We start from the raw sequence: 142250 nt of genomic DNA on the forward strand, positions 1-142250 counted from the left end.
ACATTTTTTCTCAGACAAGGTTTGATGTCTTATGATGGATAATGTTACATAATATTTGCACATCCCTTATTATACAGCAGATGTAGATGCTGACTGAGGACCAGATACCAGATCTAGTGATATTTAGACATAAATACTGTTTTAAATACTACTTTTCCTGATTCAGAGTCTGAAATCTCTGATGCTGCTGACCTGGAAGATGACAGAGGGACAGGCTGGAGTTGTGGGCCTGAATGTCAAGCTCTGCTAGAGGTGAACAGACAGACGAAGAGGAAAGTCAGAATCAGTCTAATAGAGTTTAAAATGGTTTTATTGGAGGGTTTTATTTTATTGGTCAAATGCTCCAATTTCAAAGGGCGGAGAGCAGCAACAGCAGAGAGGAACTCAGGGCCTCTATTGGTTTGACACTCCTTGCTGGTGGAAAAAGAGCTGGGACGTCTCTGTGGGAGGTTTTTAAGGCCACAATGAGGCTCAAGCTAAAATGATGGGCTATCCACTGCCCTTATATATTTAAATATTATGGAAATTATTTAATTGCATGAAATGTGCTGTAAAGGCAAATAAACATATTTCAAATATTAAAGCATTCTTGCGTGATCCAAATGACAGCTCAAATTATTATTTTTAACAAAATGAGTAACATAGTATTCCTTTATTAGAAGGTCATTTCTGATAAGTTATGTATTCTCTGGGTTTGAATAGGTTACGTTGGCCGTTTACATAGCCTACAATTTATTTTCCAAATATGTTTCGAGGGAAGGTATCTAAAATATTTCCTCTTCTAATAATAGGAGTCACAGTGCTTGAAATAAACAGATTAGAAGTGTTTGCATCTGGCGCCATCTAGTGGTCGGTGACAACTGTGACGTTTATCCAGATAATTTCATAAGTGATTCTTCCTGGTGAACCTGCAAAGTCTGAGATGGTAATATTTTTTAAAGGGATGATTATAAACATAACCCTAATCTTAATCTTAACTGTAACCTCTCTGGAGACTTTATGTTGATATTAACACCCCAATTAACAGCCTTTCCTTTTCTTCTGGACCCTAAAAAGTCAACCTCACCCACAAAGATCAATATTACAGTTGACAAAGGTGTTTGTTTAGCTTACTGTGATTTGGTTTTCTTATCTTCTTATCAGGAATTAATGACTTCATCCAGTAGCAAACCCTGAGCACTACGGTTCAGTAAAATATAATTAATTACAGCGTGGACACGATGATAAACATTTGCAGTAAATTGGCTTTATTATTAGACATGTCATGATAATTACAAGTGACACTGAAAGGCAAGTGCTTAGATTAAACTAAAAATAAAGCATCTGTTGAAATAAAATATTAGCACATACACATGTAGGCTCACAGAACAACATACATTATCTTGACAATTTCACTCCCAACTCACGTTTCAAACCCATAGAGTGAAGGAGAGAATGAAAGAGAGCAAACCAGTAATGCAGCAGACAGACAGACAGACAGACAGACGGGCGACTCGCTCATACCTCATGGCTGCCAAACCTTTGTCTTGTTACCAACCTTTCTCCTTACTCTCTGAACACCACATTAACATTAAAGCTGCACCCAGTGATGCAAAGTCCCACACTTCTTCACCGGCAGTGTTTTTTTAAAAATGTATTTAAATATATTTCAAACAGGGGTGTGAACCACTGTGGGTGCTCGTGCATTATCAAAGGACCGAAAGGACAATAAAATTTGACTTGGATCTGCTTGAGGATGCTGTCTCATCGGTTAATATTATATTTCATCAATGCTTTTTCAGAAACACAAAATTCACTTTCTGATCATTCCTGAGAGCTGCCTTGTTTGTTTTGGGGAGGATGTCATCACATCACTGAGACGATCTTAAATCTCACATTAAAGTCACATCCTGGGACTTTTCATATTCACATACAGGAGTCATTCTTCAGACTAATCTGGTTCACACCGTAACAGATATGGAGTGGAAACAGACAGTTTTACTTACACACTGAGCAAAGTCACCCTGGATTGCAGACTGCAGTGATCAGCTTCCCCTCCCTAACCAGAACCTTTGGGGTTCATAACGAAGAGGCAACAGCGACCCACCCCATATCAGCATCTGAGTGCCACTCTATTGTAAATTGCTAGCATAAATGTCGTAGTCCACTCATTACAAGCAAGGCCACTTTAAGACTCACGCATATACAAGTACGCATGCATGCACACTGTAGTCACATACGATATTTCCTTCATTTAACCACGAGAGCAGACAGAAATGTCGGCACTCTTCCTTCAAATTGATACAAAAATAAACCTCAAAGACTTGAGGACATAAGATAACATTGATACCGTCATTACCTGAGGTTATAGTACAAAAGGAACTAAAGGACATGTACGCTTAGTAACATTTAAGACTGAGAGGAGGATGGTGGGTCCATGAGTTGAACCCTTCAACCTACCATCCCAAAAAAAAAAAAAAATATATATATATATATATATATACTAAATATATTATAAACTAAGACACATTTACATTACACCACCATGGCACTCTAAAAGCTGAACATTGAAATGTATTAAATAATTAAAGATGATAAAATTACATTATGTTAAGTTACATTAAGACATTAAAATTGTTAATTAGAAAACGACTGGATACTTAGGCTACTTTATCTATCTGTTATTATATTGCCAGTTCTAGCAGTGTTAACGAACCTGCTGCCACACAGAATCTCCACTTCAGCAACAACCTGCTTGAGTCCAAACAGTATTTGAAATACCATTAAGACGAGCGGCATTTGCAGATTTTGGGGGAATCCTGTTGCTTTTCAATGCTTTAAGCAAGATTGAACAAGAACAGCTCAATAATTTCAAAGATTTTACATTCGACCCAGATCTGCTTGGGAACGCCGTCTCACCGATTAACAGGAAACGTCCCTACTTAGTAAAACATCTTTCCTCTGCGGCCTTTCTCCAAGAAACACAGTGGATCCGGCTCACCATACGGGCTGAAGGAGAGATGAAGACGTGTTGTTCCTCTGTAGAGTTACAGCCTGCATGACCATCTTCCTCGACCAGCATTAACAGGCTGGCTGTTCCTTAACCCTTGTATTTACGCAGCCATAGTGACAGTCGTGGTGCTGTAAGCGTCAGGTGTGGAGGACTTACAGTATGTTCAAGAATCCACAATATGACAGATGCAGGGTGAGAGACTGCAGCACTTGTGTACAGTACACATCAATAGTCCTAGAATATCACAGCTTATTTGCTTATGTTGGCAGAGAAGAAAGGTCACGGGTGTGATGTGGTTCGTTTATCCAAAGACGTTGATGAACGGGATAATAGAGAACAATGTGAAAATACAAAATTCGCTATTTCCTCCTCCATTTCTTCTTCTTAGCATTTCTCTTCTGTGTACTTGCACATTTCTCCATTATGCCATCTTCTTGTATCACTCTTCAAACTGTCCGCAACTTTTCCTCTGAGACTTATTTCCTGGCTTAACGTCTTTCAGCGCAGACTTCATGTATTCCATGACACTCCGGGTGAAACCTACTACCTCTTGATGAAAATGCCTAAAGTGACTTTTCAGGCTCTAAGGTTACTTGGGAAATCTCTATGGCAGAACCACTTGTATCTGTTGCAGAGTGAGTAGATACACACCTGTAGATCTGCTAGTGGGCTATTGTTCCAGGTGAGCAGTTCCTCTGTATTCTCCTCGATGTAATTCTAACATTCAGACAGGATCGGTTTCTATTCACTTGGCATGGCGGCTCTTGGGTTGAGCCCCGGGGCTGGAAGGGGAGCCAAGATGTCTCCCGTGGCTCCTCCAGCGCTGGCGCAGGACGAAGTCGTAATTGGCCGAGGTGCACATGGCGTAGAATACGTTGGCTTTGTCGGGGATCTGGAGCTCTGGGGCAGAAAGAGGAATGCTGATTAAAAGGAAAAACCCAGCCACAGATACTCTTACACTGTTAGGTATCGTCAATCTGTGAGGCTCAACGCATTCCAGGAGCTACTTTGTGATGAAGTGTTGTAATTTACTTTTGTTAATTCACCTTTTCCATTGTTGAGCACCTGGCTGAGGCTGAAGTCATGGCAGCTGACAGTCTCCATGTTGTGTTTCTCTAGAGCTCTCTGAATCACGTGGGGTGTGTGGTCTTGGCTGGTCAGCTGGGGAGCAGACAGAGGAGCAGGTATGCAAACAGAGTCAATACTTTATCTCTATATTCTCTGTATATTTCTAAACACGTTTTGGAGACACTTATTACTGGAGACATGTAACGTTCTATTAGGCTGATTTTTAAATTGTTCGACTCTCATTTCCCAGAGAAAGTCAACAGGCTCTTTTTCAACCTGTGACAGTTACAGTGAGTGTGTTTACATCCGAATATGAGCTTTATCCCAGCTAAGGTCTTAGTCAGGATATGGCATTTACACAGAATGATCAGTGACCAGTTTTTCATATACCTGTATACATTACTGGCATGTTATTTTGATACATATGACTCCATGGAAACAGCACTTGTGCTATTTGCCCAAACCCAACAGTAAATGGGATATGGTGTTTACATGAGCCAACTCATAAAACGGAATATTTGAATATCCAGAATATGAACAGAATATTATTGCACTGTTGCATGTAAACGCACTCATTGTTGTTAACAGAATGTTGAGCATCTCTCCTGCACCAGTTTTTGTTTACATGCATGTACATCCTCAATTCAAACTACTATAGGTTAGGGCAAAGCAGAGGTGGAAAGTACATTCTTAAAGGGAAAGGACACTTTAAACTCACTTTTTTCAACTGTTAAGGTTCATGAATCTTATAATGTGGATTTTATCCCGGATTCGTATCACCGACTAACAACTGAAATGACTTTATTTGAATGACGTTGTTTTGGTGGTGTGGAGATTTTAAAGAGTAGAAGAAGTGCGAGTAGGTTACAAAAACTCTTGACTTTCATTTTCCTTACCAGTATGCTCTTGTAGACATTACCGTTGTTGCCACACTCCACACTGACCCTGATGATGCAAGAGTCAGCAACCTGCTTGTTGTAGACGGGCAGCAAAGGCTGAGGAGAGCAGGTGGAAGACGACGACTCGGGGCTCATGACTAGGGAGGACGAGCTGAGGTCCGGATGGGAGGAGCTACAGGAGGAGGTGGAGAGACTGGGGGAGGAGGAGGACATGGAGGTCGAGGAGAAGTCCTCAGCTACGTTGTGAAGAGACCCGGAGAGAGACTGGGGGAAGCGCAGAGAGGGACAAATATGATTATCATGCTCCAATTTCCAGCTAAGTTCCCTCCAGAATATAGCAAATGGCAAACATCTTGACAATGGCATATTTATACTGTCCAGGGTCTGAAAATAACACCCGCCAAGCAACAAATGCGGATGAAATTTGTCTTTGGCGGATTAATCAATGAGATGATATTATTTAAATGCCTCAGTTATTTACAATCTTTGGTCTTTGTCTGTTTTCAATCTTTGTCCCTGCTGACCACCGTACCCTCTCTGACCGACTGACAAACAGCCTGTTCATTGGCTGCCTGTTACGCTGCTCTACACAAAGCTGTAGCATCTAAACTTCTGTGCATCTGCTGTCGGGATAGTTAATTAGCCTAATGTTGTTCAAATGACACACAGCAGGTGTGAGGTCATCAAAAACAAAAAATGAAGACTGTCTTTGTCGACTGTCGCACACGTGATTCTGTATGTGTTAGGGTGACATATTTCTAAGAAAAGTAAGTATACTAGCCACATTTCGGACACTGCCAGTGGCCATACCTTGAGTTTGAGTCTGAGGGGCGAGGGCTGTGGGGTCGACAGGTCCTCCATCTCCGAACTGCTGGAACCAGAGGAGGACACACTGATCTGGTCAGCATGCGTCTTCCTATTGGAGCTTTCACTAGCTGTTCGCAACCTGTGCACACAGGGACGTTTCAACTGTTTGCCTTATCAGTGATTAGTGCCTGAAACCCATTCTTAGAAGGCTGGCATGAGAACCTACTTTCTATTTACAGCCAGTCATTGAAAAGGATCACACCTTTTGTAAACTGTGATTATTAAGCTATCCAAGTTAATAAGGAAGAAGGATTTTCATCACAGCAGCAGTCATAACAAGCAGCTTGAGGTGAAATGTTAGCTTATAGGCAGACTTACGAGGTGAGCTTTTTAGTGAGCAGACGATGGCTCCATGAGCTGGGTGAGCTGGGACAGGGGTCCACCGGGGGCTCCAGGTCACGGGACAGCTCATAGCTAGAGGAGACAGTGACAAAAAAAGGAGAGGGTGGACTGAGTCTCAGCTACTGAGTCTATCAGTAGCTGATAACACTACAAAACTGGCTTAAAAAAAAAAAAAAATCTATGTTCTTGTCTATCCCACTAGGTTGTCTTCATATTGTACTGTGGTGTCAGTGTGTGTCTCACCTCTCCTGGTCTGTCAGCAAGGTGTGTGCCTGCAGCCAGGCGGTGATGTGAGGGTTAACTGGAAGGCTGTACTGGGAACAGGAAGCCTGAAGCTGCCGGATCTGGGAAATAATCTCAAACTCCTGGAATAGAAAAGGAATAAAAACAGAACAGAACAGTAAAGAACTCGTAACTCTGAAAAGGCTGTTAAAGTTGAGGACATTGGAAGCCTTTCTTGAAGACACCACTAGGAGGCGACACCTACCCTTCTGCGCTTCTCAAAGTTGATGAGTCCACCCTTTGGAACGGGAGACAATAATTATTAGTGTTATATGGCATCGTAAACCTACTTAACTGCCATAAAAGAACAAACAAAAACAGTGGGTGGGGGTTGTGGGCCGCGCCGGTGCGATGTGTGCTCACCTCCACAGTGTCAGTGAGTGCCGTGTCCAGCATGGTGAGGACAGTCAGGTAGGTGCCCAGGTACGGCACAATGCCACTGGTGCAGCTCTGAGGGACAAACAGGAGGACACAAAATCATGCAACATGTTAATACTTGGCGCACGCGCACACACACACACACACACACACACACACACACACACACAAATGCACACCATAATCATCATCACTGCTCACCCATTAAAACATTGCACTTGAACATCTGGCTCTAAGTTTTGTTCCATGCACACACTAGGGTTTCCCATATATTGATTATATTTTAAAGGTGCAATAATTAAGATTTTTACTATCCCAATGTACAACATGACCATAATACATCTGTGGGGATATGATAGGGTTGTAGATCAATACCACTGACTCAATGATTACAAGTGCTGAGATTTCTGGCTTTCAAAACTCACTTTCCGGTCTGTACTCTCATTAATTTTTAGAATGAAAACTCCCCACCCATCCACCCACCTGCTCACATTTGACTGCTCAATGATGGGGGACAGTGCTATAAGCGAGCGACTGGCGTTGCAAGACATTTTCTATTAACAGCTGCCACCCAAGCACATTTTTGTTCTTGAATGATTGCAGGTGCTGTGGTGCACTAAACTGGTGTTTAAACCTGGTGCTTCTTGTCGATGGAGTTTAATGTCGTCAAACACTGAAAGCGTGTTAGTGAACTACAACAACCATAATTCATAGCACCTATGACGCAGTTTGTGCCAACAGAAACTAAATAGAGGCATGATTGAAATGCAGCCTACACAATATACTGAGGAAGTAACCCATTTGTAATCAGCTGCATGTCATACTTACTCCATAAATCTAGAGATAATCAGATGGCAGTGTAATTTAGTTAGCAGGTTAGCCAATACTAGCCTCTTTATCTTGTAGTTCAGGGAGTGAGAGACTTTAGTGTCTGAACAAAGACAAGATACTGAGCTGAGCACATGAAAAATTTAATGGAGGAATTTTCTGCACACAGCTCCCCCTCACCCTGCCAAAGTAAAACTGCCAACCTGTGGGAAACACTGCTCACATGTCAAGTTTTATATCCTCGCCTACATAATGGGTAATAATAACAGTCATGTGATTTCAAAGCACGTAAGCTTTTCCATTGAATGAACAGATGAATGAAGAAGAGGGAACTGGAAATCTGAAGTCTATTTTAGTAGCGCATATCAGCTTTAATCTTACCCTAGACTCCAGACTCTAGTTAAACTGCATGTGACTTTTAGGGAAGTAGAACTGATGACCAAGCCAGTGAAAAACTTAGACCTCTGCTTTTCATTTTGCGTTGGCTGGCAGGCTGACGGATCCACGTTATTTTGGTGGTTGAACTTGACAATGAGGAAGCAAAGGTTATTTCCGAAAGAATGACATTATTTTGTGTGGGAGGCAGTCTTACCATTTGTTTGGACACGGGGCAGAGTCTGGGTGATTTGGAGCCCAGGGTGCCATTGTCCTCTGGGTGACTCCCATCCTGCAGCAGATAAATACAAGAGTCCCATTAGCTTTGATATAAGAGGCCCTTGTCATAACAACACTATCACTATAAAATTCCTGGGTGAGTCCTGAGTGGTTCGATGACAACGTGCTTAAGATAGTTACATAACTGTTCTTCATATGATATGGAGCACCTATTGAGATCGTGTTGTTGGGTGTGTGTGAGGGTGTCTCCCTGTTACAGGCTGAGTGACACCTAATTAACATACACTGGGTGTTCCTGTTCACATGTTCATACACATCACATCGACCTGGTTACAGGTTGTTGTGCCTGTTCTATTTACAGGTGTGCGTGTTTGTGTGTATTAGGGGAGTATTATATGTATTGAATAAAATTAGTAAGGACTCAAATTGCTCACCTGATAGTAGACGAGCCACCTCTATTTGTAGGTCTGTTTGTTTGTATTGGTCATGAACAATGGTGCTTTCATTACTTTATGGAAACTGGCCTGACCATGATAACAGCCATATCACTAAATAAACATTCATATCAATTGTTTTCGATGGGGCAACGGCTCTAGGGACAAGAAAGGAAGAGTGGCGGGTAACTGCAAAAACGTTCAAGGATTTGAGGAAGTTTAGTCCTGTAATTTTAGTTTAAAAATTATGAGACTGACATCAGATCAAAACAATTTTGATCTAATGACAATTTGTGTGTGAATGATTGATTTTAAGGCAATTCCTGTTTCTGTTATTAGATTAGACCTCTATAAGAACCGGGCTCTGTGTGCACTGCAAAGGTAAATACAGTGTGCGCTCGTACACCAGGCAGTACGGTAGAAGTCACACAAGCATGAGGTGGTGTGTGGTACATTCACATACCAGGAAGCAGCTCAGTGATTTTGATTTTTGATTAAGTACTGTGGCTAAGTCAACGTATAAATGAAATAGTTTGTTCAGTGATTCTCTCAGTTACAACAACACTGTGCTACCACAGCACTTCGGTGTTAACAGGTGGAGTTTTTAAGGTCAACGTAGGTTCACTCACTCCAACCATGCACCCCCCTCACCCCACCCCGCCACCCAAGCACCTAGAAAGCACCAGCACACTTGATGAAATAATTATCCAGATTTTTCCTTCATAAATTATGCAGCACCATCAGACCACATTATCCTGGATGTTTGTTAATGTAGAAAACACAGCTGGTTACCTCCTCCAGGATCTCTCTGCTGGTTAACACACAGTTCTCATCAGGGAAGGTCTCACATAGGTGGTCAAAGCTGGCCATACATTCCCTGAAACAAAACATATCCAAGCTATTAGTTTTCATAGTTGTAGATTCAATATTCACGACTGCATAATCCAGTTTGGCAAACTCTAAGAACCTGTAATGTGCTTCTCACAGCCTGCTTTTTGTGATTCAATGAGCCAGAAGTGAAATAATTTTGGGAAATCAATTTTATAAATTATTTTCTAAATCTCTCCTTTATCCACTCTCTGAACTGTTTAAAAAAGTCAATATTTGGCAAGTTACAAGTCCCACTGCTAGTTTTTCCTTTTATGCCCACAGAAATGTCTTGATGGTGCATTTGACATGATTCTGAGTAAAAACAAATCAACATCACTGAGTTAAGGCCTAGCAGTGTCTTGGAATCTCTCTCTGACCTGCTGACAGCGGCCCAGGTCTTCTTGAGGCGATAGACGGCGTTGGACTGCAGGGCTGAAAGGATGGCTCTCAGAGAGGAGAAATTCTTCAGCTGTCTGCACTCCTACAGAGAGAACAGCAAGCCAGGTCGAAACACAAAGGTTGCTTTTCTATGAAAGTTGTACTGGTTTGACAGAAATTATGTCCATATATGTCACTGACTATTTATGGCATTTTACTGTATTTTCTCCCCATTCTCTCCCAGTTCACTCTTTGATCCTGACCTGTGCGATGGCGATCCACCTCTCGATGATGCGCGCTCTGTGGGCGGGGCTAGTGTGTGAAGAGCGAGGTGAGCCTGGGGCAGTGGAGGGGTAGAGGAAGGAAGAGGGGGACATGGGGGAAGAGACAGGAGAGGAGGTGACGGGGCTGGGCGTGGGCGGGCAGAGCAGTGAAGTGATGACACGGTTGGTGACAGCGTTGAACTGGGAGATGGTGGCTCGGACAGTGGGCGCCAGGTTGCGGTTTTCTTTCTTGTCGCGCTGCGACCAGACGCAGCCGAGGCAGTGGAAGGGCACCACTCTGACAAACAGATCCTGCAGGAGGAAAGAGGGAGAGGTCATACGACTGAGAGAGGAAGAGTGGTCAAAAGAAACGTTTCAGAAAACATCGACCCCCAGAAACACAGAAATAATTTTTTTGTTGACACCTACAGCATCCAATCTGGTCAGCTGCTCTGCGACTTCCTTCACAGGAAAGTCCATAAAGATATATTTGGCCATCTCTCCTCCTTCCTCCTGATCTCTGTGTTCCTCTTGCTGAGACTCACCATTCTGCTCTGATGCAGAATGGCTGATTAAGGTGCAATCTATCAAACAGACCGAATTATGAATGATAAGTAAACAGAGAATAAAAAAACATACACAACACTGCTTTGTTAATAAAACAACAAACAAGAGGCACTTGAGCTGCCTAATGTCCCGCCCTAATCATCATGATATATTAAACAACCAGCTAGTTAACACAATAATTAGCAAATATTTCTGTCAACACACTTGTATTCACATAACAAATGGGTGGTATTAATATGAACTCCACATCTTAAAGCATTAAGCAGTTATAGTAGTTTAAAGAAAATCTGTTTTCCTCTCATTAATATACAAATTTATGCAGCAAGGTGCTACAAAATCTAACCAGATCATCTACTCTACAGGCAGAACCTGTGGTGCGAGTATGAAATTTCTATCATGCATTGTGAATGTGTGTACGCACAGACAGAAATACCATGACACGCCACCATGATGACTTAATGTCCCACATACCACGTATCATAGTGGCGGGACATAACAAACAAATTAATAAATAAACCTGTATCCCATTTTGCTGTACCTTGCTCCTGGAGCCTCTTGAGCAGGCTCTCGGAGATCTGGGCCAGGCGTCTGAAGCAGAGCCGGTGTCGCAGGTGGACACACAGCAGCCGGAGGGCCTGGTACTGAGGGGGCCCGTCAAAGTCCTCGCTGTATTCCTCCAGCCACAGCCGGATCACAGGGGGGAGGGTACTGAGGAGGACGGGTAGGGAGATTAATAAGCATTAATGAAAGTGGATGAGAAATCTGCTGTGTTTTTAAAACCTTTATTTATCCAGGTTGGTCCTGCTGAGATCAAGGACCTCGTTTACAAAGGGAGACCTGGCCAAGACAGCAGCAGCACAATTTGTTGCAGACAGAAATAAAAACAAGAACATTTGATAATTGATAATTAATCTCAGGTAATAGAGAAAGGAAGAAAAGGAGACAGAGAGAAAGAGAGAAAGAAAGAGACAGAGAGAGAAAGAAAAACTGACTTTGGACTGATGGTAAAGCCAAATTGCACTCTCACCTCCTTGGGCAGACAGTATTATCCAGGTTGGCGATTGAGTCATCTCTATGGAAAGGGAGAACAAAAAAAAAAATCATGAATGCTAAATTAATTAAGAAGGTAACAACACATAGCGGGGGGCAGCAGGGTGTCCTAGCAGTGAGAGAGACCCTCCTATAACAGGAAGGTCCCAGGGTCAAACCTCCCTGTACACAACTGTTCATCCTGCGGAAACGTCCTTGTACAAGACACTGAACCCCTACCAGCTGCAGGGACTGTGACCTTCTGGAGGGGCGCAGGCAAAAAGACAAACCTCTACCTCGGGGATCAATAGAGGATCATAAAAAAATTGTATATAGTACATAACTCTGAACCCTTCTGCCATGCTGTCTCATTTCTAAGGACCTGACCCCACTGAGGCTTAATTCACAGTCATTCTCTTTATAGCTGCAAAATGCTATACAAAAGAGCAATTTTAAGAAATTTAATAAAGGGGTTTTGCGCACAGTGATAAGTAGTCAATTGCATTCGAGTAATCAATCCAAGAATGTGAAGGAGGGGATTAAGAAAACACTTATCAAAAGAGTTACAGGTGCTTCACAAGATAATGACAGCATCAAAAACTTGTATCCTGTACAAAATCCTGTAAGCCAAAGGAGTGAAAACACACTTCCCAGACTGCACTGAGGCTGACACCACTTTGAGCTCACAGGAAGCCTGTTGCCACCAGCACCACAGATATGAGGGTGTCTGTTTGACAACTAATATATCAAGTCTACAGCAGCAATGGCCATAGGTTCAAGCAGGCAGCCATTTGCAATACATTCAGCAACACTGAGCTGTAAAGAACTAGGTACAACGAAAAAGAGAGACTAGGCAAGTTTTATGGACTTGGATTTAAGCCTATATGTTATGGTTTTTCAATTATCTCTATTGGTAAATGAATTTAACTTTCATCCAAGTCTGCAGTGAGGGACAGATTGGTCTATAAAAACAACTTTGGTTTCTATTGCCTGTTCTTTTCAGGTTGTGACTATAAGACTTGTCATAGAAACGTACCCAGAGTCAATAAAGGATTGCTTATTGTATAGCTCAAGCTACATAAGAGACTCGGTGACTGTTTAACAGCTGTCTCTCTCAGACATTGTTGTCGCATCTGTCATGTTGTAAAAACCGGTTAGGCATATGCTACTAATCACAATGCCACTTAATTACGCATGTGGTGACACGATTTTTGAAAGTGGGACATCCTGGAATATAAGACACTGCCACTGTAAAGCCACACCACCTGCCAACCGTGACTGAAGATATGCAGCAAATATCGCAGCCTTCAAATCTCTAGCTGGCTCCTGATAAGGCACGCTATTGTTGGAGATTTAGGCCAAGGACTCAGTTTAGTCTTCACATGATGACTGAAATCCTACAGTAACACTTCCCCTGCAGGGCAGATCTTTTTCAATATTTTTCTCAGCCAAATGGCAATAAAAAATAATGTAACCACAGGGAAATGTAGCCCTAGAGCATCTTAAACCAACTCCTCAGCTTCATCATAATGAAATCTTTATCTTTTGTTTTATTTTTTAGCAAAGTTCCCAGCACTTTGCTACTCTTGAATCTCCATTTCTGAACTCTTCTGTCCACTGACCAAAACATGAATGCTGTGTTTAATCTGTGTTTAAGCCAGTTCATTCTTTAGTGATGACTTTGATCCTTTTCATTAATTTATCCTAAGTCTGTGTAAATCGGCTGCTTGTTCAAATTATTGCTGACAACTTTTGGACTAGATTTTCAGGCACAGAATAAATAAAGCCAGTCTTTAACTATACCATCTTTGAGCAGAGATTCTTCTCCAGGATAAATTGTAAGACTGACAAAACGGCTCATAACTTCATGTAGATCCCACTACAAGTCAAACAGCAGCTGGATCCTGATGTCTGGACTTGCAGCCGACTGAGCCCTCATGGTTTAGCAAACATATTTCTTAGCTCAACAAAAGTCTGATCTGAGTCTGACCAAGTCTGACCTCTGAAACAGCAGTTCTATGAGGGTGCTGGTGGAGGTGAAGGCCCTGTAGGTGGAGAGGAAGATGCGGATGAAGTCGGGCTCCTGGTGCTCGCGGTCCAACAGGTGGGTGACCAGACGTTCCAGGGTGCCGGCCTTCAGTCTGCGCACCTTCACCGTGTGGTACTGGATGAAGCTGAAGGCCGTCGGGGGCTCGGCCGTGTCCAGGCCCGGCTGGACCGGCTCCCTGCGCAGCGTGATGCCAAACACGGCCCCGTCCTCCACCTCCTCCCCCCACTCCTGCACTGGGTCCTAAAGGGAAGACACAGGCAGAGATATGGGACAGATATAAGACTTGAATGCAAGGTCATCCAGATACGGCAAAGACCAGATAAGTATTTCAGTGATAACGCCAACCCCAGCACGTGATACAGTCTTCTACCCTGCTCCTCACTTGATCATATGGTAGATAAGACAGACCCAGCTGTCCAGTAGTTAATTAACCTGTGATGTACCGGAGATCAAGGATGGCTATGGAGTAGGAGGCTTCTGTTGAATGAGGCACATGTGGATCCTCTACTACAGTACAGAGACTTAAAACAGCCTTAAGATTTTACTACATAATACCAGTATTTACCACACAGTATGGGGCATTGAGGAATCTACTTGCCACAGTGCCTGCTTCAAATGAAGATGTTCTTTTTTTGTCATATTATCAAACCGGTATTATGTCAAAAACATCATTTTCTTGCCTTTTTTTTGACATCTTAATACCTGGATGACTGAAATGAATCTACACAGACATACTTGCCCATACATTAATGTATACACAGATAAACTAACAGATGCAAATAGCAGAAAAGGATAAATGATGACTCAACCATAAATTAATGACATAGGCAGTTTTTCTGTCCTAATAATTTTGCTTTTGAACTCTATAGGACAATTCATAGGAATAAAAAAATTGTTTGCAATGTCTTTACTAATGTTGAGAGTACAGCATCATGATTTGAATCTGGCATGACAAATGAGACCCTTGGTTATTTTCACTGATTTACTTCATACAGCCCCACACTATTTGTAAGTTGTATGCAGAAATGTATGCAGAAATGCAAAAAGGCTCGAAAGGGAACCTGAAAATAAGATATCAACAGCCTGGTAATGTTTATGGGTTGGAGACTTTTAAAAGTCATTGTAATAATTTTTCACAGCACATGAAAAACACTTTACTGAATATAATCTTGATCTGTTCAAATGTTTTTGGCACAAAAATGAGGCGACCATGTACAAAAAGGCTGTGGTTTTTACCTGTCCAGTTGATTCGACTGAACATAGCCTAAATTTAAAGCTGTATAAACATCAGTGGACCTACTTATACACAGGCTGCATGTATAAAAGACTTAATTACATTCAAAGCCTGACATACTGGAACGAATACCTCAAGACAAATGAAATAACCATTCAAACTATGAGTCATTTCATTAAAGGTCAAACACAACGTCAATTAACCTCATTCTTGATATTCTGCCTGTAACCCAGCCTTGAACTCTGACGCAAACAGACACCTGGTGATTAGACCGGCTGCTGTGATGACAACTTGTTTGGCCGTCTCCAAATGCTTTTGGATCCAAAGAAGCCCTGTGTATTGTATACATTCAGAAACGCAGTATTAACTAGTTGAACCACAAAAATGGCGTTTTATTTTTTTTTCCAAATGATACAGATTTTCCTTAGTCTTTTTTTTCTCTCAGGTATATATGACTTTATATCTGGAATAACAGCACCAGCATGCATTCATTTTGCCACTAAAGAAAAAATGAAAGTGGTCAAGAGAGGTCAGGCCTTGAATGTAAGTTTAGTTGACACGTTGGCATGATTGATTTTACCATCATCACCATGGCAACTCAAAGGGAGTGAGCACTGGGCATACAAAGCAAAACCTAATTAACTGGACACATTACTGTAAAAGGAATCCTTAGTGGGTTAATATCTCTTTGTCACTGTCCATGTTATTGCCCATTTTATTGTTTTGTCCCGGCACCTATTGCTCAGTCGTCCTGGTGGTGGATCAGTCTTTGAATTGCCCAGTGCAAGGTGCCTTCCACTGTTTTTGCTAATAAGGCTTACATGGGAGTTTTTCATTGTCTTCACTGAGGGTCTAGGTTTGGTGGTTCTGGTCAGGCTTTACTCAGTAGGCCTGTTCTGTCTTTCCAACATGCTATTTCATGTCCTGTGCTTTGTTTTGCTTCCTTGCATTTTATTTGCATACTGTACTGCATCATTTTGTGTTGTGATTGTTCATCAGATATAGGTAGGCTTGTTCTCTGTAAAGTCCTTTAAGACAGTGGTTCTCAACCTGCGGGTCGGGACCCCCCAGGGGGTCGTGAGACAATTTTGTGGGGTTGTGCGATGATTCATGGGATCGAAAAAATGAAATTTCTACTATACAGATTTATTATGATGTGTATTTTTTTCAGCTTTTTCTCTAATTTTTTGCATTTTTCTTGTAAATTTGGAATAGTTTTAAGCCTAGCTTTAGTTTTAGGCCTCTGATAATTAATAAAATGGAACGACCCAAAAAGAGAAAATCGTTCTTTGGTTGAACTGTTCACAACTCTGCATATGCACACCTGTAACTGGGGGTCACAAGTAGGCATCTCTTTGTTTTAAGGGGTCACGACTCAAAAAGGTTGAGAACCAGTGCTTTAAGAAGACATGCTTTGTGATAAAATTTCCCTTGGCTTAATGTATGCACAGTGTCAATGAAACTATGAATAAGCCAGACTGAGGAAGGGGGGAATTGCTGACAAAATGAAGCATGATGCTGACCTCTAGGAAACTGCCTCCCTATTCTCAACAACTACAGTATAACCAGTGCCCAGCTGCTCCAGTGGTGCTGCTCTGCTCAGAGGACAACAGTTCAACACTGTGATTGTACTGGTAGCACACAGTTGCCAATTTGTCTATATGTAATCAGCAAGCCATGATACAATGGGTATTACTTTGGTAGTCAGGAATAGACAACATCATCACCACATTAAGTCTCCATATAAATAAAATTGGAAAGCAGCATCTAGCACAAACAGTTTAGAGTCAGGCTATTCTTTAAGCACCTGATATCATCATATGACAGCAACTCACAGAAAAACATCTATTGTTCCCTCCTCAGGTCAGACACTGGTGGTCACTGAATGAACCCATTATCAATATGTTTGTCTTGGTGAACACCACACAAACACACACACACACACACACACACACACACACACGTATAAGCTAATAAGGAGGTGGTCTAGCAGAGCCAATACAAAAGGCAAAAAAATAAATAACATGCTTGAAGGACCATTTCATAACGGATTAGTCAGGAGCCAGGTGTTGACATGAATATTCCACGCCATTTAACTATTTCGAGTCGATTCAATATTCTTCAAAAACAAGACAGAAAGTACCATTAATCGTCAAAACGAGAAACATAACCCCAAGTTAATAACCTACCATTGATAAGTGCCATTTCCTCATGTTTGCAGGTCCGAACAAATCAGATAGACATATCCGTCCTGTCGGGGAACTTCTGCTAGCTTGTTCCAAGTGGAGCAGATCAGTGACAGTTGCTTCGCTCCGTCCTCCGACAGTTCACTTCTACTTGAATTACATCCGCCAGCTTCATTTTACAGGTTGCATGTTACAGCGACGGAAGCAAAAAAAAAAACAGTTGATTTATTTCCAGATCTCAGAGGAGAGCAAGTGCGTGAGAGCCGAGGAACCAGTTTCAGTGAGAGGAGGGGTAGGGAAAGGCACTGACCGGTGTCCGACTGGGCGGGGCTAATGGAATGTGACAGGTGTGGGCGGGGCCTGGAATCCCCTTGGAACCACTGCATTGCTGACCAATGATGTGTAGATTTCAAAATTGGAATTGGACAAAAATCGAAAATTACTGGTACTGTTGATGTTGTTACGATTAGTGGGCTTGCTGAAAGCTTGCCCATCAATGCTACCCCCACTATTTTAGCATGATTATTATTACTATTAGAGGTAGTAGTAGTAGTAGTAGTAGTAGTAGTAGTAGTAATAGTATCTCTAAAAAGGGTTTGGAGGCAAATTCAATTGGAATTTGTAATTGCTTCCTTAGCTAGACCCGTTTCCTCCTGTCTGTCTTTTAGGCATATGATTCTGAGAGTTGCTACTGTATGTTTTGTTTTATGTGCTTTTAATGTTTGCTTGTATGTTGTTTGAAATTCTGTATTGCTGCTATCTTGGCCAGGGCTCCCTCGAAAAAGAGATCTTGTAATCTCAATGGGACTCACCTGGTTAAATAAAGGTTTAATAAAAATAATAATAATAATAAAAACAGGGGTGGGAAATCATGTACCATGGACTGCCAAGAGTATGCACGTTTTCCATTCCAACCAAGGAAGGACTACACCAGCTGATTTTACTGATTAGTGATGTAGTGTGGTATTCATAGCATTCCCATGATGTCACATGCATTTCCTACCAATATGGTGCTTTACCATATACACAGGTCATTGGCTGTGGCTGTCATTTGATTATAATCACCTGTTAATTTATAACAATTATCTGTTATTTTCCTGCCAAGATGGCAGTGTGGTATGTGATGTAGTACGATGTATATGTACTATGAATATGTTTATGATGTAGTATGACACAGGGTATATAGTATATAGTTATGTAGTATGGTACATGACATATATATATATGATATTGTATGTAAAACCCTTTGAGGCACATGCTTGTGATAAAGGGCTACATAAATTGACTTGACTTGAATTAGTTCCTCCTCTCTGGTTGAAGGTGTGTTAATCAGTGAAATCAGCTGAAGTAGTGTTTAGTTGGAATGAAAACCTGCAGATTCTTGACACTCCATGCCACATGGTTGCCTGTCCCTGATCTAGAGACTCCGTTCCAACTTAAAAATATTCATGTAGACTTAAGGAGATATGTGGATGTGTTCAACCTTTTGGTACACTTTATACTTTTTTAAAAGGTATTCAACTTTTAGTCTTATTTTTTTCCCATAGAAATGAATGGAGACAGTATACTGACATTTGGTGGTCAAACTAAACACTTAAAAGATTAACTTTCCAATGAATTTAACTTTCTAACTTCTCAGACTGAATCAAGCACACGTTCAACTGCTTTCAACTAGCTGCCACATTTTCACAAGAAAATGTACTTTTCTCGTTTTAGAACACGCTGAACTGTTGAAAAGCTACAAAATGCTAGTGATAATTGGACAGGTAGAAATATAATGCAAGATACTAAAGAAAAAGCTCTGTGAGCCGGAAATAAGATGACTTCAGACCGATATCAAATGCTCGGAACAACATGGAGCAGATACTTGACATTTCTTCCTGTCACTTCGCTGCCACTACCTCTAAAGAATCCAGTCGGGACAGTTTTTCTCAACAGCTTCTCGCTTACTTGTTCCTACCCATGATGTCGGGTGTGGTGGGTAAATGACACATAAAACAAGTCTGATCTGTTCCTAAAATGTCACTTCGATTGGTTGACTTCAAGAAAAGTCATAAGATCAGGAAAAAGTGTAAATTAAGAGTAACAATGAGTGGGTGGCACAGCCAGCATACAAAAACAGCTGTTTGGTTACAAAATAAACAAGTCAACTGTGTACTAGCTTTGCAGTATGACTGAAATCATTGCATTTAATCACATTCATGGAGATAAATGAACTCACTGGCAGCAACACATTATCATACCCCTAGCTGAGCAGATGGCATGTCTTTAACCAGGCTGTCCACTCATTAGGCAGAGGACACCCTGAGTTTCAAAAGGAAGACTGAGCAATTTTGTTGAACTAATGAATCCATCTCTGTCTTTCTTCTGTTTACCCATGCTGCTCGGTCTATCTATGTAAACTAAACAAAAGAACAGACAAAACAGCACCAGAAAAGAGCTCAATTAATACTGATTAGACACATGAATGGGTGATGAGGTGGCAGGCCAGCAAGGGAAAACACACACACACACACACACACACACACACACATTTGAAGTTGTCTCATCAAAATCTCCCTGACTGCCATGTTCAAATGACATAATTCAGCAGGAAAGGATCATACTCCAGGAGTGATATACACACTTCCTGGAGCGTCTCCTTGTCACAAATAGCTGCTGGTGTGTGACGTCTCAAGTGAAACTGTTCAGCAGAGTGGAAACAATAGCAGAAGTTTACAGAGAGCCATCTGACGTAAAATCACCAGAGTATTGAAGTACATGACAGCTGTTATGCGACACACTAAACTCCCATTCGTCACAGGTATCTGTATAATTACACTGGCAGTGAAATGACCCCTAATAATTCACTGCTCCATGGCTCTTATATACCAACTCATCAGAGGACACTTTTAAAGTTATAGTAAATCTAGGACAGAGAAAGTAAGTTAAAATCCACACAGTTTCATTCCAAAATTAGATATCCACCATCTGAAAAAACACTACTACTATTCCAAAAGATTGACAGCACAAAATTGAAACAAATTATGGTACTTTTTAAAAGATACTAAGAAACTTAAGGCTTTGTTTTAGAAAATGGGAACACTTTTCTAAACTGAATCCTCCGTATTTAAGCGACACTGAATCATGAAATTCGGTAATTATCTTTTTTTCCCCAAATGGACATAAAGCATTTTGGAAATTAGCTCTTCACATGGATCCCCTTGATCATTATAAAACCAAAGTGCCCTGGGTGCCTATATGTGTGTCACTTTCACTTTTGCTTTAGTTTTGAACATGCCAAAAGTGTTAATTTCATATTCAGCAACTGCTGTTCCTACTGTAAAAACTGGAACACATGGAAAACATGGAATACCTCAGAAACCTCCTTATCTCAGTTTTTGCCATTTTATACCATAACTTACATCTGACATTGTCTCCCACATTTAGAAAATGTCTCATGAGCCTGGGACTAAGTTTAAGCATTGATAGAGAATTGTAAAATACAACAGAAATACATGCAAGTCAGTTAAGAGTTTCTAATGATACTGAAGGTTTCAGGACACAACACCAGCACCTACTACAGAAGTATAGGACATAAGAGGAGCAACAGGGTTTTCAAATGCATCTCAACACTACAATCCCCTCTGATCTGCTGGTTTACCGTGCTAACCTGGTGTCGCACTGTTCTGTTCTGACTCACCTCACATTGTCCATCAGTGTCCAGCAGGTGGAAGCTCCTCAGCCAGACGCCGGGCTCCATGTCCATGTGGACATCCACACGGTGGCTGGGCCTCAGGCACAGCAGCCTCTTCATCCTGCCCACCCTGGACCTCAGGCCCCGACATTCGCCTCCACCACCAGATCCAGATCCTCCTCCTCCACAGAGAGTCAGAGTGGACCTCATCTCCCACCGCAGCTGCAGGGGGGCTTGGTGTCGCGCTGTGGGGCCGCTCTCTCGTCAGACCGCCACCATGGCTGCTGCTGCATCTGTGTCAGACAGGATGGTGTCAAAACGATAAGTGATGTGCCTCACAGAATCGTTTCCTCCTGAAAATAAGAATCATTCTGGGAAGATAGCATTTTACCTTTGATCCAACCATCAAAGCAGTCTTCAGGTTTATAGTATATGCCCTAAAAACTTAGGCATTTAAACCTACTGGTTGAATTTAATGGATGAGGCTCAAAAACTGGGTCAGTGGTAGTTTAATTTTGATTTAAGCATTAAGAAATCATGATTACATTTACCATGGAAGGACAAAAATAAGACTGTGCCTTAATGTTTCAGCATAATTCAATTCATTAGGATTTGCGTTAGCACGATGACATATGACCCCAATTCTGTGAATTCCATTTGGAACAGGAAATGCACATAAAAACCTGACTCCTAACCTACTACTATGTAAAAATGTCTTTTAAAAAGCTGTTTTGGCTAAACTGACTTGAATGAATCCTTTCTTGAATCAAAACACCTTTGAGTAGTTGGCAACGATCATTAAAATCAGTGTTATCATGAAAGCATGACACAAAAATGTACAAAAACTACAAAGTATTAATTTGACTGTGCCAGTATGAGATGTCAAGTTTGTTTGTACAGTCCTTAAATTACTGTTGCAGTCTCAAAGGGCTTCACAACACCTACAATTATGAAAACAACAAATGAAAATATGAAGACCACAATGATGAGACTGAACTTTCTGGTTTTTAACCCTGTGCATGCTGCATTACCTTATTTTATTGTGCATTGTCTCTAATGTATAGTTATATGTTAATACAGATTGTGTGAGCTACTGGACACCTGAATTTCCCCAAGGGGATGAATAAAGTATTTATCTATCTATGGTCAGTGTTCCAAGTAACTCTAAAATACATTTTATAGGCTAAACAATCAGGGCTATCACTCATTGACACATATATGAAATTCACATTCACAGTGACCTGTGTTAAAAGAATTGGAGTTGCTGACATAAGATGAATGATCATGTTTCTCTTACTGCCCCCCCAAGGAAAATCTTTACAGCTCAGCATTCATTCGGCACTCCGAATACAGGCCATTATCCATAAACCTTTAAAATAGTCACTCAACTGTTCTCTTCTGGCTTCTCTTGAATCTGCATCTTGTAAATCCTCCTGAAGACCAGGTTAAAGGTGTGTTTCCCCCAAGTAAAGACAGAATATTCCAGAGGACACGCAGTGACAGTGTGACCCTGACAGACAGACTCAGGCAGTCACTGAGGACTTGATTGTTCTTTGTGGGTGGATGATGCTCTGTGTGTGTGAGCGTGTGTGTGTGTCAGTGAGTGTGTGTTGGAATGTCCTCCTCCCAGTTTGGTTTGCCTGTATTGTGCAATACACACTCATGCCCCATTTGATTGCATTTCAGATCCCATTATTCCACTTCACTACTCCCCTCATTAGGATAAAGCATCCAAACTCTCTGTCCTCATTTCCCTCTTTGGCCCTCCAAATATACACTGCAGCATGTCTGTGAATGGTTCGTCTCGGCAAAATCGTGTATAGCAATGACGACAAAAGTAATGTTTCGCTCTGGATTCGCGCTATTTCAGCTGCACAAGTGTACAAACGGGATAATTTGATTTCGACTGATTGATGCCACTGAAGAGATTCCGGGTGAAATGTTAGGCTAAAGGAAACTGCAAATGTGTCTTACCTGCGCGTGGGCCTAACACTGTTCAGACGAGGTGAGCGTTTAAACCTGCGCTGACAGCTGCTGAGTCATGTTTAATTTCAATTTCTGGAGGAAGTGGAGGAAGCGCAGTCTGACAGATTCAAACTCTGTATCAGGAAGCGCACAGGTCCATCTCTTCTCTCTGATTGGTCAATCGCCTAAACATAAAATCTGTTCGTACTAAAATATCAGGATTAGAGCGATATATCGGTGGTTTGCCGATATATTGGCCAGTCAATGCCATCCACTAATATGATGTAGGTCTGTTAAATTTCTTTGCAGATTTGATTTATTCATTTAAAGGTTCAGTTATGTTTATTGTAAATTAATTCTTCATTTTAAGGCCTAATGTATCCCAGAGTCATTGATTAGGTGTTATCTTCTGACCCACCTATCATGGGTTTCAGTGGAGAGTTTTAGTGTCCTATGATAGTCTAAATGCTGTTTCAGAGATGTATCCATCCCAACAATAATAAAATTATGGGGGAAACTGATTGAATGACACTGACTGAATACTTTTTTGTAATGAAAATGGTCAAATTTAAAGATTCTTCAGTCTAAATACTGTATGGAGCCTATGTGTCAGTATTGGCCTTGAAAACCACATAACAGTCAAACCCTAATGTATGAATTGATGTCATCAGGATTGTGTGTATAAATAAGCCTAAAAAGGTGGGAAAACTCTGAGTTTAGGTGAGTTTAACCTCCACCACGTCCCTGTAGACAGCAGAACTTTAAGAATGAATGACATACATCCCACAGCAGATTATATTACAACCCCAACTGCTCTCCTTTTCACCTTGTACTGAAAGACTGAAACATCAGGGTCCACTCCTTCCTATGACACATTTCTCTTTTACACACACACACGCACACACACACACACACACACACACACACACACACACACACACACACACACACACACACACACACACACTTACACTGTACAAGGAACACATACTCCCTATGATTCAGTGGGTCGGTTCAAAAAAGCTTTTGTTCACACCAATCAGCTGTCTGTCCGGTTATATAAGTCATTCAATCCCTGCTGCTGTGACCATGTGCAAGGAAGAGAAACAAAGACAGAAAAACAGACAGAGAGAACACCACTGACTAGTTCCTCTGATATTATGGTATGAAGGATTATTGTTCTGCCAATAACCTGACAACACCCAAGAGCTGACTGTAAAAACTACTAAGCATTTGTGAAAAGAAAGCCAGAATAAACTTTAAGTTACATAACAGAAATAGTTCAATATTGACCTCACTTGTCAAATGTGTAAAGGAGATATTTTTAAAGCAGGCCTACATAATAATAACATCAACTGTAAATTACAAAGTTGGCTATTGAGTTATAAAAAAAACATTTGGCATGCATGACTCATTTGTGAAAGAAATATATTCTAACAAAGTAGCATCTTTCAACCAAACATTGATATATGATGCCAAATGTCCAGACAATTGTTTGTCTTTATTTTTTTTAACTTGCTAGCTAAACTTTAGTTTGATAACAGGATCAGGCATTGACTCATGCCTAGAATAGACAATCTTATCTCCCTGCCACTATTTACCAACTGCCAGTCTGAGCTATTATTGATGTGATTCACTAATGAATAAAGGTTGGAGTTGTTACAGAATACATCAAACCATAGAGAACAATGATACCGGTTTTCCGTGAACTGCAGGCTATAGTGCATAATATCTGTAAGATGACCCCATTGCATTCACAATAGATGGGGACAGGTGACCTGTTTCTCCTGCTTTGATCTATTCTGGGTCAAACGGGACAAAATATAATCAAAATGTGTGACAAAAATTGTTTGGATTTGTTTTTTTAATGGCTTGTGGTTTTCCCATGAGGGAGAGGGTGTAATTCTGAACAGTGAAAGAGAAAAGGCGAAACAACTGTTGACGCAACAGTGAAACATGGCAGAGAACATTTCTGTTGTCAAAACAGACCCACTTAAACATACATGTAACCAGTTTCAAAGGCACACAGAGAGAGCTGTTGATAAATATCCCGAAGAATTGTAATAGTAGCCATGATAAAAAATGTGTACTTCTTTCAGCATGTTTTTACATTTATTTTCATTTGGATTTTCAGTCTTACAATATAGAATTACTTGTAGCCACTGCTAAGCTAACATAGTGATCAATTATAATAGATTTGATACAGTGGAAATAGCTAAAATAGCAATATGAAGTGTTGGAGGATCTCGAGTCCCCAGAGGCCCTTTGTCCTCTAGTGCCGGAGCCTGTTTTACACTCAAACCAGGTTTAGGTGCTGTATGTTTTATCTTCTGGACCCTGGAGCCTCTGGTTTTGGATCAGAACTTGCCCTTCTTCTTCTTCCAGGGTTTTCTCTTGGTCTTGGAGTCAATGATGAGCTGAGACTGACGCTTCAGCGCCTCCCGTGAGATGATGTCAGCTTCATCCTCTTCACTCTCGTCTTCCTCTGAGATGGAGAGAAGAAGTGATAGTTTGAAAGTGAGAAAGATTTACACAGTTGTGTATGTGTGTGTGTGTGGCTCCCAACTCACCGTCGAAGAGGTCCAGCCTTTGGTCCTCGGGCAGTTTGATGCGGGTATTATAATCTGGGAGTTTCCCCTCAATCCTGGCATAGAACTGCTCAGATAACACAGACACATAGACACACATTCACACATGCACATTAACAAACAACAACAGCCATTGACTTCCACCAGGACAAAGACAATTTTGTTCACCTGAAATAGTTCCAAAAATAAACCAGGCTATATCAGCTCTATTGAGTTCATATTTTACTTTCTGAAATTTGGAAATGTATGAATCTATAGGCCCTATAATAAAAACCACTAACAACTTTTTATTATTTTTTATTATTGCTAAAAGGTCATCAGGATAATGCTAGTCGCCTACTATCACTGCAGTGCATGCTGAAGTGTTAGCATGGAGCACCAGAGCCAACGATCTACCAGGGACACATGGATGATTTTGGTGTCTGTGTTGTCATCACTTAATGGGTAAGATGATCAACAGGCCGATCTCTCATGAACTTGGTGTGCTCCTTTATGGCAGAGGTGCTAGCCATTTAATCAGGACAGCCAAGGAATTTCTGTCAGTGCCGGTCAAGCAAGGCTTGACTGATTTTCACATTATTATCAGAACAGAGTTACGTCAACTACAGAGATTATGCCTTACTTGACTTAAACCCTTTTGCTCTTTGGGGAGCATAGGTCATTCATGAACTTTTTCCAGCTGGTTCAGTGTTGGGTGGAACTACAGAGATTATGCCTTCCAAAGATGGATCTGAGAGTAAAGTGGTCAATGTCATTAGTAAATGACAGACACTGTTACGTCATAACATTTTTCCTATGGTACACCGTGATACGGTATGTTCTCAAACAAGAAGGTGCTGCCGAGCGTTAGTTAATCAAGAGCAAACATTTCAGGTAGCTCTAATGGCTGGCTTTCCATTCAGCTGGGACAGATAAGCTACACAAGCACGACAGCATGGCTGAATATGTATGTAGGGATAAGCTTACTGTACAATGTACAGTAGACTTAAACAGGAGCCCCAACAGGTGAAAAGATGCTTCATATCCATATGCAAAACTGTCTTTGATATGCTAACCCTAACCCTAAATGTAAACTATATTTCAAACCACAGTGGCACTGACTGAATTTTCATATCAACCAGCAGCCAAGTTAAGCCTGGTCTCACCTCCTCTTCCTCCATCTCCTTCATAACAGCAGCCAGATCTTTTCCCTGCAGCTCCTCCTGCAGCAGCTGCAGCTTCAGCTCACACTGGACCAGCAGCTCCACCACAAACTCCTCTGAGCTGGGAGACAGCTGGGCCACCGAGCCTTCACTCTGGTGGGACAAGAAGGGTTGAATTGGAGGATAGTTTGGGGAATGAATTTAGATGGTGTGTGGGTGGATTGATGGATGGATAACTGTAACCAGATTTTTTGAGATGTTGTGCAGCAGACATATTCTCTACCTTTGTTATACTTCAGTGCCAAATATAATGGTTTATTTGGTTCATAAACATTCATATATTATGGGCAGAAAAAGGGAAAGTTCTTCACTGCTAGATATGAACACTGTTATAATAACAAGTGACCACTGGAGACAAAAGAGTTGCTTTTCACTTGGTAAATCAACAGTTGGACAATATATGTAAATAGTCATGATTCTTGAGGATGTTTTCTACCAGTGTGATGTGTTGCAGTTTGTCAGCTAGGTGCTCCACTCCAGCACGGACAGTACTGAGGGTTTTAACAAGCCAATCCAGGCGCTCTTTGGCTGCATCACACCTCTGCTGCTCAGTCTGCAGGTGCTGCTCACACTCCTCCAGCATCTGCTGGCCACTATTAAAACCATAGAGGAAGGACAGAGAAAGACAGAAAAATATCATACAGCTGCAAAAAAGATCGTCAAGCCTCTTCAAAACTGAGTGCCTGTTTAAATTAGTTTGGCCTCTCTGACCATTTTGAAATTGGTGAGAGACAAATTGGTTGGTCCTAGCAGGAGGGCTTTAACTACTGTAATTATTAGTTTCCTAACTTTGACTTTTGAGATCAGATAGGACGGGATAGAGTTGGGCTGCTCCCTAGCACTCCTATACAGCAGGGTTTGGGTCAATTCACGATCAATTCAATACACACTGGTAGTGGCTTTTCTTCAAAATTTGAAAATTGAACATCTTTTGTAATGAAATAGTTCATGCAGATGCCTACAGGGAAATTGTACAGAATGAATTATCTATCATTAGTTGGTGGAATGTAGTTTCAATTTATGTTTTGAAATGATTGAAGTGAAAGACCCAATCACGCTACCCAGAGCAGTTTGATACCACTAGTACTGTCTGTACTGTCTCACCTGGAGAGTTTAGCCTCCCCAGAATATTTCATATCCTGGAACTGTTGGTTCAGGAGTTCCTTCTCCTCCTTCAGCTGCAGCAGGATCCTCTCGTTCTCCACCTTCAGCTCCTCCAGGTGTTTGTGTGTCTCCCCCTGAGAGACGAAGCGCTCCGCTATTTCCTACAAACATGAACACATGAAGACACTTATGCATATGTGCACATTGGTAGTACACGGATTAACACATCCATGTACAGTATTGTGGATAGCTAAGTACTTCACAGAAACAAATGCGAAACTACTTACACAGATAAAAAAAACCAACACTTAATGATATCTTTTCACACCCGTACCTGTATATTGGTGACTCCAGTGGCCTCCTTAATGCGTCGGAAGGCTTCCTCAAAAGTGGAGATGGTCTTCTCCTCTTCACTTCCCATCCTGGTGGTGCTGCGCTGGGCCTCGCTGCTCAGCTCGTCCGGCTGCATAGGCACTCTCTGGGCCTGGAGGTAGCAGAGGTTACAACCACTCAGCGCTCCAAACTCAATTATTCATTTTCTCTCTACAGAATTTCCCTGTTTCCCTGTTCTGAATCAAGCTTCAATTCTTACCAAAAAGACTTGAATACTAGTTTGATATCAACAAGTAACCTGTTATGTGGGTCATGTCTGTTGATATCATTCAGATATGTCACTCCCCTCCATGATTGGACTGGACACCAACTGTTTGTATTCAAATTATATACTAACCAAATAGTAATTGAGGTAAAGCTTTTGTGTATGATAGATTGGCGCGATTGTTGGAATTGTGATTCATCTCTGGTCTCTGGTAGGACTAGCACAGCATTTGATACTGTACTGTATATATGTTCAGTTACAAGTGCAGAGGGCCAAGTAAGAATGATTGATTAGTAATCAAGAGAGGGAACACCACTGAAATAAAACCATACAGTACTGTATGGTTATTATATATATTATTAAGGTATACACATATACCGCCATGTGTAACTCACCCTTCTATCGACTTTTTCGGTCTGGGCCTTGCGCTCCTCAACCTGTTTCCTATAGCAGGCTATGACGCGCTCTCTCTCTTTACGCTCTTTGTAGAGCAACTCCTCCTGCTGCTGTAACTCCGCCTGGAAGGAGCAAGAAAGGAAGGATGGGGAGGGAGAGAGAGAGAGACAGTAAGACAGAGTGTTAGTATGATAGCAATGTGTAAGTGAAGAGCATGTTCGAGGATAATAAAGTAATAATGGATATCAGTAATGATGATGACAATAATGACGAGGGCAGTCATCCTTGCTAGTACTAATGTAGATGGTGGAGGAGGTTGTGTGTCACCTTGGCAGCGTCTTTAGAGAGCTGGGCATCATTGTTCATGACCTGCAGGTTGTGATGCTCCTCTCTGTGCTTCAGGATGTCTGCTTCCAGGCAGTCCAGCTGGCCCTGGAAGGACAGACTCTCCTCCTGACGTGGTGAGAGTGGAAGAGTGAGAGAAAGAAAGAGAAGGACAGGAAAGATAGAGGGAAGAGAGAGAGAGAGAGAGAGAGAGGAGGAAAGGGTGTGAAAAAGGACAAAGGATTCTGTAGTCTTAGAAAGATTGTCACAGCACTATGGCCCTGAGCATTACACTCGTTTTTATTGGCTGTTGTAATCTAGAAATTGAAGCTTATTCTATGGTTTCACTGGATAATAGCATCAGCTGAATGCCTAAAATGTAAAATTTAACTGATGATGTCAAAGGCAGCTGATGGTTTGACATTGTCCACCACTATGAATATCTGTCTAGTGACTATGATAAAGTTTCCTAAATACAGAAAAAAAAGGCTGATAAGGCCCAAAAAGCTTCACTGATGCATGGAAGTGCTGGTAAAGTGAGTCTGGGACAGGAACTACCAGTGTGGAAGCCTCACTCGCAGTTCACACACCACCAGGTACAGAGTCCCATATCACAGGTACAACACAGTCTCATAGCACAGGCAATTACACTGTGGAGAACTCGAGAGCAATGGAGAGTATCCGTTGTTTCTCTGCATAATACCCAGTGAGAATGATTAGCAGACTGTGTACAAAACATTTAAGGTACGCAAGCACTTCAGCTCTCATGTGGGTGTGTAATGTAATGAGCAGTTGAATCACTGAACTTATGATCGACCTATTGATAAATACTGATAAATAATATGGACTGTGACCAAATTTGTAGTTCTTTCATCTGTAATCTCTACATTGAAAAAGGCTGTACAAAGTGTTGAGAATCTATATATAGAGTGCTATAACAGCTCAGCACAATGAGCGAATGATGCCATGGAAAAATAAAGAGGTGACACAATCCATCATGGGAGACAGTGCCAAGAGAGCTTGTGGCAATGTCCACTACAAATTAAGTTCATTTCAATTCAGCTCAGTTGAGTTGAGTTCAGCTAAGTTCAGTTCTGCACAATTCAGCTCAACTGAATTCAATTCGATTCAAACATCTGACAATTGCACAAAATATTACCTAGAGGCTAAAAACGTTTGTATGTTGGACTTACCTGCAGGTGGTTTTTGAGTTTGAGATAACCTCTCATGATGTGCTCAGCCTCCTGGCACTTTAACTGGGTCTTCTCCAGATTGTTCTCCAGCACCCGCAGGTTCTGAAGACACACACACACACACACACACACACACACACACACACAGTTTTGTTTACAGGAGCTGTTTATCTCTGTATGTGTGTGCTCACATGCTAGAAACTGAATGAGTGTATTTCATCAGGACTGGACACTGGGTAGAAAAGTTGTGGTTATCATGGGTTGCACGTCCCTACAGGCATCTACATGCGCCTGACAGTTGAATACCCGGGCATCCTCTGCTCTTTTCTGACTGCGAATGTCAGCAGACTGTGTTATACTGCTGCCCTCCGGCTTCAGTCTCTGGTACTGCAGCTGCAGCTCCTCCAGCTGCTGCCGGTGGGTCTGGGTGCTGTGTTTCAGGGCGTTGAGACGCTTCATCTTGATCAGCACCTTCTGGTCCAGCACTGTGAGGGCCGCCTGAGAGACAGTAAGCGAGTGTGTGTGAAAGACAGACAGACAGACATATATATATAGACTTAGAGAGAGGCTTATAGCCATGCTTGTGTGGTTGCTTTTACCTTCCCGGACATGTTGCGGTAGGCATCCTTCTCCAAGCCTCTGTTATGAAAGGCTTCTTTGATGACATGTTCATCGCCCTAGTAGACATGAGACCAAAACACACATTTTTCTCGAAGTGAACAAGACTGTAACTGCAAAAAAAGCAGTCTCGCTCGATCAGATTTACTGTTTAGTTGAATGAGGTAATAACAGGTAAAAACAGACAACAACAGACAATAGATAAACAACAGAGCTGGGAAGGGGACTGCACTTACAGCAAGAGTTTCTGCAAACTTCCTGTGCAGTCTCTTGTTGTCCTGCCTCAGCTGAAGGATGGTCTCTCTGTTCTTCTTGATGCTGGACTGAGAGCTCTCATAGTACGCAGTTCTGTCGCCCTCTGGTGGATACATTCGTGGTTACACCACCAATTATATAGGACAATTTTTTTGTTATTTTTATTTGGCATAGAAAGACTTCTCACATCCTAGGTAGGTACCCTAGGTCTCTTCCTGCCTATATGTATTTGCCCATATACAACAATACTGGTATAAATGCCATTTCGTTGATGGTAGATTTAAACAGTTTATGTTGGATTTCTTTTTGTTATCTGTCCCTAAGGTCAGAACTGAATTAGACATGAGTGCCTTAAGCTCCCTCTTCACTTTTCACAAGCAAAATCATTTATGCGACTTTGACTGCATCATGCTTTTGTTAATTTTTTTGCTATGTCGTTTATGCTGTTTTCTCGGTCAGGTCTCCCTCCAAAAGGAGATTCTTAAACAAAATAAACGTTACAAATGAACATTGTTTATTGTAGCTATTGATTAAACTTATATCGATGAAACTGATAACTAAAAGTAGCCTAAACTTGATTTGCTAGTTAACCTAGCTAAGATCAGCCAAGACCTCGCTCCTGCAGACAGTGACGGTCAGGCTGTGTAGTTTCAGACAAACTTACCGAGTAGTTGAATTTTTCGCTGCATTTCATTTATTTGGTCATGTAGGGGCGGTTTCATCGCATCGGCACTGAATGCCATTTTCTATCTGTCTATTATTTCAAGTACAGATGTCAAAGAAATATTAATTTGTCCACATTCAGTGTTGGTCCTAACCCAACGAAAGACCTGTGACGAAATCCCAATGTTGCCTAGCAACAGTACACTTCACCAAATCGAGGCTCAAAGTTTCAAATGAACTGTCTCGGTGTCTAAATTCATTTACAGCTATTGATTACGGAAATGTAACTTCAATCCCTTGCTACTTACCGTTTCATTACATTTTATGACTTAATGAGTCGGGTAAAAATGGTAAATCCGCAATGACCATACCTAAAAGCCCCAGAAAGTCATTTTCTTTTTTCTTTTCAGGTTCTCAAACAGAGGGTAGGCTATTGATGTGATAAATTGTGTGCACCATAACTCAGTAGACCTATTCCTATTAGGCCTTATGGCAACAAAAGAATGGAAACAAAATCCATACTTTTGTTTAAACTAACTTGAACTAGTTTCCCACATAGGCCTCCTCAAGAAATTCAACATAGGCCTATTAATGAAGAAGTGTAATCAGATTACACACTTTTCAAAAATTGCAGTAACTTTATTTTTGAAATCTAATTTACCAACATAGTCAAACAATTAATGAACACCTACCACGGAAAACACTGATTCAATATCAAACAGTGATCGTCCAATCCATATACCAGTCCACTATCAAAAACTGCTTTGTACAAAGCCTTGGTCTCGAAGAAGCAGTGGCTTTTCTTTTTGTTGCTTTTTTTTCTTTGAACACTGATATGGCAACACAAAACTTAATTTACAACAAAATGAAATTCTACTGCTTTCATAAACTCAAAATCCGCACATTTATCATGGATATGTTTCATATTTAATGGAAAGCATGAACATTAACTTAAAAAAATGAACTTGAGCTATTAAAAAAATTAGCTTTAGTCCAAGTAAAAACACTTGGGTCAAGACCTGTAATCTCTTATGGCTATATGATTAGTACATCTACTCAAGTTTTAATAGCCTGCAGTTTAGGAACATTGCTTTGGTGAGTTAATTTCAAACAGTGCAATATGCAGTATGCTTAATGAAATCGATAACGCATAGTTTCACTGATGTAACAGCATACATTTGCCATAACACTGGCAGCCTCATGGAAAGATTATGGACCCTTCAAAGCCTCCACACAGGCTGCATGACTTTAAACAATGGCTGATTTGAAAACAAACAAACAAACAAAAGTTACAACATCAAAGTAAAACAGGCACAAGAGCAAAATACACAAAAGTGACAAAGAATAAGAAAAGACAAAAACAATACTGAAATAGAAAAAGAAGCATTGCTGCTTAAATTATTTGTTATAGTCTGAAACGTGAGCTCCCATATTTCCTTCTGGAATAAAATCACCTTTGTTCAGAGGGCATATATGAGGCATAATCTGAAGGCTAGTAACAAAATACAAAACAATCAACAGTATCATAGAGACAAAATACAGTAAGTGTTACTGTAATACTCTCTTTGTGACGGAGATGAACTCTGCTGCTCATCTGCAGCGTCACAAACGTAAGGCACACTATACATAGCACAAGACATGGAACATCCCATAGTGGTTAGGATTAAATTTCTCCCTTTGTTCTGCTCTCACTCACAAACAAGACATGCACACACACACACACACACACACACACACACACACACATACACACACTCAGGTGCGAGTTAGTCTACAGTTTTGGGCTCTTCATTGGACTTCTTGAGGAGGGTGAGCAGGTTCTGGGACATGAAGTACGGCCTCTCTGCTGTTCCATCGTTGCGTTCAAGGTCCTCCACTGTGACATGGACAAAAGGGGTTGAGAGAAAACACTTGCCTAGCAACATGCTAATATTGGCTGACAGCTCTCCTGTGTTTGTATTTGTCCATTGTCTCTAAGTGCCTAGCTTATTAGGAATTGTCCCTCTCTTATTTAAAGCTGACTTTGTTGTACATGCAAACTCACCTGTTTTCCCTTTATCCAAACGCCAAACAACGCGACGCTCATACATTTACACAGAACAAAACTACTGTGATTAAATACAATTACCTTTAATCAAGAACTACATCCAATAAACATGGAATGTCATCAGTGGAAAATCTACTTACAACGCTCACAACGTGACAAACGAGAGAAAGGTACAAAAGCATCCAGAGACGTAAAGATGTTAGTAGCAAAGCGCTCAGTAGGCCGTGTTTACACCATGCAGCACTGAGAAAGGAGGGCAGGGGAGAGGAGAGGAGAGGAGAGGAGAGGAGAGAGCAAGGCAAGTCAAGTCAGTAAACAATTGTAGGGTTTGCAGAGTCTGAGAGGTCAAGACGGTTGCGTCATGGCAACACAATCACAGCACTTATGCCAGTCTGAAATACCAAGGCAAGTAGGTGGCAATACAATACATGGGATCCCATCCAAGTGAGTGATCTTGGCGGGGGCGTCTCTACCAAGACTGAAGCAAAATAAATACGTTATAGACATACGCTGCTGCTGTATATACACATTAGTTCCATAGGAAAAAAAAAAAGATCTAATATTCATACAGTATATTAAATATGTTTGGAACCATTTGGCGTCAGCTGGTATTATTGTAAACAGTGAAGGAGATTCACCATTGATTGAGATGGGTAGTTCTGACTGTAAACATGGTATTTAGTGGTTCTGTAGTGCATTCATCGACAGGATTAAGACAGCAAAATATTAATGACAGTAATCAGGCACAGGGTCAGCACTTACAATGTTCTACAGATCTTCACGATATAAAAACCAACACTGTCTAAAACCAACACAACAGAACGTTTTTTCAAGCTACAGAGATGCACTGGGCTTTTCGACCTGCTTCGACCCCCCACATGATGACCAAGACTCAAGGTCACACCACTGACACAGCAAGGCGATCTGCGTTTTAGCTCGTTGTATAGCCTACATTTAACAGGTCCTGATCACAAAGTTGTTAGGTACAGTTGTTCCGTTCGGCACGTACGCGTTTTATGTTTTATGAGGTTTTACCAAGCCTCGCTTTTTTTTCTTTTGTTTTTTTTGCCATTGCATTAATATTAACATCTACTCCTGTGGTGCAGACGGAGGATCCTCTCCTTTAGGTTCCTCCTTCTCATCTTTCTTTTCAGCAGTCTCCTCTTTCTCAGCCTCTGCAGATGGAGGCGGCACCTCCTCGGCTTTATCCTCCTCTTTCGGCTCCTGCTTTTCTGCCGGTTCTGTCACGTCCGCTTCTTCTTTCTTTTCAGCCTCCTCCGGTTCACTGACTTCCGCTTTTTTCTCCTCGGTCTTCTCCTCCTGCGGCTCTTCAGCATCCGTCTTGGACTGCAGGGGCTGCTCCTCCTCGTTGCCCTGCTTCAGCGCTTCCTGCTGTTTTAGCTGGATCTCTCCATCTTGCTGAAGAGGCGTTTCCTCCTCCACTCGCACCTCGTCCTGCCTTGCAGAATCTGCCTGCTCGACCCCGTCCCGGTCTTCCTCCGCCCTCTTTGTTTTGGAGAGGATCTCGTGCAGCTCGGGGGACATGAAGTACGGCCTGTCGGACGAGCCGTCGTTTCTTTCCAAGTCCTCGCCTTTCGAGTGTGCGTGTGTGTATGTGTGATTTATGTTTGATTGAGTTAATAGAAAATGAGGAGAAAATGAAAACATGGGGAAAACGTGGTGAAAGAGAAGGTGTGAAAAATAAAGGGAAAAGTGAAATAAAGGGGGAGAAACGAGACAAAGAGGAGAACAGTCAGAAACATCGCAGGAACAAGAGGAAACCAGCAGCTCAGCCTGAGACAGTTGTATGAGTGTTTAAAGAGAGGACAGCTGATATAAAGATGCACCTGAAGAAGAGATCTGAATCACAACACTGTGCCTATCCACCGGCATGTTAATAACACCTACGCAGAGTTACTTACAGAAGCAGAGGAAGAGTGTGTCCACACACATGGCGTACACGCTGAAGAAGCCATGGGCGATGAGGTAGGATCCCACTACCACCGTCTAGACAAAGACAAAGTTGTAATGTAAGAGGTATGATGCAAGACCCACCAAGATGTAAATTAGGGCTGGGCGATAATTCAATATTATCGTTTATCGTCTTTCAGTGGAATCATAACGTGATTTTGGATATCATGACAATTCTGCTGTCTAAATTGATGATAACAAGCAAATTTTATTTAAAAACTCAAAATGAGGTATGTGAAACACTTTAAGGAATATTACTTGAAAATTTCAGTTTTGTTTGACATCACACATTCAGTTCAATGGGATGCATATTAATTTGATTATTTAACATGTGATTTTGCATGCAATATCGTGATATATATCGAAATTGAAAAAAATCCTTATGATTATCATGATATTACAGTAATTTCAACCATATCTATAAATACAGTCATCTTGTTCTCTTTCTCTGTGGTAAAGTTTCACAGCCAAAGATGACATTGTATAGACATATTTCTATCTCACCAGTATGGGAACCCAATAGTAGTTGAGAGAGGGAGCGGCCTCCTCTACTGCTTTGATCCTTCCAGAGAAGAAGAAGAAAGAGCAGATCCCTGTACAGGAACAAAAATGTGAATGAAGGCTTACTGAATTTAAAACAGAAAGGCAGACAGACCGCTTCATTGCTTTTTGACAAGGTTTAGAAAATGTATCTTCATTTCAAAGGCAACTGCTCCCTTACCAACAATTCCAACAATGAGGAGCTTCCCAAGAAACAGGAGGAAGTCGGTCACTTTGTCTAAAACAGCCACTCTGTATGGAGAACAGGCACATTGCAGGATATGAAAGTAGAAAATAAACTGTTCTGAGAATGAATACTTAATGAATATTAGGATGTAGTCTAATGCTTATTGATTTTTCGAAACAAGATAACAAATAATACATGTAAATACTTATATTAATAGTAACAATAATAGAGGCTAATGTAGCTCTATTCAAAACCTAACGTTACATGAATGCCCACCTGACAATGTTCCTCATGAGAAGGAAGAAGGCATCTCGAGCCGAGGGACAGAAGCTTTTGCCATAGATGGCAATCTAGAGAGAGAAAAAAAGTATTTAACATCAGTTTAAAAAACAACCAGATCTGAAATCTTTTAGTCAGCCGTATTCCAGTTACAGAACCTCACCATGATGTAAGCGTTTCTGTTTAGGAACTTGATGCATTTCTCCAGACACCAGAAGCAGCACTTCATGCAGCTCAGCAGGAACTTGGTAAATTTGTTCTGGGCACCTGAAGGGTGAGAGCAAGAGGGATGAACAGTGTTGCATAAAATATCATGACTGGTTTACATGCGCAGAGTAACCTGAGTATTGGCTGTACACTGTTATGGTGTTATTCAAGTTAGACTGTTTACATGAACCTTTGATACCCTGCAATTAAGTCTCCCTGTTTCCATGAATAAACCAATTAACAGAATATTCCTGTCCACCTGTGATGTGTCGCTTACAGACAGAACAGTCCGCAAGCGAAAAAGTATTAAAAGAGCTGGTTACTTCAAATACAGGGGAAAGAAATGATGATCCCAATAGTAATAGTCCATATTTTTGTTTTCTAAATCTGAGTTTGCCACAGTAGCCCATTAAATATGGGAGTAGCCAGGCATTTTAAGCAGGTTTCTCATGATCAGAATTTCATCTTAGCCGCGTTTTCTAACCAAGTTATGACGTTTACATGCGTTGACCCAAAGCCAGATTACATGAGTCATTAGATTACATGGATTATGAGCATTATTATCTATGCATGAAAACATAGCCACTGATAAATGTATGATAAATGTATGAAATGTATGCCTGATGTCTGTAGTCAATGAACCCCAAAGTGTATTTAAGTCAGTCTCCTTGTTCTAATGTTCTGCCATCTGACCTTTCAACTTGTGATCCAGGTACTCCAGAACGACCCTGATGACCTGGACCAGAGACAGGATGAGAGAGCCGAAGGCCAGGGAGCCAGTGTGGAATCTGGACCGGAAGAGGAAGCAGAAACCAGGAAGAAGAGGGGGATGGTAAGGGTGAGAGAGGCTCAGAAAAATCTGTATTTGTATAAGACAAGGTAACAACATTTCTTGCTCAGTGTTGAGATCTTGCCATTAGCCTACAGAATTTTTTTTTTTTTTTAACAAAGCAGGAGTTCACACACAAACACACACACATACACAAAAAAGTACACGCACGCACACACACACAAATACATACGAACACATCCAGCTTCTAACCTGAGCGCCCGTCCCAGGGAGGAGAAGATGGGGTAGGCGGGGATGTCGTCTGGCTTCTTGAAGGCCCAGTAGTAAGAGGCGAAGGCCCCCGACAGAGTGACCTGGCCCAGCGCCGTCACAAAGTTGGCGCACCAGAAGAAGAGGAAGACGTTGTAGAACTGGAACAAGATGAGGTATTTGTGGTAGAGGGTCTCACCACCGTAGAAGGCAAACAGGCACTCTGCGTCAGGACACGCGATTGACATGTTGGAGGTGTTGAACGTCTGGAGAAAGAGAAGGGGGCAGACCGGAGGATTAGAAAAGTGATTTTTGATACTGTGTATGGAGCTAAATCTGTGATGTTATCATGGGTAAAGATAAACAGTTTCATAAACAGTTTTTGACATTTAGTGGCATACCTTGGGGTCGCAGGTCTCTCTTGCGTGCTCACACTCTGTGGTGTTGAACACTTTGTAGACCTGGTCGTTGGAGGTGGACAAGAAACTGTGAAGCTGTCAAGGAGATTGCGTTAACGAGGGGGAATATGTTTGGAATGGTGATTTTTTTGTGTACAGACCAAGGTTATTATAGTTAACGAAAACTAACGAAATAACGAAAACTAGGTGTGAAAAAACATTTTCGTTAACTGAAATAAAAATAAACACGAGGCTTTACAAAAAAACGATAACTAACTGAAACTGTATTGTGTATTTACAAAACTAACTAAAATAAACTAAAATTATAGAGAAAATGTCTTTGTCAATTTATTTCATACATAAGCCTAGTATTATGGGTGGATATGAAATCTATCTTCCAATTTTTTTTTTTTTTTCACCTTTTTGAATCTCGCCCCTGACAAATACCCCATATTACAAAAAAAGACTAAAACTAACACTGAAACTAATAAAAACTAAACTAAAACTAAGCATTTTCAAAAAATAAAAACTAAACTAGCAAACCCACTTTAAAAACGAATTAAAACTGAAAATGAAAACAAAAAGTCAAAACGAAATAAAAATAAAAACGAATGAAAAATGCAAAACTATAATAACCTTGGTACAGACGAGCCACACGCAAGACAGCAGGTCAAACACAGACCTGGAGCAGCTCCCACATTTCATGCTGGCAGCTGCTGTCAAAAGCATCCCGCATCAATCTATATGGAATTTTCCACTATCACAATGATATAAAGAGGGATTAATTATGCAGTTAAACATTTATTATTAATCATGTTTTGAATGGCATGGAATAGACAGAAGGATACACAGCAGTGATGGCCCAGTAAGCAATCACTATGGCCAGGAGGGCAAAGGTCAGTAGCGGGTAGAACAGCGATGACATCACGTGCCCGACAGCTCTACCGAAGAAAACAATGGTCAAAAAACTGTCAACAGATCATCATATAATATTTTCCACTGGGGGGGAAGAGGGAGTTCCCAAACCAAAGTAACACATAAGCTTTGTCCACAGTTGTAATGAGACTACATACTTTCTTTCAGTGATGTTTGGGTGTAAGAACTAAATGTTTCCTCTCACTGTTACAGCAAACAAAACTGATCAAACTATATCTGAGCAGGCATGGTCACTTTTCCACCACACTTAAGAAGACTGTACAGTGTGAATAAAACAGAATGACCCTGCGCATTACAAGACGGGAATAAATTACCAACTCAGTGTGGCTAGAGAGGCGGTTAGACTGACCTGCTGGCCTCTTTGATGAGGGCGATGGCGATGAGAATTCTCTTCCTGAGGAAGATGAGCAGTAGGATGATGATCACCTCCACTATGGCCAGGATGATCACTGGGGAGTAGGGAGGAAAAATTAACACAGTAGATTAACAGCAACATTGATTTAACGAATGTTAGGGTTTGATTCATCAACCATTAATTCAAGAGCCTATTAAATAAAGGGTGTTGAGGAAGTGTGTTGTCCTGTATGTGTACATATGCACAAATAATCATAATGCGATTCTTTTCCTGAATATTGCAATTGCGATATAGTATACAGACAGATTTTTCAATATTTTAGATTTTTCAGCAAACAAGAAACATTTTAATAATAAAAACTGAGATGTTATTGCTTAATATTTGCTGTGTTGGAATACAATGAATGTTTTTTTATAATGTGCAATTTAATTTATAGGCCAGAAATTGGGCTCAGCACCAGAATACCATGACTAGGAGTTCAATTTGGTGCACCCATGACCCTGATAAAATAATTGCAGCTTCTTGCGATTTGGAAGTTGAAGCAGTTCATGTCGCAATTTTAGTTTTTTTTTCTAATAATTGTGCAGCCCTAGTGTTTACATGATAGTAAATCACATACACACTGGTAAAGAGTGTGTGCATGAATTTACACAGCAAATGTGTGTATGCTGCACGGACAAAAGAGCTGCATTATAGCATGGACGTGTGGCTGTGCGTACTGAAGGCCAGCCAGGTCTGTCTGATCTGCAGGTAGACAGAGAAGTCCGTCTGCAGGCCGAGGTCACGGATGGTGACGTCAGCTCCAGGCTCGCCCTTCAGACTGGCAAACTCCATGTAACAGTGGAAAATCCCTAAAAAACACACGCAATAATATCCAAGTTAGAAAAGAGCATTTTAAAGTTTAAGTTGAAATATACGTTTAATATCTTGTAACATAAGCAGCATGATCTCAAATAGCAATTTTCTTATCTCTGCCAAGACACGGAAGACTTACCGTATCCAATGACCAGAATAACCAAGACAATCATGACCCAGACCATGATGCCGGCCAAGAACCGCAACAGGACGATGAAAATCAGACTGACGACCATGGCGATCACCAGACCGCTGGAGAGGGAGGACACATCCGACAAAAGCTTTAACACTTCATGGTATTTTAGCTTTGCGTGATCCTGAGTTAAACTAGTTCAACAAGTTCAATGTGGGGAAAACTGGGTCTGTTTCACATGTAAAAATATCATGTTTGTCTGTGTCGTTCTATTACAGTAACCACTAGAGAATGGAGAGACTTACAGCAATATCCAATGCCAAGATTGAGTGTAGTCCTCAAAGATCCTCATGGCCACCTGGCGAGCTTCAACCACCACATTTGACTTCCTGTAACAAAAGGAAATCTATTTAACGCCTCCCACCAGTTTCCGAAATTAACTTTTCGGCTCACCTGCAAAACTAAGAAAAACATTTACTGCTAAGAATCATTTTTACCAGCCAAAGTTAATATACATTTTTCATAAAAACATATCACCCGGCCTGTTTTCAATGCTAGCTCTTGTATAGATTCGGGTGCTGTGTATAACATTCAATAAAGACACTTATACAGTGGATAAAGTTTGTAATCCATCTGTTTGTAATCACCTGTGACTCGCCACATGAGACTAATGTTATGTTTCAACTAACGTTAGGCCAGTTAACCATGTAAACAGCTGAGGAACAGGAGGAAAAGTTTACAGAGGTTTAGATGCTACTGCTCTGTGTAAAGCCAGTGTAATCTGATTGGAGCACAGTCAGAGAGTGTAGTGTGTGGCCAGCAGCATATTTGAGAAAAGGCAAAGACTGTGTATTTGGGTTAAATATTTCAGCTCCTGACAAAGTTCCCCACAGGCTGCATTCGTGGTCCGGCTAAACTAGGCTTGCCTGGTCTTGTTTTGAATAGGGGTGTGGAAGTGTGCACTGCCATACAGTAAGAAAGACTCACTTTGACGCTTCCAGCAGCTCTGTGGCATTGACTTTGTCGCCCTCTCCGTTATCCAAAATGGTCTCGTTGCCCACCACCACCACCCCGCCTTTCATCGTTCCCAAGGCAGGCAGGCAGCGACGTGTGACTGGAGAGAGAGTAGATGATCAGTTTGTTTGGTTCTATCTGGGTAACTTCACACATAAAAAACAAACCTATAGACACAACAGCTTCTAATAAAGGGTGTACCTACCACTACGACTTCTTCCATTTCTACTAGTACAATTAGTACTGCTACTACTACTACTACTTAAACCACCTAGTACACCCTAGCAACCACCTAGTATACCCTAGCAACCACCTAGTACACCCTAGTGACCACATAGTACACCCTAGCAACCATCTAGAAACACCCTAGTGACCACCTAGTACACCCTAGCAACCACCTAGTACACCCTAGCAACCACCTAGAAACACCCTAGTGACCATATAGTACACCCACCTAGTACACCCAAACTATAACTTTAACTATATTTTTGGTTCGATCTCAGAGTGATTTTTTGGATGTAGAGACAACGTCGGTAAAGTAATCATCCTCCATTTTGCTGTGAATATTCAGCGCCGAAATAAGATGATATCGTTGTAGTGTGAACGCTTGAGCAACAATGTATCGTTACAGATTACAGTTATCTTTTTAGTTATCACTCTAGGTGTGAATGGGCCTTAGGGATGAAAATTAAGTGAATAAGCAGGAGACATTCACTCACAGGCTTTACTGGGCATGAGCATGGAGGGACACAAGCCGTCCCTCAGGATCTCAGGAGCACTCTGAAACACACAAGTCCTTCACTGTGCTTTCTTATAACTACATTTCACAGCATCGGTTTAAACATGCATAGAATGTGAATTGTCTACTCATCCGGTTGTTTACCAATTTGGAGAGGTCCACTCCTTCTTTACAGTATTGCTTGTAGTAGTCTTTGTCTTCTTTGCTGAACTGGGCTTTCACCAATGTAAGGTGCTTGGTAGGACAGCTTTCCACACATAACTGCACAAAAATAACGACATAAAAGTCATGGCAATCAGCATCGCATGAGATTAAATTCGCCCAAATTAAAAAAAAAAATACACATTGTTAGAAAGGGGAGAAAATAAGCAGTTTGATAGATGCAGTAGATGTAATTTCTGACCTGTGTGGTCGGGCACTGAAACTCCAGCAGCACCAGAGGACTGGCGCACTTCAGGATGTTGAAGTAGAACAGCAGAGGCTTCTTCCTATTGTGTAAGAACAGTAACAGAACAGTTATCTCTCTCTCTCTCTCTCTCTAAGGCCTAAAAGCAGATTATTAGTTCACAGTAATATATATCATTCTCTGAGGTGTAAACAAGCTGTTTTTCTGAGATAATCTCAACGTGAAAGACTTCCAAGGACACATAGATATTGTAGGTGTCATATTGTTCATATCAGTGGGTCCAAGCATGAGAGGACTCACTCCAGAGGCGTTCCCGCCTGTCCGCAGAACTGCCCCCTGCTGTCGGTGGGATAGATGACTTTCCTGGGGTCTCCCTGGGACCAGGCTGCATGGAGGAGAATAGAAATCACTCATACTGAGGCAGAAGAAAGGTGGCTTTTGCACTGAATAACAATCAAATAACACTGGAGCCCCTAAAGACAGAATCTATTCATATCGTTTATCGAGTTTCAGAGTGTAAATGGACACATTTGCACTGATTAAGTACACATTATGGATGACAGGTAAACATAATACTATGTGTGCTGTATTTGAAATACAGTAGTAGCAGCAGAGTTGAATCTTACCTAGGATACCCACACCAAAGTAGCCCACCAGGGCAATGATGAAGAGAATACAGCAGAGGACATCTGTGCATCCTCTGATGTGAGGAGAGAGGAGAGGAGAGGAGATGAAAAGATAAAAGAGGAGATTAGGAAGAGACAGTATGTTGTTATTGGTGCGTTAGAGTAAAGTGCAGAATGATCAGCAGTGATTGAAACACAGACACTCTTACCTGTTGTGAATCGGTCCTTTGAAAGTGGGGTCAAACTTCCTGGACTCCCCTGTGGACAAGAAGAGATGTTTTGTTATTGTCTGCTCCTGCAATTTGAACCTGTGACTTTCAACTTCTATCTCACTCTCTCGTGCCTCTAAAATAGAATGCATGCCATCAGACTACTTCACCAAAATCTAGTAGGCTCACTTTAGTGACTATCAGTAGTTTAGTTGAACTATCCATTTGTGAATCTAAGCAGCCAAAATTAACACACACCAAGCACCAAATGCTGGTAAAAAGTTGTCTTTGGTGGATAAATCAACAGGGATCACCTGCCACACTGGTCAGTAACTTTTTGAGACAAGAACATTTGAAAGCCTCACTTGTCTGCAGTCTTTGGTCTTTGCCTGTTCTCAAACTTTGGTAAGTGTAAATGAGTAAAAAATGACTAGATGTGAATGGGGCTATATAGCTAAAATGGCAATTCATGTGAATATGCAGCTATCAGACCCTTGTGTTTTTGTGGTTTTGGTATTAACTCAGTCTCAGCATCTCCGAATACCATAGCTTGCATGGCCAATTACAGACAACTTTAATATTTTTTTTTTGACGCATTTTGGCTAACCAACGCTGACTGGCCAAATGGTCTCAAATATAAAAATCAGCATGGACGTGTTGCTTGCAACAGTGTTACAACATTGTCAGCAGCTTGTAAACACAAATTTTATTACTCATTGGTACAAAAATTAAAATTTCCTTTCGCAACAAACATCATTTGTCATCTTTCATTAATGTTGTTGGATAGCTTTAACGTTAGCACATTTGAGGTGCATATGGCTGTGGCTGATATTGTTTATGTATCACTGATAGCTCGCTGCCAAAACATGATTGTGGAAGCCACATCACCTGCTGAGTGTTTAGTTTTGCAATCTAATTGCTTATAGAATTTACATCAAAACAAAATCAAAACAAAAGGCGTGCCGTAAATCAGTTTCAGCACACAGGTTAGTGACACACAGATGCACTCATTAAGTATTTATGATTTAGTAAATAGGCTAAAACCCATTTTTCCCAATAATTTACAGTATATTTCATATGAATATGATATTTTAACAGTATCTTTGAGGGCACTCTTTAGAAAAGTAAAGGCTTTTTCTACTGTGTGGGTGGGAGATACATGCACATGAGTACAATCTATATGAGTCAGCGCATGTGTTGACAAAGCAAGGACATTTTCCACAACAAAAGGATTCTTCTGCCAGTCTGACATGCCTAGCAACCCACAAAATGGCTCCCCGGTGACGGAGAGCTCCCTGTGGACATCTCTAGCCACCATGGAAACACCTCAGACACAGGAGAGGAGGAACACCAGCCAAGCCTACTCAGCCTGCTCGCTTGCAGGGTGACATCATCATGTGCTAACACACTGTGAGTCAACACTTTCAAAGAACAATGTGCATGAATGTACACATCAACAACATTTATAAAACACACACAATAAAACAGTGTCGCAATGTGCAATACATGTAATATCCCTAGTTCAGGAACAAGACCACGCCTCAAGCACACATTCAATTTCCTGCTCCACCCTATTTAAATGCGCCTAACCATGACCTTTTCTCTCTCTCGTATGTCTCAGTTCTCTCATCCCCCCCCCCCCCCCCCCCCCAACCCCTTGCTCTTCTCTCTCAGCACAGGAACCACAGGGGGATACGATGGAGCCAAGAAGACTCCCCATCAGCGAGACAGCACCCCCACCCTGAGTCTCAATTCCCTGGTTCCTCGAGCTAACCATCGACCCCAACTCACTCGACCCCCTCGATTCATCCCTTCATCTCGACCCCTGATTCATCCCTCCACCCTCGACCCTTGTTTCATCCCTCCATTCTCGACCCCTCTTTCCCTCAATAAACCATCTAAATACATCTCATAGTGGCGTGGTCTTTGTTAGTGAATTGAGTAATGTGTGAGTCAAACAGGCCGGACCAACATCCTCTTATGAGCCAAGATCCCAGACACTGTGGCATCTTGTCACGTCACTGTAAATGTCTGCTGCTGGCTGCTCAACTCAACTATCCCCTAAATACACTGCAGCTACAGCAGCACAGTGACATTTTGAGCCAAGCCCAGCTTGTTGTTGTCACTGCCTACCTAGTCTGCTACTCCACACACTGGACACACACACACATACACTCACTCTCTTCCCACCCATTGTAGAGGCACAACTGTACCACTTGAAAGGTGTCACTGGTGTTTTAAACTGTCTGCTAGAGGTGATGTGTGATATACAGTATTTGAAAACAGTCTACTACGCCTAACTGTTACAGTTAGTGAAGGCAGTACTCTATAGCACAAGTTCTAATCATGTCAACAAACAAGTATTCAACAACAAATTAGCCTCCAATCTGTCATAAATCCAAAGCAGTGGGCAGAATCTGTCCTCTGAAAGATTATTACAGTACCGTTTTTTCTGTGTTTCGTCATTCCACCGTTATTTCTTTCTCACTCGCTTTCATGGACAGCTTTGTAGAGTTCTCTCAGTGCGCTGCGTTCGTGAGTTTCTTTACGTCTCCTTCCTGTATGAGGTTTGTGTCTCGAACCACTAACTCATCGCTTCCTTCTTCCTTCTGTACAAAAACTAAAGCTTGTATCAGCTCTGCCTTCCTCTCCTCTCCCTGCTCTCTCTGTTTTTCTCCCTCCTTTTACTTGGTCTCTTTTCTCCCTCTCTCAGCGAGGGTCTTGTCAGGGGAATTGCGGCACACGCACAGAGAGAAGTATTGATGGGGGAATTGAGAGAAGAGCGGCGCCACAGCAACAAAAGATTTGAGGTCTCTTTGGCTCTGAGTAAGCCGCCCATGAACCCTCTGTTGCTAAATGTGTTGACATACACAGGACTAAAATATGTAAGTGTCACAGTTCTGGGTGCGGGGCGTGTTGTTGCCAACACTGGGGAAAACTGACTCTGCCATCCAAACATCAAAACAGTCTTTTACTCTGGCATAACAGTCATTACAGACTTCATTTGAATGAACATGGTAAACTATCTTCACTGTTTCCTTCTGTTGCAGCTGTGCCAACAGAGCGGATAAACTCAGTTATTAACTGCATGCATTGCAGGATAGAGGGGTAACACTGTAATGTACTGTCAAATCTTCAAAGTGGTTATATGCTCCAAAAATATCTTTTACTCTAACTATATAGCACTTGACAATACATAGGCTACCATATTAGCTGTACATCATCATGTCTATAAATAACAAACAGGAAAAGAATCATTCATGTGCTATTGTACAGTTTGCTGCTCTTTGTCTCAAGAGATTACTGGACTTCTCACAATGATTTCTCAACTTCTTGTTTCTACTCTAAGGCGTATTTTCCAGCCGTCACTTCGAACACACTCCCCTCCCTTCCCAGCGCTGTCAAATCATTCGCCTACAAATGAGTCAATTTAGACTTTACTTCACGGAGCTTTAGCTGAAACGCGCACGAATCACACCAAGGATCAAAAACAACAAAGACTTTGAAGCATTCTCAAGACAATGACTTGGTTATGGTGTGATGTGCGTGCCTGACACATGCGAGGCGGCGCGCTGAGCTGTATGTCCAGAGTATGTGAGATAAGACCGTCCTACGTGTTCCCCGCCGGCACATGACCTGCCCACCTTCACTGCCATGTGAGGGACCGACAGCATGCCATACTGTGTAAGACAATACTGACTATTGACCTACACATGCCCAGTCCAGAAACAGTGCCGTGTCCTTGCCCCTACTTCCGCCCTCTTGATGCTGATGCAGTCTAGATCTATTCCCCAGATACTAACCCTCCGCTCCTCAGAGCAACGGCATGTCCAGGCAGTTTTCTACCTGTGACTGCATCAACATTACACAAAATACTTTGTGGAGGACAGGAGAGGAGTGGAGACTAATTAGACTACTTTAAAATAAATACTCTGTAACACTCACGCCTCCCTTATTTCTGTCATTCTGTAATATGTTCTCTATTCCCTTACAATAGAAGGAGATCTGAGAGGGCAGAAAGGAATAGAAATTTGTGTGGTATGAGAGATACTGGAAATTACATGTTAACTGCTGGCGAGAAGAGAGAGATTAGTGTCTAGATTGGCAGTAGGGGTATAAGGCATTAGTTTTAGGGTTATTAGTGATGATAATAACACATTTGTACAAGACTGTACAAAGTGCTTCATATAAAAACAAAAAGAAACAACTCAACATGGAATAAAAAGGAAGGGAACAAATAAAACGAAAAGACGACAGATGAAGATAAATCATTATATAAAACCAAGTCTAAAGAAATATATATATATGTAGCCTTAAAGGTGCTAAAAGGTTCTTAAAGCTGATGTTGTTAGTGCTTGTGGTTCTCAAAATGTCGACCTTATTTCTCATAAACCCTGGTTTATGAGATAAGGTTCCTGCCACAAAGAGGATGTTGCTACTTGTCCCCGCTCCCCCCTCCTGCCATCGCTTCACGTGTGTTTGTTTTCTCTTTCACTTTGCTGAAAATGATGAACATGTTAGAAGTGATTTTTCAATCAGGCTTTCATTCGTTCCACCATCTGCCACTGCGAGAAACTCTGAAAGCTTTAACTCCAACAGCAGCCTCTTCCTGATTTGTGCCATAAACCGATCCAGGAGATTTTCCACGAAAACCGACCCGGTGGCACACAATGTAAAATGCAGTGTAGATGCTGGTAAAGGCTGCCAATCTTCTCAGTGATTGTCTTGTTTGTTTATGGCAATTACAGTAATTTCTCAAAATTGACGTGGTAATGATTTATTTGTGTTAATCTGCTACACATAGCACCTTTAAGAAGAGATTTAAAAAAGATGTAAAAGTTGTATAAGATGATCCTGGGTTCCTCAGGCAGGTCGTTCCACAATCTAGTCTACTGGGGAACCATCCTAAAGGCCCGGAGGATCTCAGTCTGAGCTCAGGTCAAAGGGGTTAAAAGGTCTGCAACATAACCAGGGGCCAAACCCTACTCAACTTTAAAAGTAATCAGTAAAATCTTGAAATTAATTCTAAAATTGAATGACAACAAGTGTTAAGATGCTAAAATTGGGGTGATCTGGTGTTTTTGTTCTACTGACAATAGGATATGTTTCTGGCTGACTGTTGACAGTTTGTATGAGTGTGCATGTATGCGTGTGTGTGTGTGTGTGTATGTGTGTGTGTGTACGAGTGTGTCTTAAGGGAAGTGATGATGTCATGACTGATGTGATCCACTAATGGGCCCAGAGGGCTTATCAGATGACCCTTCCCTGGCTACCTTAATGGGTTAGTAGCCATTGTGGTTGCATGTGTGTTTGTGCGTGTGCGTGTGCGTGTGTGCGTGTGTGTGTGTGTGTGTGTGTGTGTGTGTGTGTGTGTGTGTGTGTGCATGTGCATGTGCATGTGTGCTGTACATAGAAGACATTACGGACAGATTTGTTCTCTCTGTCACTTTTTTCTCACGTTTTTCTCTCTCCATTTAGGGCTTGTACAAGAATGTATGATTAATATACAGGAAATGGATAGAGTCACATAAACTGTGACATGAAAAACTATCTAGCAGCTGTCAATTCTTCAAAACCTCCCCTTTGGCGGTCACTAGTAAAGCCATTAGCCTACATGCTCTTTGACAGAGAGAGGAGGAAACACATTTACAAGTCCCTTTTCTGAAGGGCTAAATATTTGTAAAGTGCCAAACCCCGGCTCAAATCACCATCCCTCTCTCTAGTCCTTACAAGGACTGCTTAGACCACAACGGCAATCTGTCTGATTCTGCCAAACCAACAGCCAAGTCAGAAAGACAAGAGATCACTGGGAAACATTTAGGTCTAATGTGTGTATGTGTGTGTGCGCGTGCATGTGTGGTGTGTGTGCGCCCGTGCAGTGTATGTGGTAATGCATCTGACTGAGTGTTTGCCAGCTTAGTATTGACTGGTTTGCCCCTTGAGTCTGTCTGTTGAGTGGGTAGAGCGGGCAGGGCTAGACACGGCCGAGGCAGAGCGAGCTGCAGCCTGCCCGACTCTGCACACTCCCAACACACTGAGGGAAAATATTACTGTAGCAGGCAGCCATGGACGATCCACAGGTCCAAATATCCTAGTAAAACTGCAATTATTTGGGGAAGATCCATTCTGTCGTATAAAGCCCTGGCTCTGTTTAACTGGCCATAGATGTCGGTCAAGTCGTTTATAACACAAAGGCTAAAACTGAGCTGGAATTGTGTCTGGTGTCTGGGAGAGAATCCAGCTTCTCCATAGAAAAGACCTTTAACTCCAGTTTAAAAGGGTCAGGGTTTATGACCTCTCACTGGATGTGGGGGTGGGGCGCCACGGGAAAAAAAAGGGCTGTTTACATGGTAACAGGAAAGCGACATGGAAACACTCCACACTCTGAGCTCCAAGGATCATCTGGAGAGGATGTGCATTTAACTCAGATATCGTGGGTGTGGTCTGGTTTACTATTGTAAGCATCTTACATTGTGAAAGAATAAAAAAACTGTAGCGGAGCAGCTCTCGCTTTGTCAGTGTTGTCCTCCCGCTGAAATGCCGGTGTGAGATGGTGGTTTTCTGCTAGAGCGGTCTCCGGCCATTCTCACATGTAATGGCACTGACACGGGGGTATTAAGGCAAGGAAAACACGAGTTACGAAAACTTCATGACTCAACAGTCCATATGAACAACAACCCGGCCCAGACACAGGACTGCACCAGTCAGGCTGCCATGTGGGCTGTCTGGTCTTGTGGGAGAAAATCCCAAAATGTGACACACAGCAATCTGCAATGAGTCACATCTTGATGGCTGTTATAGAGTATGAGTTTTCCATTATATGCATACAATGCATGGGGATGAACAAAAACAATTACTATCTGTGAGTGCGTGTGCTTGTGTGTGTGCTTGTGTGTGCGTGTGTGTAAGAAATGACCATATGTCATCCTACAAAACACCACATGGTTGTTGTGGCAGTTGATTAGTGCCAAGGGGAAAACACAAAATAGCAAACCTAATATAGCATAGATGCATATGTGAACAGTTTTCTCTTCTGTAGCTTAAATGTGTTCATGTTTTCTTGTAGTTTGTCTATAATGCGCTCATATAGAATAACCTGAACATTAACATAATTTAATTTAAACCTAATTTTGTTTGGTATATACAGTAGGTTACTGTATGCAGGCCTCGGTTGTTTCAATGGATGACAATCTATATCAGGCTACTTTAGGCTATAGCTATCAGTTACTGCAGTGGTAAAATGGTAGATTATGCCATATAATAATAACAAATAATTAAAAAAAAAAACTCTAGGCTGAACTGTCTGGTTGGTGGTTTCTTTTGAAGCTACGTGTCTGGTTTGTATCATAGGCTATTATAGTAGGGCAAACTACTGTAATTCAATATCCATCCCGATGCAGCGTCCATGACGCCTTCATCCACTCCGTATTTTCCAATGAAAAAGAAATGGTCTAAGTACATGCACATTATCCAAGATTACAGATTAGACTACTTTTGAAAAACAAGCCGGGTTTGGAGGATGAGGATGCCATAGATCTGCGTGAGACCCATGCGGTCCACACCCATCCATCCATTGCAGTCATTGTTTCCATTTCTTCCCTCGTTTTGAGAAAAATAAAACACCGAGACGAAAAGCAGAGAAATAAGTCTCTTCTCACCGTATTTCGGGTCCGGGTTTTTCTCCTCCAGCTCCATTCTCACACACCGGGGCTTCTCGCTGCGGATCAGGCCTCGGACAGGACAGTTACCATGGAAATGTCGAGGGGAAAAAGCATCAATAACAGTCACCGACTGCTAGCGGCGTAACGACCATCCCGAACCAAACCACGGCGCATTCCATTCTGCGGGAGAGAGAGGAGCCAGCCAATGAGAGAAGGGAACTTGGTGATTGACCGATTTACCGGCGAATTATAATGCGCATGGGCGGGACAAAAACAAAATTTGTCCTGCCGCTACCACAATGGAATGTGTAGAGCGTGTTTGTACGGACTGATGTCCAGATAATAAACAGAGCCAGCACAGCATTTACTATGAACTATTTTACTTTCTATATAGCTAGATTTGATGTTTTCTAAAGTGTGTTTTTTACATTTGTCCTACAGTGAGTGTGTGTGTGTGTGTGTGTGTGTGCGTGTGTGTGTGTGTGTGTGTGTGTGTGTGTGTGTGTGTGTGTGCAACTCCAAGAGAATATAGCCTGCATAGCCTACAGAATCCACAAGACAGACCATAATATCCAGTAGTATTTCTCATAACTGCTCCCATGAAAGAAATGTCAATATGAAAAAGCAAAAGCAATTTTTCTCACTGAGAAAAATCGATGGGCTTACTGTGAATTCCTTAGGCTATCTGAAAGCACAATTTGATAGTAATTGTTTTTGCTTTAAAGAATTTTAAAAAAGCATTACAGGTCAGGGCTGAAAAATGACTTGAGGCTACATCATAGATCTAAACCCTAACCCTAACCCTTCTTGCAGCAGACTATAACAACTCTGTGATGTAGTCAAAACTGAGTAACATTCATGCAAAGAAGGTAATATTCCTTTTGTTAACCTTTTATTATCAAAGATGGATCAGTTCAGGAGAGACTATCACAAAGTGTGACATAACAAATAGGATACTGCAGGATAACTGGCACAGGTAATTGTACTCTGCCCCATTCCTGCCTAAAGGAGTGTCATGTGCATCTCTGTGCCCAGTAAAGCAATGAATAATGAAACAGTTTGAGCAAAATCTTTGTTTCGTGGTTGCTCATGTTTCTTGAGAAAATCGTGTGTCATCATTTTCTCTCTCTATTTTTCTTTCTTTTTTTTTCTTTTTTTTTTGACATAAAATAAGATGCATAGGTCTGATAAATAAATAAACAAATAAATAAATATCATCCACTTTCAACTGTTTGGCAGCATTTCAATTCAGGTTATTGGATACATATTATGTCCTTAACCGAGCTCCTGAAAAAAATATGAGAGCATGGTTAGTGGAGAGCTGTTTTTGCTATATATGAATCTTTAATTATAAATTATAATTAGGTGGAAATACTACTTTGAAAACTTGAAAAATGTTCTTTGAGCATGCTTGTCACAAGCCTACTAATTAGGCTTAATTAAACTCAATGTTATAAACTATCCTTTGCATTTACTATCCTTTCTTTTTCTTCCTTAAATACATTATATAACATTTTTTTCACAATATAAGCTAATCAGGGATAAATAGCTTACTACTACACCTACTACTATTAATACTACTACTAATACCACTACTACTAATACTATTACTACTACTGCTACTAGTACTACTACTACTACTACTACTACTAGGCTACTATTAATACCATTAGGCTACTACTATACTTATACTAGCTACTACTACTACTACTACTACAACAACTAGGCCTACTACTAGGCTACTACTGCTACTACTACTTTTAATACTTTTACTACTAGCCTACTGCTGCTACTACCACTAATAATAATCATCATCATAATCATCATCATAATCATCATCATCATCATCATCATCATCATCATAGGAATATTGATAATGATTCTCATGTAACTTGCACAGCCAATGGGAATATCTTCCTGTTGTCTGGTGTCTCCACTGCCAGCTGCAATGTCACTTATAAAAGTTGTGTACACTGTGCACATGCATGCAGGCATTCTGTACATATGGCTGAGGAGCCTTATTATTACAAGCCAATCAGCTGGGAGGGCGTGGGCCAACACCCCTCCAAACCCCCCGGCCATACGGCAACACCAAAACGCCATTTTGAGTGTGGAAACGTGTTGGAAATTCAATTCACACATGTATAACTTAAAAGGTATGACACGAGTAATTAAAAAAAAGTAGGCTTTTACATTCCCAATAGACAAGCATATTGTTACTTAGTCGTCTATTTGTGTTTCCACTGTAAATAAAGTCTATCCAACCTTACTTACACAACTCCATGTGTTGCATAACTTTGCTCCAGCCTCTTTTGCCTCACCTTTCATGGAGGAAAGAGGCTCCCATGTTTGCCAGGTTTGACGTTATGTATCCCTCTGACGTTTCACGAGTGGAAATATTACTTAAGCGACAGTGAGACTTGGCAGCGTTACCGACAGCTATCAAATCACCGGATAAACCGACCAAGAGAAAAAGGTAAAGTGTGATTTGCGCGGATGTTCGCATGAGTTTTCTTTAAAAAAAAAAAAAAAAGTCACTAAATGGTTATATTACTGCATGGATAATTTAAAGGCTTAACAATTTCACATTTGGCATGCAATACTTTTGAACGCCACCTCGTAAAAGGACAATATGTCCTTTGCTCTGAAATAATAATTCAAACATCCAACTGTCTGATTTTCTTGTAATCACATCCAGAAGAACAGAGAAAGTATTTCTATTTCGCATCTAACCCAGTGTCAATTCAGCACCTAAATCCCAACAGCTTGTCCTATACTAAGTGATAATGTAGTGATAATAAATAATGCAATTATGATCAAATCCAAACAGTATATGAAGTGTTATTAAATTATGATAGTGTACATTAATAACTCTAAAAAATATAATGTTAATATTTGAACAAACTTGCCTGATGACAATGAGTGACAGATTCACTGTTCTGCTGTTTCAACACAATGTGAATGAGTTAACTCTGGAGTGTAGCCTATAGTCTATAATTATATTTTGAATATACATTTCCTCCTCTCATATTCAGTCAACAAATGGCTCTCAGAAGTGCTGTCGTCCGTCTGCTCTCCAACACCCAAAAATGTGCTGCGATCACTGCATCCAGAGCACAGGGCACAGCTGCATCAGTCCAGCAAGGTACATCTGAAAACATTTTTGTATATAGGAAGAAATGGTAAGCTGTAATCATGACAGAGCAACAGCCTGTAGGGCAAATGTCTCTTATTTTCACCCATATGGGCCAGGGTTTGTCATTTTATTTGCAATACCTAGATCCCTCTGTGTCTGTGACCCTGTCTTTATTGTTGTCTAAAAAGAAAGAGAACACACAAGGAGGTCAGGACAGCATTTTAAAAAATAATGTTGAAGATTTTGTTGTATGATATGTAAAATGTTGAAGGTTTTGTATGATGATGATGTAATCAGCCCTCTGTAAACACTTGTATTGTTCTTCCTTTAGATGCTGAAGAAGTCAAAAAGCCAGCAAAAGCACGTGAGTGAAATCCTAATGATTTGAACAATGTAGCCTGTCCAGCTCACATGCACTAACCTCTTACAAAATGTGATGGTGACGTAACCGTGGGGTGCACTTGTTTTTGACTCCCAGCCAAGGTGGCATTCAACTGGCGGGACGCCCTGGATCTGGAGGGCCAGCTGACAGAAGAGGAGATCATGATCCGCGACTCGTTCCGTGACTACTGCCAGGAGAAACTCATGCCCCGCATCCTCCTGGCCAACAGACACGAACGTGAGCAAAGTTTATACTCTTCATCAGAACACATGTGGGGTTACTATTTCTGGGTTAGACTACATGAAATAACTCATGTTGAGTTCAAATAACCTGAGCAGAATCCATTTGTTGCACATGTGTAGTTTATTGTCTCTCAGGTTATGCCTTATGAACGAAGGTGTGCAAACATTTTTCAAAGAGCTTTTTCTTTTCTGCTCAGTATTTCATTGTCAGTTTCTCTCTCCCCACCTCAACACCCACCCTGTGCAGATTTCCATCGTGAGATTGTCTCAGAAATGGGAGAGTTGGGCGTCTTGGGCCCAACTATCAAAGGTAAACAAAAACAAAACAACATTTTCAGTACATTGTCCTCCACAACATGAGAACAATTGAAGCCTTCAGTCAAAGAACCATATGTCCGTTCTGCAATGTTTTGTAAAGCCAATATAATTGCAAAGCTACAGTCCAATCCAAATCATTAGTGAATGTTATACATCACTTGGAAGTACAAAACTTTGGCTGTCCATGCTTCTATGCATGTCCATAACACTCAAATATACAGGATCCAAGGATAAAGGATTTGAAAACAAGATTTTGATCATCTGAAACATTTCACTGAAACATATACATATACAGTATCTATATAGTTCTTTAATCTATCTATATGGCTCTTTAATCAAATATTTTATTTTTGTCTTGCACAATGCTCGAAATGCAAATCTTCATGTTCCTTCACATACATTTTCTACATCTTGACTCTACTGTAGCTCTGTTGAGGCCTTACAGTAGTTTTTTGTATTTCCCCTGCAGGGTACGGCTGTGCAGGCACTAGTTATGTGGCGTACGGCTTGATTGCCAGGGAAGTAGAGAGAGTGGACAGTGGCTATCGGTCAGTCATGAGTGTCCAGTCCTCCCTGGTCATGCACCCTATCAATGCTTATGGCACAGAGGCCCAGAGGGAGAAGTACCTGCCAAGGCTTGGTAAGAGGGAAATTAACTATGTGCAATTTTATGTCAATTGATTTTTGCTTCAAATTAGTTACATTTCTGGCTTGATTTATGTCTAAACTCCAAAGCTGCAAAGGAGATTTTTTTCTCTAATCTCCCCTCTCCCTTGTGTGTGTGTGTGTGTGTGTGTGTGTGTGTGTGTGTGTGTGTGTGTGTGTGTGTGAATTTGTTTTGTAGCTCGTGGAGAGATCCTGGGCTGCTTTGGTTTGACAGAGCCAAACCACGGCAGTGATCCCAGCGGTATGGAGACCAGGGCCAAGTACAACCCGTCCAGTGGCACCTTCACCATCAGTGGGGCCAAGACCTGGTAGGTGGACAGACATAGTTAAACAGTAGTTTCTAAAAGCACCTGTTGACCGTGAATGGGACAACGATGAACTTGTTAAACCACAGTTCTGCACAATTATTCAGAAAAACATGAATAGAAAAGACCCCAAGCTTGGCGAACAAAATCAAATACAAGTCAAAATTTTCATGCATTTCAAGACATTTCAAAGACATATTTTTGCTCAGTTCTGTGTATGAGAAGAGGGGAGACAGGTTATAGACAGATTATTGTCACAGTATCACTTTTAGTTTTATACCATAAAGCAGTTTAAAACGTGTACTTCCCTGCTTGTGTACTGCTGGGGACTTTAATGCGTATGGCACATGAAGGTCAGATATGGAGAGACTGATTATGTAAAAAGAACTGTCCCTGCGGTCCTGATGACAGCATGTACAGACTTCCATATATAGACACAGTAACCTCACACCATTTGGCAAAGCCCACTCCTCTCATTTGGCTGAGCTTAGTGATACACAGGCGTTTTTGACAATCAGCTTAGAGAATCAGTCAACACAACAGGTAATGTTTCTACTGGCACAAATCTCATGTTATTGTTATGAATCCAAGAGTAGTCCCAGTGCAGAGTTCCTCCAGACATTTACTGTGTATTGGCGGGGTGGAAAGGCCTCAAACTGGTCTGACGGAAACCATTATTGATGATTTTTATTAATGATGGGATAAGTAACTCCTATAGGGTTGCTTTTTCAAAGGTAGGGGAAATAGTCAGTGGAAACATGGTTGTGTACATGAATATCCCTTAACAAAAAGTCACATGTTAAACCCCACCACATATGAATTCAAAGTACATGTGCTTTTTAGACACGTTAGTTTTCATATGTGAACTTTGTTTTCACATTGTATTCTGACAACACATGACAATTTTTACTTCAGATGAGAACATTTCAATTCATTGGTGCAAAGTGTTTGTTTTTTTCCACATGCAAACATTTTTTTCCACATTTTCACCTGACAATATTGGTTTCTCATGTGAAAACTTAATTTTACATGCAGAGAAGACAGTTCAAAGGTGAAAATGTCATTTTCACATGGGAAATGGGAAATCTCACACGTTCACATATGAAAACCAACATGTGTCCATAAAGCATGCAAGCAAGCTACCAAGCTTCAAGATGCAATTTAACACAATCTTTCAATGTAACACCTCATTCCTTTTATACATAATTTATATTCATGCAGTCATCTTATCAGCTGCTTTTTGTGTTTTTTAGGATCACAAATTCCCCTGTGGCAGACATCGCAGTGGTCTGGGCCAAGTGTGAAGACGGCAGGGTGCGGGGCTTCATCCTGGAGCGTGGGATGAAGGGTTTCGCCACCCCCAAGATTGAGGGCAAGTTCTCCCTGAGGGCGTCCGCCACCGGCATGATCCTGATGGACGAGGTGGAAGTTCCCCAGGAGAACCTGCTGCCCAACGTCTCCGGCCTGGCTGTAAGTCCCGTTAAGGGTTTGATTTCCCAAAAGCACCTTATTCTTTGTGCTTCTATAAGTCAGCCATAAAAGTTCAAATATGTTAACTGTAGGATTAACATGTTAAGAGATTGCTGTGTGTTTTGATGGTGAATTCTAATGCTGGAAAGAAAGTCACTGTGACTGTGACAAAATCTATCCCCAGTGAACTTCATTGTGATTTTTTGGTGGATTTGGTCCAATTTGGGAGTTCTTGGGCTTGATTTGCTGTCAAATCTTAAATGATACTTTTGGCAGGCTGTGAAGTTAATCCTCAAAACAGTAAAAGAGGGGAAATAAATCTGTTTATAGAAGGCAGCTTAGAGGATTTAAAGAATGTTTTTCTGAAGGCATAATATGACAATCTGATTAACAAAGACAGATGTATGGAAATGTCTGCAAGGGTTGCCTTTAAGTGCCAAGACACTTTTGCTGAAACTGCTACAGCTGAGTCCTTATCATATCATATCATATGATATCATATCATATCATATCATATCATATCATATCATATCATATCATATCATATCATCATGTTATGTCATTATTCAGCTGAGCTCAGATCATTTCAGTTCAATCCAAACCAAAATCATTTCAGTCCAAAATCATTTCAGTCCAATATCATTACATTCATTTTACTGTATAATAACAATTGATTGTATTTCTTGTGTTTTTGACCTGTGTGACCAGGGTCCCTTTGGTTGTCTGAACAACGCCCGGTATGGTATTGCCTGGGGAGCTTTGGGAGCTGCTGAGTTCTGCTTCCACGCCGCCCGTCAGTACACTTTGGACAGGTACAGAATAGTCTTGTATGTTTAAAGTAAGTTCACTATCAAAGGACAGAGGATAGGGGAGAGGACTTCATGGAAATACCAGACAAAATACATTTTTTATCATCTATTTAAACCTCAACCTATTATGATAGCCACAGCTGTGTGCTAGAACAGTGGTTCTTAACGTGGGGTCCGGGGACCACCAGGGGTCCTTGAGGGGGTTCCAGCAAATTGATGAATTGTTAAACTTCAGCATTATTTCATTTACAAGAAGTTAACACAATTAGAGAATGTAGAAGTATGACTATTTTGATCATAGTTTCACTGTTATCTCCCTACCTACAATACAGATAGTCAAGGAATTCTGGACAAAATCAATCTAACAATAAAAATATTCTCAGATTTGGGTCCAAGAGAAGAAATCTCATCAAATGGGGGTCCGTGGCCCAAATGTGTACTAAATTAGGGGTCCTTTATATGAAAAGGGTTGAGAATCACAGTGCTAGAAAGTGTTTCAGTTTTCAACTCATGTCTTATGCTCCAATCAGAATCCAGTTTGGGGTGCCGCTGGCCAGGAACCAGCTGATGCAGAAGAAAATGGCCGACATGCTGACAGACATCACTATCGGCCTGCAGTCATGTCTGGCCCTGGGCAGACTTATTGACGAGAAAAAGTGAGTCGTCTCTTGTTGTCTTTATCTCTTTATCTCTGTGTCTCCTCTCTTTTTCAGTCACTCTTTCTCTCTACTACTGTAAAAATTAAAAAAAACAGTGTAATCCTTAACAGTGTGTGTTCCCGTCCCAACAGAGCGGCTCCAGAGATGATCTCCATGCTGAAGAGGAATAGCTGCGGCAAAGCTCTGGATATCGCCAGGCAGGCCAGAGACATGCTGGGAGGGAACGGCATCGCAGATGAGTACCACATCATCCGTCACGTCATGAACCTGGAGGCCGTCAACACATACGAGGGTAGGCAGGCAGGAGTCGATACAGAAAAATACATGTGATGTCATTTATTAGCATTTAATTAATTCGATTAGTGTAGTGAAAAAGCCACTAGGTGAAATGACTGTTACTTAGTGAATAAGTTTGTAGCCAATAACTGCAATTATGTACTTTGACCACCAGAGGTCAGCAGCGCACAAATTATCACAGGTTGAAGCTTGTTTTAATCTCACGGGTTTTAATTTTATTATTACCATATTATGCTTGTTGATTAAGAGATAAACATGGTCATTTTCAAAAAGTTCAAAGCACATGTTGACATTATGTGCATATCATTTGAAATATCTGACTGCACTTCTGATCATTTTTAATCCTTTCTTTAAATCCTGTTCATTATGTTTCTGATTTTTTTTGTAGGAACCCATGACATCCACGCCTTGATCCTGGGCAGAGCCATCACTGGACTGCAGTCTTTCACTGTTGGAAATTAAAGACTTCCCAACTTCCCCTTAGTGAAATGGACTTGAGGTGGAATATGTAGCAACGTGCTACCTGTCCACCTGCCTCCTGAGACACATGACCTCACTGGGCAAAGTATTATGTAGAAACCTGAGGTGCGCTTCATTTATTCTATGAGATGCTTTGAATACCTCAAAATACCTCAACACATTTAAGATGCAGTGTATTTTCAAACTACTGATAGGAGTGCTCTATGCCTCTGTTTGGTCTCCTCTGTGAATATTTAAATAAGGTCAACCTAACAAAGCATTGGGTCCAAGTGTGATATAGCTTTTGTACAGTTAGTATGCCTGGAACTTTATTTCGGCCAAAGATAAGGCAGGGTGCATTTAAAAGGTGTGGCATTATGAATAATGATTTGGTTTAGTTTGAAATGAGTGAATTATCTGTAAATGAGTGGCTTTGAATGAGTGGGAAGGTATGAGTGAATGACTGTCCAGTTCTCTGCTATTTTGCCTTTATAGTTGCTATTATGGTCATGTTGGTTACTGTATTGTAACCAACATGCATGTATGTATTGCCTGTTTTTATTGAAGCAATAGATGCTGTAATCGAACATAAATAAAACATGGGCTGAACAACTTGTTTTCTCATTCTCTTACTGTGACTGAGAACTATAACCTGAACTACTGTCCTACTGACAGGGACACAGTCAGCTGTGTATTCTTGCAAAAAACAATGCTTAGGTGCTCTTCTGTTCACATTGGAATAATTTTTAATATAACATTGGACACTTTTAGAAGCACGTTAGTAAAATGAAAACTTAACTCAATTATCTTCAGTTATGTCAGACAAAGAGACAAAAAACCCTTGCGAGACACGACTTTGCCATAAGGCACTGTGTTAATTTAAAAGTGAAATAAAAGGAACAGACTCTGAGGTAATTTGCACTCAATGAACTGGAAATACAACTGTGTAATAACCAAAATCCCCAGATCTAGAAAGCAGAAAGAGGGATCCAAAAGGAGTATAAACTTCTCTGCTCAAAGCACATGGACAGATCAGATCAGCTAGTCTGAACTCTCTAACCCAGAAATGGAATAGCGAGCCTCGTAATGCAGTAACACATTAACTAGAAATGGAAATGGAAATAGTAATGGAATAACCTCATATAGAAATGGAATAGCCTCATAGCAAATGGAGGAACACATTAATTGGAAATGGGAATGGAAATAGAAATGGAACAGCCTCATAGCAAATGGAGGAACACATCAGTGACAGTTTGTCACTGCTCTGGGGTCTGGCTGAGGGCCAGGCCCGTTCTGAGGCTGGCCAGCGCCTGTCTGGCTCCCTGCAGCTCATCCCTCAGCTTACTGCAGCTCTCCAGCACCTCAAACAACTCCTGCAGCTTGGCTTGCATGTCATGACTGTTCTCCTCGTAGACGGTGTACATGTGTTCCTTCATCTGCTGGCACCCCTCTGTCACCTGGGAGAGAGAAAAAAAATAGCCTATTGGTTGTCTATTGGCTTTGACAAAAAAGTGATTTTGAGACACGGAATTACAATCACTTTATTTACCAGGTACAGTAAATGCACAGGAATTTGTCTTGGCGAGATTGGTGCAAAAACACGCTGATAACGCTGAGTTTCATAGCACCTACTGACAGTTACACAGACAACAGGACCATACTTAAGTGGAAAGGGACAATGCAAGATATATGATGGACTAGATATGACTAGATATAGAGTATATGTATCACTCTAAAAACACACATTCAACTTTCAAACACGATGTGCATCCCGGCAAAATGAAAAACAGAACAGTATGGTTGCAGCTGTAGAAAAGATATGGTCAGTGCACAGCAATACACTGGAACAAATGTAGTTATACTGAATATAGGATCAGATGCATGAAAGAAGTTTTGAGGGAAAAATAATTTAAATTCAACCATTTCAATGTATAGTATGTTTTATGGAAATGAGAGTGACCAGTGCATAGAGATAAAACAAAAACTAAAAAACTGTTTAAAATAAACTATATAAAAACATATTAAAAAACCCCAATAAAATTGTTTTATCTCTATGGACCAACGTCGTTTGGGCGTAGAGTGAGTACAATAGAGCATCTTGTGAACATGACACACAGCTATCATGTTAACAGTTAACACAACTACACTAGAACTAGACAGAAAAAGTGGATACCTTCTCCCCTAGCTTCTCCTGGAAGCTGCCCATCACCTTCTGATCGTTGGTGCGGCTGTCGTTGATCTTTCCCACCAGGTCCTGCACTCTCCTGCTGATGTCATCTATGCTTGAACTACTGTGAATGTTAACATGCAAGCACAGTGAATTTCAGGGCATGACAAATTGATTGAAACTACCACTCCTGCTGCAACAAATACTCTTTGGCTTAACCTAAATGTCTTATCTGATGAGGAACAAGAGTTTCTCATGTGGAGGAAGCGCGAGCAGGTAAACAATGTGGGAAAAGTACTATGCAAACTGCGTAAAGTGAATGGATGTGAGCTTGAGTTCTGCACCTGTCCTGCTCTTGACTCTGAAGCACGCTCTCACTGGAGGACTGCCCTCTTGATGACTCTTGGTCTGTGCCCAGGCCTTCATCCTTATCTGCCTGTCTTGCCAAGGATAATCAAAGAGACAGCTATACATATTTCCATCATCATCAGTTAGACAATGGCAGCCACTGGATATCTGTTATAGAAGTATCTGTGATTTCATATTCCTACCTGAGGATCTTCATGCCCGGGTTGAGGAGCTGACTGTGAGGTGGAGGGTCGACTGTCAAAGAAAGAGTCCATTTTCCAGGTCTAGAAAAGTCCTGCCTGATTTTGAGCGGCTGACTTTGAATTTAAAGAACGTCACACCTGTTTAAAATAAAACATTGGAAAATAATAACCGCAATAATAATTTCATTTAAATTTCTGCAAACCACATGAACTGTGAGATTAGCAGGATTTACCAAGAATTAATTCACTGATAAATGCTTTCACCAACAACCAACACCAACACCTTTAGCCTCAACTCAACTCTGTAAAAGCTAACATTGTTATCTAGGCTACTTAAGCTAGCTGCAAACAGCCACTTGGCCAAAATAAAAAAAAATAAAAAATATATATTGTGCTGGTAATGTTGGCTACGTACAGTAGTAGAAATTATGGTATCAGTGAACATAAAATAGATTGTTTGACTTTCTCTAATAACATTACATACAATTTTAGATGAGCTTCAGTGGATAGACCAACGCTAGCTAACCGCTAAGCTAGTTGGTCACTCTGTTGCCTGGATGTAGCCATCTGTCTGAATCGCTGTCAACCACGCCCATATCATTTTAATTTTCATTTCAATTTGGGTTTTTGCTGCTTACAGTGACATTTATGTTGATGTTGCTGTGAGACCAGGGTCTCTATGTGTTCAAATCTAACTGTGAACGAGATTGTGTATTATCAATCTTCTCTCTTAATCTTAATCTTTCCTGTTTTTGTCTCAGCCACATTTTATAAGGATTTCAGCAAGAAGCTACACTTATACTCTCGGTACTGAAGTCCTGTATAAATGTCACATCAAAACTCTAAAGCATTGCATAAATTAACTATGTAGGCCTATTCATGCTTAATATCTAGGGAATGTCATATCACATAACTTTATCTTAAGTAGGCCTAAGTAAAGCAGGTAGGCTAAGGTTTTGTGATTTTTATGTAAATAATTAGCGATTTAAAAAAACAATAGGATGATATTGGATCTTTGGGCAGCGTGAAAATGCATGTCAGTTTTATGGAAAAAAAAAAAAAAAAACACTGGTTGCGGATTGGGATGAGGGAATGATTGATCGTGGCCTATGATTGGCTGATTGGAAGTTGAAACCCCGCCCACTCCTGACACTGCTCTGCCACAGTCTGGATTATTTCAGCACCGCGGACAGCGGACACCGGACAAGCAGAGAAGGTGTTTGAAATGACTTGGTGGATGATGAACAAATAATAATATATTTTTAAAAAAAGATTAATCACTGTGTATAAACATGTTTGTGAACTGGCACTAGTTCTTGTAAAGATCCCTATGCGTTTCGCCTAGGGCAGCAACAGCTTGGTCTTGACAGGTAGGTGAACTTCTTATAGCCTATCAGTGCTGTTTATTTGTCCTTTTTGCCTTGAGTGTTATAGATAATTCACTCAATATACCCACCCTAACAAGTAGATAAAACGGGGCATTCCCATAGCTATTTGAGCATGTGAATTGTGCACTTCAGTCTGCTTTAGCCAGAATCACAAAATTTAACAATAACAGCAATAACTGTAAAGATTTTTTTTCCATCAACAGGCCTATCATTCACTCTGCTCATCTGAGAACCTACTGAGACTTCCCTAAACGGATAAATCAAACTGGGGGAATTATACTCTGAATATAATGGAATAAGTCGAGGAAGTGGAGGCTCGCGCTCTGGAAATATGGACAACTTTAACTACACGGAGGAAGGTGGACAATCATTCCAGTATTTGGTTCACAACCTGGAGCCTCTGTACAAGGAGTACCGGCCTCCTGCCAGGGACATTATCCAGCTTCCCAAATCAATCCTATACTTTGTGATGGCCGCCCTGGTGGTGGTGGCTGTGGCTTATGCCATCGTGGGCCACCTCATCAAGGACCTCATGCTGGATATAGCAGGTACATTATCCAGTTTCTGTTGCTTATGGACAGACACAAAATGTGTACTCTGTAATGGATGTGTTGTTGCAATATTTCAGTAAAAACATACTTAAGTAAAAGTAAAGTTAGTGAAATACTCAAAAAAGTACAAGCTATAACTGGAGTAAATGAAGATGAGTTACTTCCACCCTCGGTTTTTAGTTTAGTTATGTTTCAAAATCTATTATCTTGGCTACTTTTTCTATCTCAGACATTTGGCCGATGCTCTTATCCAGAGGGATGAGTGAGCAGGTAAGGGTTCTTGCTCAAGGACACAGGGCAGGAAACACGTTGGCAGCGGCAGGGATCAAACCTGTGACCTCTGAATCATGAAACCACCTGTCTAAGCACACAGTGACCCTGCCTGCTGAACAGTGGGAGGTAGAGCCTGCCAAAGCTCCTGTTGATCTGCTGCTGGTAAAATATATTGAAATACACTACCAGTCAAACGTTTGGACACACCTGATTAAATGTACCATGTTTTTCATTATCTTAAAGCCATTTTGATCTAAAGGCTTATGCTTAAATGCTTGAAATTTGTCTTTTAGACAAATATAAATAGTGAAGTTGATGCCTATGTGTGAATTTCTTTCCAAAGCCTTTGCCTTTCCGTCAAGGCAAAGGGCGGCTACTTTAAATAATCTAAAATATAAGATAGTTTTGATTTGTTTAATACTTTTTTGATCACTGCATAATTCCATTTGTGTCATTTCATAGTTTTGATGTCTTTATTATTATGTGAAAAATAGTAAAAATAAAGAAAAATTGATGTATCCAAACTTTTGACTGGTATTGTATCTGTTAGTGAAAATGTAGTCAATAAAGATCAGCTAATGTGTGAGATATCTATAATCATTTGATTTTCACTGAATTAAATAAATAATATCTAAATAATATCCATTGTAGTCCCGATTCATGCATTTATCCTGCACCATTCTTTCTTCTGAACATTATACAGTCAGGTAAATAAGCATACTGCTCAAAACTCATAAGTTTCTAGACCAATTAGTTACCAGACAATTCCTTGTCATTTCCAATGGTTGAAAAGACAGGAAAACTAGACGTTTCCAAATTATTTTGTCTTTGAGACAGAGAAAAAGTGCAGCAGTAGCTCAGCAAGCATGCTGGAAAAAGTGTGACTTGGTTACACATGTATCTTAAATAAAAATGTAAACTCTTTTTAAAGATGCTGTGGGATAAATGAATCATGTAATATGATTAAACTTCTGTCCTCCCACAGACTGTTTGCTGGGCCCAGTGGAGGTGGACCGGAAGAAAGACGGTGAGGTGGACGGAGTCAGCCCCCTGCATATGCCGCCCGTCATCACCCACTCCCACCCAAATGCCTTCCATGTCTGGGACCAGGACGACGTCATCATCCCCATGACGCCTGTGAATGAAAGCCCCCTCACCAGCCCTCTGATGGCCGTCATCCCGTACATCCCGTCGTTTTTACCCACCTCCCTCAACATCAGCAGCCCCTCCTACAACCAGCCCATCCCCAAGGAGAGCGAGGCCTGAGGCACACACACACACACACACACACGCACACACACACACACACACACACACGACACAGGACCTAAGACCTTCTGTACCTCAGTCACCAAAGACACAATACTCCGGCCAGGTGTCAACATCTGAAGATGGTTACTCTTTCTTAGCTGTTCCTTTTTTTGGTTTTCACTTTCATCTTTTGTTGATTCATTCGGTTTGTGTATCTTACCAGCTCAAGCAACTCCTAGTTTTAACCACTGAATCAGGTTTTAGCCCACCTACTTTTTAAAGGAGCTGGGAAAGAGGATTGGTTTCTGGGAAAAATCTCATGAAATTTGCTGCCCATTCAGTGAGTGAAACCAAATAAGAAACAACATCATATAAGAAAAAAACCTCAACGACTCTCATGTGACTTCATGGTGTGCATCGCCCACAGAGGTTACAGTAAATGCCGGGGATTCCCCAGCACTCTGAACTGATGAAGCTTCTCGGATGAGTCTTTGTTTTTATTTTTTGGACATCATATGGCCTATATCAACTTGTATGTATCGGAGCTTTTTATATGTTTTACATCAATTTGACTGAAGGCATACAAGCATTGACCTAGGCCAATGAATCTGTATGGATGGATTTACTTTTGTTAGAATAACTGGCTGGCTGATGAACCCGCTAGAATACATGGTACTAATCTACTCTACTTGACCAAGACAGAAACAAGCAGCAAATTTTTTCAGGATCACTCAGGAACTTGAGGATGTTTCTATACAACTTTCTATACAACTTCACTGTTTTTGTTTCTTTTTTTGCTGAGGACGGTGATGGTGGAAAGCTACATTGGTACGGAAGCACAGGGACAAGGAGACACTCAGTGGGACAGTCAATGGGACAATCAGGACAGCCAATGGGACAGTCAATGGGACAATCAGAACAGTCAATGGGACAGTCAATGGGACAATCAGGACAGTCAATGGGACAGCTTTCACTTGTTAATATTCCATTGGATTTGTGGCAAGTTAGCATTATCATTATTCCCCTTTTCACCAGACTCACTTGTCATGTCAGACCATATTATTACATTTACAAAACTGAAAAAATGTAGTTGAGTTGAATAGTCTCAGAGAGAACACAGAATATATTCAACACAAATTAATCAGACAGTTTTTAAATATAATTTGTTCTTTCTTGACTATGAACAGGGATGTGTCATCAAAAGTTTCAGTGAACTCACAGATCCAATCCAATCTTTATGCTTTACTGTTTTGTTTGAATGATAGGAAATGCAATTGCAAATTTCCAAAGTGACAATCTAAAATATATTATGCATTGTGAAATTTTAGAAGATATTGTTTTATTAATAACTGAAGAGAAATGAAGAAGAGTGTGAGAGAATGGAGAAGTGTGCACCTTACACAATGGCCAAGTGTTTGGAGTGATTGAATTGCTGTTTATAAAGGTTTTTGAGTTAATTGAATGGTAAAGGTTTGTGTGAATTATGGTGTCTAATAAGAAACTGTTTGCCAACACCTTTGTCTTATTCTGATACCAAAGATATCTCCAGGCCTTAGGAGGATTGGCTTAGCTGATTAACTGAGAGGGTGCAGTTAATTCAATTAGTGGAAGTGACTGCGTTCAGGTGGGTGTGTGTGCTACCGGAAATAGAGAAATAAAGAAATAAAGCTTTAGCATCATGCACAAGATTCATTCAATGTAGCATGAAAGCTCTAGACAAAGAGTGATGACCCCCACTTCTCTATTTTGGTAAAAAAATAAAAAATAAAAAATAAATAAAGTCAGGCTGCAAAATCTTAATTTCAAAACATTTACTGAATGCTGTATGTTGTGTCTAAAGCCACAGAAATGTGATACAGTATAGCCTTGCCTTTGGTGTGTAATTCAATCAAGTCATTATAATAATATGATAATGTATATTTAGGACGTGACTGCAGAAGCCATATGAGTTTCCTATTCTCTCATTTGTACTTGTTTGTTGCCATTTTAAAAAAGACAGTGTAACACAACTCAAAAACAGATTTTGTTTTATAATTTTAGGGAATTCTCATTGAGTTAACATTGCTCATTCTGTCTGTGAACCACAGACTGACTGAGGTCTGTGAGGGACAGAGATTAGGGAGAGAAGATTACCCATGCAGCTTAGCCTCTAATACAGCGTCCCTTTATTACTTTTGAGCCACGGACTCAGATAATCGGGCAGCAGCAGCTCCATCTGAGTGGAGGAACTTCAGAAACTTGCATGGGATGAGAGCTTAACTAACAGGAAATTGCTATTCTGGTTGTGGGAGAGGATTGATATTGCCATAGATCTAACTCTAAGTTGCAGAGGAAATGACGCACAGCCTTAGGCCAAGATTTTCTCTTAAATGAGGCCCATCTATTGGTCCAGGGTTTGTAAGAGCTGAGTGAAGCGTTGAAGTGGAGTCAGTGATGATTGGGTCGCTGAAGGGAAAGGAGAGCTAAGAGCCTGGGGTGTCATGTGGGTCTGGAGATATGAGTGTGGGCGTCATTTGAATCCAAAGCTGCAGGATTGGGTTGTGTTTGTGATGTTGGCCTTTCATGACAGCTGGTTGTTTAGATTATTGGCGGTCTGGGCAGAAGTCACCTTGGTGTTCTCAATGACGATAGAGAGATCTTTCACATGATGGGATTTGCCAGGGAAGGAGAGCATGGGTTATTAGGAAGTTAACAGTGTAATGTGGAGGCATGGCTTAGTGTTTAGCGCTGTCACCTCACAGACAGAAGGTTCAGGGTTCAATTCCTTTCTGTGTGGAATTTGCAAGTTCTCCCCATGTTAGCATTGGTTTCCTCTGGGGTGCTCCGGTTAAAAATGACATGTGGCTTTCAAATACATACAACCAATACAAAATCTATAAGTTAAATGTAAGTTTATAAATATGGCTCATCGGTTGTTTCTTGGAGAAGATACAGGGTCTGCTAATCGTATTTCCTCAGGGAAGAGATCTTATCCCGCTAAGCCCCACAATGACACTGTGAGAGATGCATTGTCAACAATGCACTCAACTGGAAAAGAAGGCTTAATGTGGGGCTAATAAGGACTTGAGGAAGGTCGGACAGCATCAGTGAGGAGGTAAGACACTGGAAGGCTCCAGAACGTGGATGCTAATGCTAATGGATGCTGATGAGGGATTCAAAACATTTGATTACTTTTGTCTTAACTTTATTTTTATTTTTTTAATTGAGGACCCCTGGATGTCCCCAAACCCTACTTTGGGAACCACTGGCAACTGATCCTAGATCAACACATTTGCCCCTAGATGCATATAATGAAATCCCAAAAAGTGTGTGCCCATCGGTCTGTCAGGTGCCAACCCAGTGAGGCCTCCTTTCAGTCTGTTTTGCGTCAGTCAGCGCAAGTGATCCTTCCCTGTCCTTGATCCCCAGTTGACAGTTGACCCTCTGCTGATTGGCCGTGACTCAGTGAGTTTAGCCACCTGTTCCTAGGTCAGTCCAACTCTCCGTCTGATCCTGCATGACTTTCACACAAGCTGTAACCCATCCTGACTGGATCAGGGTGACGCACGTAAAGACTGTCAGTAACCTTACAGCAGCAAAGTTGTGGTAAGACCAGTGGTGTAGTCTACGTGATACGCAGGTATACGCCGTATACCCACTAAGAAAGCTCCAGGATTTCCGTATACCCACTTAAAAATGCGCAAGAATACGTAACAATATAGTTTTGTGACAGAACTTTCACTTTAGTGATTTTGTTTCGCAAATACCGGGTAGAGTACAACTGCAATAAAATACGTTTTGCAGGGGAAGGCATCTCCTCCATTCACACTTCCATTCATAAAATTCACCCTGTGCGCTCTGTCTGTTACGAAGCGCGGAACGTGGTGGCTTCCCATACAGGAGGGGCTTTGAGTTTGGCCGTGGCCCGTGACCTAGACCTGACGTCACCTACCAACGAACACAGTTGCTTGACGGTCATTTCCCCGGCTCGACAGTAGCTCTGTAGCGTTGCAAGTTTAAAATTAGCTAACGTTGATGTAGAATCACTATTCTATAGTATTGTAGCATACTAAAGGAGATATGCGTTAGTGAGTGTGGTGGTGCTTATGGGGTGTCGCTCCGGGACGTGTGTACGAGGCTGGGAGGGAATCATCACAGTATACCCACTACAAAAACTAGACTACACCACTGGTTAAGACAGGGGAAAGTGGGAATCTATGACTTTAAAGAACCATTAAAGAATGGTATTACAGTATATCCTGACCTAAAATTCAGGAAAGTTTGACCAATATTGTGTACCAAATGTTAAACAATTAGACACATCACAAGAAAGAGGGAGAGAACATGGAAAAAAAACTGTTCTGGGTCTCTGCTCTGCCCCCAGGTTCATTTTCATTGGTGGGCTGAGCTCATCCTGATGGCAGTTGCTGCCAAGATGCTCTCATCCAGCCTAATCCTCTGTTGGCAGGCCAGGTTGACCTGCAGCTGACAAAGGAGCCATGCATGTGGAAGCCTTGATCTCTTACCCGACCTGCGGTAGCCTGTAGCAAACCATACCAGCATTTAAACTCTCCAGATGTGTCCTATGACCGGCATCACAATTGTGTCTCACATTTAAGGGCTGGTTGACAGGACCAAAATGTATCATTTTTCATATTTGTGATCTTTTTTAAAAAATTTGAATGTTGAGTAATATCTTGAAATACAGAATACCTCTTAGCCGTACCTTTATGCCTGTGATTGTATTTTTCACTATCATGCACTTCTCACTGATTCATAAGAAAATTCACCACAGACACAAAACAGGAATGAGTGGCACTAAAAACTCTGGATAAACAGCAAAACGTTTTTGCGAAAGGGATTGCTTGATTCCATCTGGTGGCCATTCTGAGGAATACAAAGCAAAATATTGATAGTGGCCTATGGGTAAACCCTGTTTTTGAACCATGATCTTCATTTGGACTATTTCTGGGAGAGCCTGTAACTCACAAAATGTGGTTTGTGTCTTAAAGAAATATCTAAATTGAATGAAAACCTGCAGTTAAAATTAAGCGTCAATAGAGCAGATGCATGAAGATGGCTCTTGGTTTTATGCCATTCATAGTGCCAAGCATCCAAATGTGAACATCTGCCAGAGTATATCAGGAAGAGAGCTTATAGCCATTACAAGCTCTAGGAATGCAATTAGGTAGTATATAACTGCGTAATAAAGTCCATAACATGCTTACTTTCCCCTGATGCAGTTATGGTTGCCCCACTTTGGTCCTATGACCGACCGAGCACAGTACAGGTCAACCAGTATGCTTGTCCAATCACAAGTTTGAGGATCATAGACCTACAAGACTAATATCGTTTAGACCAAGCATGCAGCCCTACCTAGTGTTTATCAACTAAGAACAAGGCTGGATATAATTTCCTGATGTGGGAACAAGTAAGGCAGTTTTTTCCCCCCATGCAAAAAAAAAACAAAAAAAAAAAAGTTTTGAACATGCTGAGCCCATTATCAAAATTTACATACCAGCTGACCCCAATATCTAACAAAGCAACCAGAAAAGAGTTTAAACAGTTTCAGTTCCTCCTGCATACCTTTGCCCATTCACACTCCTTGTCATATCTTGCATTTACCACAAGCCAGAAATCATAACTGCTTCAAAGTCAAACAAGGACATCATTAGTAGGTAAAACCCAGCTTATGGCGGAAGGAAAAAATAAATAAACCACTGTAGCTTTTGAGAAATAGCCTGTGGTGTGACAAGACCAGTCAGTCACTGGACTGAGTGACAGGACACAGCTTCTTTATAAACAGTATTTATTCACTTCATACAATAAAATCTTGCTGGAACATCTAAAACTTCTCTTCATCCTCATTTTTTAAAACATTCATATTAATGGCCATCAAATGCTAATGCCAAAGTTTAAAAGTAAACTTACTGAATGGCAGCCACCATCTTGAGCTTCAACTAGACAAAACACTCACAACACAGTATATAACAGACCACTCCGGTGTTCTTAAAACTGCTCTGTGTCCCGTCGAGCCAGGACGGTACGATAGAGAGAAGTGCCTTTAGCTTGTATGAAGGTCAGGACCATCTTGTTCTTGGTGACCTCTGCATGGACGAAGCCGCCCTGCGTTGAGGCTTGGCCAGTGAAGAACTTGATGGAGCCTTTGGGAACGTGGTGCCAGTGACGGACGTCGGGATCCAGAAAGTTTCCAGCACCGCTCACCACATAGCCCACACCTTCGTCTTCGATGTACTGCATGGGAGGAGAGACGATTGAAATTGATAGCAATTTAGAAGACCCCACGAAATTAACTCCCACTACTTTCTGGAAAGCCTCATGCTGCACCAGTAAGCATGAACAATTCCAACCAATGAAAAACAGATTTTCCCCTGACTGATATCCCATTTTGAATGATCCCTCCCTGCATTATGTCCTGCCCCAACCTCCTGTTTCCAGAGGAGGTGCATCAAATCAAGGCGCAAAGATGCCATTTCATGGAGTCTCAATAAAATTAGGTGGCATCGCCTAGAATAAAAGGTATAAGTGCTCCAACACTGGTTCTCAACCTAGGTGGGGGTCTCAAGATAATTCAGAGGACAGGAAAACCAAAAAAAAAAAAACCCCCCACAAATTTAATGTTTTGATTTGTTTTTCCTAGTGAAATGCTGAAAGCTTAGTCAGATACGCAAATTAAAAACTTGGGAAAAATCATTTAGTTGAACTGTTCACAGCTCTGCATATGCAGCCTGTGATGAAGGGTGATTATGAATAGGCATCACAGTTTTAAGGAGTCAAGGTTGAGAACCAACCTGCAGATTGTGGTCATGACCACACAGGTAGGCGGTGGCCTTGTACTTCACCAGCAGCGGACGCAGCCTCTGCAGCAGGCAGTCTGTGGGGCCGTGCTCCGACACGGACCAGACCGGGTAGTGACCCGCCACCAGCAGGAAGTCAGCCTTGGACCGAGCCATCCTCTCCTGCAGCCAGGTCAGCTGACGGTTGGCATCCACCGCATGCAGGGGACCTCTGGGCTTCTCGTCTACGTAGTCGTCCGAGTTTCCGCACAGCATCACGGTGTCCAGCATGATGATGCTCAGGGTCTTCCCGGTGTTGGGGATGCGGAAGTTCAGCTCATAGTAGTAAGAGGGGAAGCGCCTGAGAAGGTTGGGAGGGGGAGCAAAGTCATAGGTGACACTGATCAAGGAAGACTACAGGTACAGTGACAGTGAAATAGTGTCTGATTTCAGTGACAGGTTTATCTCCACTTGTTAATGGATAGCTCAAGGCCATCTTTAAGAAGTCCACTCCCATTTTGCTTTAGGAGAGTCATTCTAGAGTTGTCCAAGGAAAGAAATTCTGTTTCAGGATAGATCTTTCCATAACATTAATCTTACCATCTGTCAGACTTGCGGCTGTACTCGATCTGGGCTTTAACATTCCCTGCATGGTCATGATTGCCAGCAAGCACATACCAGGGGATTCTGAGAGACTTTGCTGTATACACAGACTCAAAGGTGTCCTGGGTGGAGAGATTAAGAGAGGAGCTATCACTTCCACCATTTAGCTTACTCAACATGCTCCTGTGTTTCAGAACACAGCACATGCACCAAGCCTCAAAATTTGAAGTTTGAAAGGAGAGTTTACTCAACTGACCTTAAACCTAGGAGAATCCACACTGTCCACACCTTTGTAGTAGAAGTTATCGCCAAGGGCCAGAACGAAGTCAGCTCCCATCTGCTCTGCTACTCTGCCCATTTCCCGGGCTGTAGCCTTCTCCACAGGAGTGATGTAAGGAGGATGAGGCACTCCACCCCAGTCTCCTACCGCCAAGAACTTAATGGAGGTTCGGTTTTCTGTGGGGGAACACAAAGCAAAACCTCAGCAGCTCCAAGGACAAGTGCACAAGCATTGAAAAATGTTCACAAACAGCTTGCAAGCCCATTTTAAGTGTTACTTACTGCTACTTTGCTCCAAGTCCTGGAAGGCAGTAGGATAGCAGTAGGCCATAGGGATGGCAGCCACCAAGATGGATACCAGAGTGAGTGCCATCTCTAAAGAAAGAAATACAAATAGATGTTGAACTGGCAGTAGAAATAAAAGCAGTTTAAAAGTAGAGAACGCTCAGCCTAAACCAAAATTGAAAGCCAACTCAAGAAGGGAGAGCATAAAAATCACTACCAAAAAGAGGAACATGAAACCACCACAACAACTCCAGGTGTCATTTACCATCCACTCCTAGGCTTCCTCTCTCCTTTCCCCTTCTACCGGAGAACAGCACGATCTCTTGCTTTTATGCCTAACGGTGACTTGTGATTGGCTGCAGCCAAAGTTGACAGGTCCCAGCTGGAGCTAATAGAGGCTAATCAAAGTAACCACATCTACCAGGCACAGAGGGTCAAGGGGTCACAAACAATATCTCAATGTCTCCCAGCGCCTGTCCAGCGCATTTGAAGAGAGTATACGGTATATCTCTGCATCTTTTTAATCAGACATTCAGTCATTTAGTGAATTTATGAAACACACATTATCAAATAACCATCATTAGCATCATCAGACACCAGAAAACAAAGACATTTAGCAGCATGGCCATTAGTAAATAGTATCCAACGCCTCACTCCTCCCTTATCAAAAAGAAAGCAAAGCTGGCTGACAACAAAAACAACTTGTATATATCTCAAGAGACAGTGTCAGTGTCCACAGATAATAATGTCAGAGCCAGTAGATAATAACACTCACAGCTGATAATGCTGAGTGGTAAGTGGTGAGGTGTCCTCAGGATGCCTGGGTGGGTCACCCTCTGTCAGTCTTCGCCCGGCTCTTCCTGCCTTGCCTTTATCAGCTGTCCCAGAGGAGAAGAGAGGAGAGGCTGCGGGAGGACCAGCCCCAGGCCACGCCGGCGGGGCATGATCATTGCTCACACCCTTGACTCAGTCTCGGGACTGTAGGGTCATCTGGGCCACATGTGATCCACAATGGTTATAATAGCTGGTGCTCAGACTCCACTTTTTCCACCACAGTGTTAATAAGTGTTTATTTTCCTTCTCCATTTTCTCATCGTCTGTCTTTTGCTCTAGCCTTCTCCCATATTTGCAAATAACCAAAAATGTTTAATGTCTATTTCAATAGGCTGTTTTACATAAGCACTATGGCATATAGTCAAGTTATGGCCAAATTGCCTAGTCTCACAGAGTTCATACTTATGTTTTGCAGTTAGTGAACTTGGGCTCACCTAACTTATTTAGCCTATTTTTACACTTCTGTGTGACCTTGTAGCCTTCTCACCTTAACGCCAAGACACGTTAGAATTGTCCATTGGACAGGTAGATGTCCACTGCGAGTATATTAAAGACTGGATTTAACATGCAGCACATTTTTTACTGCTCTAAATCACTTCAATTGCCAAATGAACACAAGTTATCAGATGTATTCTCCTTTGGCCAGATAAAGGGCAGCTGGCAAAGCTGCAGCATGATCCAAGCGACAGCACGTGCTCAGTGAATATTCATAAGGTAAACTTAATTTCTCTCGCCTAGGTCGTGCATGCTGAAGATGCAAGCTTGTTTAATATAAAGTAATTAGCAATATCCTAGTCAGGCCTGCAAAACTGAGGGTTTGGTGCATTCATTTATAATAAGAGCAAATACTATACATACCTCTATTTATAACTATATATACAGTATATGTAGACTTATATATACTTACATCTATATATGCTGCACATATTTCATATCTATTAATTATAGATCATACCTGTGTAACAATATAAGTAAATCTATTCATGTAAGTACCTTCATCTCTTACAGTATACCCAAGTTCTGAAATTGTTGGCAGCATACATTAACATAACAACAATTGTTTAATTCTTTTGTTATGTTATTTATATCAGTATTAATTCTACCATTTTATTGCCTATTTTATACTACTACTACTACTATTTGTGTGCTTATATTCATTTCTCTTTTGCCCTGTTGAACCCAATTACCTTTGCTACTACAATGACCTAATTTCCCCACAGGGTTCAGCAGGTTTCCTCTCATCTTAGCTAGCCAAATAGCTGCACATGCAGCCCATGCATACTGCATGGTGATATGTGCATGCTAGAGCTAGACTGGCTGATACCATAAAGCATCTGGGCCTCACATGCACTGCAGAGGCCATTCGCCGAACTCAAATCTCTCCGTAACACTGATGTGAGGAATATCAGTGGTATTTTTAAAGGAAGCTCAAGGTGATCCAGTACTGCTGTAGGCACAGGCAATCCTCAAATGTAACAAAGTCCTGTCAAGTTTGACGACGGGATCTGGGGTTTTAAAGACGTAATCCACGATCCATCAACAAACAGTGGCCCAACTCTGACCTCAATCACCCAATTCAATATGAAAGCTCTAGATGCAACTAACCCACTGTCACTCAAAACTCAAAAACTCAAAAAATAAGCTCTAATATCTCTACTTTGTACTTGTGCATTAACATTTTCTGGCAAAAGAATGATCAGGGGCACTTTGCTCCAAAATAAACGTAATTTATTTTTAACAAGAAAAGATTAGAGCATTTATGACTGACACAGAAATGAACACATCCTCAGTTCAAAATTACAGGCAACTTAAAATCATCACCATAACATACTGATAATACCAGTACACTACATTATAAAACAAAAGAGCCCCCTTATTTAGAAAATAAAACCATGACAAAAAATGTTAAGAGGACAACATGATGACCCGGATATGTTTTTTTTTACATTCACATGAACCTAGGGATGATGGGGGATGGGAAGTTAGAGACAACTGGGAGACTATGATCCAAGATGGCCTTGCTTCTGTAACATACAAGATTCACATTGTTTAACCTAGTGTAAAATAACAACTAACTGACAAGGGAGTTACGAGAGTAACAAGACCTGTAAGAAAAACAGAGCAAAATTCCTGCTTGGGAATCAATACACGTGAAAATTGTTTTATCTCCTTTCAAAAGCAGCGTCCCATGGATCATCGCCATGGGTGAGTCTAGCAATCGGAGCGTTGAGAAGGGTGAAAAGATGGCATGGTCAGGTGAGAAAGGCTGTATATTATGAGCCGTTTACTGATAATTCATGTTCCCGTATCCAGGGTAGGAGGTCTGGTCTTGTCCTCCGTAGCCCTGGTACATGCTGCTGAAGCCCTGCTGGTTCTCCCAGGATGACTGGTTTCCCCAACCTGTGGACAGATCAAACCAGGAAGCACTGTCAGCTTTTTCAGGGAGTGACAGGCCATAAAGAAACTTGCCACATATGCTTACTTAACTTTTAGCCATTAAGAAGTTGCTGATTGGAAAACTTCTGTATAAAATTGAGGTCATACTCCCTGTGTGCAGAGGTACAGAAGCCCATTGAAGACATAATGTTCATCCATTTCATTTATGCCATTTTCTCATGATAACGATTTAATTTTCTGTTTTCTCAATTGTTTTCCCGAGATAACATGATTTTCTCATTATCTCGAGATAAAGTCACAGTGTAATTACCTTGAGGAAACAACACTTTGTTTTCCCGAGATAATGATATATTGTTCCTCGAGATTTCAACACTAATAGGTAGTCCTACTTCAACATTTGGGTTTTGAATAATTTGCTTTCCTTTAGGATGGATTCCAAGCATCTTGAGAAAACAATTTTTGTTATCCCAAGATAATGAGAAAATTATCTTGAAATCTTGGGAAAGAAATTCAATATTTTTCTCATTATCCTGGGAAAACAAAAGGTGTTATCTCGAGATGATGACATAAACAACTCAACATCTCAAAAAAACAAAGAAAATGAACTCCCTTATCACAGGAAAACAGCGTAAATAAAATGTATGAATACATGTCCTCAACGGGCTTCGGTACATAAGTGTGTGTGGGGAGTGATGGGTCGCCTTTTCTCTATCCTCACTCACCGTAGTTATTATACATTTGGCCCCCCGTCACTGAGCTGGGGTAGGCTGTGCTGTACATGGAGTAGTCTCCTTGGCTCTGGGTGCCGCCCTGACCTGCCGCCTGACTCCCTTGGGTCAGCAGCTTCTTCTTCTCATCCCCATAGCCGTAGCTGTAGGGGCTCTCCTGATCCATGGGAGGAGGCATCGACTGGTAGTTTTCTGGCGTCGAGGTGTTGGAGGCGGAGGTGGCTGTGGCGGACATGGGTGGGGCGGAGTAGGTGCATCCTTCGGGGTAGAAGGTGCCGTAGCCGGTGGTGCCAGATGCCCCGGAGGAGCCCGTCCCTTTGGATGTGTTGGTGGCTGCTGCTGAATTATTACCGTATAGCTTATCTGAAAGGGGTTTAAAAAAGTGGCACATGTCACTGGTGTGTGAAAAGACTGGTTTTGAACATTACTCTCCAGTAATCTAAAAAAAAATAAACACTTGATAATGATCATTACATTCTCTGCAGTAAACACACTGAAATGAACAAAATGTCCATCCGAGTTCAAAGTTAAAGTCACTTTCTGCCCTTTCTGTAACCTATGCCACTTAAATGTTGGCTAAATTGTTGTATTTTGTATGGGAGAGATCAGTGTATCAACACAAAAACCTGGGAGGCATTTGAGATTGGGAGAGCTGCATTTGATTGAGACATGGCAGATGTTCACAGCATTAAAATCACTGATGACCATGGCAATTATTACTTATTATGAGAGATGTCTTCAGGTGAATCAAGTCCCTTGCAAGGAGGGCTGATGACAAAGCTTGATTTTCTGAAGATACAGGTATATTTTCTGTTAAGAAATGTTTCCATTGTTATAAAATAACAATTTCAAGCTTAGAAAATAAAAGTGTATCTTCATGATAAAACTGCGGTCTATGTGGCTTTAAGCCATAGGCATGTATTAAAATTATGTTTCACAAAAAGGTACTTGGAGAAGAACATCAAGGCCATTAACTTCACAGCTCTCTCTCTAGCTCTGAAACTAAAAGCTGATTTGTGGTGCATGAACACTTATTTGCAAATCATGCTGTATTTAGCTAGCAATTCAGTGGAGGCACAAATTAAAGCACAGAGCTAATAGAGACAATAGAGACAAGTAGTAGACACTTACGATAACCTGTGCCAGCACTGCTCCCATAATTGTAGTTGGCTGTTAAAACAAAGGAAACAAATTACTATTCAGTTAAATTCCTCACAGGTGAACCTGAATTTCCCCAAGGGGATCAATAAAGTGCTATCTTATGTGCAAGGTGCTTATGAACAGTGTTTAAAGGATCCAATTTTGCCTATTTAAGACGAGGCCTAAACCTAGTGAGAAGTAGTGTTCCTTACTCTTGTTGTAGCTGTTTCCTCCAGGCATCTGTTTGCCTCGACCCCTGCCTCGACCTCTGCCATGACCCCAGCTGTGGGACCCGGGGTCTGAAGGAATGCCTCGGATCGTGCCAAATCCTGGTATGTGCTGTTAATTAAGCAGGAGTTTGCAGGGGATTAACTGTCAAGACCAAATACTTTGAGACAAGAGTATATGCTTGTGTGGATATGTGCATGCAGTGGCCGATGTGTCAGAGGATTAATTGCAGAGTTAGGGAGCGACTACACTGTCCATTGGTTTGCCTTTTAACATCAGACTATACAGTATAAATTCAATAAAAACTGACCTAGAAAACGTACAATCATCCCAACATTATACCAGCCTTTCTCCGTTTTATCTTTGTTTTTGTAATCCTTTGATGATGAGCCATACAACAACAGGATGTGTACGCTGCATTAATCATCGCCTCCTCCAAGCTCTCAGTGTTCGCCTCCATTTTTCCAAAGCAAACCTAGGAGCGCTTCCTCTTTTCCAATTGGCCAAACAGATGGTGAAAAATCTGTCTGCCCACCAAAACTGATGTAAATCTGAGATGGATGCGTCATCAGCCCTGCCCGGATAACAGACATGGCTGGTAAGACTTTTGGAACTAGATGAATTACCATGTCGGTGTAGGTGACCTTCTTCTTTGAGGGATCTCTGTAGCTGGTCGGCCCACCGGCGTCATCTGGGAACAGCTTCTCCAGGGCAGCGAGGGCAGCGTAGGCCTTTGCCTCCTTCTTGTTGGAGCCTCTCCCTTTGAACTTCTGCCCATCAACCTCCACCTGCGACATGGGGAGGGAAACGCACCCAAGTTCTTCCCCTTTGAATATGCACCTCTGTTAACAGTAGAAAAGTCCACAACTCCATGACTTTCCCTAAATATTTGGCCCTTAAATGCCTTTATTTTTAGAATTCTAAAAAAGGCAATTGGCAATTTTCTCTACACAAAATATCCTCCTAAGCAACAGGGCATTGGTACCTAAGTATGAATGTGTCTCCCTCTGCTCCTCCAGCACACTATTCAATAAGATGGGAATGAGAGAGTGAGCATTATTAAAACACTATCAAAACAATTTTCATGTGTAATTACCCACATTCCCTTTAGTAAACTTTAGTAGAAGGGGAAGATGGGAAACAGCACAGGAAAACACTGTATTGAACAACAAATGTATGACCTGGTAGACTGCCTTCACATAATGCTGTCAAGGAGACCGCAGGGCTAACTCAATTACACAAACATGAAAATCATCGGTAGACTAGTTTTCTTTGTCTATGCAACACAGGCACATACATAAGACATCAACGCTGTAATGCAGGGCAGAACCAATAACCCTGGACATCATGTGGCCACAGCACAGGGTTCAAAAGCTCGGCCTTTGTAGTGTTAAAGCTCTCTATACATATATGGAAAGGAAAAGATGAGAAAAAAAACACACATTTAATTTCTCTTGGAAAAAAACGAGCTTGCTGCATAACTTGCTACACGACTTGTTTGTGTGTGCGGTACCGCTGACTCACCTCCATGATGAAGCACTTTTCGTGGGAGCCGCCTGTCTCCGCAGAGAGCTCGTACTTCAGGCTGCGCCGCTTCTCATTTAGCTCCATCACTGGGTTCTTCCCGTGCTTTGTCAAGATCGGACCCTGGCTACTCTGTTCATAGCAAGGGGACAAAAAGTAGCTTCTTAGTCCACGTGACACCACTGCTTTACTCAAACAAACCAATTCACGGCTGAGATTTTTAGTCTTTGAGTGAAACAAACGTTGGGAGAAGGGATTTATTGTATGGGGAATTTGAAAAAGGGGATATTGAGTTCTAAACACCAGTCAAGACGGAGGCACACCGGCACATACATCTTCTGATGCCGTAGAGCCTGTGGTAACAGCGTTTCCCGATTCCTCGGTTCCCTCGCCCGCACCACTGGACTCTGATTTGGGTTCTGAACCAGTCGGCAGACCCAGTTCCTGCAGGACCTGTGAAAGACAAAAGAGTCAACATGTGAAGTGATAGCAGAGGAGGAGTGACACATCTCCAACAGTGGAGAGAGGCTGTGACAACAATCACAATGCCCTGTGTTTCAGGGAACCTTCACTGCAGCCAGGTGCCACATCATAGTCCTGTTATTAACACAACCGCATGGCACAAAACTGGATGCAGTGTAGGGAACCTGGGATGCTAGTTTTTATACTAAAGCAACTTAAAGGCAATTTTATCTCTATGGAATCGGCAAGAGCCTTGCCTTGGTGGCTACATTCAGCTTGGCAGCTCGTTTCGACGGCCCCGTGGCCTCGTAGGTCTTCCCATTCAACTCCACAGCCATGGTAAACACCGGCTCATGGACTGGGCCTGTCTGAGATGTGAGCCGGTAATCCAGACCAGGTTTGTACTGGTTCAGACGCATCACTGCATTCATACACAGATCATCGGAGACTATGGGGAAAATTAACAGGCAGAGAGAGGCAAAGAGAAAGAGAGATAATTATTACAAGTCAAAACAAACACATGAGTGGAATCAATTTAGAGATTAACCCTACAATGAGTCAAAATGACCATTTGGTAGCAAATATGGTAAAATATTTTATCATTTGATATTCCATGTATTCCTCAAAATTGTTGTCCGTTACCTTTACCCGTATTAATTTTATATTCATCTTTAGTACATTTTCATAAAATTGTTTTATTAGTCTCCCAAGTTTCCACAAGCAGGGGCAAATGACCCTCATTCATTTAATGTAAAACACTAGATATAGGAGTTAGTGTGTGTAGTGTGTCACATGGACTCACTGACTCATGGATATTTGCATGTGCTCATAGGATGTGTGAGTATGTTTGTCCAAAGTTTCATGTGTTTTGGACTTCCATTGCTTTTGAATACACTGTTTCCAATGGGAAACATCTGCACTGCTGACACTAAGGCTGTGTGTGTGTACTCACTGTGTGAATGTTGTCATGGGCTTTTTTTTAAAGACTGCAACAGTTCTAGGGATCTTATTCTCTACAAAATAATATTCATATTTTATCATTAGACCATGGCTTTTCAGGACTTTATTCATGAAATATACAAGTATGTTGTAACCTTTTGCCTTAAACAATAAATTTTCTTCAACACTAAAAAGCATGTTGCTTCCAATCCACATACAGTAGACAATTTGAAAAATCCCTTGACAATTGTATTGAGACCCATGCAGAAATCACTGTTATAATCAAATTAAGTATTTACAAAAAATGTTCAGCTGTATTTGTATATATTGTATGGTGTACAGTGGCTCATTTGACAGCAAAAGTGAATATGAATGGCTTGACCAATACCAAAGCCTTTGATGTCCATTACTAACATGATTTCCTCTGAAAGCGCTGATGCTTCTGGAACTTGAGAAACTTTCTCTGCTTGCTGTTGAGTTGGGCGTCATCCCCCCCTTTATCCACCTCTGTGTAAGGTCTCTTAGCCGGCAGGCTGACGTGTCCATCAGACTCAACCTGGGCTGGATAAAATAACAGACACAAGCCTGGGAACAGATATTTTCATCCTGCGAGTGTTTAATGATCCTTGAACTATACAGTGATTATAGTCCAAACTTTCTTGACATTATAAACTCAAGCAACAATAAATGAATGATATCCAAAAAAACAATAAAGACACAGCATTAGTCTCTCAAATGAGGAAGCGATACCAGTGAAGGGAGACTGATCATTATTCTAGTAGCTAGCCAGGTACCTGTGACATCTTTGGTGTTGGCGCCCATTAATCTCCGTGGTTTAATAGGCATCAAGTCCATCCCCAGCACCTTGTGCATCTGTCCAAATGCAGACAGCCTCAAGGCATGCTAAGGGGAACATCAAAGTTAGGCACAATTTGTGGGGTTCAATAATACGGGCGTGCTTTACGTGAGCGTGTATTAGCAGCATTGTCTTACCTGAGCACTCTGTGTGATGTCTTCACGCTGTTGTGGTGTAAGATGTGCAATGGCGTCTGTCTTGTCTCTCTCACATGGATCTTTAATTCCGGGGCCATCTTTGCAAAGAGCATGTTTAATTAGTCTAATGATGGTAATGCCCGTGTTAACAACTCAATGAAAAGTGGAGAGCTTACCTTCCAAGAGGATTCCAGACGCAACGCACTCTAAAACTCTGCGGAAGGACTCGCCTGCTCCCATTGGCCTTTCAGATGTACCAATGGCCTTCTCAACTAGTAGTTCAAGAGGCTATGTGGGGACAACAGCAGAGAACCAGAGCATACACAGCATACTTAAAATAAAAGGGTTATGCTCCATTAAAAAGATGGTTAGTCAGGGTGCAGAAATTACATGAAAGTCCGGGATTTTGGGACATGCCTCTAGCTGGTAAATTCTGGCTGTGACTACTCTACACACCACTTTGGCTGATAACCAACCATACTTAGGAGGTCCTATTCTGTTCTAAAACCCTAGCTGGTTATTAAAATTATGAAAATGGCTGGTGAATTTTGGAAAGTACCAGCTACTGTGGCTGCCCGACAAAAACGTTAGCCCTGGATGGGAAGTTGAGCCACTTGAAATTAGAGAGGGCCAACTGGCAACATGGAAATGGTGTCAGAGTTGGCTTAGATGCTTCCTCAGACCTCCAGTTCCAGATCTCAGCATTTTACATTATGGGAACACAGCTGAATCATTTGCTGATCAAGATCAAAGCACTAAGATCAAAGCAAACCCGGTTGCAGTGTTACCCAGGCTAGGAATTTCCTCTGACAACCAACGCTTCATGCTCAACATCCACCAAGACCCACCATCTCATGTATTTTTATTATAGACCTGCTTGATTCATACGAGTCAATGGCAGAATAGAGCACCAGCAACAAGCCTAGTTTATACACAATGTTATCTTAATTGCAGTTATCAACACAGTTCCCTCACCCATCCTGAGACTGGTGACCAGGTAGGAACACGGTTACACAAGTCCCTCATGATCCGGATCACAATGACGGCAGAATTCAGGTCGTTGACTTTGGCCTGCGGACAAAAGCGTGAGCCAACTCAGTCAGAAGAGTTGTGACCTCCAGTGACGACCCCCTGTGCCTTTTGGGGTCAACAACAGGATGGACCCCGACAACCAAGTATAGTTAGCTCTGTACAACTGAGCCATCGCCGAATTCAACAACTGTAATGACTGATATATTTTGTTAAAGACATTTTTTGTGTATATGCTGCCTGTTTTGGTCAATAGAAGAAAAACTCTGGTACAGATACAATATTCCTAGTGTTGAAACAATATCTGATCTTAATAGCTGTGTGTAGCCAATTTCCCCAACAGTAGAGCAGTTGAAATTGAGACAGCTCTGTCTGAAAGAGATAATGTAAGGCAGGACATTTTAAGAAAGCTTATATCATCAGGAATACTGCATCCACTGATATGTCCCGATTCCTGGCTTCCTGTATCTGTATGTGTCCGTACCAATGATTGGTCTGAATCTGTTGACATAAGCCATTGGTATGGATCAGCAGAACAATTTTCACATCAGTCAATAATTAAGATCCTTTGAAATTGCAAATATGGAACTTCCGACATTTTAAAATATGTACTAGGTCAGCCATAGTTGAGGAGGGCAGCGTTAAAATTTTTGCAATTTGCACTTTCTCTGTAAATGGAGAAAATAATAAAGAGACCATTGAGAGAATTAAGAGCTCAACTTTATGTACAAGTAAGGACGGGAATGCAAACCTGGAACCATTTGGCGTGGCGGAGAGACGCCAAGGCAGTTAGGCATTTCTGCCTGTCCAGAACGTCCGGCGGATCGTTGACTGTTCGCGTTTCTATTGACGAGGTGGGGTAAGAAGACAAGGTACAGTTTGACCAAGGGGGTTGGTTCTGTCTTGCAGCTCAGGGAGTAGCAGCTTTCCCCAAAGCACCAGCAGCAGGGAAAGGGGCTTCCAGTTCCTATTGTGTAAATCTTTTGTCCCAACATGTCTGATAATCCTCTATCACAGACCCAAGCTAAGTTTTACACAGTGTGTGAAGGTGAGAGCATCAAGTGTAGAGACAGTCATAAATACATTGTAGTATTTATAACATTACATAGTGTCATGTGGTTATCTTATGTGTCCTGCGTCCTTGGCATACTACAGTGAACGTCCCCTTCCCTCAGCCCCTCGGCTTGGTTTTGCTGCTTAGCCCCCCTCCTGAGACAGTGTGTCCAGTTGGTCAAAGGTCCAGCGTCCCTAAAAAACTTGACAAACTAGAAGGCAATCAGTTGTAAATTAGAAGCATTTAGAGAATCTGGAAGTTTGCTTCACACTGCAGCAAAACTGATGGGTTCCCTAACCCAAGTCTGGCTAAGATCCTAGTTGAGGCTTAGAATCGGCCTTTTGAAGACTTGATAACGCTGAAGTGGGGTAAAGCTTGAGTGTATTCTTCCTGACCCTCAAAAGAGCTTACTACTATTACCGTAACTTTGGACTCCCACATAAATACAGTTCATGCGGATTCAAACAGAGCCACCAACACTCCACCAACCAACACCAAGACGTTCACATACAAACAGACAAACATTAACTTGCATCTCTGGTTTCATTGCTCGTGTCTGGTTGAATTTTGATTCTCCCAGAAAAAGCCAAATAAATCTCCTCCTTGCCGATCAGTTTTGCTGCAGTTAGCGCCAAACGTACAACTTCAGCATAAAATACATGCACTGCGCGCTTTAACTTGTTATTCTTCAAAAGCCTTCACTTTAAACATGAATACAATTTAACAAGAATAAAGAAAGTTGTTTATGACTGAGGCATTGTCATCAACAACATGTACAAAATGTATCAACGACTACAGAGGAACTGCAGTGCTGGCAATCGCCAGTTTGTTACAAAGCGACGATGGGACTCTCGAGCGAGTGAAGAGCCAACGTTCATTGGTTGTTCACTGGCGTCGGACTGAGACACTGTACAGCTTCACTGATTTCTATATCCTGGGGATGGACAGCATTGGTGTAAGGTTTGAACTGTCAGACAGTTACAGATCAGTGGAGCAGTACAGGATCTGCTTACAGAGAAGAACACAGATCAGTTGAGTTATTTGGCTTCAGGACAGGGCCGGTGGTAGTTGGAGGCTAGACCAAGATGCATACCTTCTTCTTCAGTAGCTTCACTCTCCTGCTCCGTCCTGATCAGAGGTGATGTCAGATGGATGATGAGAGTCAGGACCAACTCTTTGGTGGTCTTCACAACAATGGCTGCATCCTCTGGGCTCTGGATTATTTCATATTTGTCCTCTGTAACAACCTATTAAAACAGACAGAGAGTTAGGATGGAAAAGATCTCAAAAACAAAACAGCAACAACCTCTATGCATCCATTCTTCGATCAATTAATTGAGGAGAATCTTTAATCTGTAAAATCTTTGGTTTTTTTCTATTGAGAATGTAATAAAACAGCTCATTTCTACCTCTAATTGCGCAGTTAGCATTTCAGCCACTTGTCCGAGCAGAGCGACGGTGGGCTTGTTGGAACAAAGCAGCACGAGCTCCAGGTCCATGTCCCCCTTCAGCAGGAGCCCTTTAGCCACCAGGCCGACCCTCATAACCCCACGCAGGACGCGCTCTTTCGCCTTCGAATCAGCACTTGACACAGCAGGGGGAGGAGGGAAAAAGAACAAAGAGGAATGATTTTTATATTTGGGAAAAAGAAAACTGTCAAGTTAAAAGACTTCATGCTTCAAAACTGACACCCCCAAAAATTAAACCATGTGTGCAACTGCCCATGATTCATGAGGGTCACAATTTCAGGTCTATTAAAAAGGAAAAAAAACATCTTTGTGATGGCCAAAGAGCACAGACTTCCTTTTCACCCTTTTAAACTCAAGTTGTGATGAAATTCCTCTAATACAGTTATGCAAAATAAAATTTCTGAATCAACAAATAACAAAATGTCCAGAATGTCTTATTCTGGGTTTCTTTTCCCTTAAATATTGGAAATCACATGCAATTTTCTACAGTTTTATGTAAATAAATGTAACACTAATATCACTGACTTTTCCTGACCATACAGTCAAAGTCTTTGTCTAGTCTTTCATCCTGATGTGCTTTCTAGCTACTGCTGCAACTGCAACGGAGCATTAGGACGCCTCGCTTACCTCACTGCCTCTGGATCTTCTTTGATGTCTTTCTTGTCCAGCTGGTCAGACACGGACTTGAGGGCGCACTCCACATGGGAGATGACTGTCTGCACCGCCTCCAGCTCCTCTGAGGAGGGATACACCGCAGAGTGTTTGGCCATCACATGCCGGTCGTATGGCCGCAGGTGCACCTGGCGGATTGTAGGTGTCTTAAGGGAGAAATCAGAAAATCTTTGTTGTAGGAAAAGAACACAATGTAGGTGATGGCAAGTCTGAAGTTAAAGCACCCAATTAGCTGATGATACTTTGTAATTAGGCATAAGCATTTCATCTTGCATTTCATTGCTACTTTCATATGTTCCAGTGAAAAAAAGCAATCTCATAAAACTTTAAAGCAAAAAAAAACAAAAAAAAGAATTGGGAAGTATAAAAGGACTGTGGTTAAAAAAACGTGTTGGAAAACAGAACACACGGATGGCACGATGACAGCTGTCTTGTAAGAGGAACAGCAATCTTTTAAAAGAACATAAGGAAATAAGATTGTGACGGAAAAAATTAGAGGTTTAGACTTTGAATACAGAGTTGCAGAAGTGAGGTGAAAAGACTCAAATCAAACAACCGACAGATTAGCGTATCATTAGGGGAAGATTTAACAGGTGAAGCAAGAACCTCATGACTCCGCTTCTCCTCAATCTCTTCAATGGCAGTGATGTAGTCGTGGTACTGTCTCAGCTCCTCCTCATAGCACAGGCAGTCATACCAGTAACGCAGGTCTTCATATCTAGAGGGACAAGACAGCAAAATGAGACTCTTGCTTTCTAGACAAGCTCCAATTTTCAAGCCAAACACAGGCACTAATAAAATGCATAGGAATGAGAGCCGACACATTGTAGTGTGGCGTTTGCCGAGTTACACCAGAAAAAACAATCCTCATTTACACTTTGAAGGGTTAACAAGATCCTGTAAGGCTTCTTCTACCCACTATGCCTCAGCAATTTATCCTACATTGAATTGAGTGGGCCAACAATGCTGTGAAAATTAAATTTGTGTTGGTACTAAAAAGCAACACAAAACATTCATTGGTCAGTTCCATTAGACAGTCCTATAGAAAAACGACTGTCAAATGTGTATATTAGTCTACTGTCCTTAATATTCCTTTGCACTGAGAGGCCCTGTTGTCTTTGTAACATACTACTATGAAAATATGTCCATGCACCAATATCACTAAGACAAATTACTGTGCATTGCTCATGCTTAAAAAAATCCCAACGCTGAAAGAGAAGGCTAAGAAACAAAGATCATATTAACAGATCTTCCACAGAGATGGTATTCATCATTTCTGATGCTGCAATAACTGCCACAATTCACTGAAGAGCCACCTGATGGGATGGATAGTAGCAAGATGCAGCTGCAAAGGAATTTTACACTGTACAGTCAATGAATTGGGGGCGCTATAGGGCAGCTCGTGCTACTAGTTAAACAGGTTAACTGGTTTTCGGTGCCGTTTGTACCTATCAAAGTCATGCGGAAGGAGGCGGTGTCCCTGTTGTATCAGGCTGTCCCAGTACAGGAGCTCCTCGTAGGCCTTGCGCTCATCCCACATTGGCGCTGGTTCGGCGGCCATGGCTTTACAGTTTCAGGACGGAAGGTTCCCACCTGTTCTACCAGGAAAGGCGTCACTTAGTCAACGTACAACTGCTGGCTAATATGCAACACAAAAGCAGTGAAATCAAATCTAGTGACTGAGATTAAACTGGCCAAATGCATTTCAACCATGGATGTAACTAGTAACGTTAGCTACCCAGGAAACTTGCTCTGGCAGGTTGAATGAGGCGATTCGCTGAACTGTCATGGACCATTGTGTGTGTGTGTCAGGTGTTTTTTCAGCAAAATGCACACACGTTTTCTAATATAGTTAATTATTAGAAATGTAGCACATTTTACCCTAAACGGGGAAATGAGGATAAATCAATATAGCTAGCGAGCTAGCTGGCTAATGTTTGTTTCTGGCACTAGCTCTCCAGTTGAAGCTAGCCAACTGTTTTGCCGGCCATTTTAGGCCATTTACTGTCCACAGTTAGCGAATAACATAATAAACACGATTTTGCGTTTTAAGAGTTATCTATAGCTCTATCTAACTTGCTTAACGTCTTATTCGTGCTTTAACCGCTCACCTCTATCAACTAGAGACTCTCGTCCTTCTCGCAATAACGTTGTTACTGTTTGTTGCTGCAAGCTAGTCGCCGAGGTGTCGCATAGAGATGACGTACAAGGTGAACCTAACAACTTTATTTGTATGGCAATTTTTCCACAACAAATTTTAGAAAAGTGCTTCACGTTCACGACAACCAACACCACAAATTGAGCTTGCTGTCTTCAGGCTGGCCGGAGAATCCCGTTTGGATTAAGAATACTGCAATAAGAAATGAAACCCACCAGAAAAAAATAAATAAAAAATCAGGGCAACTCAGTGAGCTTTATTGTCATGACATGCATGTGTGCATATTTCCAAAAGCAGAAATTCAAACATAACACAAGTAAATACAATATTACATTCAACAGCTGGAACCCTAAACATGAACACAATGGATCTGTCTTCGTTCTATTTATTATTTGTGGGTAATAATTCATATACATATTTATATAATATTTACAATCTTAGCCTACGTACATCATTGTAATATCAACTAGTATCAAGTGATATTAAATATCATATCAAATAGGCCTACTCATACCACCCAGTTTCTTCTTTCACCCAGTTTGGGAAGTAGGCTATATTCCAAAAACAATCTGTATCTTTAAAAAGTCTCTTGAATCAGTTGGTTTTTGTGGTCTGATTAAATTAAGAGAAATCTAAAACATTTAGTCATCCATCACAGACTTTGTTAGTAATTTTATTTTATTAGATTTCCTCCTCCAAATAAAACTGTATGACTGGAGTAGTTGCATTTCAGGTAAAATCAAACAGACGTAGAGAAATAAGTGTCAGCTGCTTTTATTTTGTTATTCCTCTGTCGTATCAATTGTGCGGAATTTATGAAAACATATGTAGTAGACTTTTTAGGCCAAGTATAGACCAAAATAACTTTTCATGAACAACTTCTGATGGCAAATACAGCATACCAAGAAGTGCAGGGGCATCCACATCCAAATGTCGCCGGTTGTTGCCACCTAGCGGCAAATAGCGTAAATGATTTTTGGGTATGAAATAAGAAAAAGGGGAAAAAATGTTCCAGCTGCAGACTGCAGACCACGGGAGTGCGGTTGGAAAGAAATGATGCAGAAGTGGAGTAGTAAAGGAGTAGCTTCCTGAAAATACCCAGGTACTTACGTCAAGACAAAATAAAACAGATTTATGTATTTTCAACAATGTTGCATCCAAAAATAAACAGATTATGCAATCTAAGTCTGCCCAAACTTTGTGGATAATCCTTTCTGATTAATCATCAGCATCAGTTATGGGAGGTGAAGTCCAGAGTGTTCTACAGTAAATTCCTGATCTCACTGGCGTCAGAGTAAATATTTAACGACATACTCATGTAGAACTTAAAGTACAGACTTGTATTAATACTTAGAAAATTAGCATTACTCTGAGAAACTAGTCAAGTACAGTAACTAGAGTAGGTGCAACTAATTACTTTCCAACTGAGAATAATTGCATCTACCCAGATAGTAGATTAACCTGGGAAAAGACAGTATACTACTACTGCAATATACTGTATGCACTTTATGCATACAGTATATTGCATATATTTACTAACCTATATAATATATTTACACCCTCCTTGTCAACATAGGCCTTCTTGTGTCACTTAAAAAAAACAGACATTTCATCAGAAATAAATGCAAAATTTAGGGCTAAAGTTTATATGTCACATTCCATTATTTTATTTACATTCATTTTAAAGTTCTTTACATATCCTCAGGAAATCGAGGAAACAATTCAAGTATTAACTTATACGACTTTACATTATTTCACATAAAGCAGACTTTTCACACTGTATAAACTCAGGGAAAAGCAAACCTTCCTTTACAAGCATGACACTGCTTACTGGATATAAATTCCACAGTAATGGAACATTGACATTCCTTAAGACATTCCTTAATGAGACACATTCAGCTGAATACTATGTGATATCTGGACTTAACATCATGAGCAGGCTCTAACATCTGGGTTTACCCTGGTTATGGCTCAATCTTCCATTCATCATTGTAAAAAAAAATTCCTCTGATGTAAAAGTGAGTCAAACTGAGCATTTCTAAACCACAGGTGGAGGTGAATTAATCATTTGCTGGACTAAAAAGTGAATTTCCAAAATGATCCAGATTTGCTTTTATCCCCTATAGAAACAACACCCAAATTTGAAAGTAAGCTCCCTTACCAATGAAAATGAGGTTGAGAAATACAACCAAATACTACTTGGTCCCTGCAAAGGTAACAACTCTGCCAGCCTTGTTTTTAGGCTCTCAGGACAGAATATGTAGCATCTCTGTCCTGTTTTTAATATGAGCATCACATGGACAACTAGTCCAAATGAATACATGAAATAAGGAATGTTCACTTATTGTAAGCAAACAGTACAAAGTATATAATACTAATAATTTGTGCAAAATAACAGCATGAGCTAGCTTTCACTTGAAAGATCAGAAAATGAACTCGTTGGTGAGCTTCGATGGAGTGAGAGAGAGATCCACCTTCAGCTTCATTTGATTGATCTCAGGAAAGTTTTCTAAAGTAGGAGTGTACAGAGATTTTTAAAAATGCGTCACCCCAGATATCAAATACTGAATGTCTCAGCTGGTCTGGTGCACCGTCACAGCCAGCACCGCTTCAGTTTGTTCCTTCAACTTTCTCTTTCGAGTCTTGGCACCCCGAGTTCTTCATACGCTGAATGACCCGGGGGACGAGCGAGTCCACAGCACCCTGTCTCAGTCTCTCTCTCAGTTCAGATATGGTTGACTGTGTTCTTCTCTGAGCTGTGGAAGGAGGTGGGCTCCCAGCGCCGCAGCACGCTGCCCTTCAGGTCCGCCTGACATTTAGTGATGAGGTAGATCTTGCGGAGGACGGTGCGGCGCAGCAGGATGTAGACCCAGGGGTCGAGGATCTGGTTCCAGGAGGCCAGCCTCACGCCCATCACCATCAGGGTTTTATAGCTGGACAGGTCGTCCCCAATGGAGTCTCTGTAGGAGCGGATCACCGACATCAGGCCGAAGATCTGCAGACAGGAGACAGCACATTGGAAGAATTATTTTATAAAGTAGCCTAGTTATTCTATTAAGTCTCTGGTCAGGGTGCTATGAGTCACTGGTCTGCTGTTTGACCCAAAACAGTGTATCAATATAGTTAAGCCAGTAATACTGAAATTTCTCAAAAACAATGCGGTTATTAAGCAGACAAACTGAACCTCCTCTCCATTTTTACAAAGCGTCCTCAGAACAAAAGTACTGATCAAGGGTCTCTTATTCTCTTAAAATAATCTTATTCATTCCAAAAAAACAAAAACAAATGGGTGTCCTGGATAAACACTCTTTCTTTGACATAGTCTACTTTATGAAAATCGATGACATATGACATATGTAGGCTATGTTAATATACTGTATATAATGTATGTATGTTGGAAGGTTTTACTATAAGCCCTTTAGGGTTTTTTACACTACCTGTGCATTATTGTAGCTATATATTTGTTCAGATTTTTTTTCTTTTCCAAATTGCACAAATAAATAAACAAAATAAACACAAACTGACTGAGCCTCACAACTCCTCACAGCTCTCAGAGTGCCAGTGTGTAGTTGGAGTGGATGTGACATTCGCCATCGACACTCCATTACGACTCTACTGTGTTTCCCTTACTCACCAGCAGAGGGCTCCAACAGATGCAGGAGGTCACCATGATGCCCACCAGCTGCACCACCATCTCTATGTCATGGGACTTGGCGGAGTGGTGGGAGCACGGCTGCCTCCTGAGCCGGGCGAGCACCAGCGTCAGTCCGCTGATGGTGTTGCACACCAGCGCCACGGCCAGCGAGGTCAGCCCCAGGCCGGAGAACAGCACCACGAAGGCCACGTCCGCCTCCTGGGTGTCCTCCAGCACCTTGATGAAGCACCAGGTCCCCGGGTACTGATAGGTGTAGGAGCCCAGCTGGAAGCAAGGCAGCATGGCCACGCAGAGAGCCGCCAGCCAGATGATGGAGAGGCAGATCTTCGTGCGGGTGGTGGTGACCAGGGAGGAGTGCAGGAGCGGCTGAGTGACGCCCAGGCAGCGCTCCGCAGCCATGGCGCAGCCCAGGAACAGCGGGCACAGGCCGAAGAACACCATGCTGCCGCCAAGGAACTGGCACATGGCGTCGGCCGAGTTGTAGGCCTCGGCTGGAACCCCTCCTGAGAGGTAGAGCCGCAGGACCAGGGCCCCGGGGATCACGTGGCCGGTGAAATCCGTGACCACCAGCGAACTGGCAAACAGGAGGAACGTGGCTTTGGAGCGGCGGCGCTGGAGCGAGTAGGCGTTGGCCAGGATGAAGAGGGCCACGATGTTGGAGACGATGCCTAGCGTCATGGACAGCATGGCCGCGATGGGGCCGCTGGAGGTGGGCTGGTCCAGGGTGAGGTTTCCCTGCTGCGACAGGCCCTCCATCGCCACCTCGGCCTCCACCTTCCCCAGACTGGTGTTTGAGGAAGGCGGGAGGAGTGAGGAGGCGGAGGAGTTGTAGTGGCTCATAGCTAACATCATTGAAGCTTGAAGGTTATGGGGTCCATACTTCGGGGAGGCTGCAAGAGGAAGAAGAGGCGAATTGATGGAAACACGTTTGCACGGTGCAAAGGCGAGCTGTAGGTCAACATAATATAGCCTAAATCACATTTTTGATAGGCCTACCTATGAAATTAAAAACAAAGCATTTTTATGGCACTCTAATCTCAATCTTCCTTTCCCTTAGCCTATAATTTTTTAGATTAATATTTACTTTCAGGGACTCATGGCAACAAAGACAGATAAGACACATGTTTCCCATAAATTACCCATCAATTACTAAATATTTACCTAACTACATTCAGAATGCTCTCCTAACGACACACAGACCACAAATTATCCTGTAAAATCCCCTTTAAACCTGACATGACAGCTGTTCACCTCCGCACGGTGCCCAGGCTGACAAGTCAGAACAGTTTCCTTTTGACAACCGCAAAAATGTGAAGACGCATTCCTCTGCTGAAGCTTTTGTCCGAGAGTCTGTTCGTGTTACTGAAGCACGAAGGACTGTGATCACTCAGGTAGATTTAGTTTGGTTGGAGGTCATACTGAAACAGGCCAGAACTTCAAGCAACATACTAAGAGCAGGCAATATATTAACAATACAGCCTATAGCCAATATTTTCTTATTGAACATCCTGACTATTGATGAGGAAATTACATTAGATGATGGTTTTGATTGTTCTAATCACCCCACCCCCCCACCCCAAAGTTTTGCATCAGCTTGAATCAGAATATTTTGCAACGAGTAATCTTATGAACAGATGCAATAGGCTAATTGTGATCAAATAATCAAATAAAACAATATAAATATGTATCCATTTATTAACTGTAGGCCTAGTTAAACGAGAGATTCAATCTTGTTCTTTTGATAATGGGGATTATCTATCTATATCTTAATTTCCTTAAATTCTGATTCTCCTTTTACTTTTATTAGTAGCTTTAAAACTCAGATTTCTAAAAATGACTCACCACTGCATATAGAAATCCTTTTCAGTGAAGTTGAATATCCGAAATGTGTTATTCCTTCTCAAAACAGACACCCAGAAATAATCCAAAGCGCGCGCGGGTCTATGAAACAATTTCAGCAAAGTCTTCAACAAATCGATGAAAAAATGTCTTTTGCTTATACTCGACAGTCATGCTTCCATCTGAGGGTGAAGTGATAGTAAAACCCCGGGTGGAACAATGCGTCGGTACCTTCCGTTTAACATTCCCCATGGCTGGATCCGCCTGAGTGTTGTCTCATGGTGGTGGATGGAGGGTGTGAGGATCTTCTGTCACCAAACCGCAGGTCTTCAGCACAAACACAGACTCACGTTTTTATAGCGCGTCTTCCCCCTCAGCCTGTATGGGCGGCTCTGCTCAGTGAGTCAAGTTCACATCTGACTCTTCTCGTGCAGTTTTTTTTTGTCACTTTTTACTTTGTTTACATTAGCCGTAATGCAAGTAATCCCACTTGAATGTCCTTACTCATGTGTGTCATCTACATTTCTTCAAATAGGCCTATATAGGTCTATTTTATCTTACATACATTTTATTTCTTACTTACTGGAGGACATTCAGAGAGATGAGCATCAAAATAGAAAAGCCATCTGAGTTAACAGCAGACTGATTAACAGCTATCAGTTATGCATATAAAAAAAGAAGAAGCTGTTTATTAGCCATCCACTGTGCAGCAAACACACACACACACACACACACACACACACACAAAGTTTTGCATCAGCTTGAATCAGAATGGACTATTTTATGCAGTTTACCGCCTGTTGTGCAGTGAGTAAGCCTATGAACAGATACAAGTAGGCCTAGGCTAAATGTGATCAAATAATCAAAACTAAATGAATATGTATCAATTTATTAACTACCTAGTTAACCGAGAGATTCAATCTTGTTTTTTTGCACTGCAAATGTTAGAGCCATACTTTTCTCAGCACAAATTTGCACTAGACCTTTTAAAACTTAAACTGTTTTATTTTGCATACCTATTTGTTGTGGCAATTTATCAAGAGGTTTATGTTTAATGCATTTTAGTTCTTGTGATCACTCTGCGGTAAAACCATAGAGATGAAACGGTTTAATCTCTATGGGTAAAACATTCTTCAACCTTGTTTCTGCTCAGTTTTCAGGAGCCTGGATCGATGTGAACTGATTCAATTTCATGCATTCACTTTTGCTGTTCAGTGTGCAAAAGCTCTGCTCAAAATAACCTGTGAGGTATCAGTTGTCCAACCGGATGCAGCACATGGTGAATACGCTGTTAATCAGTCTGCAGCTAACTCAGATGGCTTTTCTACTCTGATGCTCAGCTCTCTGGATGTCCTGCAGACTGCAACTCAGGTGGGTCAGATACTTAAAAGTGAACATTGCTTAGAGATAATTAAATTAGGTTAGATCTGGTTAGATTATGGGAAAAATGTATTGTTTTCATTTATAGATTTTGACCCAAATAACTGAAAATTTATGGAAAATCACAGGACAAAATATGGAAAAATGATATTCACCCTCACTAAAGATCCAGATGTTCCCCAAGGCCGCTAAAGTTAATTCTGAGGGCCTTTTGCAGCCACATTAAGGAAAACATGTAATACAATCAGATTTTCTCGCGTTTTGATTGACACTTGAAGGGGGAAAAAGCGTGAGGAGGAAGGATGTGTCAGGTTTGCATCTCAGCTTTTGGTTCTTTTGCTGCATACTGCAGACAGGTGGTCATGTTTGTTTTAATTCAACATGGACCAGGCAACCCCGGCTGGACACACACACACACACACACAGTTTTGGTCTGGCAACAGAGTAAGAGCAACACTTTAGACTGGCCGCCGGCTCACAGGAAAGAAAGGGGAGGTGGGTACAGACACATAAATTGGGAAAAATAAGAAAGAAAGACAGCTAGAAAGAAGGTTTTAGTGGTTGGAAACAGTGTAATGGGTCTTTGAACTGACGAGCTGACAGACAGCGATGTTTGGTATGGCTGTTTGAAGATACATTGTAAAATTTCACTGGGTGAAACTGCCAAAATATTAAACACGTCTCTCATAAAGGGAAGCATTGTTCAGTCAGAAGGTGAGGGACACAAGCAGCATCCATCAAAGGAGGTTCGAGAGATGGTGTGAAAAATAATAAGACGTATATCAATAAAAAAATCAATAAAAGTTTTAAACAGTCTTAAAACCCATCTTTTTATCCTGGCTTTCCATTGATTTTATTGTTTTTATCATCTCTTTAACTTCTTTCTGTGTAGTTTATGTGTTTGCTTTGGTGTTCTTTTATATTGTGTTCTTTTATCAAGTTGTTGTCGCTCTTTTACATTGGGATTATCCTATTATGCTTAAATTACTGTCTCTCTTTTTGTGAAGCACTTTGTAACCCTTGGTTTCGAAAGGTGCTATATACATAAAATCTTACCTACTTACTAATACAAATACTACAGTAAGAAGACATTGTAACAGTTAAACATAGAAGCAATCTCAAACATATGCACACCAAAGCTGTTCAACTGTCCCAAGTTGATTTCAAAGCCCACAGAAGGAATTCAGCATCAGCATCTTCAGCTCTTCATTAGCACATCTGAAAGGGCATCATTTTCAGTGTCTATTAATCTTGGATTAAGGATCCAATATTTTTAAAATTTCTGATTGTCTTCCCTTTTTATGGTACCCATTTAGTCTCTGAGAGCATCAAGCATTTGGCCTCCATGTGTGTTTTTCCTCCAACTCACTCTGAAAGGAGACCCTACTGCCCCCATTTTCCTCATCAATTGCTCTTACAAATGGTGCCATTTGGCCTCTGCAGCCCTCTGGCTCTTCCAATACCAAGTCTGGGGTTTGAGGCTCCCTCTGCACCCTCTCTCCATCCGTTGACCACAAAGTGATCTTCAAAAAAACCCCACTGACTGTAAACCTGGTGATCTTTGAAGCGCTCTCTGGCGGAGAGGCTCTTAAAATGGTTTTAGCTGGGAATCGTGAAATCTCTATCTATTCATGAAGTTGGAAATGTAATATTAAAGAAAAGCAGAGGGATCTCTTGGTAACTGCTTAGCAAAGGCATTCTATGTTTTAATCTCCATTTCCAAATCTTGTGTAGCACCCATAATATGCACATGCACACATACCACATATTGTTTCCCCCTGGCCTCATACTCAATACTTCCCTACCATGACTGTCCAGAGATCCTTCTCATCGCTCATTTCACCAAAACTCTTCATGTACAGCACATGCCAGGATGTCAGGAAGACTGATCGGATTGTTTCTTACCCATGGAATAAACTTTGCAGCTGACAGGATTTGCGGTTTGCCAGAAACAGTCTAATATTTGAAATATGAACATTTTTTCGAAAACCAGGGCAAAGCAATTTAGTCCTACAACAGCGGATTAGTTTGCCAAACCTTCTCGCATCCGCAATTACGATGTACTATTTTGAATCAAACAATGTGACATCACGTAAATGTATTCAGTGTGACAAAGATAACCTCAGGTCAAGTGCTTGTGCATTCCTCACCGACATTTTAAGGAGATGCCAGCTATTATGAGTGGAAAGCCACATGCTATCCGTCTAGCCGCTTGAGAATCAACAAGTCAACAAGAAATTGTGGAATGTTTGAGTATTCAGCCAAATGCTGAGGAGGAGGTGGAGAGGGATGGAGATGCTGCTGACAAGCATGCCGACTGAAAATGAAACGAGTTCAGCTACTTTTCTCTGATGAAAACTCACCACTCCTTGTAGAGCCGACTGTTTGAAAAGTGCAAACTCTGCCTGGTTCGTGTGAATGGTTGGAGCACACACCCCATTAAAAGTCATTTCTAAATATTTCAGTTATTGTTTTGACCTATATGTCTTAAACCCTGTGGAGAAGGGAGGGAGTGGAGTCAGATAGAAACAGTCCACGCCTAGAAAATAAACCCCACGATTGTATGGTATGAATCCACAAGCACTCACATTTTACTCCGCCCTGGGGCAATGCAAACCCAGAGGATTACCGTGGTTGATTTTCCTGTTCTCCACTACTGAGATACAGGCAGTACTGAAATAATACTGACATTAATTAATGGTCTTTGAAAACCATAGTGAAGTGAAGTATGAAGATGGAGTGATGCACTGCAGATAAACTCCACTTCTATCAAATTTTTGTCAGTCAAAACAAACATTCTGTGTAAATTACAAGATTATTCACCTTATAACAATGGCTGTTCAATATGAAGGGCCTTTTCAATGAGGAGAATTGTCAGTTATGCACTGCAAGGTCATAGTTCTAGTTTTTTACAATAAACTTACAGAAAGTGTGATGCATATAATGCCATCTTAAAAACTAAGTGCACTTAATTTTGTGACAGAATACAGGAAAGCAGATGTGCAGGAAGATATCCTCAACGTTAAGAGGCAACTGTGTTGACACAGCTGAATATTTACTGTGGCAGTTGAGCAGAACAGGAGAACAGCTGTTCGACAGCAGTTTCAGACCCACTGGCAGCGGATCGGCCTATTCAGCTCCACTTTCCACAGTGACACAGAATAACCTCCGATGTGACATGATCTGAAAGAAACCAAAGGCTCCGAGCTGATGTTAGATAGAGGCAGACAGTTAGAGGTCCGGATAAACCTTATTTATTTTGAAGCTTCAGCTTATCCAAACCCAGACATTTTGTCTCGCAGTGCAGTAAATATAGCCTAGTGCTAAGTTGTTGGTGGCTTTCTTCATAAGGGCTTTAATGAGGCGTAGAATGATAATCATGGATGTCAGATGAGGTGGACATGTTTGATTTACAGCTTGGGGTTAGTGTGTGTAGCTTCCCTGCTGCTCTCTGCTAACTATCCATCAAGATACATACTGTACATATCCTACAGAACCCTTTGCAGCCTATCTATCATAGCTATGCAGCATATTATCCAATGCATTTAGCAAACACTATAAAAAAAAATTCAAAATACTAATAAAAGACAATAAAAAAATAGTTTCTTTCTTTCTTGTGTCCATGGTATTGCCCATTGCACCTACTGTAACCGATTTTTATCAAACATAAGCAATAGTTGAATACTAATTTGGCCACTACATATCTATTGACATCAAATAAAAAAAAAAAAATTGTGAATAACTTTATACTACAAAACAGGAAGAATGCAAATCGCTAAGACTTACCTCTAATAACATAGAAGTTCTCCATTCATTACTGATATTTTAGGCTATTTAAATTGCTGTATGTACGGCAATAGTTACAGTCATATAGTAACAGCAGAACGGTCATAATGTGCACATGGCTCAATATTCACAAATCTTGGCCAAATCTTTCACAGCAAATCAACCACATTTTTCTTCTCTCATCAATCCTCAGCAAACCGTCTGCATGTTGAATGAAGCACATGAGGCAAAGTGTAGTCTGGTAAAAGATTAAGACGTCTGGTCTGGTCTCTGGACAATAACTTACCTTCTCTAGCATAAATCCTACCATCCTGTTGGATCTAGGTCCTTATCTTCCAGGTTTTCATTTTTTACTGTAAACCTCTTACCACTGTCCATGATGGATCAGGGAGCAGCAGACTGAAACTGTTGTCTGCACAGTGGTATCTGTGACTCTGTGTGTGTGTATGTGTGTGTGTGTGTGTGTGTGTGTGAGAGAGAGAGAGACCATGTATGACTGGTCCATATGACTGGTCCCCCCCCCCCCCCCCCCCCCCCCCGATCATCAGTAACTTCTCTGATTAGCTGTTTGGTTTGCCACACTCAGATAGTCTGGGTTTGAGGTTCTGGCTCACACAGCAGTTCTGGCTCACACAACAGGCCTGAAAGACAAGAAAAGACAACAGTTTTTGGCGAGGTGCCAGCTTGGACTGTCTCTGGATCTGTTGATATTCATCAGGAGTATAGAGCAGCATTTCTCCCTGTGCAAGTTTGCTTATGTCTCAATGTTGCTGCTGCCGTTTCACACTTTTCCCCGTTTTGTAACCCTCTCTATCTTGTAAAGCACTTTGGTACACACTGGTTTTGTGTTATATAAAGTGCTATACACGTAAAGTTAAACTTGTCTTGAGAGTAAACAAGGACAACAAACAATCATTTCACATATAAAAATGGCGATGGCATGACAGAATGAAATCTCTGTCAGTGAGGAGGGGTTTCTGGAACGGAGCAGCATGTCCCAGCAACTAGATACGGGCAAGGCCAACATGATGAAGCTGTTTTGTCAAAATTTATGGCCTCTGTCAGGATTAACTGCCGGGTCTTTAGGGAGTTGGAGGGAAAGGAGACAAGGGAAGGCACCGAGTACTCCAGCGAGGACAGCAGAACAAACTGATGTCATGAAATGTACCAAGTAAAAAAGATTAGTTGTGTACTAGCTCTTCCTGTGAGTTTCAGCACTGTGCATCCCAATATAGTCACAGTCTACTGGTGGCTACTGAGCAGTTGGGGGTTAAGTGCCTTGCTCCAGGTCTCCCCGAGAGTAGTTCAGGAGGGGGAGGAAAGGAGGGGAAGCATTACACATTCATTCTCCCCATCCAGATTTTCCCCAGCTGGTCCAGCTGAACCATTGACTTTCCTGTCACAGACCGTCTTCTGAAATGTCCTCGAGCAACACTTCCCAGAACGTCTCCATTTACAGTGAACAGGAGAAAGGTTTTGTGCATACTGTGCTAACACCCGTGCTGTTTTTCCAGGGAGGTGGGAATACTTTATTTCATAACTGTTAGAGCTACTGTGAAATGATGCTCATTTGGGTGCTAAAGTTCAAGCAAACATCAAACATCAGCCAGTGATGCTTTATCCACAGGACAGTCTTAGTTCTCTGGATTCTAGATTTGAGTTTGTTTATGAATACAAATCTAAGATCCTAGGAATAACACTGAATTCTGACTTATTCAGACTTTTTTAAATAAATCCAACATAGAATCTCTTCAATAACTATTTCTTTTTGTTCAGCCAATTTTATGGCTCTTTTAGTGAGGAAGTGCTATTCTTAAAACTCCCCTTTATTTTTGCTATTCATAAGACCTTAACATTTCAGTGGCTTTTTTTTTTCTTTTCAAAAGTCTTATAATGTTTCTGGCTCTTTACCTTGCAGGCTAAACCAATGACAGTTTTCCATATCAGAGTTTAATGGGCTAAATCAGCTCAGATTTTGAGGTTATACTGACTGTGGTGGCTGAGCCAAACTAAACCCATCTCATGCCCTGGACAAACACACCACCTTTATGAATCTATAGGAACACTCTGGTCGTCTCCAACTGGGCTGCTGGAGCCGTCTCAATGGCTTGTGGTACGTTCATAAATTGTATATTCCTTTGCCAAGAAAGAGAACTGGAAGGTGAGAATGACAGTGGCAAATATAAATTCTCAGCTTGAAGGGAAAGGATTTTCTGTGCTTCTTGATATACTACTGTGTGTGACTCCCACATTCCCATTTCAGGGCCATTCCAATCAGATAAAGGTTTAAAAAGAAATCAATTTGCAATGCATCACCAATCTCTGCCAGCTCAGCAGAAAGATAAGAGAAGATGGTGCTTTGCAGGGGGCCTCAGCACATTTGAATACAGGGAGCAGTTTGATCCATGACACCACCCACCACTACATAACACATGGGCCACACGCTCAGTTGCTTTGCTGATGTCTGTGGTAATAAAAGTGAAGGGCTCGCCTCCTCGTAGTGATTAATGAAGGGTCCTGTCGATGTGTGTAAAAGAAGGGAAGTGGTAATTAAAGTGGGTCTACGGCAGAGCAAGATTTAGGAACCAAAGACTGCTGGTCAAGTCAGCAAAGAGCTTATTAATAGTAGACGGCGGCATGAGCACACACACACACACACACACACACACACACACACATAATCACTCCATCACCTATTCAACACACGTACTTCTTACCGGAAGCACCAACCAGTGCTTTTGATGTCACCATCCAGAAACGAGTGCACTGTGTATTTTCATTGGATTATTAATAATGAGTATTCAGCGCTCAGTGAGATTTTCAAGAGTTTGGTTTGATGGTTCAGATTTAAATGAAGTGCTTATAGTAGCCATATCAGAAGGCATATAACCCTCAGTTTCCATGCTGGAAAAATAAAAAACTTTTCTATATTGTTATAAATAATATCTATTGGTATTAGAAGTTTAAAATCATGATATTGTAGCCACTGAAGCATCATTTTATCAAGTGTGACTGATTGAAGCCTTATTTTCAGAGTGTGTGGCCCTCAATTCCATGGTTCCATAGTTCCATTTCATGGTTAGTTTGCTTATGCTCGAATTGGAGAAACTAAGTTTTTCTGTAACTTAACAGACTGATTAGCAGACTAGATTCCAACTGATACAGTTTGCAATGAAATTATTTACCCATCATTTTGCAATTTGCGTGTTTAATTGGAATTCATTAGGGTGAAATGAAATCGCTCTTTTCCAGCCCTTGTAGTGAAGGAGATGTAGCTTGTGGAGCCACAATAATGTAGGTGATAATGAGATGAAGACAGCAATACAGTGTCTATTTCTAGATTTGGCAGATTTGGCATGATTCACCCGAAATGTCTGATTGTTTTTCATAGACAATTTGTTCCATTACCATGAAGGCAGTTGTTGACTGTTGTAAGGCAAAACAGATTCTGCTGCTGTTTGGTGATTGGGGGCTTAAATCGACACAGAACAATCAGCCAAAAAAGGCTGGAAGACATAAAACGCTATCTAATGAAGACAAACTGAATCTGGCTCGAAATGGCTGGACCATTAGCTAACAGTCTGAGAGCCACATGGTAATGAGCCATGCCGGGGTTTGAGAGAAGGCTTGTCATTCTCTGCTTTCTTCTACTCTATTTCTGTTTTATTCTGATGAATCAATTGAGAAACATTTAAGTCCCATTATCCTCGTTTGACTGTAATGAACGCTGGATTGACTCAAATGGCAGATAAATGCTTTCTCACCAAATGGCGTTTTATGCTCTCACACATCATAAGTATTTTCTGTCAAGAGCAAACCCAAAAAATGTGACCAGACTGATAAGAAAATCATATAATTTGGTGCAATTCTGTGGCCATCTCAACCACTGTTCTTGTTTCTAAATATAAACACAGCTGGCATATTTTGTGTGTGACCAATGTTTTTTGTTAGACATTATGATGAAAATTCTCACGGTTGTATCATCTGATAAGTAGAGTCTTAGACGAATGACCATGCCATCTTAACAAAACATTCACTACTCCCCATACTGTCTCCATTTTAGCACAGGTTAGATTCATTTGAATCTCAGGCTGTTTGTGGATAGCTTCCATTGTGTGTAAAATGACTAGCGAACAAGTGAACAAGTTGGATAAGGTAAGGATTAATACTGATATACTAATGTACTGAGGGACAAAAGATATTCATATGGCATATTTCATAACATTTGAGTTTGCATTACACACCAACTCAGACATTTACCAACAACAAGAGGAACTGCTCATTAGGGTTGGGGCCATTCATGAACTGAGTTGAGAATGTATTTTAAATTCCAATTCAGTTCCTAGAGTTGGAATTGGAATTGGAATGTCACCCAGCTCTAAGGAAACGGAATTGGAATTGAATTGGAATCACAGGAAGCAAAATTGAATTCCATTAAATTCCATTACATTCCACTTCTAAGAGAGGCTGTAAACATTAGGAATCAAACATTATGAATCAAATAAGACAGTTAAACAAATCAAATACATTCAATCAAAATAATGTATGTATTATGATTACATGTTATGCAGGATCAATTCTCATTTTCATTTGTTGTTGCTGATATTCATTATTGTTGATATATATAACACTACATGTAATCTCAGATATGTGGTAAGAACAAAAAAAAAAACATGGAATTTCACAGAATCTCATTGAATTAAATTCAACTTCCTGAAATTTCAATTCACTTCCAACTCTATTTCCTGTGGGTTTTTTTCTAATTTCCAATTCCAATTCCTCATCTGAATTGGAATTGATGAGTTAATTCATGAACTGACCCAACCCTCATAGTGCTCATAGTGTTGTGTTTGGTTGGTGGTGATTTTCATGTCTCAGGAGGGGCGATCTATCTCTTCACTCAGTGCTTCCAAACCACATCAGCCACACAGAAGTCCAATCCATCACTGCTCTCCCAGCCACAGTGAGAAGGGGGGGGGGGGGGCAGATTTGACTACTGGGCATGCTCGGAGGAGGAAAATAAAAAATAAAAAAAACAGCTCTGCAATACTAATTTCTAGTAACTTTTAAAAAGGCTATCTGAAAATAAAGAAAGAATGACTCAGGTGCTAAGTGACAGATCTGACTTTATGTGTTGGTTACAGCAGGCTTTCAGCCAATCTATCTAGTTTTGCCTGTTTCTCATTAATAATAATACGAATAACAATAATAATAATTTAATAATTTCCGTTTTCGAATTACAGTGTTTTATGGGCCTAGTTGTATTTTCCTTCCAACTGCACTGATATTTATCTGGTTTCTAGTCATTTATTTTTTGCGGTGCACTGGTCCTTTTTAAGGGCCAAGTGTGTTTTTTCTCCAAGCCCTGCTAGAACACTGACTGGCTTTAGCTTGGAAATATGTTAATTATAAAGTACATACAAAAAGCCATGCAAAGAAACGTTTCAGACAAGATGCAAGCCATCCAATATGGTGAAGAAGAATTAAGTTTAAGTTTAGCTGCAAAACAGCCTAACTGCCATTTTAAAAATCAGCACAGACGAAAATATAGTGCTGTAATAATATCAGAGAAAGATTACATACTTACAAGCATACCTGACACTGAGGCAAATAGACAAAGTATTGTCTTTACATAACTGACGGACAGAGGTGTCTGTGATTTTTGGAAGCAGTGGCAACAAAGCTATTGACCTTTTGTTGTTGACAGTCATATAGCTTTATATAACTTTTTACACATTTATTCCTCCTTGGCGCAATATCATACCTTTCATTTGCTGCACATCCTCTTTTTTCTTTTCTCTCTCTATCGGCACCTGACCAGTAGGCTAGTGTTATTGGACATCTTGCCGTTTGATTACCATGAATTTCTTCATCATGATTGACACTTTAACGGTCCTGTGCTCGCTGACTGCTCTGCTCCATCAGATCAAGTGAAGAGGCATCACTCTGCTCACAATATAAATGTATTTATTTTTTCTACACAGTTAATATCATTTCATTGTCGTTTTGCCCACAAAGGCCTGCATCAGAATGTAAGCCATTATATTCTTTACAATCTGCCTTTGCGGGCCAAAACGTCATGGAATGATTTGAATATTGCAGAACAGAACATGTAATTACAATATATTTAATTTAAGGCCAGAGTGACACCTCTTCACATGATCTATGCAGCTTTGTTTTTGGCTGCAGCTGGTTGAATATGACAGTTTGGAGCGCTGCCTTGGCTGCTGTCTGCTTCTCACCGATATGAAGCCCTATCAAGTCTATTTCTTGTCGAAGGCTTTTCAAAATAAAAGTCCCGCGGTCGATTTTTCAATGCGGAGGCAAAATAACACAATGTCGTGTTTTTTTTTTGTTTTTTTTTGAGGGGGACATTTTAAGCATCTTTTAATATTGGAGGGGACATGTCCCCCCTGTCTCCCGTACTTCCTACGCCCGTGTGTGGCTTGTTGGTTGAGGTTATCGTCATGAATCACATTTTTATCACATTCAGTGTTTGACTTTTGCCAAGCGCCTACAGTAAATGAAGCAATCTTAAAATGTTTCCGAAAAGAAACCACACATGGGGTGTTGCCAGTTTGAAAAAAAAGTGTTAGCGCTTGTGCAAGAAGCTGGACACTTGCCTCCAGTTATTTCCTGTGTCATCACACACAGCTTTGACAGTATGGCAGACAATGGAGGCTTCCGGCAACCGTATCTTTACTTGAGATACAGACGCATAACTCACACTCGCTCTCAACCTTGAAACTTACCTTGCTTTCAAGTTCAATAGGTATTTATGGACACCCGCTGTGAACATGCTGAGAATAGCTTTTTCCCAAGATACACCACTCCAGCAAAAAGGAGTGTTCCAGCTCGTTGCTTAATGATGCTGTTCATATTTATCATGCTGTACTTACCTCCAGCCCAACCTTCTCCTCTCTGCTTACAGCACAATGAAACAAGTATCAAACAAATTGGTGGAAAGTTTGTTTCATCAGGTAATTTGTCAATTTGTCACTGGACACCCGACGGTGCTGTAAAGGTGATTCTAATATAAGGTAAATGTCAAAATTGATACTGTAATTTAGGGTGCAGTAATCATAAATTGTTGTATATTACAGATGGTTCACGTTTACTGGTAGAATAACAGATTCAAGCAAAGTTCACACAAGCTGTTGTTAGTAAAAAAAAAAACAAATTTCCTAAACTCATCAAGAGACTCATCTCACCAGCAGCAGAGGACACACAGACCTTTTTATTGAGGTTACAACAAGCAGACACGCAGAGCAGCGAGCTTCATGCAGAGTCTCTAATTGAACAGTGTTAATTAATTCTAAACCTCCAGCCTCTTCTGTCGGGTGAAAACCTTGTATCTCCATGAACTAAGAAAAGCAGCCTTGTTTTTAACTTTGATGACCATGCATTTTTGAGTTTATCCAATTGGTTTTGACAGTGTGTCATAAACTGAAGGGTTGTAGCATTTTCTCATCTCATAGAGGAGCATGTAGTCCTTCAGTTCAAGTTTATTAAAACATGAAAATCATCTAAATTGGAGTTACAAGGCTTTCACCCGACAGCGACAATATGCAGAAAAGTCATAGAGATAGTGTTTCACCACTAGAGCTGGTGAGTGTTGAGATGCTCCAAGGATGCTGTTTATTATGTGGAGTATCTCTATTTCAGTCTTTCTTTGATGATATAATAGAAGCAGCTGGTTTGGGGTATAAGGGCTGCAAAAACTGTAATTCAGCGTGTTGCCCCGTCTTGAGGCTCTAGAGGCTTCATACAGTAAAGTGTACAGTGAAAAGTGAAGTAAAGTGAATGGAGCAAAGATAAACTTATAGTCTGAAGACACATCTGTTACTGGAAACCAAGTGTAAGTAGTTTTGAGGATTGGTTTACTTCTGCTCTGTCATGGCAGTTGATGTCATTCTATGATATGTCAGGTAGTTCATTCACATAAGGATGATTCAAGGTGTTCATTAGAGTTATGACATTTACACTTAAAATTTGTGTCAGCTTCCTCTTTCCATCATATTTTGATAGGCACAATGACTCCACATGTGTGTGTAACCTACGCATTCAGCCTCTGACTGCTGTTGAGTTTAGTTTGGTCTTACAGTGCCAAAAAAATATTAAAATGAGAGTTGAATGAGGAAGAGTTTTACCGAGAAGATAGGAGATACATTGACTGATTATCAACATGAAGCGAAGTGGTGAGACGTTGCTGTACGAGTTTTTCCAGTTGGAACATCGTCACACCCAGGGAACCGGGAATGACGAGACATAAAACTAATATTTACCTGTGCCTAGCTCTAGGCTCCAATAAAACTGTCAACTATTAAAGCCTATATACTTTTCAATGATTTGAAAGTTTTATAGTCCACTGTTTATTATGACAAATCAAATGGAAAAATAAGTTGGTACTGCCTTCATTTTAAGGATCCAAAAATAGGTTTTATTATTTTTATTTTTATTTTTTGGAAAGCTCACTAACATGCACACAAAACACACACAAACACACACACAAGGACACACACATACATGTGCACACTATTTAATTGATTCTAGGCACAATAGTTCATTTCACAAAGTACTGTCCAAGCATTTGCTCCATGCCTTTGGCTTATGCAAACACTCGTGTACACTTGCTGCAGTGTTTACATTCACCTTGGTGAACTGCAACCAATTCTATGGAGGGAGCCTGGGGCAGCATCTGCTAAAATACTACAGAACATACTGTGCAAAATGTTTGAGGGTTACATAAAACACTGAAGCCTAACTGCTTGAACAACACAGTTAAAGGATAAGGCTGGTGTTTTTTAATGCATTGCTTACCATCAACAAATCCTATGAAAATAACAAAATCAACAATGCGTTTGCTCTACTTCCGTTACTTTCTGACTTCCCACGTACCGTTTTTAGCCGTCAACCCGGAAGTCATTGGCTCCAATTGTAAGCTAAAAACCTTGAAATACAGCTCACAAAGACATAGTTTCAATTTTAAAAATCGCTAACTGTTACCATGAAAAGTCAGGCTGTTATAGTCATTACCAAATCAAATTCAAATGGGAACAAATTCTTCATTACGCCGGGGACTATTTTCAGTGCTACGGAACTACTTTGCTGAGATCGCAAACGTGTCTACAGCCGGCTTATTAAGTTGTTTGAGGAAAAAGTCAGCTGGCCCGGTGCATCGCGATGATGAAATATGTTGCCCAGAGCAAAGGCATGGCTCTTTGACGTGTTTTTAATTGTTTTTTTAATACAATGGAGTTCTATGGCTGTTGGGACATGGCTGCATTGGGCACTGGCTACATGGACGAGACTTGTTGGCAAAACAAAATCATTGCTGATTTTGTTATTTTCATAGGATTTGTTGACGGTAAGCAATGCATTAAAAAACACCAGCCTTATCCTTTAAGCCTGTGTCATCACGTGTGTGTGTGTGTGTGCATGTGTGAGCGTGCATGCGTGTAATGTTACAAGTGTCAGTGTTCAGGATGTCAGTGCGTCCTACCATCCACAAATACTGTAAACCTAAACCACATGTTTGGCACAGGATAGCTGCTCGCCACACCACAACCAGGCTACCAGCCATCCACCACTATATCCATGTAAGGATGCTGGAAGAAACGTTTTATGTTTTTAAGTTGTTTTTTTCAGCTCAGCTTACTACTAGGCTACACTGCCAGTTCTAAGGAAATATTGGTAAGAAACAAGTGGGGAAACACATCTAAATCTCGGATTGACCAAATACAGAGACCCATATGTCAAAGACAAATACAGTATTTGAGCGAAACCACAGATTGTTTTTTAAAAGATGAAGGAGCAGTGGTTTGTTCAAAGCACAAAGTGGAGGTCCAGATTGCAGAGCATCTGGAACAAATTATACTTATGTGTGTTGCTACACGATCTAGCCAAGATTTGAGATTTCTCACATTTCATACATACTGGGAACAGGTGCCACTCATAAATGGAAAATTATGCTGGAGGTGTACAGTGTTTAAAAACCTTCAGCTGCCTCTACAGACCATTTCAAGCACAATTTCTTCTCATGATGATGCAGAAATGGCTTACATTTCACAGTGCAAAACATTAACTTTGTCATTTCTTGTCATTTCAACCCCTGATGAAGACAAATGATGTATCAGATTACTGTGTAACATCTGCTGCTCCTCCATAGCTTGGCATCCATCTCTCTTTTAATATGTAAATGATCACCTGGCCCATTTCTAGGACTCCATATACTGTGTATCTGTGTAACAGAAATGTATTTTAACTCCATTTGAGATAAACCCTGACTCCCACCGGCTGTTTTGACTGGAGGCAGCGAAGTTTCACCGATGCCGTCACTTCTTCCCTTCTTCCCTTCCTTGCTCTACACCTTATTACTACAACCTCATGTTTTATTCCAAAATACTGTATATGCCTTTTGGATAAAAAATGTTTTTGATGTTCATATCTCAATATTTCCAAAGTACAGATACATGCTCTACATTTAAAAAAGTAAACAAATCATAAGCAACCGTCTTAAGATAACATCAGTATTCAATAATGAGTTTTACTTTCATGCCTGCAATAATTTTGCAAGAACAAGTGTCATATTCTCTCTCTCTCTCTCTCTCTCTCTCTCTCTCTCACACACACACACACACACACACAAAATGCAGCATGGAAATATTCTAAGTAATAGATATCTTATATTACTATATTATACCATAACCTAGATAATAGCTTATATTTTGACTCACTGGCAAAGTCTAGTGATGCAGCATACTGATTTATCAAAGATGACACTTTAAAAATGGAGAAAAAAAAAGCATATCAAACTTGAAAAAATCTGCACTTGCACATCTTATATTTTTGACTCTTTTTGACTCATATTTTTTAAATTCAGATTGCTTCAGTCCTAGGATGTGTTGAGGACAGGCATCTTCTCAGCTGGAAACCCTGGGTGAAGGTTGTGCAGAGGAAATAAATCCTTACTAAACCCTTAACAGAAACCTATAAATTGTCCTGAAAAAATCTAAAAACTGTGTCTAAAGGCAAGCTAGGAATTGAAAAAGGATAGTTTGTGTCTTTGATTTGTGCATAGATGTTATGATTTATTGCTGACTTGGCTGTTCCAGCCCTCACCGACCAGTGAAGTTGGCTTGACAAGAGCAAACTTTCTGCCAGAATAATTGAATAATGTCCCTGCTACTATCCCTATTATTAAATAACTATTAATGCTATTATAGAATCTAGACACGCTGAAATGTATTTATGCTGTCAGAAGAAAATGATTTCCAACAACATACATGTCCTGCTGTGAAGAAGCGGGCTGAATCATTTTGACTCAAATGTTTCTCTACATGCAGAGCAACATTGCCCAGTGTAGTCGGTGTTTTTTTCCAGCTGCAACTGCTATTAGTTTGTTGCCCTTGCTCTCTCTTGCTCTCTCTTTTACATTCACATATGTATGTCCACACACACACACACACACACACACACACACACACACACACACACAGGCTAAATAGATAAGTAGTTGAGCAGACTCAAAAGCAGAGAGGAAGAAGCAACAGGAGAAGTTTCTGTGTTGTATGTGTTATATAAAACAAAAAAAAAACTTGCATGCAACCTGTAAACGAACAAAACTAATTCAGCTCAGTTAAACTCTTTCAGTCAGCAGCGTGTGCTTCCTCAAGGTTGGGAGTTATTTTAGAGATCAGGGGGACAAGTGAATTTGCATAAGTGTTTGACCTGGTGTTGTGGAATCGTCACAGCCTGTTGTGACTCCAGTTACCTGCCATAGTCTGGAATATATGACAGTTTAACAAGGTCGTTGATTGGATTTCATCAGTGTTTCATCACAGCTGATTATATTCACCCTTGTCCAATCCCCCAAACACTCACATCCAGCCTCAGGCCCAGCAAAAGGAAATTTTATTTTAAATTGGTCCATTTATAATGGTGCAAATTAGATTTAACTCCAGCCACCTGTGTGTTAACTATGATTCCTAAAGCCTTAAGGCCTCTCTTGAGTCTCTGAACACACAATCAGCCTCGCGGTGACAACTCCAATTCAAACAATAACCAGGAAACCTGGAGGGCCTGCTTGCCATTAGCATAACAACATTAAATCCTGTTCAAAGAAGCACAGACGTTGTTAGGAGCGTAGAGGAGAATGTTGTAAGTGTGAGTTTTAATAATTCCTGTGAGCCAGTTGTCAGTCTGGGATTTCTTGTGATGTCCATGCCAGCGAGAAGTAGGTCAAGTGTTGACTTACACTCCTTTTTGACGCTGGTGAACCATACTAGTCTGAATTCAGTTAACCCAGCGATGTGCTGGCACGGACTGGCCGTTCACTGTGGTTAGTGAAGTGCTGCTGGAAAGGAGAAAGGCTGAAGACAGGAGTGATAAGCGTAGAAGTAGAAGAGGTCAACATGCAGCACTGAGACGGTGACATCCTTCATCCAAACTGTACTTAGCCCTGTCCTTTTATGATTGTTTTTTTTGTATTTTTTCAGTATATTATCAGCAAATGTCTTTGACGTGTTTATGGTAGCTGTCAGGGCGGTGTTGAGACAAATACCAAACATACCCAAACTATAATTCTCGAGAACTGGAGCTGAAGAATCCTGACTTTGACATGTAGCAGACTTTTGAAGTCAGTAGGGTAATGTACAGCTGTACAGCATTACAGCACGATCCTGCCAGACAGACCGATCCTTTTCCTTTGAACTCGGGCCGGTCCTAGTGTTCTGGCTTCTGCCTTTCCACCTTTATGTTGTACATGTCCAATAAACTGAATTATGAAGTGTAAAATCAGAAAAAAACACGCCTACCCGGCTCTGAAGACAAAGCACCGTAAATTGATCGTGTGATGAGCTACCTAGTTTCCCTCCTTCAGTATAGGAAATGACCTGTAAGGCTAATCTTTGCTATTTTTCTATGTTCTCGTGCCTAACTGGTTTTTATTAAAAATCTGGAATCTAAATTAAGCGTGTTCATTGTAAAATGAATGAAGCAATTGTTGGATTTCGCCATTATATAAAAAATTAGGAAATTGAGTTAGTTCATCTCTAGCCCACAGGCACTGGATGTCCAAGCTGTTGCAGTAGCCCTTGAAAACCCATTATATAGTTATGAGTCTATTAGATGCAAAAATCGCAGCTGATATACTTATTTCCCAGTGAACGCTATTTAGGCTTTAGCTGCAAACACAACCGGTCTCTTAACCTGGCCTCAGAGGCTTGAAGTTAGATCAATAGATGTGTCTTTCGGTGTTAAAGGCCTCTTCCTGCGATCCTTCTCATTAACCGATTCAGATTTCTGAAAGCAGTCCATCTCATACAGTAGTGATAACCCCAGTCAAAATGATACTGAAGTGTGCAGCAGGTGAATCAGGGAGGGAATCAGAATCAGAATGAGGTGAGGTTGGTGCAGTGCAATATACAGACATTTAGACAGACAAACAAGCAGCAATCAAGCTTTACAATTGAATTTAAATATCAAATGTCAGAGACAAAGAAGAAAGAAAGAAGAGATTCCTGAAAATATATACAGTATATACAATATATGTACAGTTGTTGGAATGTACAGTTGTTCCTTGTCCGTTAGAAATCAGCTCTTACTTCTGTTGTGAATTGTATGATTTGCTTGCAAGACTTGTTTGAAAAATTGTAAATCATTTGTGAGGCCACTGGAAGTTCCTAACATCTAGGAAATCAGCCTGATACGATAAATCAGTCTCTCCCTTCCTCTTCCTCGTTGGTGGGAGTTATTGGTCTGTGGTAATCACAACAAGTGTTAGTTCATGTCCCAGGCAGGAGCACTGCAGAGTATTTCTCAACCAGACTGATGGATCTGCTCCGGACCATGGCTCTCCACGGGCTTCTGCACCGCTTAAACCTCTGAATCATCTATCCCAACGGGCAGAAAGAGAGAGCGAAAGAGACAGAGGGGTGAAAAAGGTGACGAAAATCAAAACACTTCACGGATGTGGTCGGTCCAACGGGTGTGAGGCTGAAAATCAAGATACTTAATGGATATTAGTGGTTCAATATGTGTGACACTTTGGCAGTTTGTCCAGTACATTGGCTGCACTCTTCGATTCGTTTCTAAACGGTCCTCTTGAGATCCACAGTATAATCTATTTGGCCGGACCCTCCGATCATGTCCTCTCTCTCTCTGTTCTTGCTGGGACTGGCCTGGGCGGGTCTGTTTTGGTAAATGATTTCACATGCAGGTTTTTACTGTCTTCATGGTGAATGATACACACTTGTAAACGCTATGCTTGAAAATACTGGCCACCTGTGTGTGGAATGGGTGTGTTTGTAATGGATGCAGGTTTTGCTTTCATAGCTACACAACACTGTTGCTAGGTTTCAAGTTTAGATTGTTATAGCAGCACACTCAAGCAAGCATTGTTGTGAATTTCTCTTCATCCTTCATCCACAACCACATGACGTTCATCTTAAAGTGAACTTCCGTAGCTTTAGGGGGAATTGGAAAGCAAAGGTAAGAAGTTATATTGTACACGATTGTTATTCAATAAACTTCTCCTCCATTCTATCAAGAGGAACAGATGACAGGCGGAACTACTTTTGTGGTGTTTCTAAATGACCTTAATCAAGCAGAAACCCACTATACACCTGATTGGTTAACGCCTGCGTTGGCTGCTTGAAAATTTGCATAAAATAGCCTTGAGGTTCACACCATGGAAACATTATGTTGTCTGCACTTCTGTACCGCTACACTCACAAATTCTGTCTGCTTCTGGCTGCTGACCTTCTCATAACCCTCTGCAATATTCCTACACCTGCTCTCGTTCAAATGAAGCATCACTTCACCTCGCCTGCGGATTTCCCTCCCAGTGGACGTCCCCTGTCAGTTTGGGAGGGCCAGCGTGTCTGTAAGAGTTCATATATTGCATATTTCATGGGTAAATGTACGATAGCCCTAAAAACAATGTATATGCAGTCCGTAGAGAATGGTGAAAGCTGAGGCCATGATATATTATATAAAAATCCCATGGTGCTAATATGTTGGCCCACCTCCATGCACTGCGGAGGGTGAGGAGACACAGATTAATGGAGTGCTATCCCCCAGTCACCGAGGGGTGGGGGGGGGTGGGAGGGGGGTGGGGGGATGTTGGCTGACTTCCATGGCAGTCTAAAAACAGCTCAAAAGAGAAGATACAGTGTGATACAGTGTGATGGGTAGCGGCTATTAAGAAAGACACATCACACAAGAGCTACAGAGATACAGGCAGAGGAGAATGTGAATGGTGTGTGTGTGTGTGTGAGAGAGAGTGAGAGAGAAAGAGAGAGAGAGAGAGAGAGACACAAAGACGGACAGAGAGTGACAACTGACAGAAAAAAAGACTGCCAACTCATTTCTTTTCTTATTTTCAGTCAGGCTATGCGTGTGGTGAATCAACTTGAATCTCTTGTTCTTCTTCTTCCACAATTAATATGAATTCCCGCCTTGGCTCAAATTGATCCGTTTCTCACCAGCTGCCGTTAAAGCAGATTGTAAATTATACTTTGCCAACACGTCTGCCAATAGCTCTGACATCGGGAAGTAAACAAGATTCATCATGAATAGGTCATTAGTGTCTATTCCTCTGCCTCCAGGGGCTTCAGCAATCATTTATCTAGTTGTTGATAGCAGTGCCTTATCTATAGTATGAATTAGGCTGTGTGTAGGTTTCAATGGATGGTGCATGATTTGTTTGTTTACCTATGTAACAATAGTGGGTATGGTAATGAGGTCAGTTATCAATAGAAAAGACAAAGTAAACAAAAATCTATGCTTATTCTGATTTAGCTGATTATTCTGATTCGAAGCAATCCTACTCAAGTGTAAAAAACATTTTAAGTTATTGCAAACTTTCAGATGTGCTAAAATGTGTTTTTCCACTTTTCTTTGTGAAGGGACTTGTTATGAGGTAAAACTCCAGAAGTTACATAAGATTAAACAGAAGTGGCAGATAGTGGGACAAACAGAAGAAAGAAATGAGCGCTTCATTATGAAACAGCACATGAGTCAGCTGCTGTTCAGGAGCCAAACTCTGCTCGGACCCCTTTTCCCTCACTGCGATCAAAACAGGGGGGGGTCATCTAGATTAGCCGCTACTCACTCTTTAGCAGGACATCGGTATAAACAACATTAAAATAAAATAACACGGTAAGCTTTTAGAGATTTTGGTCACTCCCCAATATTTTTGGATCCATATTTGGAGCTGTGCTGCACTGCTGAGCCTCGCTGCACCATGGAGGCGTCATGTGTTTATACGACACACTGAAGACTCACTGAACTTTATGTTCAAACTCCCAATGTATACTTTCACTGTTCTGTTCACTGTTCGCTAAATGAGGTGAGAAATGCAGTCAGACAGAAGAAATGTGATTTTATCGCACATGCTCACTTTTTTGCGTGTGATGACTGTTATCTGATGCATTTCAGTCAGTGTTGATAGAAATGAGGAGAACAAGGTCACTGTCTTTGTGTGTGTGTGTGTGTGTGTGTGTGTGCGTGTGTGTGTGTGCATTCCCCTTGTTTAAGGTCAAATATGTGATTGCAGTATAGCACTCCCTGTTGAAACAACACCCCACTACTGTCTTTTTTATGTTTTGTTTTATTTGACTTAGATATTTTTCCACTCTCCAAGTGAATGGCTGAGCTGATACTTGGCCTAGTATATAAAAGCTAAACAAGAGTTTTACATGCATGTTGAGGCTGTAAAAGGTCTGTTTAGATCTGTATGGTTTGCAGACACAAGTAAATTAGTGCTTGTATTTTGAATTATGACTCATGAAAGGTGAAAAATGCTCATTTTCCATTTCCAAGTCAAACGTTTGGTAGCCAATTAACTTCCCAACTGGGTCTTTTACACAAAATACCTATAACCCCCTTGTTCATTGTAGAATTTAGGAGTAAAAGTGAGAGCATGTATGTTTAGACCTACATGTCTGTCCGCTGTCCGACGCTCTATTCATCTATTGGACTGGACTTTCCTGTCTCTCAGTACATTCCTGCCTTGTATCCTCAGCTGACTCTCAGATGAACCATTTGGAAGTGACTCTGCGGTGACTCCACTGTGTTGTTGAGTGAAAGAAGGAAAGCTATCATGGTTTACACAAAGTCACAACCCCCCCTGTTACAGTATGCCTTTCCTGGAATATGCTTGCATGACTTGTTTGAATCAGTCTGTGAAATGTCTTTCTGGAGCAAAAGAGGCACGATTCTGCATCAGTTGCATGCAATGCAGAGATCTGGGCTCTGTCAAAGGCTTCACTGTAGAGATATATCTACAAAATATATAACCTAGCAGGACAATAGAATGTCATCCTGACTATAAATACACACAGAGAGGCAGGGCTGAGAACGAAAAACACCTGGCGAAAACAAATTGTTGTTGTTTTTGTTGATCTTTATGTTAGCCTGTGGTGACATTAGCCAAGTTTTACATATTTTACTCTTTCTGCTGTCTACAGACTGGAATATGGTAAGACTTAATCACTTTTTAATGCATAAATAGAGCCTGGTAGCATCACTAGAGTTATCTGTCAACCTGTATGCAATCTGCTGTACATATTATCCCACTTACAGTACATTCTCAATACATTCTCACAGCATTTTATTACTTTTCCTCTTGTCCGCAGTGATGAGAAGCATTTATCCGTGTCCACAGCAGCTCATGCATTCCGTAATGGCTATAATGACTTTCCACAGAAATTAGAGATATCCTTTAATCTCTCCAGGCAGTAATAAAATACTCAACTGTATTCACAGACCCACCAGTACGGGTCTTAATCGGGGAAGACTTGGCTAACTCCAATCTGGTAAAAATAAACCCTCTGAGTTCCAGTTCTCGGAAATGAAAGTGAAATATCCATCTTGTGTGGCTTACACCTGACAGCAGAGCAGCCTGTGATTGGCCCTGGCGCTCCTCTGTAATGACCCCAGCTATCTGTCTGTATCCTGTTGCTGCCAACCAGCCAGTCATACATGGCCAACAGGTCATCTGCTTTCCACTGGAAGATTGGAGAAGCTTCTCTGGAGGTGTCATCATATCTTCCCTGGGTTAAAAATGGTCAATGTGAGGGAGGGGAGTAATTGAACCCTTGGCGATGGATGGAGATTCTGAGACCCGAATGGTTCAGCTTAGTAGGACGTAGATTTCAAACATCATCTGATCTCTCAGCTCATTCATCTGAAGTGTAGAGACTGTTTGTGCGGGCGGCACGGTGGCTCAGTGGTTAGTACTGTATTGCATCACCTGAATTTTGTATGCTCTAACCCTTAACCTTAACCCTGTGCTCTATTTTATTTATATTGTTTGTTTTTATGTGAAGCACTTTGTGACTTCTCGTCTTTCTGTGTGGAGTTTGTGTGTTTGTGTGGGTTTCCTCCCACGTTTCAATGCAAGTGAGGTGGATTGGACACTCTAAATTGCCCATAGTGAGTGTGTCTATTTGAGTGTCTATTTGTGTTAGCCCTGTGATGGACTTGCGACCTGTCCAGAGTGTTTCCCTGCCTTCTGCCCAATGCATGCTGGGATAGGCTCCTAGCCCCCAATGACTCTGAATAGCAATAAGCGGGTAAAGAGAATGAATGCATGTTCTCTCAGTGGATAGATGCTTTTCTTGGATGTGGAAAAAACTACTGGCCTCATATTTTGATGCCATAATATTTTTCATGCCTTTGCACAGTGGAAAGCGTAAAAATGTCAACACCCACCATCAGCAGTTCAGACAGAGAGGAAGACACGGTGCGGTCTCTGGTTGTGCATTGCATTGTGGGATGGCCTGTGTGGGCCAAATAACGCCAATGACATCTTTATGCGCCTGGTGAAAAGGGCTTGAGTTCTGAGATTGGCCCAAAGTGTAATTCAACTGCGGAAACAGAAAAGCAACCATGGGCGATTCAGACTGTAACCATGACAACCAATCTAAGAAATTATGTTTTGTTCATCTCTAGCAACTCAGTTTTACCCTCCCAGGTGGACGAAGCAAGGCATCCAAAGCCTGAAATGTTGTGTACGCATACACTCCTGAGAAATACAGTAACTGCAGTGGCTCACACACTTTCCCCTTAAATGAAAAATGGGCAGTTTGATTGATTTTGTTTGCTGAAATCCTTTCTGCAATTTACTGTTATTGGACTAAAATCAATACAAATCACACGCAGTTGTAGAAGAAAAAAAAAAAAAAAAAGCTTAGTTGCACTTTTGAGTCAATTTATTTGTGTAACCGAAGCCACTCCATGAAAAGAATATGGCAGATACTTTTATACATTGTGTGCAGTATTACTATAGTATTAGGTGACAATGAGATAAAAATTACAACTCTGTTCCAATATTCCCTCTGTAGAATACACACCACCTAATCCTCTTTCATTTCCTCAAAGAGATCAGATTCTGGAGAGACACATTACGATTATTAGACATTACTGGCTCCCAGGGAAAACATGGCCAATCGATACCATCCATTTAACAGTGACTCTCCATCCACATTTAGCCTCATTCATCTGTGCTCATTTTCCTAATTATTGGTGAGAATAGCTGCTGTGAGTCATTGATACCTACGGCAATGATGCTCTTGAGTGGGGTGGGACCGTGACTGTGCAGCTGTGTCATCAAATATTCATTCATTAATGATTTAAAAAATAGTCTACAGTCTCAGTTGAAAAATAGAGCATAATATAAAAAAATAAAAATAAAGATATCAGCATAGCAATAGCAATGACATCTTCTCTAGGCGTATATGTTGTGTGTGATTGGGAAAACATTGTATTTCACCCAGACAAGGGGCCTTTTTGGTTGGGTGTGAAAATTCAGAGGTTTGGTGAAAATGTTGAGATTCAGTTTGCGTTGGAAAATCTGGTTTATAATACAAACCATGGCTTTAGTTTAATCACTGTCCAATTTAAATCACCTAAGTGCATGTATTCACCACAAACACTTTCTCTGTGCCTCTGTTTTTAGCAAGTAAATCTGATCAATTATTGGTATGATAAAACCTTGATATTTTTCCAACTCTAAGACTGTAGATATGTTAGGCTTGACCCGATTAGCGGCTGGATTCACAGCAAAAGAGGCGGTGATACGGTGCAACCAAAGGTGCTTATTCACCCACAAAAATGACATGACAAGACAAAACAACGCTAAGTTGCAAAAATGAGAGCATGGCTGTGAGCAGCTCTCCAGGGTCCTACCAATAACCGAGTCAGATGAACACTGGCAGCCTTTTATACTCTGCTTCAGGTAATCAACATGGATGCTACCAACTATAGGGGTCACTTGAACAATAGCATTCAAAAATACAATATACTGCCCCCTTTAACCTACCATTCTACATATCTATCAGATACATACAATTGAATGGATGTTGCTCTCAAACAATAAATACTGCAACATATAAACAATATACATTTGAGTTCAAACACCCACACACAACACCCCCTCTGCTATCTCATCACATGGTCCCTCCCGGAACTATATATAGGTGCTCGGACACCCCGGGGAACTCTTTTGCCCGAACACCCTGGAACACCGACAAGACAGCACAGGTAAGTGATTGCATGAACCAACAATTAAAACCCTTACATTGCACCACTGTAGTATTGCACTTAGAAATATATATTGCACTTAAGGTATTGCACTTAGAAATATTGCACTTGCCCATACCAAATCATGACATTCAACCAAACAATGAAAACCCATTTCATGTCAGGTTGAGTACTGAACATTTGTTTGTTTCCTTCAGGTGGAGCTTCCATCCTTACCCATGCTGAGTAACTGCTCCAGCAGGACAAGATAAAATAACTCACAAACAAACTTAAAATGTTTAGTAAAATATATATTCAATAAAATACTTTAAATCATGACTCGGTTTGCAATTATTAATGCTGTGCAAATATTACTGTGCAAACTATGCTGTGCAAACCATTTAATAAATCAAAGTGTACAATACAAATGTGCAAATAGTGCAAAGGATTAGTAACGAAGAGTGCCTTCGTTACAAGATAATTTTTCAGAATTTTCTATTTTCTTTCCACCAAATCCTGAATTTCACGTTATTTTTCCCAGCAGGAGAACCTAGCCCCTCTTAAAATGGAAGCTGGCAGGAATGATAACAATGGAAACTGTCCATGTTCTCATTAATTTCTGAGTCATTCATTACAGGAACCAAAGGAGGCATCGCACTTCCAGTTCTCTTGTTAAAATAACAGAGGTGTTGCCCTGTTGAGCTATTTTTCACACTATTGTGTTGAATATTCTTGATTTGGGCTGGTCCCCCCCCAAGGTGCTGAATGATGTTAGCGGGGGTTTTCAGAAATTTAGCAAGACATTGTTTTTCAGTAAAAGGTGAGGGAAACTCCTGGTCCCACATTATCTCATCGAAGTGATGATAAACTAGTTAATAGTTCATTTTCCTTTGTATCCTTTCATCCTTAAATATTCAGTGGCGTATTGGAGCTCTACATCTTCACTTCTACTCATTCCGAACACATTTCTTCCAAGAGTTGCCTGCAGAGTTAGTCTCTATGATTAGGTTGATAAATACAATATATGAACACAATGTCTCTAAGCAAAATTAGACAGTGAAGCCACATCATCACTGTCAATAAAAATGGACTGCATAACAAATTACATAGTGTTTGCGTCTAGTATCTGGTCTCTGGAGTCTCGTACCGCTGAGGAATGCATGCTAGTCCGGCCTCTGGGCCCTGTCCCGTCACTGCCGTCCCCCTTAATACGTTGAACAGAGAGTCCCAGGTCCCCACAGACCTCATTGATGTCAGGAGGGTCTGGCATCTATCAATGCAGACATGTCCATTGCATGGTAAATACCAAACCATCCATTTATGGGAAAGATTGTTATTTGTGTTCAGTGGCACAAATACCCTAAAAAGCTCTGACTGCCCTAGACAGAGTCATAGACTAAGGACTTTTTCAATGGATATCTCCATTGAATTTTGTCTTTAGTCTAGGACTAGGCTTAATCCCTGTCCGCAAAACCAGCCCAGAGAGTTTTTCCTATATCCCCTACTGTACAGTGCCGAATCAGAGGTGACACTGCTGCTTGAAGTTGCAATAATACTCCTATCACTTTCACTGCAGCTGACATTGATTTATGTTATAAATTTCCTCCCCTCCCATCCTGTTCTGTTCTGTCCTCCACCGCTTGTTGACCAGGCAGTTGTGCGTTCCTTCGTCCCGAAACACACTGCCCAGATGTGACGGGACAGATTGCTCAGGGGTTGAACTCAGTCTGTCTGACCCGCAGTCCGACCCCTCCGCCCCGGCCAGCCACAGACACACGATACATACGAGCAGACGTAGATATACAGAACATGCGCAGACAGACAGGCTTCCCGTCAGCACGCATGCACTAACATCCACACACAAATGCACACACACACACACAGATATACATGTACGTACACTGACCAGACGTGCACTTAACTTGGCATTCATCCAGACAAATACAGGGCTCCAAGCTGTGGCCAGTAACCATAATACAGTGTGAGAGATCATCAACCCTGGGTCAGAAGTTATTTTTGACTACTGAGCGGTCTGTTCTGAATTTCTATTAGTTCTGTTTCTTCTGCCTGAAAGATCAAAATACTGGAACAACCATAGTCACACATTAGTCACTGACACTAGGAAATAAATAGATGGGCCGTTTGTGACTTTGTTCCATCATTATTTGTATAATGAACATAATGATAAGCATATAATGACAAAAGGTAAAAATGCAGAAGATTGTTAGTTTTGTCTATGAGATGTCTATGAAGTCTGTAATGTTCTGTATTGGCTGTAATTGTGAATGCAGATGCAGTTTTGTAATTCAAAGCTCACACGTTGTCATCATGCTGTTGTACTCTGTACTGTGGATCAGTTACCCTGGTGCCTGTCTGTCAGATGTGGTCTGCTGTGCCTCTATTGTATTGTGTCTGCTTGAAACTGTATTTCCCAAAAGCAATTCACCACCAAGATATCCTTTATTTCCATGATTTACAATAAAACAAATAAATAATTTATTATCAAGATCTTTGGAAATCCAGCCCAGTCTCATATTTGTGTGTCAGAGTCAGCTAATACCGGCAATAAACAAGCGAGAGCAGCGTGAGGCCAGAGAACAGAACATGACCGTAGCTCAAGAACTCCCATGGTGATGCAACTTCACTGTTTCACTGATCCCAGATCTGCAGTGAGTGTGGCCTGTGTAGCTTCAGCACAGGTGCAGTGTGAGGTCATCTGATCCGCACCGGGCCACCTGACCAGCCTCAGGAACACACTGTCATCATGACAACAGCAGCACGGCCCCCTAGGAAGGGCTCTGCGTTCATCCCTGGTGTCCAGTGTCAGTAGGCTTTAAACACCGACAGCTGAGCGGGACCGGCAACTTGAGCGGCCAAGGGCACTCTGATGACCTCATCACGACATCACTCTCTGAAAATGACAGTGCAGCAAAGTGCTGGATCAGGCCGCATTATCCAATGCACTGAACAGCCTTGTCTCTGGTGCATATATTGAGGAGAAACTTGTTTTTCAACCAACATTAATAAAGTAAATAAAAGATTATAGTTGCGTATATCTGTGCTTGGCCTACAACTGTTTGGTTATGTCAAGCTTCTGAGAAAAAGATCTGTACGAGAACGCGTTGTTTTCTTACCTCAACCCTCAAAAGTGTACAATCCAACACACAGTTATTTAGACACAGAAATATCCACCTCTAGAAAACAAAAACAGAAAAGTACAGAAGAAACGCTGCCAGCGTTACACAGTCTGAGGGAATCTGTCCTCTGAGAGTACTGATTGCGAAGCCACAAGCTGTTTGAGAAAACTCCATCCCCTGCCAAGCCCCAAAACCTACTATAAATCATACTGGAGGCATGTTGGAGAATTCACTTTCAGACACTGAGTCATGGCCAAACTAGAACAAGGAAAGAATGAATCCTTCAGAGGTTAGCCCAAAGCCATATTCCCTCTCTATCCCCTCTATTGCTACCTTCCAAACAACAACCTGAAACTCAACTTAACTTAAAGAAAATAAATTCAAAGACAAGAGCAGTCTGGCTAAACACTGATTTAATAAACTACTGGAAGTACTTGGTTGTTGACTGGATACCGTCAGGAAACATTATGCTTCATATGTTTGCTTAAAATAGCCATGCCTATCATGTGTTTCCAGATATTGCTATCAATATCTGAGTATCATCACCGGACCTGCAGCTGGTGTGAGGACCGAGAATCGTCTGGTCAGTGTGCAAACACGCCTTGACTATCTTTCATTCTCGGTGTGTAAAACTGAGATCAAAGCAGAGTCCAGGATTAGAGTCCAGTTGGATGGTGGTGTGGTCTGATCCCCACCACACGGCTGTATACCACTACTCAAGTATGGAAGTAACAGATTACATTTAATCTCATTACTGTAATTGAGTAGCTTTTTGTGTACTTGCACTTTTTAGAAGTTAGTAATTATACCTTTACTTGAGCTTCACTGCTACATTGTAAATCACATCTGTTACCAACTACACATTTTGTTGGCTTTCTATTGGCATTGCATCAGAAGCGAGGCAAACACATGTTGCATGAATTGTATTGATTCATGCTTTGCCTTGTTTATGCACTTTATTCTGTTTCTTTATTAGGTTTTTTAATTGAATGAACCTAGCTTGAACTCTGTCTTCTCATCCTTTAAGCATCACAAGGGAACTGTTATTTGTCTTTTGTCAAAAAAGTAACTCAGTAACTTTTACTCTGAGTGCATTTTAATTGAGCTACTTTTGGCAATGTTTACATGAATAACTCTACTTTTGCTAAAATAAAATTTCTACAAAATAACAATACTTCAACTTGAGTATGATATTTCAGTAATCTTTACACCCTTTGTTCTATTCCTGGCCTATCATGCCTGGTGTCTACTTGGGGAAGGTACTCTGTCCAGTTTCCTTGCAAAATGGAGCCACGACAAATCCTCATCCGTTTAAAACCCATAAACCACAGTCAAAAACCACAAATTACTATGCCAGATCTCCCAAATCCCAAAGCCCTGTATGGAGAAGACAGATATGGTGCTAATTTGGGCTCTCACTTCAATAAGTGCTTTGAAATGGTCCCTTGCTCTTATGATTGAGCCATCAGATATCGATGGCTCTGAGCACAGCTTGGTCAGATCCTGTCAGGTGGGAACCCTCTCACTCCCTCCTTAAAAGCCTTTAGCCTGGTATACTGGCAGAAGAACAGACACAAGACTTAAGACCATGGAAGTATTGTATTATATAGAATGAGTCACTAGAGATAGAGAGAGAGAGAGAGAGAGAGAGAGAGAGAAAGAGAGAGAGAGAGAGAGAGAGAGTGACTCAGTGCCCACCAGCTAGTCCTTGAGACGGGCCGGCATAAAAAAACTTGGAGGAGAGACTAGGTAAGCAAACAGAGAACGAGCAGCACGTCCTTCTCTCCTGCTATAAATATTTATCATTAAGGAGAGCACATTTATCAAATTTTTTCCCCCAAAATAGAGACATTTCGAGATTGAAGTACAGCAGAAAAGATGTGCATTCTTCTTGGAGAAAATCATGCAACAATAACGCTCTGTGCAGAATACCTATTGTCCTGCCATCAGGAATAAATAGACACCAGCCAGGCTATATGGTCTTTCTAACCTCCAACTTACTGTCTTTGTTTCTGTGTACTTATGAGTGCATGTTTCTATTATATTAGCTGTCATTAGTCACTTTTCATAATAATTATTTAGTAACTATTTCATATTTTTTTGTTTTTTAATAACAAGTTATCTTTTTAATATATCTTACTGATTATTTGTACTGTTGCATTCTTGAATGCTTTGGCAATATTGTTTCTTTATAAAATTCATGCCAATAAAGCAAATTGAATTTAACTGAATTGAGTGAAAGAGAGAGAGAGAGAGAGAGAGAGAGACAGAGAGAGAGAGAGAGAGGCAGAATAGAACAAACAGACACGGTGTCAAGTGATGATGTCCTCCTCAGCTCCTGTATGTCCTTCTCTTTTGACGCTGATGTGTTTTTTCTGTCACTGCATGACAAAGGGCCCATTCAGCGTCTGTTCAATGCACGAAGGACCATAAATGCATATGGATTCCTCCTTTATGGGTGAAAAAACATGTTTTTTTTTCTGTACCTAGACAGGAATTAATTAGAGTGTGGGAGGCACTGTAGATGTAGTGTGGATCTCAATCTAATCTCACCTGCACTATTCGTTGACATGCAAAGTAACACAAACATTTTAGAAACATCATTTTTGCCATTTGCTTTCCAGCTTTCGAAGACGTTAAAACTCTATATTGTATTGAAAGGGTTTTCAGTTTTATTAAGATCTTAAGAGATCATCTCTTAAGTCTATGAAGTCTAGAACTAGGTGAAATCGAGGTGTGGAAAACAGATTGCTCTATATGAGGGCAGAGATCTGGTTTAAAGCCCGCTCCTTCCTCAGGGGTGAACAGTGATTTAACAGTCTAGCTCAGACCAATAAAGGATGGAGGGCTGACTGCCGAAGTCACACAGGTAGGAAGAATAATGACCCGTCCAATACAAGCTCTGTGTAAGGCTGAGAACAGCAGATCAGAAGCCACACTATGGACATTATGGACAACAGGGATATACATACTAGAGCAGTGACAGCTCAGAGAAATAGGAGTATGTGAAGAGTTTTGCTGCAAAATCAGATATCCACCATCTGCAGAAATTGACACCTACACTTACAAAATCAATGCTGGCATAAAAGTAAGGTTCACTCTGGGAATTTAAGTTATTAACTATCTTAGGCTTTTTAAGGCTTTTTTAAGAATGCAATCCTCTGTATCAAACTAATAACAATTAGTTTACACAACAGAGATAGAGTTTGGAATGAAAATCTTCATTTCATTCCCTAATTAATTCTTATTACAGAACCAGGGAGGCAAAGAGTATTAAGCCTGTGGAAGTTTTGGAGGAATGAATATTTGGAATTCAGGCATGAGTCAAGCGATGAAAATAGTTTGAAATTACAGGCACTACCAAAACAGAAGCAAGCTGCAAGAGAGAGAGAGAGAGAGATAGAGAAATACCATCATTGGATTCAGTCTGGCCACAGCAGAGCTCACAGACTGTCATTCGCAGTATTGTTGAGACATTCCTCCGACAGAAACTATATCCTTATCGGCTTCAGTGTCAAAGCTTAAAATGTTTTACTGAGCCCAAGACACAACACTGATATGGTTTCAGACGAGAAGAAAAGTGAAAGTCATGGATAACAGAGAAAGTTTTTGGAGAAGCGGTCTGTGATGGATTTAAATCAATCTGACCTTGTAATACACACACACACACACACACACTTGATTTCATAATCCACAGTTTGTTCCAACCAGTTAACTGCTGTAGCTTATGTTGTTGTCTTGTTTTGTTTTGTTTTGACTGTACTGGATGACATCATGGCTAGTAATGCTTCATGATGATAGGAACAAGTCATACCATAGAAATGCCTTGTACAATGACAAAAACATAGGGAGTTAATGGAATTTCTTTTCTCTGATCTTCGAAATTCACCTTCAATATTTTGAGACAAGATTTTTTTTACTACATAAATACAAATTTACACATCCAGTGGCATGGCCTCTAGTGATTAACGTGAGATTACAGAACATAGATTAAGTTTGTTTGCACAGTGATAGAACTAAAATGTAAGAATAAAAAAAATGATAAAATACGAAAAAAATACAAAAACATATTAAGTAGAGATGCAATCAATATGTGCAGGTGAGATAAAAAAAAAGGGGGTTTATAAAAATATCTTAGCTAAAAAAAAACAACAAAAGCATTACATGACAAGTTATGTTGCTCAGTTGTTTTTTTCTGTACACTTTTGTCAAGTCAAATTAAAATCCTATTAAATACATTCTTCAAAAAAAAGATGACAAGCTAAGACACAGCTGGATAATTGGATAACAGAATCTAAATGACAACAGAAACAACATGATGGAAATTAGTAGGGAAACAATAAGATGCATAAAATGACAAGGGAATTAAAAAATAATTACAATACTTCTGATGCAGAAAGAGAAATCATAGGGGAGCTGAGTGTGACAAGGAGGGAGAGAGATGTGTGCTGAATTACTGGGACAATACTACAATCTGTTTGGTCCATCTGTAAGGTCCTGTTTGAGTCTCTATTTGAAATGTCAATGTGAAAGTAGATGCTCTATATCTTATAGAGAACGGACAGTGAGTTTTCTGGAGTCTGGGAAGGTGCAGGTTGTTGGAAGTGTTTGGCATTTTAAGTATGAACTTGTGAACTTTTCAGTAAAAAGTCAAATTTAACGGGGCAAGGGAAGAGATTCTGGTCCATTTATGGATTTGTAAATAAAAAAGTTTCGTGTATGTTTATATAGAAGACAGAATTTAATTTTTTTAAACAATAATAATGAGTGTTAAAAGACTACAAATACAGGAAAAACAGTACTTGGTTAGCAGCTGTAGCTGAAGAATGGCAAGAAACGTTGTGTTGCTATGCTCAACCTTGATTTTGATCCGTTGCTTTCGATGAAGAGACTTTCTGCTGCCCAGCTCTCATCAGCTGGGCATAAACAGATGATATGGTATCAATATCGTGTTAGTCAAAAACATTTCAATTTGATGGAAAGACAGTGAAATAAAAATAAAAGCATTCTAAATTACTTTTAATGTAAAAATAAAACACTTTAAAAAATTAATTCATAAAAAAGACTGATTCAAATGCCTAGAAAAGAGAGAAAAGAGGTCATAGTGAAATACTGAGCATACTAGTCTGCTCAGTAGGAGAGAAATCAAATCACATTCAAACACATTAAATGCACATGAAATGTATAAATGAAAGGAATGTGTGTAGTGTGAGGAAGAACCCGCTGAACTGTCTGAGTGATCGTCAAATAAGAAACATGGAATCTACACGAGCCATCGTCCTATGTGGTATGACTGTGGAATGATTCACTGGATCAGCATCGTCATCGGATCTCTACTGACCTTCACCTGAGAGGTTTGCATTGCGTCCTGCTGTTTTTCTGAAGCGGCTCACGTTCGCCCTCTCCAGGACACAAAGGGGAAATCTAACTTGTGCTTTTCTGACAATTCATAGCAACACGTGCAACCGAGGAAAACAAAACACAATTCATAGATGAACTGTTACCTAGAAATACACAGAAAAAGAGAGCATTCTTCTTCGCTTCTTTTTCCCCCCCACAATCATTACCCAAGTGATTCCTTGTCCTTATTCAAACTGTTTTTAAACGGGGTCCACAAGTCATTCTTGTCTCCCTCAGACTGGTGTTTGTGCCACATACATACTTCCCGTGTTCCCGCGCTCAAATCCATTACGGAAACAGCGAGTGGACTAGACAGCTACTGGATCCACGAGGGCCGGAGTAGCCACTGGTGTAGGAGAGGGAGATGCTTTGCCTTTGTAGCCCAGTGACAGGATGTGTTTCTGGAGGTGTGCGATCCAGTCCTCTTGAATAGACAGAGGTCCGTGAAACACTTCCTCACAGAACCTGAGCAACAGAAGGACAGACAGCGGTATTTTATTCGATTTATCTGGAGCTATACTTTTCAATCTGCTGATCTAGTACAGCAATTTCTCATTAGTTTCTTAATTAAATGAGGGTTTCTGTACAAATGAATAATGATCTTTGTAAAAGGCACAAGTGGGAAAACCCCCAAACACTGCTTTTATTTGCAAGTTCCAATATGCTTTGATTGAATACAAATGCAATGAGGGAGTCTTATTTTTTTATTCTAGAAGAGACTGACCTGCACTTGAGGGAATAGACTTTGCCCACTAGCTTGACCAGGGGGGTAAGTGGCGGCTTGGGCAGCAGAGCAGGGATGTTCCCAGTCCGTGGTGGCTGCTGGGAGTTGTTGTCCTGGTTTTCTGCCCCTGTAGGCACTAAGCGTTTTGGTGGATAGAACCCTGAAAACACAAGAGAGAGAGGTGATACAGAGATAAGCAGAAAAATAGAGAATGTGTTTATCTGTTACAGGATGTTCATGTCCATCTCTTACCCCTTGGGGAGCGCACCCCGAGGTCACCGCGGACTGCCTGCATGTGTGTGTGGCCCCTCTCCATCCGCGGTCGTTCCTGAGCTGCTCTGAATGACCCACCGGTGACCCCCAGCTCCTCCCTGCCCACCCTGTGCTCCGGCTGCAGCCCCGAAGGCTTCAGGCTACCGCCAGGCACAGAGTCCGAGTCTGTGGATAGAGAGGGCGAAGGGGCAGCTCTCTGGGACTGGAAGACAATGCGTAGAGATTAGGATTTACATTACTTAACACACTGCTCATGTGCACCGAAATGTGAAGAACAACAACAGAGGATAATGGGAACTTTTTATGGGTAAAAAGTCAGAAGAATGACCATTCTCCTGCATAGACTTTAGCTTGGCAGTTCAAGGAACAGTACTTGTTCGTTACTAAAATAGAGCAAGGCCAACCTTCTTGATGTAGAGGTCTCCCATTCGATAGCGTTTGGTTATTTCTGCCACCTTGGCAGGCTCCTTTTGGATCCACTCGCTGAGGAATTCGATAGGCGAGTTCGTCGCCCCTTCTGTCTTCCACTCCGTCACACCCAGCTGTCTGAGGTGGGCCCGCGCATGGCTGGCCAGGGCCTTGCGGTTGTCGAAGTCGAACCCACAGAGCTCACAGGACGTGTCTGATACCATGGGTGAAGAGAAGGAGAAGTATACATATAGAATATATTATCAGAATAACTGTAGATATTTTCATTGGAAATACACTTTTAAAGCAGTCTGTAAATAAATGACTTAAAGCATATTATAAAACTTTAACAATTTAACAATGTTCACAGTCTATATATGTCACTCTGGCTGCAGAGAGTGGGGTTAAAATTTATCATCAATCTATGCTGTTCAATGCATGCCAGGAGTTATTTTGTGATGAAGTGTTGTAACATACTTTTTTGGTGTACCCATATACCTCAACTTGCCTCATCCACTTCTACCTCATTTAGTGATTTGTTACATTTCCCAGAATGCTTTTCAACAACCCCCAGAGAACGTGCCTGAACTATTTGCATTCAGTGCATGCAGGTGGCGAAAACAATAGCGATAGCATAGTAGCAGCAAGAGAGTGAGAGAATGAGTTTTCCAGTTGAGAAAAAGTGAATCACACCCCTTACTCAAAACACACATCTTGTGGCTGCATTGCATTCTGGTCTACCGCGGCTACTGTTGGTGGAGAAACTGGTCTATCTGCCTCTTCTACAATGGATTTCTCCCTGTATGATTGTTGAATATCAGTGCAAAATGGTGGCTCTGGAAAGAAGCCCTTGCTATTTCATTTTGATCATGTTTTAGATGGTTGAAATTTTTCTGCTATCAAACTCTATTTTATCTGTACTTTAGTGTGGAAATATCTCAACGTGATGTCATGGCATCTATGTTTGGCCAGTTATCTGTGGGAATAAGAAAAATACACCACCAAACAACAAAATGAGCCCAGACATACAAGGTACATCATCACCAACAGCTGTTTGGATTTTTCCTTTACCAGAGAACAACTGCTGTATCACACAATTTTCCTACAATGGAAAGTGACACAAATAGCCTAGCTAAAACTCTAGGTGCTTTGCAGTGGTGTTAATGGCTTACCAGTATGTGAAGCCCCACTCTTGCCAGAGGGGGATTTCTCTTTCAGGGAAAAATCCAGGGGTGCAGTATAGGACTTGGTGGCTGGATCCCCCGGCAGGAGGCTGTCCAGCGACCTCCTGGAGCCCTGAGAGGCCCACACAGTCTTGCCTGATGCTGAATCTGCACTGAACACCGACTCCTTTTTGACTTTTTGACCATGTATCATGAACTCTTTAAGGAGGTCAATCGGTGATGTTTTGATTGACCAGGTGAGGCCAAGCTGGCGCAGATGGGCACGGACGTGGCACGACAGGGCCTTGCGACTGTCAAAGAACTGGCCACAGAAGTCGCAAAGGACGACTGGAAGGGGTTCTACGTCGGAGGATGACACTAAGAAATGGGGGGAGGAAGGAAGGTTAGGAGGGTAGGAGATCAAAACTTTCATACATACATTACTGTGCAAAAGTCTTAGGCACCCTAGATTTTTTATATAAATTTTATCTTCGATGTTTATCCTATTTATTTGTTTTCTACATTAGTGTGTCAGTAGACTGCTCTTTACAGTAAATGTTCTTATATTTAGAAACTTTTCATTTCATTATTTTTGAAAGCATCTTCGCATCACCTACTTTTGCACAGTAGTGTACATACATACATAAACCAACAAAACTAACACATGAATAAATAAACAAATGCAAAATAGCAAGGTTATGTCATAGTTACTGAGTGTATAAATTAAGAATGAATTGAACTGAAGCCAGCCATAACATTGTAAAGGTACCAAACAATTACGGCACATATTACAGTCAAACCCTAAGCAATTCTGAGTTATGGCTGCCTGCTTTACCTGTACTGAGAGAGGCGGGGTTAACGGCAAGACTAGGCAACCTCTGAGGGGAGGCGCTGCTGCTACTGCTGCATCCTTGCGTTGGAATAGACATCTCAATCTCCATGGGCTCAGGCTTGGGCTTCCTGTGCAGGGGGTCCACTGCTAGCCGAAAGCCTTTCTTAGCCTTGGGGGCCCGGTTGACAGAGGCGAGAGGGGGCTGAGTGTACTTTGCAGGGGGAGGAGAGAGGGATGGGGAGGGGAATGGAGATAGGGACGGGGATGGGGCTGGTGGTGGAGCTGGAGCTGGAGCTGGAGCTGGGGGTGGAGCTGGAGATGGTGCTGCAGATGAGTTGGTGGTAGTGGTTTTTTTGTGGGGCTGTATGCCAGGCAACACGCCACTGCTGACCAGCTCCTGGATAGTGTCGATAGCAGAGCATTTCCCCATCATGTCAACCACCCCCATCTGACGTAGGTGGGACCGCGAGTGGCTGCCCAGGCCTTTCCGATTCTCAAACTCCTCCCCACACAGGATACAGGTAAACTCCTCTGACGCTTTAGCTCGTTTACTGGGGGGAGACCGGAGAGGGGTGGAGGAGAGGGGTTCTTTGGACACGGGTGGAGGGGACAGATGAGAGGGGCGTTTGGTGGAGGATTTAGGGCGGCTCTGTAAGTCGAACGGCTCCTGCTGCTCGCTGCTAATGGGCTTGAGGTCCTCGGCCTCCATGATCTTGTAAAGGAATTCGATGGGGCTACCCTTGGTGTCACTCTCTGCTAAACCAATCTGGCGCAGATGGGCACGGGCATGACTGGACAGGCCCTTGCGTGTCTCGTACCAGGAGCCACAAAGTTGGCACACATGAACCTCGTCGTCGGTGTGTGAGGCTGCAAGAATGTAGAAAAGAAGAGAGGGGAAGGGAGGAAGGGGTGAGAAAATGTATATTGAACTTTACTGAAAGGATAAACCCCTTGAGATGAATCATCTCATTTTCAAGAGGGTCCCTGAAACACAAACACATCTACAGTACATCAAAACAAAACATACAAATACACATAAACACATACAAATATGTACTAAGTGTAGATATGTAAATGTCCTAAGTCAAAAGTGGACTATTCAGTGATGTTTACTTCATTAAAACAAAAATGTTATATCAGCAATTATCTGGCATCAACAGCCATGTAGCTGCATGAGGTATGTGAAAGTTCTGTTCATACAGTGGTATTAAAGTTTAGTAAAACATATCTTTCATGCACATACAGCTACTCCACCCCTCGTTAGTTTCAACATTTCTTTAACACAAATGTTCAGAGTTCAGCCATACCTAAGGTGAGAGGGGCATCGGTTTCCTGCGGTGCCCAGAGCGGCTTGGCTGTGGCCTGGTGAAGCCCTACGGAGGATGAGTTGCTGTCTTCACTTATTCTAGACTCAGACGCTCTAAGAGTCGAGGAGGACGAGGGGAGGAGGGACATTGACTCTTTCAAGCTGGCTGGCAATCCCTGAGAAGCTGTCCTCTGTGGGGTCGTTGTGACTTTACCCCCTGCTTTAGAGGAGGAGCCCCTGTCCTGTGGGACTGACAGTCTCCTGGACTCCTGCTGGCCTGTTTTTTTGGGAGGGGTGGGCACAGATGCAGGGGGGGCTGTTTTGAAGTTGGGGAGGGAGCCATCTCTCTCCTGGATGATCTGGTAGAGCAGTTCTATGGGAGCTCCGCTGCTTTCCGACAGCGTCACACCGAGCTGCCGTAGATGCAGGCGGGCGTGGCTGGAGAGCCCCCGTCGAGTCTCGAAGTACGTTCCACAGACCTCACACATGACCGGCTGTGGGGTGACTGTGGGAGAGTTCAGAGGGAAAGTTGTCATTACAAATGGCAGAGAAACTGAGCGCGAGAGGTTGAGAAACTGAGACAGTGTCAACCTAGTTGTGAAAAAACAAAGGTATGAAGCTGTAATGTGCCAGACACTAATTATGTTGACATTCAAGCTCTTGCCATTTGCTTGGTCATCAACTCCCTGTTTGCCAGCAATATAGCATAATAACAAATAATATAGTTAGCTTGTTTATAAGTGTCCCCTCAACCCCACCATCTCTCTTACTGATTGGATCCATGGCTGTTGATAATTTTGAGGGATGAGGATGCTGACGACCTGGAGAACCTCTGAACACGGAAGAAGATGAAATGGAAAAAAAAAAGGATCAATATCAAATCTGCATTCCTCAACTGTCAAAGTCAAAGCAGACATATTAGCACTAAAGTCAATTAGGACAATATAGAGACCAATATGGATATGGATTGCTTATCTTGTAACATCGCGAGAATATACAGACACAAATGTATTAATAAACGATCTAACCTCCCTATCTTAACTAGATGACTAACGTTAGATAATTTGACATGACTTCATCATTTCTCGCATCAAAAGGCAAGCGTTACTTTACCACGGAAATAACGTTATCGTTACAGCTGTCGATTTGCAACTGACGTTCTCTTGTCACGGCCATTGAACCTTACGGCAGCGTATTGATGGGGGAAAAAATCGGCTCAGTATCTCGTTATAACGAGAAACCTTTCTCGTTATAACGAGATCTTTTTCTCGTTATAACAAGATATTTTCACGTTATAATGACATCTTTTCTCGTTATTACGACATACCAACTTATCTCATTATAACGAGAAACGTTTCTCGTTATAATGAGATACCAACGTATCTGAACCGAAACAGCCGATTTTTTCCCACTGTGGCATCAATACGCTGCCATAGAACCTAGCTTTAGTTTTACATTTAAATTTTTTTGAGTGGCACCTCCAAATATAACTCAACATATCATCAAGACAAGTAAGAATTGGTTTGAGCACATTGAAAGCTATACAAGCTAGGCTATCTTTGCTTGCTCCCATTGTTTTGCTATGGTACCTTGCTAGCTATTTGCTAGCCTAATTCTATTTTATTTTAGGGAAATAGCGACTAACAAGACATCCCACGCTCTCAACTGGAAACTAAACTAGATTCATCATCTAGCTAAATGTAACTTACCTAAAAGTTTGCACACACAGCCTTATCAAACCAGTTTCACACACTACCAAGCCCAACGGAACAAGGGGTACAAGTTCCTGGTTGCAAGGTGCAAACACAAACACCTTCAAAATAAATGTTACTGTTCAAATATGGGCCAAGTATATGGAGTTCGCTATGCCCAGTTATAGGGCTAACATATATATTTTGACAGCTGAAACATATAAATTTAACTTGATAAAATACATTAAGCGCAATAGCACTGATACCGCCATAACAGAAAGCTGAGTGAAGGGGTTTGATAGTCTACTCTCAACTTTTATTTTGAAAGAAATATCATGTTTTCACTTCCGGAGACCGTCGCTGGCCCCGCCTACTTCTTGCACACAGCGGCAAGCAGCCTTTTTTCGTTCTTCTCCAGTCAGCAGTTGCAGAGCTCCACTGTCCCAAGTTCTTTTGGTTTTACGTAAAGAGACGTGAGTATATCTTACAACCATTTTGGTTTCATTCTTCAATCAGTTCAAGAGTTTAGACATGTATGCATTGCACGGCCAAGGGCAGTGGCTCTTTGGTCGCGAAGAGAGAGAACATAAAAGAAACCCCCTTACTAAATTAAGCTAACGTTAAGCTAGCCAGACAGTGGGGTCAGTTCCTCCCCTCCTTGTACTTCGGCCTCTTTCTAGCCTGTTCTTTGTCCCTGTGGTGAAGGAAAGATGGGTCAATGGCACCTTGCTTTGTTTTAACGTTAGCGGCCCTGCTGCCATTTCACCTGTCAAACAAAGTAAATGCAAAGCCATTGCTCGCATGGCATACGCACACATAAAAGGTAACGGTACATAACGTTATAGCTAAACTTTTATCAAACAATGGTTGCTGCACGTGTGTATAATTCATGCAAGACGACAAACGAATTGTTATGATGGCTTGTATGTGCTTATGTAATAAAATTGAGACCGTTGCAAGCAAATACAGTACATTTCTTTAGTCACTATTTATTCATTTTAACACCAGATTGCAGAAATTTCAAAGAACGAGCTGAATGCCACACGGCTGTTGTTGCAGGCCTAAATGGAGCAACACAATCGTAACTTGATAAATGCTATCCTATTTTGCTAAATTTTGCAAGCCAAGGGGTAAAATGCAATAGAGTATAACTTGAATCTTGTTTTTAAAAAAAAATTGTATCCCACTTATTTTCCCTCATTGGTTTATGCTTTTTCATGATTATGTAAGCTTCTTAATAGACCATTGTTCCCTGCAAAGCCAGCTGGACAACTGACTTGCATGTGACTATGTATAGCTTTAGGGCAATCTGCACATTTTCAAAGTGTTGCAAAACCTAGAAATCGGTTAAGCCTTGAGCATTTTCAATGTAAGTTCCATGTTAACTTTTGCATTTGGTGCCAAAGGATATTGCTGCTATCAGAGATCCACATAGAGCCTCAGACTCCACCCAGCCAGCACTATCGCTGCTGTGTCTATCAGCATCAGGAGCGATCTGCTGACTGTGTGCTCTCTTCCCCCAGTGAGCTGCCACCAACACCATGTCTTCCGGAAATGCAAAGATTGGCTTCCCTGCCCCAGCCTTCAAAGCCACAGCTGTAGTGGACGGGCAGTTTAAGGACATCCAGCTGTCAGACTACAAAGGTAACAGGCTGTTTTCCCATAGACTGTAGAAGCAGATGTATTTAAACCTTTGTCACAACCTCTGTGATTTCCTCAGTCTCTGACTACGAGTGATTTATATACAGTAGACACCCTCTTCATGATTGCATAATGGACATAAACGTATCAACAGCTTTCTTTAGTTTTAAGACATGGCAAATGTGGGTTGACCAAAATCAACACTCCCATCTTCCCCTCTGTGCTCTTCAGGGAAGTACGTGGTCTTCTTCTTCTACCCTCTGGACTTCACGTTCGTGTGCCCCACTGAGATTGTGGCTTTCAGCGACAGGGCAGAGGAGTTCCGCAAAATTGACTGCGAGGTCATCGCCGCCTCCACAGACTCTCACTTCAGTCACTTGGCCTGGTGAGACTCCATGATTGTTTTAAACGAAAGGAAGATGACTTGAGTTTGTTTATTATAAATGGATCCACACCTCAGTCATGGGGTTTTCGATGTGGTGGAACCATGATTATCTCATCTCATGTTCTTGATTGTAATCTTGGCTATACACATCATTTTAAAGATGTGCTTTTTTCAATAGTTGATGGTACATGTTTCATTTCTGTTTGCTCTATCCAGTTTCTAATTGTAATCTGTTTATAATTTCCAATTAAAGGGTAAATTGTAAGGGGTTTTAGCAGATCTCAGGCAACACCCACCCCAGCTTATCTCCCCTCACTCTGCCCCCCTGCATAGTATTGATAAGTTATCTGGGTCCTGATATACTGAGAGGAGCTAACGGTCACTTGGCTCAATCAAACTTTACTTTCTAGAAGGAATCATCCGAGACAGTTGTGGGTAATGAATCGGGACCTGTCCAATTCTGGGCATAGTCTGTAAGTTTAATTATGTACAGTTTGATTTTAAACATTTTGTGGGAATATTTCCTATTGGACCACCTGCTGTTGACCAATGTCTTAATATTTCTTTCTGGGCTTCAAGGAGGCATCTTTACTTTTTTGCCCCTCTGTGGTAATATAAGATGGAAGTCTCGAAGTATCCTAGAATTTGTCACGGAGTACCATTTTAAGACTAGTTTTGTGTCTGATTTATTATTTCACCTGAATATTATAGCCAAATTTGTCTACAAAATACCACTACATGCACTTGGTCTAGGTAGACGGGTTTTCATTTTTCAAGCACTTAAAATGTATATGAGGCAATGAAAGACTAATATCGTCTTATAATGTTGGCACCCTGTATGTGCTCCCCTGTGCTGAATGGGTTTTTAAATTGGATAAAATGAACAACTATTGATGACAACATTCATTCATTTCTTTCTTTTTTCCCATGTAGGATCAATACACCAAGGAAGCAGGGAGGTCTGGGTCCCATGAACATCCCCCTGGTGGCAGACCTCACCCAGTCCATCTCCAGAGACTACGGTGTCCTGAAGGAGGGAGACGGCATCGCATACAGGTCAGGCAGACTGTGTGTGTGGTCCTATGGAATCAGGATTTGTTTTTCCCAAATGGCTTGTTGTGCTCATATTGAAGTACACACCTTTTAATGGTATCATCTAGGCAGCCAAGGCCCATGTTACCACAGTGTTACTGAGACAGATAATTATACTTATTGAACCTCGGCCACAGTGTATCATCAGAAGCAACTCAGCCGTGGGCAGGTGTCGCTCATCTAGGCATGAATACAGACACAACTTCCAACACACAGCACTGTAATTTATAAAGGGGAATGGGCTATTAAGCACATTAAGTGTGTTTGTTTGTTTCTTTTTTTATCACCCAATATTTTCCTATTTGCCCCCAAACCTCTCAATTCCACATTTATTTCAATTTCTTTGGGGCGCATGTACTTTTGCCAAAAGTACATAGTACATGCTTATATACAGCTTATATACACCTTTTTCATATCATGTCAGGCAGAAGACTACTAAACCCATTTCCGTAGTTTACAATTGTGCCTCAAATGGGTATGGAAAGGGGATGTTGCAAACTGATGAGATTGATGCTATCAAAGAATTCAATGAAATACAGTAGTGTCACCAGGCGTGGGTGGGTCTTACGCAGGGAAAGTTAACACTTGAGTGTAAATCTGATAAATCCAATCCGCTTCTCTGGTTAAGAAAACAATGTGGTCACACTGGAACAGAGCACTAAAAAATTCTACATAAGCAGCCCAAATGATGGATAAAATGTCATCGCCAGTTCCACGTTTAAGATAATACTGTTACTTTCATTAATCAAGACTGTGGCAAGTTTTGATCTGAAGGACAATTGTGCACTGTCAAGTGGCAGCTAGTTTGCAAGCAAGATGAACCAGTTGGTTTGGTAGAATGTAAATACTCACTCAGCTGTAGGTACTAGTTACCCAGAGTGAGCTTTGAAGGTTTGGAGAGGGTGAATGGATGTTAACACTTATTCTCTGATCTTGAAACAATCCTGTTTGCAGGCAGCATACACTTTAGCTTGGCATGCCAATTCACAAATGTATGTGTCCATAACATGAGATCATGAATGACGTGACCACAAAGCAACATGTATTTAGCATCCAAATTTGCCAGCCTGCTATTTAAGTCGGTAAATAACAGTTTTGGAGCTTTGCACACCCAGTGCAGCCTCCAGTTTCAGGACACAAAGTACCCTGCCACACGACTGTTATCCATGAGCAGGAACATCCTCTGCTGGCTCAGACTTCAACCTCTCGATTTGTCCCTCTCAGGGGTCTGTTTGTGATTGATGACAAGGGCATTTTGAGGCAGATCACAATCAATGACTTGCCTGTGGGCCGCTCCGTGGACGAGACCCTGCGTCTGGTCCAGGCCTTCCAGCACACTGACAAACATGGCGAGGGTGAGTGAAATCTGAACACATCTATATGTTTTGTGGGTTTTTGTCCCCCTCCATACTAGAGCTGAAGAATTAATTGAAAAAAAATCAAAATCGCAATATGAACTTCTGCAATTTCCAAAGCGCAGAGGCTGCAATTATTTGCTTAAGAGAGAGGGGCGTCCAAACTGGATTTCTAAATGAATCAAGTACAGCGTTGGTGAAATATTGGTGTCATACTCAATCTCAGTAAATCCTTTCTTTAAACAATTTTGAAAGAAAAACTTGTGATGATATGAATTGCTTTAAATTGCAATATATCGCAATTCGATTTTTTGTCAATATCTTTAAGCCCTACTCCAACCAGAGAGTAAAATGTATCAGTTAATTGAACCTACCACTCCAAGATTATATGCTTAAACTCCCTCAATACAAATGAGGTGGTTGGGGGTTTTGAATTGCCTTAGAGGGGTCAGGTAGATTGTGTACAAGATCTTGTATTATCAGTTTATGCTGCTGTAGACTGTATCCTCAAGGTATGTGAAGTTAAATTGTGTGTCATTGACGGCCGGTGGTGGGCTTTGTCCCGTCTCCCTCTCCATACAGTGTGCCCTGCTGGCTGGAAACCAGGTAGCGACACCATCATCCCCGACGTCCAGAAGAGCAAAGAGTTCTTCTCCAAGCAGTAAATCTGAACATCTCGTAGACGACTTCGTAACCCTAGCACTTACCTTCAGATGAGAAGTTCCCCTGTGAAGCAGTCTCTTATCGGCGTCTAAGCCCAACCTAACAAATTTTGAAGTTGTTAGACACAAATCCTTTGTTGTTGCAAGTCTTATGTTTGTATGTCCAGCGACCAGTGGGGCGGCCTCATAGTCTTGAGCACTGAAAGTATACTCGTTTTTGTTTCTTTTTCCGGAAAGTGTTGATTATTTTTTACCTTGAGATCATTAATGAATCATTCTACCATCATTATTAAAGCAGTGGGAAATGATGACTGACATGTTGGCAGTGTTTTTGTGTCTGACAAATAAACCAAGGTGAAGTACCTTATGTTGTGAACTTCATGGATCTCAGTTTGGACCACTAGGCGGCGCCATGGCACTTCTAAAACTCGCCTTTTGGTATACAGAGTTCAGTCATGTTTGAAATGAACAGGGTGCTTCAGGACCTGGGAGTCTTGAGGCTGCAAGTCTTGGTTAATGCTGGACTTGCCGTGATGTTGACTCACAGCACAACAGTGACAATACAATTTGACATTGCCAAATACCCCGTTCCGGAAGCCAGGAACTCACTTAGTTGGAAAGATTTAGTTGTTGGACAGAATCACATGACTGTCCATACTGTAGCTGGTGAGATGGGTTCACTGTCTATTAAGTGAAAAGTTATTCTTATATAATCCATAATCCATACTATTGAAATTACACAGAAATGGAACTTCAGGAACCTCTGTCCTGCGCCTCATTTCATTGAAGTGGGTTGATCATGTAAAACCACAAGGTACTGGGATATTTAATTGAACATAAGGAAACAAAATGTCTTTACGCTTTTACCAGACAAAACTTCCCTATTTTGATGAAGTTTATATAGATTTTGCTTGGCCATTTGCTGTGATGTGCTTGGATCCATTACTTAATCTGTGATTGTGTCCATAACATTTAGATCTCAGAGCTTTTGTTAAAACAGATTTTTTTTAAATCTCAAATAAGCATTTATCAGAC

General features: G+C 41.3%; 9 protein-coding genes across 17 annotated transcripts in view; 2 read left to right on the forward strand and 7 right to left on the reverse strand.

Annotated features, from left to right (window-relative positions):
• Positions 1–1226: 1226 nt before the first annotated feature.
• Positions 1227–22498, reverse strand: rgl3a (ral guanine nucleotide dissociation stimulator-like 3a). Of its 3 annotated transcripts, XM_071924840.2 has the most exons (18): positions 22348–22498; positions 20965–21251; positions 13813–14102; positions 11811–11855; positions 11322–11491; positions 10646–10800; positions 10217–10528; positions 9953–10056; positions 9498–9582; positions 8249–8323; positions 6814–6900; positions 6656–6688; positions 6412–6533; positions 6145–6240; positions 5770–5905; positions 4957–5223; positions 4039–4153; positions 1227–3892 (listed from the first exon to the last, which is right to left on the reverse strand). In XM_071924840.2, exons 2-18 carry the CDS (start codon positions 21166–21168, stop codon positions 3738–3740), a joined length of 2451 nt encoding a protein of 816 aa, XP_071780941.2. In that variant the 5' UTR covers positions 21169–21251; positions 22348–22498; the 3' UTR covers positions 1227–3737. The 3 variants fall into 3 exon arrangements, with proteins under 3 accessions (XP_071780941.2, XP_078147158.1, XP_071780945.2); XM_078291032.1 differs by lacking the exons at positions 20965–21251; positions 22348–22498 and adding an exon at positions 17286–17507; XM_071924844.2 differs by lacking the exons at positions 8249–8323; positions 20965–21251; positions 22348–22498 and adding an exon at positions 17286–17507.
• A 2578-nt stretch (positions 22499–25076) lies between these two features.
• Positions 25077–31944, reverse strand: odad3 (outer dynein arm docking complex subunit 3). Its single transcript, XM_071924875.2, has 13 exons — positions 31866–31944; positions 31183–31304; positions 30928–31005; positions 30635–30826; positions 30329–30430; positions 29139–29264; positions 28811–28933; positions 28152–28301; positions 27818–27978; positions 27150–27306; positions 26657–26806; positions 25494–25578; positions 25077–25408 (listed from the first exon to the last, which is right to left on the reverse strand). The coding sequence occupies exons 1-13, from the start codon at positions 31942–31944 to the stop codon at positions 25281–25283; spliced, it is 1653 nt and encodes a 550-aa protein (XP_071780976.1). The 3' UTR covers positions 25077–25280.
• Positions 31945–33549: 1605 nt separating this feature from the next.
• Positions 33550–51760, reverse strand: slc44a2 (solute carrier family 44 member 2 (CTL2 blood group)). 3 transcript variants are annotated; one of them, XM_071924848.2, is made up of 22 exons: positions 51464–51752; positions 43806–43854; positions 43597–43670; positions 43271–43355; positions 42968–43052; positions 42709–42825; positions 42545–42605; positions 41799–41925; positions 41117–41200; positions 40818–40930; positions 40543–40674; positions 39818–39917; positions 39381–39473; positions 38536–38620; positions 38138–38400; positions 37789–37883; positions 37052–37155; positions 36886–36959; positions 36604–36674; positions 36387–36475; positions 35834–35918; positions 33550–33740 (listed from the first exon to the last, which is right to left on the reverse strand). In XM_071924848.2, the coding sequence occupies exons 1-22, from the start codon at positions 51498–51500 to the stop codon at positions 33631–33633; spliced, it is 2133 nt and encodes a 710-aa protein (XP_071780949.1). In that variant the 5' UTR covers positions 51501–51752; the 3' UTR covers positions 33550–33630. The 3 variants fall into 3 exon arrangements, with proteins under 3 accessions (XP_071780949.1, XP_078147218.1, XP_071780948.2); XM_078291092.1 differs by lacking the exon at positions 51464–51752 and adding an exon at positions 46250–46577; XM_071924847.2 differs by lacking the exon at positions 33550–33740 and adding an exon at positions 33762–35503 and having other exon boundaries at positions 51464–51760.
• Positions 51761–53893: 2133 nt separating this feature from the next.
• On the forward strand, positions 53894–60671 carry LOC139931380 (glutaryl-CoA dehydrogenase, mitochondrial). The gene is made up of 12 exons (XM_071924869.2): positions 53894–53942; positions 54502–54611; positions 54934–54966; positions 55081–55221; positions 55474–55536; positions 56014–56184; positions 56389–56518; positions 57769–57985; positions 58694–58797; positions 59325–59450; positions 59585–59745; positions 60139–60671. The coding sequence occupies exons 2-12, from the start codon at positions 54509–54511 to the stop codon at positions 60210–60212; spliced, it is 1323 nt and encodes a 440-aa protein (XP_071780970.1). The 5' UTR covers positions 53894–53942; positions 54502–54508; the 3' UTR covers positions 60213–60671.
• Positions 60672–72203: 11532 nt separating this feature from the next.
• Positions 72204–75220, reverse strand: acp5a (acid phosphatase 5a, tartrate resistant). Its single transcript, XM_071924837.2, has 6 exons — positions 75109–75220; positions 74331–74421; positions 74026–74225; positions 73767–73891; positions 73182–73527; positions 72204–72624 (listed from the first exon to the last, which is right to left on the reverse strand). Exons 2-6 carry the CDS (start codon positions 74419–74421, stop codon positions 72379–72381), a joined length of 1008 nt encoding a protein of 335 aa, XP_071780938.1. The 5' UTR covers positions 75109–75220; the 3' UTR covers positions 72204–72378.
• Positions 75221–76911: 1691 nt separating this feature from the next.
• ilf3a (interleukin enhancer binding factor 3a) lies at positions 76912–89980 on the reverse strand. 4 transcript variants are annotated; one of them, XR_013504318.1, is made up of 21 exons: positions 89914–89980; positions 89251–89395; positions 88409–88520; positions 87758–87948; positions 87071–87245; positions 86755–86908; positions 85359–85450; positions 84554–84649; positions 83755–83866; positions 83579–83676; positions 83380–83488; positions 83000–83146; positions 81904–82094; positions 81518–81637; positions 81185–81316; positions 80646–80683; positions 80287–80448; positions 79645–79771; positions 79424–79462; positions 78287–78655; positions 76912–77567 (listed from the first exon to the last, which is right to left on the reverse strand). XR_013504318.1 is itself a non-coding variant. In XM_078282809.1 (20 exons), the coding sequence occupies exons 2-20, from the start codon at positions 89361–89363 to the stop codon at positions 77452–77454; spliced, it is 2655 nt and encodes an 884-aa protein (XP_078138935.1). In that variant the 5' UTR covers positions 89364–89395; positions 89914–89980; the 3' UTR covers positions 76912–77451. The 4 variants fall into 4 exon arrangements, 3 of the variants coding, with proteins under 3 accessions (XP_078138935.1, XP_078138936.1, XP_078138937.1); XM_078282809.1 differs by lacking the exon at positions 80646–80683; XM_078282810.1 differs by lacking the exon at positions 80646–80683 and having other exon boundaries at positions 89684–89959.
• Positions 89981–91652: 1672 nt separating this feature from the next.
• On the reverse strand, positions 91653–95638 carry ptger1a (prostaglandin E receptor 1a (subtype EP1)). Its single transcript, XM_071924874.2, has 3 exons — positions 95458–95638; positions 93595–94505; positions 91653–92955 (listed from the first exon to the last, which is right to left on the reverse strand). Exons 2-3 carry the CDS (start codon positions 94465–94467, stop codon positions 92686–92688), a joined length of 1143 nt encoding a protein of 380 aa, XP_071780975.1. The 5' UTR covers positions 94468–94505; positions 95458–95638; the 3' UTR covers positions 91653–92685.
• A 32191-nt stretch (positions 95639–127829) lies between these two features.
• Positions 127830–142250, reverse strand: part of wiza (WIZ zinc finger a) — an 18244-nt gene continuing 3823 nt past the window's right edge. The window contains exons 2-9 of the mRNA XM_078289949.1: positions 135160–135221; positions 134391–134894; positions 133087–133950; positions 132261–132629; positions 131085–131302; positions 130660–130882; positions 130408–130567; positions 127830–130148 (exon numbers count right to left, since the gene is read on the reverse strand). Coding sequence (XP_078146075.1) covers positions 129992–130148; positions 130408–130567; positions 130660–130882; positions 131085–131302; positions 132261–132629; positions 133087–133950; positions 134391–134894; positions 135160–135221 — 2557 coding nt within the window. The 3' untranslated portion in view covers positions 127830–129991. The remainder of the gene's footprint in view (positions 130149–130407; positions 130568–130659; positions 130883–131084; positions 131303–132260; positions 132630–133086; positions 133951–134390; positions 134895–135159; positions 135222–142250) is intronic.
• prdx2 (peroxiredoxin 2) lies at positions 136434–141578 on the forward strand. 2 transcript variants are annotated; one of them, XM_071924833.2, is made up of 6 exons: positions 136434–136553; positions 137604–137724; positions 137953–138106; positions 139040–139162; positions 140423–140553; positions 141136–141578. In XM_071924833.2, the coding sequence occupies exons 2-6, from the start codon at positions 137622–137624 to the stop codon at positions 141216–141218; spliced, it is 594 nt and encodes a 197-aa protein (XP_071780934.1). In that variant the 5' UTR covers positions 136434–136553; positions 137604–137621; the 3' UTR covers positions 141219–141578. The 2 variants fall into 2 exon arrangements, with proteins under 2 accessions (XP_071780934.1, XP_078137974.1); XM_078281848.1 differs by lacking the exons at positions 140423–140553; positions 141136–141578 and adding an exon at positions 139267–139337 and having other exon boundaries at positions 139040–139203.

The sequence above is a fragment of the Centroberyx gerrardi genome, chromosome 3, assembly GCF_048128805.1.
Source record: "Centroberyx gerrardi isolate f3 chromosome 3, fCenGer3.hap1.cur.20231027, whole genome shotgun sequence".
In the NCBI taxonomy this organism is placed as follows: domain Eukaryota; kingdom Metazoa; phylum Chordata; class Actinopteri; order Beryciformes; family Berycidae; genus Centroberyx; species Centroberyx gerrardi.

What these genes read in the sequence shown, in the direction of transcription:
- LOC139931380 (XM_071924869.2), top strand. Translation starts at nt 54,509, where the DNA reads ATGGCTCTCAGAAGTGCTGTCGTCCGTCTGCTCTCCAACACCCAAAAA. An exon ending in ATCAGTGGGGCCAAGACCTG is followed by an intron (nt 56,519 to 57,768) that starts GTAGGTGGACAG and finishes TGTGTTTTTTAG; the next exon opens with GATCACAAATTCCCCTGTGG. An exon ending in GGCCGTCAACACATACGAGG is followed by an intron (nt 59,746 to 60,138) that starts GTAGGCAGGCAG and finishes TTTTTTTTGTAG; the next exon opens with GAACCCATGACATCCACGCC.
- rgl3a (XM_071924840.2), bottom strand. Translation starts at nt 21,168, where the DNA reads ATGAGGTCCACTCTGACTCTCTGTGGAGGAGGAGGATCTGGATCTGGT. An exon ending in AGCTGACCAGATTGGATGCT is followed by an intron (nt 10,529 to 10,645) that starts GTAGGTGTCAAC and finishes TTCCTCCTGCAG; the next exon opens with GATCTGTTTGTCAGAGTGGT. An exon ending in GGTGCTCAACAATGGAAAAG is followed by an intron (nt 3,893 to 4,038) that starts GTGAATTAACAA and finishes TTTCTGCCCCAG; the next exon opens with AGCTCCAGATCCCCGACAAA.
- ilf3a (XM_078282809.1), bottom strand. Translation starts at nt 89,363, where the DNA reads ATGGCCGCCGAACCAGCGCCAATGTGGGATGAGCGCAAGGCCTACGAG. An exon ending in GTCTGGAATCCTCTTGGAAG is followed by an intron (nt 83,677 to 83,754) that starts GTAAGCTCTCCA and finishes CTCTTTGCAAAG; the next exon opens with ATGGCCCCGGAATTAAAGAT. An exon ending in CAACACCAAAGATGTCACAG is followed by an intron (nt 83,147 to 83,379) that starts GTACCTGGCTAG and finishes TATTTTATCCAG; the next exon opens with CCCAGGTTGAGTCTGATGGA.
- odad3 (XM_071924875.2), bottom strand. Translation starts at nt 31,944, where the DNA reads ATGGCATTCAGTGCCGATGCGATGAAACCGCCCCTACATGACCAAATA. An exon ending in GCGAAAAATTCAACTACTCG is followed by an intron (nt 31,305 to 31,865) that starts GTAAGTTTGTCT and finishes TGTATCCACCAG; the next exon opens with AGGGCGACAGAACTGCGTAC. An exon ending in AACTGCAACACATCACACTG is followed by an intron (nt 26,807 to 27,149) that starts GTAGAAAACATC and finishes TTGTCCCACCAG; the next exon opens with AGTGAAGGCTCGGTGGCCCA.
- slc44a2 (XM_071924847.2), bottom strand. Translation starts at nt 51,500, where the DNA reads ATGGAGCTGGAGGAGAAAAACCCGGACCCGAAATACG. An exon ending in AAAGGACCGATTCACAACAG is followed by an intron (nt 43,671 to 43,805) that starts GTAAGAGTGTCT and finishes TCCTCACATCAG; the next exon opens with AGGATGCACAGATGTCCTCT. An exon ending in ACAGAAACGCTTACATCATG is followed by an intron (nt 36,960 to 37,051) that starts GTGAGGTTCTGT and finishes TTCTCTCTCTAG; the next exon opens with ATTGCCATCTATGGCAAAAG.
- ptger1a (XM_071924874.2), bottom strand. Translation starts at nt 94,467, where the DNA reads ATGATGTTAGCTATGAGCCACTACAACTCCTCCGCCTCCTCACTCCTC. An exon ending in TCTGTTGGAGCCCTCTGCTG is followed by an intron (nt 92,956 to 93,594) that starts GTGAGTAAGGGA and finishes TCCTGTCTGCAG; the next exon opens with ATCTTCGGCCTGATGTCGGT.
- prdx2 (XM_071924833.2), top strand. Translation starts at nt 137,622, where the DNA reads ATGTCTTCCGGAAATGCAAAGATTGGCTTCCCTGCCCCAGCCTTCAAA. An exon ending in CACTTCAGTCACTTGGCCTG is followed by an intron (nt 138,107 to 139,039) that starts GTGAGACTCCAT and finishes TTTCCCATGTAG; the next exon opens with GATCAATACACCAAGGAAGC. An exon ending in GGAGACGGCATCGCATACAG is followed by an intron (nt 139,163 to 140,422) that starts GTCAGGCAGACT and finishes TGTCCCTCTCAG; the next exon opens with GGGTCTGTTTGTGATTGATG.
- acp5a (XM_071924837.2), bottom strand. Translation starts at nt 74,421, where the DNA reads ATGGCACTCACTCTGGTATCCATCTTGGTGGCTGCCATCCCTATGGCC. An exon ending in TGGATTCTCCTAGGTTTAAG is followed by an intron (nt 73,892 to 74,025) that starts GTCAGTTGAGTA and finishes CTCTCCACCCAG; the next exon opens with GACACCTTTGAGTCTGTGTA. An exon ending in AGCCGCAAGTCTGACAGATG is followed by an intron (nt 73,528 to 73,766) that starts GTAAGATTAATG and finishes CAACCTTCTCAG; the next exon opens with GCGCTTCCCCTCTTACTACT.